A 130,313-nucleotide genomic window follows, 5' to 3' on the forward strand; every position below is an offset into this window, starting at 1 on the left:
ACACAGGCAAACAGATGTTCAAAACGGGTCCTATGACAACAGGTATAATGAGGTTTGCATTAAAGGGGGAACCGGCACTGTGTCTGCAACACAGTTGGAGGCACAGACAGATACTCCATATATGGGCATAAAATGGACGCAGATAGACAGATATCTCCATATATGGGCATAAAATGGACCCAGAACTATAACTGCAGTGATCTCCATATATGGACATAAAATGGACGCAGACAGACAGACAGATACAGATATCTCCATATATGGGCATAAATGGACACAGGCAGACAGATGGTCAAAACGGGTCCTATGAAAACAGGTATAATGGGATTTGCATTAAAGGGCGGGGCATTCATTCCCTATTTACATTGTTCCGAGTTGGCCAGGTCGCCGACTAGACGCTGGGCCGCCCGAAGGGCGGCCCAGCTTCTAGTATTATCAATTGGATAACATACTCTACCATACAGATTGGACAAAATTACATTAACTAATGATAGTCTGAGAGTCTGTTGAGCAGTCTGTTGAGGACGGGACTCCATTCTATGTGGCTTTTGATAGATGTGAAATGAAAGGATTCTCATTTTAGGTCACCCCACCCCCTCTCTTGCATACACAGAACAGAACTGACACTGACAGAAGCACTCAAGGCATCAAAAGGTCCTTTTCTACCATAAAATTATATCCCTCGGGACTTCTGAAAAGCATTGGACCGAACGAGAGTTCGGAAATTTGCACGTCGGAAAACACAACTCACCGAACATTTCGGTCGAAGTATGGAGAGGCCTTCACTCACAGACTATTTCCTACGTTTTTATCCTAATTAATTGTCTGTTGAAATGAAATAAAAAAAGTCAATTTGACATATTGATTTTCAGTGTCACTTTCTTCAGCAAAGAGTAGATTTTGACTGTAGATGGTAGAAGCAACATTGTCAAGTGGTGTAACTGGCTTGTGTCAATTGGAGTAACGAGTCTTTTTCATAAAAAATTGATAATATACAGGAAAACTGTGAAATAAAACACAATCCTGTATTTTTATCTCCGCCATGCAGGCTGAAGGCACTTTATAGACCCCGTTCACACAATCAGTAAACATTATCTCTGGTCTCATGTGACCAAGATTGTTCTGATCCCATTACAATTGGCTAGGAACATCTTTCAAAGTTTGCAGGCCCTGGGTATGTCTCCACCGGCCTGGTGGAGACCCATGCTCTGAGGAGCACACCTTTCTAGTTCCAATGCTAATAAATCTATTATAATAAAAATGAGTATCATGTCAGTAAAACACCAAGCTAAAGTAGACGATTCCATGACAGGTTGAAACAGAGCAACACGCTTTCTGATCATTGTGTCTGGTATGGTATTGCTCATTGTGTCAAAAAATAAATAAAAGATATGGGACACCGGTTGTCTGTGAAGTTGTGTTTGTGCAGTGGTCTATTGTGCACGCTCATAATTTGCATGTTTTGAGGCTACCATACAAAAACACTATGGGACTTGCATGTCGTGAAGGTCCTAGTGCAGTGGTCTAGTGCCCTGTTGCTGAACCCAGAAGTTCCTTGTTTGAGTCCCAGGCATTCTGTTGGTAAGTTGTGAGGCTATCGTACAAAAGACACTTCAAAAGCAGTACTACAAGACAACTTCTACTCATCAAAGATGGTATAGTGGACTAAACTCTCAGCAATGAGTTTCCACGTTCAAGTCCCAGACCTAGTTAAATGCAAGAGTGCTGTGGATTTGTCAACACGTATACTAAGATAACCCTTGTGAATGAATCTTGAGTAATGGTCTAGTGCTTTTGAGTTCCTTTTTAGCCTTCAATATGTCAAGAACTAGGAGGACTGGGATTTGAAAATGGGATCTCTGCGCTAAGAGTCTGGTCATTATCCCACTACACCATCTCTCAAGCCACTCAAATCAGATGTCTCTTAGATCTCTTGAAGTATTCTTTAGTATGTTAGTCTTCAGAATAGTAAAGTTCAAATACTCTAGCTTTTACTACATAAATCCTAAGACAAGACACACACACACAAAAGATACTGAAATGTAGCTGTGTGATTTTGTATCTTGTGAGCAGTTTCTTCCATCTTCCCTGTTTCTGAGCGAGCGACCTCAGGCAGGGTTGTTTCTCCATGCACTGTACTGTACATGAAATCTGGAGATTAACTGGAGAAATTACAAATCAGGCGCACAAGTGGGAGAAAGGGGTTAAAAAAGGGAGACCCTGCTAGAATTTGTGTGTGTTGGCAAGCTGGGGGCTGCAGATTAATGCGACGACTCAATATTCCGACGTCCCAATTGTCTGAAGAACTTTAGGTTAGTGTAAGGTTTGTGTATCGTGTTAGAATAAGACATGCGTGTGTTGTCGAAACTTACTTCAGAAAAATGGACAATCAGACTAATGGCATGGCATCTGCAGGCAACACCAGGCATCTGAACAAGATGAGAGAGCGTAGTGAATTGTCTTTTGCCACACCTGGCCTGATCTGGCATTTTTGTAGTTTATTGCCCACGGACCACGTTGACTAAATCACTAGGCTTAAGTGTTTTAAGTAACGGCTATATAACAATGTGTCCACATCTTGTTGAATAGTGCTTAACAGCTGCAGCACCTGAATCTCCGGTGTTGCTGTTGTACAGTGTTGGCCAATCAGCGTCCTTTGAATGCGATGAAAGAAGTAAACCGTGTGAGACAGTTAAAACAACAATAGTGGCAGAAGCATTGGTGGATAGAATTGATGCTATGAAGATGTTTTGAAAAAATAAATGGAAATTAAGGCCTAGGGACTATACAAAAAGCGTTACACCAAATTATGCGACTGGCTTGTGATTGGTTATGATGAGATTAACTAATCGCTGAGGTAAGGGCTGCCTTTTCAGCAACGCCCATCTCAGAAAAACGGCAGCGATGGGGGCACTTTCAGACTGAATAATGAAGTGAAACGAAATGGAAATGCAGGCTAGAATAGTGCATAAATGACACGGAACTTATTCAAAAAATGCAGCGCTGTAATTGAAATTTAATGTTCCCGGGGTAAATGGACTTTATCTTCAGAGTAAATTTAGCGTTTTGCCAAATGGATAGATATGGAACAAAAGGCCGTTGTACTGCTGCTGAGTAACAATGTTTACCAGCCTCTTCTCTGTGGAGTTCAGTTTCATATTGTGGTATAACGCCTACAATATCTAGTTGGTCTCAAAAAACATTGTGGAAAGGCAAGGTTATTTAATCAACGCTGACATGAAACAAATAACTTTGTACGCAGCAAAGACAAAGAAAGACGGATGCGTAGGCTACAGGTAGATATAGCCCAAGGATATGTTTTGGCAAGATTGAATAAAATGGCTTTCCTCAAGTAGGCAGAAAGGCTTAAAAAACTAAGTGTAACCTTTTCACCCCAGTTGTGTGAACCTCTGTGGGGGCAAAGCCAAAGAGTCGCCCTGTGTGGGCATCGATCGCCACAAACGCTGTTGTTAACATATCAATTAGTGTGTGTTTGAGTTCAAATAGCACATCAAGTCGTGTATAGTTTCTAACCTGCTGCAACCAAGCAACTTGGCTGTTATTATAATCAACCCACTTAATGTTCAGGAATCAGGCTGCTTCAGAACAAAGACGATGGAGTCTGGAACACTGTGCCCCTGCCTCATTAATCCTCAATCTACCTCTGGAGGAAATGCTCCGTCTTTGTATTAAAGCACCCGCTAATAACTGTAATTATCATAATCATCACCAACATAATCATCATAATACCCACTGCACAGGGGGTGTGTTGCCAGAGAAATTGGCTTGTTGCTTCTGAGCCATGAGACAATCTGTTGCTTGTTCTCCAAATAGCAGGAAAAAAAAGAGGGGTCGGGAGATGAGGGGGAGAGTCTTAAGCCTGTATAGCAGCTGATACTGCAGTGTTCACATTACTGGTTTCTGCATCTTTGGTTTGGTAAACACTCATCAAAACATTTTTCTTGTTGAAAAATTACCAGGGCTTAGAGCCAGTCAGACCTAAGTACATTCTAACCTTTCCCGAACGGGCACAAAACATTGACATCAGGCTGTTCTGGAGGAAATCGGCGCAAGCGCTGACTCATTGTGACATCACATCATAAAAGGTTCTGACATCACGTACACCACATGAGTCAACAAAAAATGCCATGGTTACGTATTGAATGTCATCAGTATGACATGTTTTGATGTTCCTATGGGCATAAATGGACACAGGCAAACATATGGTCAAAACGGGTCTTATGACAACAGGTATAATGGGGTTTGCATTAAAGGGTAGGGCATTCACAGAGATCTCCATATACTGTATGGGCATAAAATGGACGCCCGTATGTGGAGCTGATGTCTGACATCAGCTCCACATCTGAGTTTTCCGGAACCGGCACTGTGTCTGCAGAGATCTCCATATATGGGCATAAGTGGACACAGGCCAACAGACAGATAACTCCATATATGGGCATAAATGGACACAGGCAAACAGATGGTCAAAACGGGTCCTACAGAGATCTCCATATATGGGCATAAAATGGACATTGACAGATATCTCCAGGTATGGGCATAAATGGACACAGGCAAACGGATGGTCAAAAGTAACAGATCCTATGACAACAGGTATAATGGGGATTGCATTAAAGGGCGGGACATTCATTCCCTATTTACATCGTTCCCGAGTTGGCCAGGTCGCCGACTAGACGCTCGGCCGGCCGAGCTTCTAGTATTTATAATAATAAAGGTTTCATCACTTAAGCCCTATTTTCAGAAAGACCTCGCCCCCCCTCCCAATTTTAGCCCATCGACAAGCTTGTAGAACTGTTGTTTTCACAAGCATTTCACCTATAAATAATATGACCAAAATAGGGATGCCAGGTTAATAATCCTTGATTGCCTGTTGTCAATTCCTTGCAATGCTGCCATTGATGGGACATTACAATCAGGGGTGTCACAAGGGGTAGGAAAGTGGGACTACCAGGGCCCAAGGTGGAGGGGCCCTAGCAACTTTAGCTATTAGAAAAAATAGCAGATATACAAGCTCACAGAGCTTGTAGATCTGCTATTTTTTAAAAGTTGTGAAAATGTGTGCAAATCTTTGAATGTGTATTTTTTAAGCGAACATTTGTAACTCAAATTTTGCTTCCGGGGGGGAGGGTCCCTGGAACGAAATATTTTGAGATGGGGGTCCGTGGCCAAATACATACCATTTTGGGGGTCCTGCAAATGAAAAAGTTTGAGCACCACTGACATGGAAACATAGGTTTTGTAAGCGTCTCCGACGCGTGATTCTGGTCTTTTTGAATTTTTATAAGCCTTTTGTCATTTAGAATACTTACTTTGAAATTTCCTTCCTTTTATTTTGAAACTTCCTTTGTTGAGCCGCTACCGAACCCATATGGGCGTACGTGACGCTAGTGTCACTCACTCACTCATTGATCAGATGCGCTCCCTGTGAGCCACAGGAGAGTCGGCGTGCCACCTGCATTCGGCACTGCCTTTGTTTTCAGCAAACCAACACGGCAAGGTACGAAATGTTTAACGGCCTGTATGTCTTATGCAAACGCAATCTTAAGAATGTGGTAGCAGGCACTTTAAGTGAACTTCGTTAATATTGTTCACAGCGCCGTTGGGAACATTGGTGATTGGGACAGCAAGATCAGAGGGTGTTTAAGGTGGCCGTTTGTACAAGCTGACCTAGCTCCTCCCGGTAGCGGAACAAGGTATATTGTTTAGTTCTTTTGTTTGTTTTGGGTTTCAGTGTTTTCTTTGAGAGTTCTTTGTTTGGATTTGTTTTGTATTTCGTTTTGGGTTATTGTGCTTTTTGCTTTGTTTGTTTTGCGTTTGGGTATTGTTTGTTTGCAACTTAAATTGAATGATTTATTGTTAAGTGGCTACTTAAAGAAATGAATAGGCCCACTGAATGAAAATGAAATGATCTTATTATTGAATGGAAACATTGAAAGAAATGGGTTGTAATGCACTGTTTTATTGTTGGATGGGAAAACTATGAAAAGAGAAATGAATGTATTTGTAATGTTTTTGTATTCTTTCCTTTTATAGTTTTCACGGTGTTGATGGAATGCTTCACCTGTGTAAATGAAGCGAAAATAAAAGCACCAGTTGAGACCAATCCGACTATTCATTTCACAACCGGCGACGGCAGCTACAGTGAAAACTTCACCCAGAAGCAACTCAACATCGACACCAGTTTATCCACAGCCATCTTCTTCAAATCATCAGCCCATGCCCCAAGTTTGTTACACAACACCCACACCACACAGATCACGGTAACCTTTGCTTTGCAAGAACTAATGACAGGTATTCACCATTCTTCCATCGAACTGAGGGTTGTCTAAAGGACAATGACTTTTAAAAAATAAAATTTAACAAAAACAAAAGGACAAAAAACAAAAAAAAGGTGAAGGTGAAAGGGTGAAACTATTGTGTGTTCTAATGTGTGTGAAGGGACTCAAGGTTCTACTACAAAGGGTGTTTAAACTGCATTGAGTTGATACATGACAATTAAAGGGGTCATTGAGTCATAGTATTGGAATTTACTGCTTTGTTTGTTTGACATACTTTTCAAGGGTCAAAGTGGTTCCTGATTGCGAAGCTTTGCATGAATGGGTTAAATTGAATGTCAATATCCAAACAAAATGTCAAATCTTGATGAAACGGAAGTCAACATGCAGCAAGCAGCAGTTATTTCTGAAGAGAAAAATACACCTGATGTCACTGAAAACGAAGGAACCGTCAACGCACATGGCTCTACTGAAAAGGAAGAGACTCCGGCAAATGCCCATCCGATCAGATCAAGTACTCGTGAAAAAACTTTAACAGAGAAAGGACGTAAGATGCACGACGAAAACTTGAGAAAATATGAAAAGGGATTTGCCAAGGCTTACAACACCTGGATGAAAACAGCAAGAGGAATTCGAACAGCATTAAAATCATTCTGTTCAGCAGAGGATCTCCATGACATAAAAACTAATATTCAAACCAAACATGCCGCAATAAGTCAACTTTACGAGTCTATTCAACGCAATTCCACTCCAACCCCAGATATTGTGAAGAAAATGGACACCTGTATAACCATCACTACAGAGATTCTTGAAATAGTGGAAAAACACCTGGACACCTTGAACCAGCCTTTCAATGAGCAGCTCGCAAAAGCACGTGTCAGGATTGCCTTAAACAAGGAGGAGTTTGGATCCATTTTCGGACATACTAACACAGAAACAGTCATTTCCATACCACATGAAGCAGATAACGACGGTGACGACGTAAGATCTAACCATTCCAATTCCTCCAGCAAGAGAGCCGATGCAGAAGCGGATCTTGCTGCTAAACAAGAAAGGGCAAAGTGCCTGCAAGAAATCCACATGCATGAAGCAAAACTGCAAGAGGCAAAAAGTAAGCTAAAACAGCTGAAGGCACAAAAGGACGTCAGAGTAGCAGCAGCACGAGTTCAAGCATACAGCATGTTTGAAGGCGACACTGAACACAACGAACCTATTAACAAACCACTCTCTTTTCCTTCCATTATCAAACCAAGTGCTCAACCAAATCTAAACACACAAACATCTAGTAAAACTTTAGCGACTCTGGATACAGATGGACTCACCCAATCACTCATAAGCTCATTGAGTCTTAATCGCCTCCCTGCTCCTGAGCCGACAACGTTTTCTGGCGAGCCATTGGAGTTTGTAAACTGGAAAATGTCCTTCATGGCACTGATCGACAGACAGCCACTATCCGCTAGCGAAAAATTGTTCTATCTGAAACACTACCTAGCTGGAGAAGCCCTCAGGGCCGTGGAAGGGTTCTTCTACAGGAATTCAGACGATTCATATAAAGGGGCATGGAGAGTCCTACAAGAGAGGTATGGAAACTCCTTTACTGTCCAAAAGGCCTTCAGAGACAAGTTAATGAAATGGCCCACAGTCAGTTCAACTGACCCATTTGCCCTCCGAGATTTTGCGGATTTTCTACAAAGTTGTGTTGAAGCAATGCCCTACGTTAAAGGATTGGCTATACTGAACGACTGTGAGGAGAACCACAAAATCCTCCAGAAGTTACCAGACTGGATTGTTCGCGGATGGAGCAGAATTGTCGCAAGGGAACTGGATGAATCTGGGGATTACCCGAACTTTTCACATTTCACAAAGTACCTCCAAACAGAAGCAAGCATAGTTTGCAACCCTATTGCTTCTCCATTCCTCGTCAACCGTAAGCCCACTGCTGAGAGAACATCTAAAAGAACCCAGGCCTTTAACACCAGTGCCCAGAGTAACGACCCACAATCCACATCTTCATTCATCTGCCCCATCTGTGCCCAGGAAGCACATGGTGTTGCCACCTGTTCAACATTTGCAAATAAACCTTTGGAAGACAAGAAAAAGTACATTTTCGAAAATAACCTCTGCTTTGGATGCTTGAGAAGGGGACATGTGAGCAAAAACTGCAAAAGACGACATACCTGTAGTGTGTGTAATCGATCTCATCCGACCTGTCTCCATGACAACAGAGATAAGAGAACGGTGGGAGGAATAGTGAAGGAGTCTACTCCCACGGATGAATCTACAGGTCGGGAGACCCATACAGCCACTGCACATACAGTATTCCAACAAGCTTCTGCCACCTCAAGCATTGTTCCCGTACTCGTGTCATCTACAGAGGAGCCACTGAGGGAGATTCTAACTTATGCCCTACTCGATACACAGAGTACCTCCACATTTATTCTGGAAGATCTTCTCGAAGAACTGAAAGTAAACACCCAGCCTGTGCAGCTGAAACTAAGCACTATGACGGCCACTGATACAGTTACGGAGAGTATGACTGTTCGAGGACTGCAGGTCAGAGGTCTGCACTCTGAGAAGCAGCTCCGACTGAATCAGGCCTACACCCGCAATTTTATTCCTGTTGACAAGTCTTACATTCCCACCAAGAAGACTGCACTGCAATGGCCCCATCTTAAACATCTGGCAAACAAACTACCTCCACTGCAAGACTGCGAAGTGGGACTACTCATTGGAACGGACTGCCCAGCTGCACTGGCACCTCTTGAGGTAATTACTGGAGACGACCATGAACCCTTCGCTCAAAGAACTGTTTTGGGGTGGAGTGTAGTAGGCTCTTCGAATCCACATCTTGATCGGCAGGGGAACCAGTACGTGAATCGAATCACCGTCAGAGAAATGCCAACTCCATCATCCACTGATGTGCTGATAATCTTGGAATCAGACTTCAACGAAAGGAAGCTTGAAAACAAGGATAAATATGTATCCCAAGACGACGTTCACTTTCTGCAGCTTCTGAGCGACACCATCAGGCAGAAGAGAGATCTGCACTATGAGATGCCTCTTCCCTTCAAGACAAGCAGTCCGCCTACACTACCTAACAACAAGAAGTTAGCCATGATCCGTCTGCAGTATCTAAAGAAACGATTGAAGGCCAACAAAGACTATCGTGACCAGTATGTGGCTTTCATGGAAGATATGCTGACAAAGGGCAATGCAGAGCCAGCCCCCCAAATGCCAGAGGGACAGACCGTATGGTACATACCACACCATGGTGTGTACCACCAGAAGAAGCCAGGAAAACTAAGGGTTGTGTTCGACTGTTCAGCCAAGTACAGGGGCATCTCTTTAAATGATAAACTACTGACTGGTCCTGACCTGATTAACTCCTTGGTGGGAGTGTTCTGTCGCTTCAGAAAAGAGGCTGTGGCTGTGATCTGTGACATCGAAAAAATGTACCATCAATTCTCTGTTTGCCCTGAACTGCGGAACTACTTGCAGTTCCTCTGGTGGGAAGCAGGAGATCTGGAAACGGAACCAAAGGAGTATCGGATGGCTGTCCATCTTTTTGGCGCTGCTTCCTCTCCTGGGTGTGCCAACTTTGGCTTGAAATATCTAGCTCGGCAACATAGAGCAGACTATCCCGAAGCATCATCCTTTATCGAAAATAACTTTTATGTGGATGATGGCCTAACGAGCGTCCCTTCAGTCGAAGAAGCTAAGAAACTTGTTGCAGATGCACAAGAGCTGTGCAGAAGAGGAGGTTTGCATCTTCACAAGTTCAATTCGAATGAAAGAGAAGTCTTGAACTCTGTGGGAGAACCAGAAAGATCAAAAGTAATTGAACCCCTCAAGCTTGGTCTGAATGCAGCGCCAGCAGAGCGTGCACTTGGTATCCAATGGTCATTAGAACAAGACAGCCTTAGCTTCAATGTTGACTTACCAGACCGGCCCTCAACACGTCGTGGTGTCCTGTCAGTCATCGCCTCACTGTATGACCCTCTTGGGTTGGTTGCTCCATTCACGCTCAGCGGAAAATGTATTCTTCAGGAGCTGTGCCGTCGAAGCATCGGATGGGATGACCCGCTTCCTGAAGATTTAAGCCCACGGTGGGAGGAATGGAAGAATGGTCTGCATAAACTGAAAGAAGTCTCACAACCAAGATGCTACCGTCCCCAAGACTTTGGCAAACCTGTTACGGTAGAACTACACCACTTTTCAGATGCTAGCAATGTGGGATATGGAACTTGCTCCTATCTCAGATACACAAACGAAAAGAGCAATGTCCATTGCTGTCTTGTGATGGCCAAAGCCAGAGTTGCCCCGACCAAGCTCATGAGCATCCCAAGACTAGAACTTTCAGCAGCCGTGGTCTCCACAAAGCTAAGTGTCATGCTAAAGAATGAGCTTGAAATGCAGATCGATAACGAGTACTTCTGGACAGACTCGCAAGTCGTTTTGGCATATATTAATAACGAAGCGCCAACCGTGTGCAACTGATAAGAGAAAACACGGATCCCAGTCAGTGGTACTACGTGGATACAGCACAGAACCCAGCCGACCATGCCTCCAGAGGTCTTTCTGCCTCAGACATCTTCGCAACCAGCTGGTTAACTGGACCAAAGTTCCTGTGGGAGCCAGAAATCCATCCAAAGATCCATCCTTCAATGGAGTTGCTCGTTGGCGACCCTGAGGTCAAAAACATACAGGTGTTTGTAACCAAACACACAGTCTCTCAGCCGAGCATCCTCAGCCGCCTGAGTCGCTTCTCATCCTGGACCAGACTGGTAAAAGTTGTTGCGAGAATCAAGAGGTTGGGGTCTAAACAAGAACTGTCCAGCAAACTTCTGACTGTAGAAGAACGGGAGCGGGCTGCCAATACCATAATACTGCAAGTGCAGCAAGAGGCCTTCTCTCAAGAGATAAAGCTTCTCCACGGAGGAAACATTCTTCCAAGTTCAAGCCCTCTATTTTGTCTCAATCCGATCTTGAACAATGGCTTCCTCCGTGTTGGAGGAAGACTCAAGAATTCCTCTCTCAGTCTGGAGTTTAAACATCCGATCATCCTCCCTAAGGAAAGCCATGTCACCCAACTAATCCTTGGCCACTATCATGCCCAGATCCATCATCAGGGTCGGCATCAAACGCTAATGGAAATTAGAGCAAATGGCTTTTGGACCATCGGTGGGAGCAGATCAGTCGCCAAGTTGATTCACAACTGTGTGACCTGTAGAAAACTCAAGACGTCCCGTGGAAGAACAACGAATGGCCGAACTACCAAAGGAGCGTGTCGAAGTCTCTGCTCCTTTCATGTACTGCGGCATGGATTGCTTCGGACCATTTCTCACAAAAAATGCTCGCAAGGAACAAAAAAGGTACGGACTCATAATCACCTGCCTCTCCTCCCGAGCGATACATGTAGAAATGCTTGAGAATTTATCCACAGATGCGTTCATTAACGCTCTCAGATGCTTTATTAGCCTCCGTGGAGTTGTGCGCCTACTTCGTTGTGACCAGGGCACTAATTTCGTGGGAGCTAGGAACGAACTCAGAGAAGCACTGAAGCAGCTTGATGCTGAGAAACTAGAGACTTTCCTAGCAGAAAAGCAATGCGAGTTCGTCTTCAATGCACCCTCAGCGAGTCATGCTGGCGGCGTCTGGGAGCGCCAAATTCGCACTGTTCGAAATGTACTTGATGCTGTACTCTCTCCGTACCCTGGCCGACTCGATGACTCCTCCCTCAGAACTCTGTTCTATGAAGCTATGGCTATTGTGAACAGCCGCCCCTTAACTGTAGACGGAGCAAATGACCCCCTGTCATTAGAACCCTTAACACCAAACCATCTCATTCTGATGAAGTCCAAAGTTGCCCTCCCACCTCCCGGGGAGTTTGTGAAAGAGGACGTGTATGCAACAAAAAGATGGCGACGAGTCCAATACCTCGTTGAACAGTTCTGGAGCCGTTGGAGAAGGGAGTATCTCTCCAACATCTCCACAAGGCAAAAGTGGCACACTCCCAGGCGCAACCTTAAAGTGAACGACTTGGTCATCGTCAAAGAAGAAATACTTCATAGAAACCAGTGGCACATTGGACGAGTGGTTGATACCAAAATAGACGACGATGGTTTGGTACGTCGTGTCAAGGTCTTAATGGGAAAGCAAGACCTCTCCTCAAAATCTTCAGTCGTCGAAAGGCCGATTCAGAAATTGGTTCTCCTCTTAGAGAGTGAATGAATGCACTTTCTATCCTCTCTAAATCTCACTGAATTCACTGAGAAATATTGTAAATCATGTTATGATTGGTGGGAGTGTAAGCGTCTCCGACGCGTGATTCTGGTCTTTTTGAATTTTTATAAGCCTTTTGTCATTTAGAATACTTACTTTGAAATTTCCTTCCTTTTATTTTGAAACTTCCTTTGTTGAGCCGCTACCGAACCCATATGGGCGTACGTGACGCTAGTGTCACTCACTCACTCATTGATCAGATGCGCTCCCTGTGAGCCACAGGAGAGTCGGCGTGCCACCTGCATTCGGCACTGCCTTTGTTTTCAGCAAACCAACACGGCAAGGTACGAAATGTTTAACGGCCTGTATGTCTTATGCAAACGCAATCTTAAGAATGTGGTAGCAGGCACTTTAAGTGAACTTCGTTAATATTGTTCACAGCGCCGTTGGGAACATTGGTGATTGGGACAGCAAGATCAGAGGGTGTTTAAGGTGGCCGTTTGTACAAGCTGACCTAGCTCCTCCCGGTAGCGGAACAAGGTATATTGTTTAGTTCTTTTGTTTGTTTTGGGTTTCAGTGTTTTCTTTGAGAGTTCTTTGTTTGGATTTGTTTTGTATTTCGTTTTGGGTTATTGTGCTTTTTGCTTTGTTTGTTTTGCGTTTGGGTATTGTTTGTTTGCAACTTAAATTGAATGATTTATTGTTAAGTGGCTACTTAAAGAAATGAATAGGCCCACTGAATGAAAATGAAATGATCTTATTATTGAATGGAAACATTGAAAGAAATGGGTTGTAATGCACTGTTTTATTGTTGGATGGGAAAACTATGAAAAGAGAAATGAATGTATTTGTAATGTTTTTGTATTCTTTCCTTTTATAGTTTTCACGGTGTTGATGGAATGCTTCACCTGTGTAAATGAAGCGAAAATAAAAGCACCAGTTGAGACCAATCCGACTATTCATTTCACAACCGGCGACGGCAGCTACAGGTTTCTTGCACACATTTTCACAATTTTTCAAAAATAGCAGATCTACAAGCTCGCAGCGCGGCACTCGGTGCCGCGCTGTGAGTTTGTATATCTGCTATTTTTCAATAGTTAACATTCATGGGGGGCCCACAGTGAATCCTTGTACCCAGGGCCCAGAATTTGGTGTGACGCCCCTGATTACAATCACACTAATAATTGAATATAACAATTACACTCTGGATGGAATGATCAAAAACAGAAGTTGCATTTCAACTTCTCTGTTGAAAAATATCACTGGGAACAGTGTCTCATAATTCTGTTACGTAATGTTCCAACTCAAGCTGTGAGTTCAGAGAAATCCTTAAGCCGATAACATCCAGGAAAAGACAGGGTTATGTCACGATGAAACAATGTCTTCTCTATAAACAGAGATTTTGCCAATTTTAAATTCTTGTGTTTTGAAGAACAAACAGCTCCAGTCTATTGCAACATGGTCACGCATTATCCAGAGCACAAAAGCGTGCTCCAACTGGAGATGTTTTGTTTGCCATCTAGGCCTATTTCACGCTACAAATCCGACGCATTTAGAGAGCCAAATTGAGCTGGCTTGGTTCCATGTTCTCCACTATGCTGGAAAGTAGAATTAGAAAACAAATGTGTTTTTGGGCCAGAAAAGCACAATTCAAATCAGATCACTTCAGGCCTGTGTTATGAAATGAGCCATTAGGTCATGTAGGTGTGGTACCACTGTTGTTAAGCTGTGCGGTCATAGAACATTCTAGTGAATCATCCAGCGCTCCCCTGACAGCCGTGCTTGTGCCAAGACAAGTGTAACATGGAGCAGAGCTCTTTGGCTATACTTTCCTATCCATGCAAGTGATTCTAGTTATTCTTTCCGCTCCGTCCATGGAAAATGCATGAATATTAAAGAGCCCTTAGGACAACATGATCGCTGAACTAATTGACACTAGAAAACAAAAGCGTTTCCAATTCTCTCTACACCCGTGTCTGCTAGTCTTACGTTGCCTGTGAGAGGTGACTCGAGATCACAGGGGGGGAAAATAACCTCCACTTCAATGTAACAGCTAAATGCAAGTGGTGGAGGTTGATGGCGGTGCTAATGTGTGCAAAAGTAACCGGAGACGGTGAGAGAATTGGAGCGCAACGTTTGGTCTCGTCGTCATTAGCAGTCGCAGGCGACGTCTCAGAAGGGAACCGTGCCAGAGGCCTCTTCGTTGACATGGACTGCAACACACAACGCATGCATGGATTGAATACTGTGGCAGCAGACAGCCTGTTTATTGATATTGTCATATGACACCGGTATATGCCCAAGGCTATGTGTCAATCACATACTAGGGCTGCAGGCGGGGTGCTTGGACTGTACATGTACAGTACTGTACCGACTGTACTGTATATCGTTGCCGTCGGGCCGAAACCTCGTATCTCCATATTTTAACGTTTAGTTAAAACACACACACACTTGATCATACTACAGCGTCACACGAAAGTATCAAAAGTAGCAGATCTACAAGCTCAAAACGTTTCGAGCTTGAGGATCTGCTACTTTTGCCGTTTTTGGAATTTGAATCCTGAAAAGTAACAGTTTTGGACATTTGTTGTTTCCACCCGACAGACGATATGTATAGATATACAGTACTGTACTGTACATTAGTTGTACTATATAGTAGTTGTATTGTATTGTTCATCAGTTGCATGTTGCAGCAATATACATTTTGAGATGAATAGAAAGTCAATCTGCATAGAAATAACCATCTTAAATTATAAAACTTTTCAAATACTGCAATAAAAATCTGTAAAAACGAATCAAAAACCAAAAAGAGCATAGCAACCAGGCCGGCATACGTACAATCAGTCAATCGAAAAAATAAATAGCAGAAAAAGCAACTACAGCGTTAATTATAAACATCTGCAACGTGACGGCTGAGCCCTGATCCCTGGAGGATATTTGCCCATTGTGACAGGAGGAACGGATACAGCAAGAGTGGGTATCTCAATGTTAAATTAGCACATTTGTTATGCCTTTTTTTGTGAAAATGTAAAAAAGGAAAAAATAAATGGAAAGAAAAAAGGAAAATTAAGTGTACATGATTTGAACATGCACTCCCCGTACATCATTATCAGACCTAAATTTACCAGTTTGAACTTCTTGTCTTTGCACAAAAAGGTGGATATACTATACAGGATTTGTAGCATAAGTCTGAAATATTAGGCCTTAATTGTCAAATGTTCAAGCATGTTCTAATCATGTATACTTTACAAAAAAAAAAATGCATGGAAGTACAGTACCCACTTTTCCGGGTTACCAGAGGAGCACACAAAGTGAACTGCATAGTCTGAAGCCAAAAGGAACTCAACACCTGCTCTGATAACGTTAAAAACCTCCAACTTTAACCACATAAACCCATTACCGTCTCCCAAATTGCGAGGTGTTGCGAGCTTGTAGATCTGCTATTTTAGTTGAATGACATAACAGGGATGCTTAGGGTTCAGGATTTGTGTGGCTACAGCAAAGTTCATCATAATCACTGTACTGTACGTGACATAGTCCATGGTAGACTGGGCTCCACGAGTTGGAGAGAAGCTAAGTTCTACACAGACATGGACAGATGGGTATTGTGGGGTGCAGTGCTGAAAAAAGGGTAGTAGATTTGGTCGTCTTGACATATCCTTATCAGAATTCTGTTGCTGTCGGGTAGAAACCTTGCATCTCTATATTTAAACCTTTCGTGTTCTTTCGTAAATGCATGCCCCCGACTTGGTCATACAAGAGTGGCGCACAAAAGGAGTGAAAATCTACAAGCTTACAACGCCTCGCATCACGTTTATTTTCACTATTTTAAAATGTGTTTTGAAATAATACTAAAAAACGAATGGTTTCGGACATACACGGCTTCCACCCCGACCGCAACGACTAGCTGTCGACGTCGAGGCTTCGTTCCATAAGATGATGCAGTTTAATGCTGCACCTCCCAGAGTCAGGCGGGGAGGAGGGGAGGAGGGGTGGGGCATTCCAGGGTTTTTGTTGTCCATCCGTTTTGTGGGGCCGTCGTCAGACATTGTAGTCGGGGGCTTTGCCGAGGGGTTGTCTGAGTCGGATCTGCAGCGTCATGCAGGCGCCCACCGTCACGTGGAAGAGGATCTGCCACACGTTCCTCAGTTCATACAGGTACATGTTGGACAGACAGATGAGGGCCAGCGCCAGGAAGGACTTGCTGTTCCTCCAGACGGAGAAGTAGGTGAACAGGTAGCACTGGAGGGCCGGGAAACACAGGACACAGATAGCATCATTAGGTAGGATACATGGGGCCCTCAGTCACCATGACCACATTTTACTTGACGTGCAGATAATTGTGGTAAACGATTTGTGGTTTTGGCATTGGACATTGGAATGTAATGTAAACATAAAAAGGACATTTCTGTTCGGCTTTTTAGGCTTCGTAAACAAAAGTTGCACAAGGCACACGAGACGCCGTGTAAGACGCCGTAAGGGCGAGAAGCGACTGCCAGGTCGTGCTGAAACAACAGAGCTTCTAAACGGCATGTTATAGAACAGCGACAGCCGACGCGGCAGCGTTCGGTTAAACAACAATCTGAGCTGTCAGTGAAAGCCACAGCCAGTCAGCGACACGCCACAGATCCATGTGAGTGAGTGTTACACCAAATGTGTTACAACTTTTTGTGACCTGGCTTCATGGATGGAATGGGAGGGAGGAACTAGGGGAGAGAAGAACTGAAGTCAAAAGGTAACGAAATGTTGGACACGAGGTGGACGTTTTGATACTAAATGCTCCCTGACGGTTGCAATAACAAAGGCCTATAGGATGCCATGTTGTTCCGTCTGACAGTGATCAATGACGTGTGTATTCTTACCACGACCATTTTATTGTCCTTCACAGGACAGTAATGTCCGCTCAGCCGAAGCTCCGCGTGCAATAACTTTTTTAATTACACGACCAATTTGTGATCTTGAAACACCTGCGGGGCTCCCGCTCCAACGTACGAGGTGCAACAAAGAAGAGCTGATGAAAACGTTAGAGAAAAGCCAGCGAGGTGGAAAGTATTGAGCCTTGCTAACGTTAGTCTAGCACATGAAGACCTGGAAGGCATCTGTGTCACTTTACATCTTAACCACTTTAACCATTATGTTGTACTTGGCTATTAATTTTTTTATGTGCGCAAAAATCTTTGAATATATTGTTTTTTTTTTTAAGGTTTTCTAACTCAAATCTTGTTTCTGGGGGTTCCCTGGAACAACATATTTTGAGATGGGGGTCAGTGACCAAAAATATAATTCTGGGGCTCCTTGATTTAAAAAAAGATAGAAAACCACAACGACCACTGATATAGAAACATAGGTTTTTCAGAAAACTGACAGGATTTAGAAGACATTCATAGAACCGGGTCTTACGGTCTAAATGGGCTAGCTGACAGGCTGCTGAGCTGTAAAGTATGGGGCTGTTAGCCGCTCAGTCAGCCGTTGACGGCTTGCTCTCCTACCACAGACTATCACTTACCTGATACAGACAGGCGGCTGTGCCCAGGAAGAAGGCAATCACGTAATTAAAGTCTTCATCGTCATTCTGGAGACAGGGGGAGGAAGAGAGAGAGAGCGGGAGAATGAGGGGGGGGGGGGGGGGAATAATGCTTTTCAGCACTCACCAACTGAAGCATATCTTCACAAGGCTCGATCAAATCACTTTGACAAGAGCAACGCAATGGACTTGATTTGAACCTCCGTTGGATGTCGGTTTGACTGTTTTGACAACGTTGGTATCAGCAATTATGCAGCCGACGTGTCGTTTTCAAAAATAGCTGATCTACAAGCTCACAACATTTTTGAATAAAGGGTACTTACACACTGGGAGCGTTTATACCGTACAATTAATTCACATTGTCTAAAAAAAAATGTATGTACCTCTCGTGAAATTACAGCGTTCCAAGAAGCTTAAAGGGGATCAACGTTATTTACTGAGCACCAAATGGATTGCACCAGACCAGATCCAATCAAGCGCATTAGTGAAACCACGCTACAATCACTGGCAGAATAACAAAACAATAAAATAAAATAAAAGTTAGAAACGACTCCCATACCTGTAGGATGCTCTCTATGGCGTGGACCCCTCGCAGTAGGTTGAGGCCCCCACAAAGCACACTGAGCACACAGGACACGATGCCCGGCAGGGTCACAGACTCCAACATCTGCGTGGGTGCTGGGGAGGGAACGAGGGACAGGAATAGGGATGGGATGATATGAAAATGTCATATCACGATTTACGATATTATCGCGATAATCAAAATCCATTATCCTGGGGCGGAACATTTGCCAAAAAATAGCAGATCTACATGTAGAACGGCTATTTTTTGGCAAATACATTTGATATATATTTGATGATTTGAAAAAAGAAAACCTTTTTACCAATTCTGAGGGTTTAAGTGGTACCGGATATGCAGCTCGGCAAATAAAAGGTGAATTGATCCCAGTGCATGATGAAGGAAAATATCTCGATAAATTAAATCTCCACGATACGATTATCGTGTTTTTTTTCATCACGATAAACGATAATATCGCTTATCGTTCCATCCCTAGACAGGAATAGAGCGAGTTCAAATTTGAAGTAATGTACTCTGTGCTTTCTTTGACTCCACAAAGGCTGCAAACAGCATTACAAAGTAATTTACATGTAAATGAGAGAGAGAGAGAGAGAGTCGCTATGATGGAGTCAGCTAAATTCATCTCAGAATTTGAAAGGAAATGGCTTTTACAGAACACTTAATATAACACGTGGAAGTGTTCCATTTCTCAAACAAAGCAAAGTGCAATAGAATCATGTTGTACAGAGTGGGACTGAAGGAGCGGTGTGTGACGGGGCAGTAAACACAAGACGAACAAGCAGTGAACCCGTGTTAGAGCTTTGTTCGGACCCCCCAAAAAAACAAGCCCAATTCTGCCAAAATGAACAGATACTAGATGAAGAAGCGCTATGTGGGTCTGTGAGTAATATGGCAAACTGCAAACAGGTGCACTTTGGAGAGGGTATAGTTACTTAGAAGACAAAAAAACAAGTTCCATTCCGTTATAAAGGGTATAAAAAAGTGCGATGATGAGGTGGAGAACTTAGAAAGGATCCAAGGCAGCTCTGTTCAGTTCAAAGTAGAAAATAGTTTATTTCATAGCAAGGAAAATTAAAAAATAAATTAAAAATAAAATAGAATAAAATACGAAAAAAAAGAAGAAAAGACCAGTGTTTGACACTCTAATTGAGAGCGGTTTGAATGACAAAACTCTGTATTCAGTATTACTCTGGATTACATAATATCTTCTCATCAAGGACTCACAAAGCAAGTGTAGGATAGGCCGCAAAAACCTGACATATTTCGTAACCATTGATTGACTGATGAAAAATAAATAAACGAAACTGACACGAGGAATTAAGAATCAGACTTTGCGGATTACTGTTTAGACTTACGTGCAGGATCTTACTCAATAGACTCGCAATTTCCCAATTATAAAAAAAGGAGACGTTCTATCTGACCAGACTGGCCCGATTCGGGCACAAGGAAATGGAGGGCAATTCCATAAGTCTCCGGTCTCAGGTCTGGGCAGAGGATCAAACCTCTAACCTGTGTTTAGTGAGAAGAGCAGTGGAGGATACAAATAGCGACAGTGACCCAGATGGCTTCACTTATCTTGGGGTGGCTGAGATGTGACAATGCGTATAAGAGAAGTGGCCCACAGACAAGAGCAATGGACGGGTAGGACTGAAGTGAAGCCACACATACGATACATTCCAGTCTGATAACGGGTTGCGAGACATGTCCTCCAGGGAGACGGCTATCGGCAAAGAAGAGCCGACCTGCTTCCGAGTGATTAAGTCTGGACCACTTCCAGGATAAAGTATCTACAAACCAAGACTTCAATGGGGCTTGCCGTGCGAGTGCTAAAATGGGATAATGGACATATCCACAAGCTTGCTTTGGGGCTAAAATGTGCCAATGGAAACAAGCCTTTTGTCATTCTAAATGCTTTTTGCTGATGTAATTTAGGCCACTACATGTCTTAAATGTACCTTAAAATTAAATGGTTGCAAATTAAATGACACTGTCAAATTAAACGAGTAATTTATCTATGGTTTAAAGTTAAGGGAGCACTGGTTGTAAATTAGGTATTTTATGATTAGAAATGTGTACTGAAAAGGGAGAATATAGTAGTTCCATCACAGTAGCCTGCCTATCTCCTACTAGGGATGGGACGATAAGCGATATTATCGTTTATCGTAATAAAAAACACTCATGATAATCGTATCGTGGAGATTTAATTCATCGTGAAAACGTCCTCCGTCATGCACTGTGATCAATTCACCTTTTATTTGCAGAGCTGCATATCCGGTACCATTTAAACCCTCTATTGGTAAAACGTAGTCTACTTATAATATACGTACTTGATACAGTCTTTTCCTCCTGGTACTGAGCTCAGCAATATCTGCGTTGGCTTTTCAATAACAAATTATCATTACACCTGGGAAAAACAGATTTTTTTTTGGGTCTAGTACCGAACTAGGGAGGACTCCTGGATTTACACATAATTATTTACGATAACACCTTTTTTGGTTGTAATTTGGGATAGCAAACATTTCAGGTGAAAAAATGGCATCGACCTTTTTTTGTGAAAGTCAACTAAAGAACATGATTTTTGGACAGGATCTCCTCGTTTGTGAACAAGGGTGCACCAAGGACTCTAGCCGCAGTAGCCGAAGACCTCATCCATTGTCATTTTGACTATACCTGCACTCCATTGTTCACCAACACCCCCATGCCAATCTGCCCATATACCCGTCATATAACCACTTCTCTAGAGTGAGCGACACCCATGGGCATAACACCAGAGGGAGCTACTGTACACTGACTGTAAAGTAATGTATGTATTGTTGATGAATTGAGTACAATGGACCACAATAGCAACAAGCACCTGGGTCTTTTTGTGGTATCCTTAGCATAGCTTTCTTGACTGTACCACTGTACTGTTAACTAGGGATTTGACGATAAGCGATATTAACGTTTATCGTGATAAAAAACACTCACGATAATCGTATCGTGGAGATTTATCGTGAAATCGTCCTCCGTCATGCACTGGGATCAATTCACCATTTATTTGCCAAGCTGCATATCCGGTACCACTTAAACCCTCTATTGGTAAAACGTACTTATAATATACGTACTTGATACAGTCTTTTTTTCACTCTCTACCAAATGTCTTTGCCAAAAAATAGCCTATCTACAAGCGCACTAAGATACCCATGTACCTGTCAAAATACTTTATAAACGTTAAGGACGTCCACAATTACAACACCAGAGGCAGCGCCACAGATCACGTTCAACCCAGAGTCAACCCAAAGGGTCAAACTCGTTCTTCTGCTATACCACCAAAATGTGGAACGCCTTACCGAAGGCCTTAAATCAGTGTGGTTCCCTAGCATCCTTTAAAATCGCCCTGGAAAACCACTTGCAGGCGGCAGTAGTTCGCAACTGGCAATAACAAACCTAGCCCAGGCTTACCCTCCCCTGACCCTTCTTTGTATTTACCGGTACCTACTGTATATATTTTTTTTAGTCTGTTTATTTTTTTTATTTTCTCTTGACCATATCTACTGCATAGTACTGTGTTCTATCCATCTGTCATTCAATGTTATATGAGATACTTCAATGGTTTCCTGTGTAAATAAGCCAAGTGCTTTCCTAGGATCTCCTTTTAGTTGACCTTGTACCAGTGAACTGTACCGTCATGAAACTGTCTTTTTTCTATGCAAACTTCTAATAAAGTCTTCAATCAATCAAAATCAATCACAATGCGTCGCAACATGAGCTTGTAGATCTGCTATATTTTGGCAAATGTTCCGCCCCAGAATAATGGATGTTGGGGATATTGTGATTATCGCGTTAATATCGTAAATCACAATATCTTTGGTCACAATAATCGTGATATGAAATGTTCATATCGTCCCATCCCTAATCCTTTTAGCATAGCTGTCTTGACTGTACCACTGTACTGTTAACAATGTTAATAAAGTAATCAATCAAACCTATGCCTTTGTATTTGGAGGGGGTGTGCAGAGAGAAGCCATTGATGGAGCTCAGGTCCTCGGGAGAGAGCTGGTACGGCGGCCGCAGCTTGATCTCGGTCTGCATGTCAGCCAGGTTGATCTTTGTTGACAGGGAGCGGGGGCTGTTGTAGCGCTGCTTTGTTTTCTGGATGAAAGTGTCTGGAGGGAGATTATTAGCAGGGCAACAATTGGGTCAAAATTCAGTTAGGACCATATGCAGGCTAATTAAGCACCTGCACAACTCATCTGAGCATATACTGTAGCCACATGGGAAATTAGGCAAGCCTATCTGTTCACTTAAAAGTGCAAATCCTGCTCTGTAGAACTGTCTTTTCTTTTCTTTAGATCTTTTTTTTTATTCATTTTTACACATTGTATGCTTTATTTCTTAGATGAGAGAGTCTAGAGAGACAGGAAACCAAAGGTAATGAAAGAGGACAGACATGCAATTCCTTGCGGTTCTGGTTCACAAGGAACACAAGGATCTAATTGTTAATAATGTATCCGTTGTATCTGAAGATAATTGTTTTGTCAGGTCACACAGGCATGCGTGCAAGCCTGATAGTTCCTGATCAGGCAACTGGTGCAGGGTTCTCACCAAACTCGATGAAAGAGTACGGCCGAATGGCACTGTTGATGCGCTTGGTGTCGTAGGTGACGATGAACTCCCTCTGCAGCTCATCCAGGAAGCAGAAGGCCAGCACGTTGGGGTAGTTCTCTGTGCACACCATCAGGTAGCCTACGCCCAGAGAGCTGGTGAAACTGACACACAAAAAGGCACAGGGAACATGTACACAGACATGCACCCAGTCACTACAAAGTCATCTTCTCTCAAAAGATGTATATATTAAAAAATATATACATTCAAAAAAGACAAGAACAAAATAGAGTGCCTCGTGCCATGCCATGTATGATGGATTTGAAGCACACAGAAAACAGCATATCCGCCACCAACACCACTCTACTAACTTCTGCCAGGGAACATTCGCCTCCACTGAATCCAATTAATTACCCAATTTGGCTAATGAAACATAATTTCACACCCAGAGAACCACCAGACTCAAATGTACCAGATTCTCTCAGATTCAGAAGATACACCTCAGCGGCTGCTAGTCTTTCAGACCACCCAGCAGCGATTCTTTAATGGACTGTGGGAATACACAAATCTAAAGAAATCTAGAGGAGGAAGCTTATTATACAGTGTAAATGGGCCTCAGTCCAATAGTGATAAGAGTGCATTTTATTATCTAGTTTAACAGTCAATAATAACTTAAAAAGAGCATAATGAAATCTAGAGGAATAAATAACAATTTAGTAAAACAAGACAGACTAACAGTATAAAACAGAAGTGGAATATCAACTTAAAAACTAAACATTCAAAATAAACAAAAGTTGTTTCATGTAAATGATCCATCATCGGTCACATGATAAATTATGATATTGGATAGTTTCATGAATCGATACCAGCGTTATTAAGTGGTTACATAAAAAACACCAAATGCACTCTGTCGTAACAGAGACCTGAGAGAATTTTTTGTTATACTGATGCAAGTACATCTGTCAGTCTATGCAGCTTTGGTGTCTTACTGTCTAAAAAACAAACAACAAATGACTCCCACGCCTCACAGGCTAGAGGAATGAGAGTACACTATTAACCCTGTGAAGAACGCCTGATGATTGTGTCTTGTGTGCATGGAGCAGCCTGAATACTGAAATCACAGGCTACTCAAACCACAGCCAGTGTTGCTAAGACCACTTATTATATGCAACTTTGGGCTTATTTTCTGTAAAGTCACTTTGTAGTTGCGGGTCGTGGTTTTAACCAGTGATTCTCAAACATTTTCATGTCAAGGATCCCCAAACCAAACGTAATATTTATTTGGCCCCGGATCTCCACCTGAAAATAGTTCATGTCAGTGACCCCAATACAACATGTAGTTAAACTATTTCATAAATATTCCAAATACGTATAGTACGGTATATGAAAATAGCAGATCAACACTCTCACATAAGATTATGTCACGATGCAACGCGTTGTGCTTGTAGATACACAAAGAGTTGAAGTGGTTCAACTGATTTTGATACTATATTAACTCATTAGACCCGTCTGCTTGTTTCTCTCACAAAATGTGACAACAGTGGTACTGAAATCACAGTCCACACAGTGCCAGGCATCTCAAATATCACAGGTAGAGCACCGTCCTAACTGATGTGTTCCGCCTTCCATTAGATTACCCCATGACTTAACAGAGCTGTCTGGCATATTCTGCTGCCACTCCGTCAGAGGCAGATGGCTTGCCTTGATTTAAAGGAAGTCATATCAAAGGGTCTTTGGTTTGATATGAGTCCAGTTTGCTTGGTGCTGTTTTCTTACAAGTTTGTGTCTAAGGCTTAATGCAACCCATTACTCCATTATCAATGGTGGCGCGTTTAAGGAATTCAAAGCATTTCCTCAAGCATTAGTGGCCCTTAATTCAAAGAAATAACTTCCAGGCAGACATACAGTATGATGATAGAGAAGAGTTGATACATCAGTAACATGGTCAACTATCCTTTGGACTAGTAATCTGTGGTAAGATGTGGCTATGTTTTATCAAAAGGACAAGATTTACAACATCTGACTTTTATTGTCAAAATAAATTGTACAACTGCTCAGAAAAAGAGGTTGACAAATTATGTTTGAATAGTGGCATGCACTGAGACACAGGGAAGTTTCATTTTCGAAACATGCACATTCTTGCCACATCTACAGTACAGTTGTATTAGACTTTCAAATGTTTCTATGACCCTTCTGCACTCACACTTGATGCCCATTTTTGCTTGCCACATTTGGCTTACAAATTCATGCTACCTCCGCTCTCTCTCAAACTATTCTCATATCTTTATTCCTGCTAGGGTGAAATGGCAGGGGTGGAGGTTATGTTGTCCTCATACATTTACAGGCTTAGATGCTCAACGTAGGGTACTAGCTTAAAGGTGATACACCATGCATTTAAAAAGTATTTATGTCATATTGTTTATGTCCCAAAAACGTTTTTCAAAAGGTTTGAGGCTAAATTACCACTCCTGAATAGAGAGCCTCTCTCATTTTTGAATGGCTCTCAGAGCATTTCAGCTGCAGTACCACCTTTGGCCTGAACTGCGCCCCCCCCCCAAAATCCTTTTGAAAAAAAAATTCTTTTGAAAAAAGAATATGTTTTGATTATTTTTTTTATGATGACGTCACAATCGGCAGATGACATCACAATCGGCAGCAAATCTGGATAGCCTGTTTTGAGAACCCGTGGGATACTTTTAACCTTCACTTTCTCAAAACCAGAGAAAGACACAACGGTCAGAAATGGGACTTTGTGAGGATAGAAGGTGCTAGTGGGACCCCAACAAAAAGGTTTTAAAATAGGAAAAGTGAAATTTCATGGTGTATCACCTTTAAGCTTATATGCGCAATACTAACTTATATAATTAATGTACTGTAGGGTTACAGAAATACAGTTTGTTACAACCACTGTCAAGAGAAAATGTCTACATCCAAATAATAGAGGCTCTGTTGGTGATCTAAGAGTTATTGTAGGCATTGTAATATTGCCCTCACAATCATTCTGGAAAACATTCTCTGCTAAATATCACCATTGTGTGTTATATGTGGTGTTAGGCTAGTAGAGTAGAGTAGAGTTCATTAATAGGGTGCAAACTGCCCAATCAACTCCATAATATGCTGCTAGGACTGCTAGATAGCAATAAGTATATAAGATAGTGTTTATGTTTGCAAAACATATATCAGTAAGACTCCCTAATCGGGAGATAAGCGACCGTCAGGTCGCAGCGTGATTTTAGGGCAAAATGTGTAGGAGCAGTGTCCAAAAATGTGTTTGAAAAAATCGGCCTGATGGTGGCCCTATATGGGACAGATCCATGTTGATGACATGAGTGTACACATACGGTGTAGCGATTTGCGTGATTTTAGGGCAAAATCTGTAGGAGTAGTGTCCAAAAATGTGTTTTAAAAAATCGGCCTGAAGGTGGCGCTAAATGGGACAGATCCATGTTGATGACATGAGTGTAGACATACTGTGTACCGATGTGCGTGATTTTTGGCCAAAAATTGTAGGAGCTGTGTCCATAAATGTGTTTTGTAAGAACCGGCCTCATGGTGGAGCTAGAAGAGGGTCATGTGAGAATTGATGGTTGTGGTTTGGCAGGCAAGGAGTGTGTGTGCAAAATTTGGCATGGATCGGGGCAACGGTTGCGGAGATATGAGCAGGGGAAAAGTGTGACGTGTGACAGACAGACTGACTGACTGACTGACGGACAGCTGGTCGAGGTTTTGATAGTAAATGCGACCTGACGGTCGCAATTAACTGTAGTGAGCTGCATGAAATGTATTATACAGCATACTGTACAGTATACATTTTTTAAACTCTTCCAAGACTTTATACCAATTTCATATTTTGACTTCAATTGGATTATATCAATTTGCATAACAATAACATTGAATTTATTGCCCAGCCTTACATGCCACCCCAAACTCATGTGACCTACTTGACGTTGTATTGTCCAGTCTTCAGGGTGCAGCGGTCAGGGAACTGGCTGAGTTTCTTTGAGAGTCCTTTGAGATGCCTCTTGGTGTCCTGTAGACCTTTGTCCTGCTCGTAGTCTGTGGATGCAGAGAGGGGCAGGCCATCCCCCACCCTCACCACTGAGGCAAACAGCACCATTGACATCTCACAGCCTTGCCTGCCTACTCTCTTACTGCAGGCCTACACAGAAAGACAATTGATAGTACTCATTTTAAATGTCAGTCAAGACTGTTTAGTGGAGTATTAGCCTATAAAACAAGGATCGTGTTAAACCCATGTGTTGAATAGAAATACAGTTTTTGGGCTTTTGTAGCCCCATCTGTGACCTCTTTCTTCCATCACTGTCTGTAACCCGAGCTACAGTGATGGGGGAGGTCAGAGATGAGCCTAGGCTTTTTAGGTGAATCAGGAGAATGATTTTTTGTTTCTGACCGAGTTAGAACTGTAAAGTACTGGTCTACTACAGTATGTACGTAATGCATGGGCTTCAGTCAGCACCATGGATTGGACAGCACCATAAGTAACAAAAAATCGTTATCACGATTAACGATAACTGATCTGTACAACAAGCGCTCACACTAGCAGTCGTGGCAGCTCAGGAGAAGCACCAAAAGATGCAAACTGCAGTAAACCCTTAAGGAGAATAACGCTCACAGTATTAAAACCTTTCACGTGTACGTATGGGTAGGCTACCTGTCCTGTAACACATTCACAATTAACTATGTTATTGGGTTACGGTAGTGCAAGGTCCTGTTCTAATGTCCAGTGTGACAGTAACATTCGCAGTCAAAATCAAAGGTTTAACATTACTACAAATTTAGCATGCGAGTGGACATTATTCATCCTTTTACACTTTGTGTTTCTAATGTTAGGCATAGAACAGTGGTCCGGGGACCACCAGAGGTCCTTGAAGGGGTTTCAGGTGGTCTCCAGCTAAATGATGGAGTTATTGGTAACCAAATGGACCCTTATTTAACTCTTGAGAGTGTAAAATGAAATGTTACGCTGTCAAGAGTTAGATTACTGTTAAAAACCTGCATGAAGGAGTCTACACAATCAGAGAATGTAGAAGAATTGTTATTTTGACAACGTTTGCCTGTTATCTCTCCCATGGTACCAAGATCAAAACAGAATGGCATTGTGGACAAAACCCTATCCAACGACAACAAAACATACTAAGTACTGGGTCTGAGAGGCTGAATCTCATCAAATGCTGAATTATAATAATACACTGGGTTAGAAGAATGCTGCAATCAAATCACCTACAACACAGGGCCAGGTTACACTAGATTAGCCAATATTAGCGGCTAACGTACAGTAGCTAACACAGCAGCATGCCATATGGAGCCAAAGGAAAATGCATGAGCAAACCTGAGAGAGGGTTAATGTCAGACGAGACTGTTCAACGTCTGGTGACTGAGTGTAGCATCATGTGGTTCTGTATCACTCGGTAATGTAACTAAGCAGTAAGACTGTATGCAAGCAGAGAGCTAGCAGCACTGCAGGCACCATCAAAGATTAGGGTAGTTTACCACGTCCCATAGCCCGGAGGGACGGAAACGCTGCGATTGGCCTAGCTGGTTGTCAGGCAACGATGTTTTCCACAATACAGCAGTGTTTCTCAAACTTTCACATTTTCAAGGTCTCTCCTTAACTCTGAGTCTGACAGTGTACGAAATGGAACCAAATGGTTCATTTGGTTCCATTTGTACACTGTCAGAGAGAGTTATAGACTTGTATGGGTCAATTTAGACCCCCCCCCAAAAGGAACCCACAGAGTCCCTGGAAAAGAGAGTGAGTGTGACAGTGTTTGCGTGCTGACAGACATCAACTAGCCAATCAGAGCCCGACCGGGCGTCCCTCCAGGCCATGGGATCTAGACACAATAGCTGCGTTTACGTGGCTGTCTCGCTCTGCATTGTGGGTAGCCTGTGACTCTCATCAGCACCACAAATGAGTCTTCATTTCTTCATCTTCTGAAAAGTGGTTTATCATTTTAGGTAGTAGCCTATCAGTACTTTACTTGAATAAGAATTTATATATTTTTGGGAAAATATGACTTTCACTCCTCTGCTCAAAGACAAATATTGTACTTATGACTTATACGTTTCTAGGTGATGGGTAAAAGTACATTCTGAATGAACCAGTAAGACTCCTAAGTGCGAAAAAAGCGACCTCACCCAGGATGGAATTCACACAGGACGGAATTCATTTGCAAGTGTGATTCGAGTCGCGGTTGGTTGTTTAAGTTGGACAAAATGTGGACAAAATATTTTCCCAAATATGGATATGCCTATGACTGACATCTGGCATCATATGTCTTATAGACCACATGAGACTCACACAATATGTCCATAGATAGGCATCTGGCATCATATGTCTTATAGACCACATGAGACTCACACAATATGTCCATAGATGGGCATCCCAAGCTATGGGCTTAATATTGATGACATCAGGGATGTCCATACACGGGCATACAAGGGACAAGGACGGAATGTGATGTCACAATGTGATGTCACAACAATGTGATGTCACAGGTCAGCTATAGACATATGGAGATCAGGGATCTTCATATATGGGCATATAATCAATCAATCAATCAATCAATCAATCAATCAATCAATCAATCAATCACACTTTATTTATAAAGCACCACCTTAGCTGACCAAAGTGCTGTACATATAAACACAGTTTAAAAAAAACATAACAAGAATACAAATAGAAACATGACAAAGACTTCCAAAGAATCATCAAAAAGATAAAAAACAGATCTACAGTAGGCTATGGGTTCAAGGGTTATTAAAAGCTAAAGAAAAGAGGTATGTTTTAAGTAGGGACTTAAAAATGGTGATGGATTGAGCAGACCTGATATGAGTGGGGAGATTATTCCAGAGCTCTGGGGCCGCCACCACAAACGCACGGTCACCTCTGGTTACTCTAGTGAGGTCTGTTGGCGTAGTCAGCAATGACTGGCTGGTGGACCTCAGAGCTCTAGGTGGATTGTAGCGCTCTACAAGATCAGCCATATAATTGGGGGCCAGACCGTTAATAGATTTAAAAGCGACAATGGGCATACAAGGGACAAGGACGGAATGTGATGTCACAACGATGTGGTGTCACAACAGGTTAGCAGCTATAGACATTGAGGCGTCACGGACAAGATACAGACACAATGTGACGTTTTTTATAGTTAACTGCGACCACGGTCGCCTAACCAGTGACCATAATAGCCCCATTTCAAATATTGTGAAAATAGCAGATCTACAAGCTCACAATGCATGAGCTTGTAGATCTACTACTAGTTTCACTATCTTTCTTTTGGGGGGGAGTCAGAATTTCAACACAGCAATGCATTGATATAAAAAAATAAAATGTACTTTGTAATGTATCCTTTTGAATCATGTATGAAGCATGTAAAAGCATGAACTTTTGAATAGCCAACCTAAAAAGCAAGTACGATTTTGACTGAGAAACTTTGACTTTACCTTGACGATGATACACAAAAGAAGAAGACTCACATACTGGGGTTGAGTACTTTACTTTGTTCACAGCTGCTTACAGACAATCAAATTCTTGATATCTATTTTTTTAATGTACCGGGTGATGTTGTCTTCGGGGACAAATTCAGCTTTTACCTCTATGGAATTACCTAAAATATTTAGATTGAGGGTACACAACATGTATTAGGAACCAACACTGAGAACATAAAAGCATCAATACTGCAATGTATAAATACTCTGTTACAAGTAAAACATTTTACTTACAATAAAGTTTTCATAAAATGTCTAAAAATCCTTTGAAATTAGCAGATCTACAAGCTCACAATATGACGCATCGCTACACATTGTGAACTTTTAGATCGGCTATTTTCAAAAGGCCAAAATGTATATAGGGCTGAAGTGGTTAATGAATAATAGTATATAGTACATATAGTACAATAGTTGTCAAATAATTGTAGTGGAGTAAAAGTACAATATTTGGATCCGAGATGTAGTGGAGCAGAAGTAAAATTATTCAAAATTGGAAATACTCCTGTAAAGTACAAATGCCTCAAAATTGTACTTAAGTACAGTACTTAAGTACATGTACTTGTGTGATTTTAGGGCAAAATCTGTAGGAGCAGGAAGAACCATGAATTATTCAGGTATCAATTTTCTTTGCTCTTTGACCCATTCACTGATGTAAATAGGCCTACCATTAAAAAAAGAAACTCATGAAAAATGTATATCTAACCACAGCATAAGCAGCTTGGGTGTTCAATTTGAAATCAAAATAAGGTGTTCAACTAACATCAGCATTTTAAAGTGTATTTTTAAATAAGTCCCTATCGACATGGAGTGTAAAGTAATCATTGCTAAAAGAGGAGAGCGACAAATTCAATGCAGAGACACTTTCCTGCCTCATCTCTCTCTCTCTCTCTCTCTCTCTCTCTCTCTCTCTCTCTCTCTCTCGCACGCACGCACGCACGCACGCACGCACGCACGCACGCACACACACACACACACACACACACACACACACACACACACACACACACACACACACACACACTCACAGCCTCCTCAGAGCCCAGACAACATGTCAGCCTGAAGGGACCTCACTAGCAACCCAATTTAGAGGTCAGGTTTAGGGATTTGGGGTTAGCGTATGCTTGATTGATTCTTAGTTACGTAACAGTGTTGTGGACCAGATACAACAGATCTGCAAGTTCACAACACATCGCAGCTCTCAAGTTGCAGAGCTGCTATTTTAAACGTGGATGTCCTCACAAATATGTGTAATACAAACTTTGTGTGTGTGCGCGAGGGAGGGACTGGGAGGGAGGGAGAGGGAGCAGTGGATGATGGATGTCTGCTCGGGTTGACAATTTGATGAATTGCCATTATTCGAGGGGATTGTTTAGTGCTACGAATGCCAGGTGAGAACGAGACACGCAGTGTACAGGAGGAAATTATATCGGCATTTGCCACTTTTGTTGTTGTTGGACATAACCTAATCATAATAATAACAACACATTGTATGAATAATTCAGGGTTTCTTGAGAACTGGGGCAAATCTAAACAAGATTTCCTTTTTTAGCCCACTCTCTTGTTAATGCTTATTTTTTTGGAAGGGCCTTTTCATAATTTAGATGTTGAAATTGTCTTGTTTGATTCTCTTAATGTTTTTATTTCACTTTTTTTGCACACATCATCATCATGATTTGTATTCAGGTTCATGTAAAGAACCTTTGTTTTCATGTATTATTATTATTGTTACCCTTATTATAAATGTTTCTACATCAATCCCTTAGCAATACAATGTGCTGTGTGTGTGTGTGTGTGTGTGTGTGTGTGTGTGTGTGTGTGTGTGTGTGTGTGTGTGTGTGTGTGTGTGTGTGTGTGTGTGTGTGTGTGTGTGTGTGTGTGTGAATGACTGAAGAGTCTTGGGTGAGATAGAGTAGTTGCACCTCATGGGTATCTTTGTGCAATCAGCCATACTAGTAAGAGCGATCTGTAAATCAATATTGAACACAAACATTGACTGTTGGCTGCCAAATTACTCTATCTGGAAACCTTTTAGGCCAGATTGTACCGGAAATGTCGATTTAACTGCAAACACAGATGAACTTTTGATCAATGCTCCCTTACATATGGATTTCTGTGAAAACAAACAAGCTTGGACTAAACAACACTGTTTTCTTTTGCTGTGGCGGTGTAGCCGAACGATTAAGGCTGAGCATGAGCCTTTTTATGAAGAGACAATGACGATTCCCCAGCCTATAATTGACCAATTTGCACCAGTAATCATATAAAAGGATGCTTCTCTTCTGACTATTGACTGGCAGCTGCATTGAACCATGCAGACGTATGGAGCTACCAGAGCGCGTAAATAATTTTTGATTACCGCATCTTGAGAAGAAAAGCAGGAGAAACTATTTATCTCTCCCAAGCAGAGACTCAAAGGTGTATTTATTTATTTCACCTGACGTCTCTTATTTGGACCAATTTGTCCCAATGTGGTGGCAAACCACACCAACCCAGTGTGGTGAGGACTAATGGGTATGAAAACATATTGTATTATCAATGTCTACACAACCACTGAATGAGAAACAGAATGCTGCAATGTGGAAAAACTCTTATAAACAAGATTATCATGTCCTTGTATCGTGTCTCAATATATGTCAGCTCAGAGATGCATAACATTATTATAACGTGAGGCAGAAAGGGAACAGGGTTAGGTCAAGGAGATGAGAGCCCAACAAAAACAAAATTACTTTCACATGGGAAATGGCTTTTTGTTCTGGGGAACTTAAATCTTGGTTAGACCTTGACTTTGCGTAAACACCCGGTGCCCTCCATTTCTTATGCTCATTTTCAGCAGGTTGAAATACTTGTCCACAGAAAACCATAAGCAATGCAGCCAGGCATGGGAAAAAGTGTGCTGGCCCCCCACCCCCTAAAATCCTTTAAAGTGAAATTGGGATTGAGTGGGTATTTCTGTCTGTGCTCACATGCATTAATCAGACCCTATACGCTATGTGCACCCCAACAACAGCTGTTTATCTAAGCATACTGCTCAAAGAAATAAAGGGAAAAAAAATTTCCCTTAATTTATTTGAATTTATTTGATTATAGTATACTGTAGTACTGCTCAAAGAAAGCGCAAATAATTAAGGGAACATTTTGTTCCCTTCATTTCTTTGAGCAGTATGCTTGTATGACTCATATAAAGCGGGTAGGGTGAAAAGAGCAAACTTCAGACCCAAAGTTTGAGCAAGCTTTGCATTATGTTATCCAGTTAGCATTTCCATTTGACAGTCAGTTTAACCACATGAATCCGAGCATCCCTATTCTGGGAGGAAAGTTTGAAATAGCAGATCTACAAGCTTGCAACACGTCTCATTGCAACACGTTGTCGTTGCAAGCTTGTGGATCTGCTATTTTTGTCGAAGAGATTTGGTGGAAACGAGTGCACTCAGGTCCATTTCACTAAGGGTTTAAGTGGTAAAAGACTGCAAGAAGTTTCTAAACCCATATTTCAAACAGGATGAAATGTCATGTTTAGGATGCATGCTTTAATGTGTTTAATAATGCGTGTTACATTGACTCATTCACACACAAATACACTGACAGCAGAGACAACCATGCAAGCAGAGTCGGTGCTATAGCGGCCGGGCGGGTGAGGAAGGCTAAGTATTAATTAAAAAGTACCAGAAGGTTTTTCTTCTCCTGAGGGGACGAGATGCCTGCCTGCATGAAAGGCACCAACCTCATTGGGAGTGTCTTGCTCAAGGGAACTTTGTCACAAAGCCTGGAGGAGCAGGGGATCTATCCATGAACCTTTTGCAATAGCAGCCTCACCAACAGAGGGGTGACATTGGACTCCAATAAAAATGTCCCAGTCAGGGACGTGCTGGGCCCCTGATTCAGCCCGGGAAAAAGAGTTGGAGAGGCCCTCATTGCGCGCTATAGAGAGATCTCTCTCTATAGCGCTGCTGCAACGCAAAGATTTGGGACAAAGTGACAAGCCAGTGGGCCAATTACATGAGTTATATTTCGTCGTTGTCGGGTGGAAACCTTGTATGTCCAAAACCGTTTGTTTTGTATTTATCATTTTTAAAATGATTTAAACTAGTGAAAACAGCCGATCTACAAGCACACAACGCCTCGCACTTCACTGTTTTCTATTTTTACTTTTGTGCAAACAGTTTAATTTTTTCCTAATGGCCGGGCTGGACCGGACGGGAATGAACCGGCCGTTCGGGAGTTGTCCCGATTTTCCCAATGGCCAGCACGTCCCTGGTCCCAGTCATATCTCTATAGTAAAGCCTTGGTGAAAATGTGCCATACAACAGGTCGCTCAACAACAGTGATGTGTTTCATAGTGAAAACATCATCAGTGTCAGTTGTGTGGGAGTGCTGCTAGTGGTCCTATTGTTTTTCTTGTGTAGACGGATAGGCTGTGTGTCAAAACCCACACAGGCAAAATAAAGCACTTTCACCAAGGGCGTCCATCAGCGCTGACCCCACAAGGGCACATTCTATTTATTGCTGAGTCTTGCTGACGGCCTTGTATATTGTTGTTGGACATCAGGTATGTTTGCACAACATACAGGCAATTTGTCTTTGTGAGGTTGGGGCACTACACTGAATAACAACAGTATAAAGAAATATTTACAGAGGAAGTTCTCAAAAATTTAAAGATAAAGAGAAAATAGAAAGTATGCACTGTAAAATGTACAGCACTTTAGAAATATTCAGTATATTGACTTAATATAACTTAATTTCCTCTGTGGGATCAATACAGGTCTGCCTATCCATCTATCCATCCATCCATCCATCCATCCATCCATCCATCCAATATCAGCCTCTATAAAATACAGCTGCTAATTTTGTAATTTTTCATCTGGAGATAAATATGAATTATTGCAGATGCTGAACCAAGTGCACAGAGGGCAATAGCATATCTTTCTAATAGCACTTGTATATAAACAAATATGAATTATTGCACTGGTGATGAGTACACATTACACAACCATATACATGACATGTCTACTTCCATACGGAGATGCTCGTGGTCAATTTCTAAGATCTTAAATAAACAAGCGACGAGCATTTACCCTTAATGGTTTTGTTTGCTACAATACATTTGACATAGAATTGAGCAGAAATATTTACGGTATACTGTAGTGCATCACAATCAACATTTTTGTAAAGGTAGGACTTTATTGTTTTTTGTTTTATTTTGCAAGGTCCTTATTATAAGGGGCAACACTGTACATATGGCTGGGCACAGAAAAATCAACAAAGGCAACAATGACTTCTTGGCATAAGTGTGACAAATTCCCACGCAACACGAGGGAGGACCTTTGGGATAATAAGACAGACGTGGTCTCTAAGTTAAAGGCATAGTATGTACTGTAACTTTGCCCTGTGTTTAGCATAACAAAACTGTAAATATTTCCATCTAGACGAGCAGCTATCAGCCACTGGACTGGAGCAGTGTGGTGGTGGAGTTTACCTGCAGAAACACATTGCCCACTCGCTGTATTTTGGGGTTTTCACCGTTTGTTTTGGTAGACTCTGGTACTTGGCAGCCAAGACAAACAATGATAACACCAAAACACAGCAACAAGGCAATGTGTTTTTTGCTGGTAAATACGGCCACACTGCTGGTAACGGGTAAAATATGTACATATTGTTATGTAAACCCAGGGCAAAGTTAGACACCATGCCTTTAAGGTTTAAACATTTGATTGTGGAGGCCCCTTATGAAAAACACATGGATAGAGTAAACAAAGGTAACTAATCGTTTCCACCACAAATAAGAAACGGAACACCTAATTACAGCATTATTTCCATACCTAACTCTGTAAAGCATTCTTCCAATGGATGGTGCAGCATGTGCTGCTTATGCATACTATGACATGTAAAACTCACAATGAACACGGAGCACAAAAAAGAATGCTTAATGTCAGAGCATCAGCTGAGACGGGAATGAACCACAACATAGCTCAGTAACAACCACAATGTTTACGTTTATAATCGATTGTATATTAGCTTTCGTCAACCCAAAATGTCTTATTCAATGCTTCCTGCCATGATATGGCACAGAAACGGCTAACACGTTTCATTTCATTCATAAGTTTTGTTCTTGTTGTTGGGATACCTATACATAAATAAATGTAAACAATCCTTTAATTTGGCGGTCTACATTTAAGAGCTCAAAAACATCCCGCTGGAATGCAAATTACAAAAAGACTAGTTCCCTTTAATTGTTTCGCTATCCCTGAGAACCTTATTTATTCATAATGAAAGGAACCAACGTCTTGAATAATAAAAACACAAGTTCAGCAACAGACAAGCCTTTAAATATGTATAGCGGCTCAAGCCAGGGATTTAAAAAAAAAAAAAAAGGAAAAAAAGAAAAAAGAAAACATAGTGTTCAAGTCACCACACAGGTAATGATAACGGACGGGACCCCTGTATTGATGACTGCGCTAGGCTCACAGGGCCAGCAGGGGAGTGGGGATGTTGGCTCTGGGGACTTCAACGACTTTGTTGCGCCTTGGAGCTGATGTTCTCTCACTGGATGAGCTAGACGCATGGGAGAACTCCATCCAATGGAACCCACCCCAGACCAGCTCAGCAGAGAGCTTCTCTCCAAGCACTGTGCTTGGAGAAGGGAGGCAAATTATGCTCTTAGATCCTTGGTGTAATTTGGGCTGGGGTATAAATGCATGCACATAAAAAAGGGTGAGTTCAATAAAACCAATACCCTGAAGTCTCTCAAGTATAAACAAGAGTTCAGGATCATCCCAGCATGCCCCCAAACCTACAAGTACGTGGCCACCAGTTGAACACTAAGGGGCGTGTGGACAATTGTCCAAAATTCATCTTAACATAATTAGTAATTATCGTTTGGCTGCTGTATTATCAACATGCATTATTCGTCCCACTTACAGTATATCTCTTTCCTCATGCTTTTGTTTGGGCTCTGTCGAAAGACAAAGCCTAAAGTCGCTGAAAGATGGAATCCCATTCTAAGTGCAGGCCTATCGTACAGAGGCAACAAGCCTACCTAGAGGTGTGCATAGTTGAGCCACTTCAGCACCCTCTAGAGGACACAGATTGACATTACACAACAGTACATACATGTACACAGAAAGAAACAGACCACCTCATTACAAGAGTTCTGCATTGCTTGGCGCCTCAACTAAATCACAAAATAGCAGATCTACAAGCTCACAATACAGCATCATGACACTTTGTGAGCTTGTCGACCTGCCATTTATTTACTTATAAATTAAGCATAATATTAAGCGTCGCCTAATCACTGCAACCAGAACAGGAGGCATCTGACAATTAACGTTTGGAAATGCATAACGCGTGTAGTATTATCAAAGAGCAATTCACGTAAACTTTTTGGCATTTTGTGTCCCTACTTTTTTTCCCCCCATTTCGGTTGACTTTCTCTGGTCCGTGAATGAAGGGAGCTGGAAAGCACCAGGCTTCTGCTCCTAACAATTACATAACTACATTTTAGAGCCCGACATCACATCGCTGCATATTATCAATTACATAACTACATTTTAGAGCCCAAAATCACATTGCCGCATATTATTTCCGCAGTTCTGCTGAATCATTCTTTTCAATGCACATTATTAAGGCCACAGTTTTAAACAACAAAAGATCTTCATTTTAACCACATAAACCCAAGCATCCCTATGTTCTGGGGGTAAACATTCAGTGAAAATAGCAGATCTACAAGCTCACAACGGATCGCGAGCCGTTGTAGATCGGTTTATAAGGGATTTGTTGTAGAATAAAAGGAGTGGACCTACAATAGAGCCCTGGGGGACCCCGGGCAATGACGTATACAGGGTTTAAGTGGTTAAAAGCATGATTAATTACGAGAGCATGGAACCATACAAAATATTTGTTACTTTATTTCACCCCGATCACATGAGATTACTCGATGCTACTTTTGCTAGAACGTAGTCTACACAGTTGAAAACTGTGTGTGTGTGTGTGTGTGTGTGTGTGTGTGTGTGTGTGTGTGTGTGTGTGTGTGTGTGTGTGTGTGTGTGTGTGTGTGTGTGTGTGTGCGTGTGTGTTGAAATTTGTGAAACCTGACTTTGGCCTTTCTCTGGGAGTGTCGATTACACGTTTTATATTCCCATTAACCTGTAACAAAGCAAACATTTTTGAATGGCTCCAGTTTCTGGACCGGAAGGTTCTGTACAAAAATATCGGAACAAAAAGTTATACGTCTATAATGGGCATATTCCTCTCCTAGAGACAGAGCGTGGGGGGGTTGAAAGGGCTGTGATAAGGACCCCTGTGGTGTGACATACAGCGCTGTAGTTTGGATGCAGGTGGCCTCTTGTGGTCCTCAAAGTGGGGTCCAGGGATCCTCAGGCTTCCTTGAGGGGGTTCTAAATGGACACTAGATCCATACCAATCAATGGGTTCCATTGGTATACTCTCAGAGTTATGGGGTCCTTGAAATTAAAACTATTGTGAACCACTGCTCTAAGGCAGGGGTCTTTAACGTTTTCAGGCCAAGGACTCCTTAGTTGAGCGAGAGATGAAGCAGGGACCCCCAAACCTTTTCACGGATTCCATATAGTTTCATTGTTTGACAGCACAATCATCAGTGTATTTTGGATTCATGTCAATTTGTGTTTACAGATATTTAACCACTTTGAACTGTCAATACTTAATAAACTTGACCTTTCACTCTGTAATTAGTCGTCTCTTTTTCCCCTCTACGCCAAAGCTCTTTGCCAAATATAGCTGATCTACAAGCTAACGTCGTCTCGCAGCGCGAGGCGTGAGCTTGTAGATCTGCTATTTTTGGCTAAAGTTCTCAGAATAAGGACACTAGAGTTCAAGCGGTTAATATAAAAAATCGAACCTCTGTTCGAAGTGGAGCTGTGTGTGTGTGTGTGTGTGTGTGTGTGTGTGTGCAACAGCGCCCCTCCCTTAACATGTGTGGTCAGAAAAGGTTACTGCAGGGCAGGCTACAGACAGACAGACACGGAGACACGGAGACAGACCCACACACACGGCCACGTATAGGGAGCTTGTGTTCCACACAGCTCCAAAAAAGAAGAAAAAAGTTTCTACCACACAAAGATTTGGAGGACCCCCTATAGTAACTCTGAGGACCGATTTGGAGGACCCCCTATAGTAACTCTGAGGACCCCCTAGGAGTCGCGGACCCCCTGTTGAAGAGCCTTGCTCTAAGGAACAACTTCACCACAGGCCTCTTTTCAGTCACACAGACACCACCATACCAGGGCTGTGTGCAGTGGGGCCAGTATTGCATAGATACAGTATAAGATGTCGCTTTTTCACATAATGCTGTCACAGTATTTGGGTGACAAAAAACAGTGTTTTTTTTTTCTCTCCATCAAAATATCCATGGACAAAAAGCAGTCGTCTCAAGAGGGTGGGTCTGACTGTAGGTACTCCGTTGGGTATTACAAACAATGATCGCAACGGTATAAAAAAATAAGCCTTTCGCTGAGGTCATCAAGTCTCCCACGTCAGTGCTGATAGGGCCCCTGTCAAGGTCAAGGGTCACAGTGCAACGACAAGCTCCGCCCCCCACCCCAGCGCACCAGCCTTAGAGCTCCTCCTTCCTCTTGCCGACCTTCTCCTGGTCCCGCCCTCTCAGGCTGCGCATGAAACTTATAAACCCCGTCTCCTGCAGAAGGGCAAAAGGACAGAAGAAAGGGTCAGCCGGTGAGAAGTTGAACCACTCTCCATTGTAGTAATGTTTTACACTTTTTTCGAAATATGAGTCCACGACTTCTCTACAGTCAAACATTATGGTGTCACAATTTAGAGCCCGACTAATGGGCTTTGGGTCCGATACCGATTTTGGCGGGTCCTAGGCCAACAACTGCAGAAGTCTGGTTTTCTGATCGTTTGAATTTAAATTAAAGTTCCTATTTGAGAACGTACTTGTAAATAAACAAAAGGAAAACACAAAACAGTCCTAGTAGGAACACAGACAAGCTTGTTCTCTTTTCTCTGTTCTCTTTTAATAAAAAACTTTTCCAGATAAAAAATTACCTCAAACATAACTTTATTTGTAGTTAACCACGAAAGCTCCATTCAAACATTTTCAAAAATAACAGATCAACAAGCTCAATGCGTCGTAAGGCGGAATGTTGTGAGAGCTTGTAGTGCTGTGTTTTTTTTTATTGTCATTTTTTTGCCTAAAATGCTAAGATAGGGACACCAGTATGAAAGCTGTTAAAAATAAATCGGGACACATCAGCTGCATAATTGCCGATACCGATGTCAGCAAAAAAGGCGAATAATAGCTGATGCATCTGCATGGCTATAGTCAAGAGTAAGCTCTCAGTGCTCTGGATGATTGCAAACCACTGCTCTACTGTAGATAGATCTTAAATAAGAAATATTGCAATATTTCTGCTCATCACTCACTTGTTTGATTATATAGAGATTAAGTGGTGTCATAACAGTATTGATTTATTGTAACCGCAGTTCCCTCTTTTCAGTCTATTGACACTGAGGGGTTGATCCAAAAAAGCCTGGTTGAGGCGGATGAATTAATACCTGGCAGGGGATGTGTTAATAATTAAGAAGGAGCAACATATTTGTGTTGTGCAGTACATTCGGCTTAAGTTGTCAAGTTGCCCACAGCCACTACACTACAGAGATTTATCATCTATAGTATCATATATAGTAGTATTTACACCTCACATTAAAATGCGATCTACATCTTACCAGCAAACACAATGAATGATCTGATCTTGCCCTTGCATTTACATCTGGCTAACTTTTAATTAGATCAGACCGTGCTGCATAAGTTTACACCTTGTGTTTACATGCGTTTTTCCTTATCCAGATAATACAGACAGTTACAAATCACATTCTAATGCAAGGTGTAAACAGCGTCAATGAGATGAAATGTTGCTACTGTAAGTAACATGTCACTCTATTCAAAATAATGTTCTTAAATTACTCTAGGATTCATCTGGAGAGGTGCGCTAAGTGAGTTTTGCATACTTTATTATTCAAAAAGCATGTGGTACAGTCAGACATTACGGTTAAAAGGAAAACACAAAACAGTCCTAGTAGGAACACAGACATGCTTGTTCTCTTTTCCAAAGTCCCAGAACAGGTGAAACACAGTGTGACTTACCCCTCGATCTCCATTGTATTTTTCAGCAAACTTCCCATAGTTGTAGTAGCTGAAGGTCGGGTAGCCTTCCACCGCCTCCTGCTTACACAGCTCATGGTTCTGTCCTTTGGTGCAGTCCACAGCCGCATACGCAATCTGAAGTGGAAGAGAAGAACTATTAGCTTCAACTTGACTGCCATAGAAAGTGCACTGTGGCGTGGCTTTCAGCCTGATCAGAGCCCCATTGACATCCATTATAACAGGGGTCTTCAACAGGGGGTCCGGGGAGTTACAACAGGGGGGCCGCCAAATCCTTGTGTGATAGGATAATTATTTTGAATGAACACCTTGAACCCTTGCATACTCTTGAGGAGAACTTTAGCCAAAAATAGCAGATGCGCAAGGCGTTGAGAGCTTAGATCAGCTATTTTTGGCTAATATGTTTGGTGTAGAGGTAAAAAAGAGCAGACAAAGTACAGAGTGAAGGGTTAGTCAAGTTTACTAAGTATTTAAGATTTAAGATTGTAAGTGGTTAAGTGTCAAACAAGTCTATGAATCTTTCTATGAAATCGATGAGAATCTCCATCACACAATATACAATTTGTAGAGGGGGTCCCTGTGTCATCTCTCTCTCTCAACCAAGGGGTCCTTGGCCTGAAAACGTTGAAGACCCCTGCATTATAAAATTAAAGTTAGATGTTTATTATTTTATAATAATAAGTATAAAACACATGATTGTGGTACTTCTGTGGACTGCTGGCACTGGTTTTGCACTATGGCAAAATCACGTCCTAAACCACATTTTTCAGATTCAGATTTTAAGTTTTATTTCTTTTGAGTTATTTTGATTGTTGTTTTATTTGCAGGCTTATATTTTTTAATCGAGCTTTGGATTCATCCGACTATTTTTTTCCATTGTTTCTTTTTTGGTGTAATACACTACACATTTTGAAAATTGATGCATGGTTATAAAGTTTATCAGTATTACTATTGATCAGAAGTACATTAAGGACGCATGCAGCAAAACAAATTTCATGCTCAATAATCCTCAACAGAACTGGATGAGAACTGTAAAGTGAACATTTACCATAATGCCTACACGCACCAAGCAAGCAGCTTTTCATGCCAAACACATTCTGCCGTTTCCAACTTTTGCCATGAAGTTTCTTTCTCCGAGCTACCAAATAAAATAAAAAAGACATACTGTATGTGTACATTCCTCTCCTGTTAGAGCTAGATCATTTGGAGTGGGTGGTGGAAGTGTAAAAACTAAACAAAACAAAAACAATCACTCCTACGTAAAAACAACCGAGAAGATGTACAGTACAGTACATTGCAAGGCCGTTGCATCGATGAGTGACGAGTCGAGCAGCCCTAATGAGGCATACATGCCCTTTCACTTATACATAGTGTTCTTTTGGACGGTGCGAAGGTAACCACTCTCTCAGGCTCAAGTGCTCCACAATTAATTTACCATCTACAAGCTTACATTGTAAGACAGCAGTGCAAACCGATGAGCTTGTAGATCGGGTATTTTTGGAAAATATTTTTTAAGTATAAAGTAGGGCATGAGTGATTAATATTCAGCTTAGTTTGCAAGCATCCAGGGAAGCCACCAGGCCCCTGTGATGAAGTGAATAGAGAACAAAATAAGCTTAAAAAAGGATAGCCTTTTATGATGGTTAGCTTATCAGTTGTTTTAAAGCATGCCTCGGGGTGCTCTAATGCCCAAGTGATGTCAAAGCTGTCTGCTCAGCATGGCTTACACGTGTCAAATCTAACAATAAATAAATGTATAACGAGTACACATTATTGACATCAAGACAGATCAGTCCGATTTTTCATATTTCATCCTGATTGACTATTTCTACTACAGTACCTGGCCAGGCGGAGACCTGTGCTCAGATGAGCACATTTTACTAGTTTCCACTGAAAACATGATGTACATTATTAACTTAAGAGACCATTTTACAGAGGACTGATGGAGAGCTTCCTCAGATGGTGCAATGACAATTACCTAAAACTCAACATCAGCAAAAACCACAATGAGCTTGGGTGGTCTTGCAGAGAAGCAAGAGGTTCCCTGTCCCCTGGTCCATATCAAAATGGATTGGATTTGACTTGACTTTGTTAAGCTTTTTGTTGTTCTTACTCTGCTGTATGTCTATTAGTGTGCACACAGAGAGAGAGAGAGAGAGAGAGAGAGAGAGAGAGAGAGAGAGAGAGAGAGAAGAGAGAGAGCGAGAGAGAGAGAGAGAGAGAGAGAGAGAGCGAGTAAGAGACTGACATGAAATGTCATTTACACGCTACAAATATAAATAGAACAAGTGCATCTGTGATTCTGTGTCGGCCAGTGTCTGTGTCCTTTTTGTAACGAGAAAGTGACGACTAGTTGCAGCGTCTGTTTATTGACAGCTTTGGCAAGCTGTAAAAAAGAGTCCTTATACGTTTTCACATGCTTAGCCAATACATCCAGAGGCTGAGAGAACACAACGTTAAAGTCAAGACAGTAGACAGTGCTTCAAATATGGATGTTGTTGCAAAGAAGCGTTCACACTATCCTTAACCTGACAACGCAGAAGATCTATACCAGGGCTGTCATTTTAAGTGGTTCATGGACCTAATTAGGCAATTTGCAACTTCAAGTGGGCCTCCTGCTGTCAGTCTATGCTAGAACTACAAAGTGCTTCACTTCACAAATTTAATTTCTTATGAAGACTGAATGTCAAGCATTGCTTTTTTTACAGTTGAAAGCTGCAATAAAAGTAGTGATGAAAAAAAAAGAAAACGCTTTTTGGCTAAGATCGTTTTGGCAGCCCTGCTCTTTTTTATTAATAAGCCATTTGCATTCACACGTTAAGCAGACACAAAAATAGAACTAACAACAATTTGTAAACGTAGGCAACATAATTACACCTAATGTCAGGCCTGCTTCCAGCAATCAAACAAAGTTAAAGTTGTACCATGTAACTTTTTTTATAAAACAAATCTTAAAATTGTCCTAACTGTTAAATCGCTAAAGTTTTAGAACACCCACTCGTTATTTTCAGCTTCTGAAGCCTTCTCTTTATATGTTTTCTATGATCCTGGCCGTGGACCGGATTTCGCGCCAAAATGACGTAATCTGCATCATCTGTATACGTTGTGTATACGTTGCCCAATCACATCGCCGATCATGCACACATGGTACACTACCGGCCAATCACAGCTTATCTGCTCTGGTCTCCAGGAAGCGCCTCCGCTTGGCTACAGTGTTTACCATGGTGAAGGATTTTAACCTCTTAATCCACAAATCCTGGCCAGAAAATTACGTTCTACCATGCGTTCTACCCCTCCACGGATTACTATCAGTCGCGGTGGTTTGCGGCGCCGCTCCGGTGGTCCGCGGCGGTGGTCCGCGACGACTCCGGCCGAAAAACGGCCGAAAAAAGCAATACCGCTACTGACCACTAGTTGAACTTACACAGTATAGCTTTAACATAACTCCTTGAATCATCACATTTACAATATTGTTAAAACTCCCATGAATCACAAAATTGAAACTCAATATTTCCTCATGTACTTTTCTTACATGTCATATTGTCACTCATGTTATACTTCTCCTTCCAGACACATGACATCTCCTGGCTTTAACAACCTGTCAACATCAGGGACCAGTTTCTGAGCAGCTATTTTTATACCGTCATTTAGATGTCAGCTGCAAGCACAGTTTGAACCGGTTCATTATGGAGAGAACACCTGCTCAGAGACATGTTGTCCCTAACATGCAAAAGGTCTTTGAGACAAAGTCGGTCATCTTGGGGTTCATCGTCCCCAGGTATTGATGATAGAGCTGAGGGACACAGAACACCAATTAGTTCCCCTTGGAGCTCCTCCAGCGCATGTAATGCTGCGCTGATGACAAATGGCGTTGAATTAGAGAGAATTCCTGCTGAAGACGATTCTGAAACTCACTCTGCTGTTGTGAAATTCTGTTCTTGTACCGGTCCATGTTGTAATTATTCCCATGAGCGACGCACACATTGCAATGAGGCGGTGTGAGCTGGGCTGCTCTGGAATAGTTGCATATCCCAAAGGCCTAGTTTTAATTTGAAAGACACGCTCATAGTATTCCATTTAAAAGGTTGCTGCTGCCTTACATGTTAACATCAACATACTGATATAATGCCTCCGGTGACCGGTCGCAGTTGATGATGCATAAAACAGGACAGAAGTTTGAAATGCAGAGAGAGAACTTTTAACAGCGGAAGCCAGACATACACACTATATACAGTATAACCTCCTACTACACTCCGGTGCTCATCTCTGGGTATAATCAATCAGGTTTTCTCTGAATTGACAGCAGAAAATGAAGTCATGGAGGATTGTTTTTCAAAAGGTCCACAGCCAATTCCGCTATCGATCCCTCTTCAGCTGATTGAGAGCCCCACCGCATCTCATTGATCCCACAGTCAGTTTTGAGAGCAGCTGCACGTTGTCACTTGGCGCGAGCTCAGAGTCAGGCCTACGTTGTTTTTACCATTAAAGTGCAGCCCTGTGCTCGCGCTGGGATGGGAATACTGAGAGCTACAGCGTGTTCACATTGTCCTTCACTACAAAGTTCGGAGGCATTATATGATGAATTACAAGTATGACTAGCGCATACTTGCATCCAGGAATGCATTAAATTTGGGGTCAGCGTAGTGCGCTACAGTACATGACTTATGTAGATAGCCGCTTTAGTTTGACTACAGTACACGTGTACTGCAGAGAAGAAAAGCCTGGCCTCCTCCTGACTGCAGTTTGGCAAACTTTACCGGTCCGGGTAAAAGACAAGGTTACAGTAAAGTTATTATTACAATATCACCATAGATGTCTGTGAAAAACACTTCAACCGCACACTCTCACATTAATTTACTGGTAGTCACATCAATCAAGAGGAAAATAAAATAAACAGCCCCCGAACAAAGTGGGCCCACAGCCATCATGCTGCAATACAGTCACAATTTGTAGCTCTAACTGGAGCATCATCAAAGATAGCGTGAGGCTTGTTGTGTTTGTCTATCTGTGGTGAATGGAACGAGGGAGTTGGGCCATGCTTTATAAATAGTGAGGATGAAGGAGTGGTGCCCCGCTCTGTTCAAGCAGACTTACTGTAGTCACTGGACTACAAGGTAGAAGACTGGAATGAAAGGATGAATGGTGGTGATGGGGACATATAGAATCATAACGAGGAATCTGGACATTTAGCCTGCAATCCATCTTGTACTGGGACAAAATGATTATTTTTCTTACTGGCTTCTGAAGATTTCAATACAGAATTGGTGAACATTCAATCTTCATTACTCCCTCCCTTAGAATGAGTGCTTATCTGACTGCTTATGTGACTTAAGGTCGAAGTAGTGTTATGAGAACAGTACGTTCATTTGCTGATACTGAAAGTTCAGTATATTATTTGAGACTGAAAGGAATAGAACATAATGTAGGCATACCGCAGGCATACCGCAACTACCGGCAAGGTATCGGAGACTTTCTCTTCAGATTCACAGTATTTCGAGATGAGAACTAATCTCTCACTCCTTTTGTGTGAGGAAAGGGGTTGCCATCATTGAAAAAAGCTGACATGTACATACATCCCCCTGCAGCGAGAATCACCGTTTTGACACATCCTAAGCAAATCTCGACACAAACAACATCGCCTGCTTTCATGATGTTGTCAGGGGGAGTTGCTTGGGAATTATAAATAAAAAAAGCTTCTTGAGTTTTACAGTAACATCGACCTTTCACTCCATTTGAGATGGATTTGTGAAACACCAAGCTAGATGAGCACGCCACATTGCCTGAGAGAATGATTATCTGTGGTTGACATTAAACGTTTCGATGAGTCCTTGTAATCACAGCATGCTATACTGACATCTTTGTTTTTTCAACTAGTGTCACTTCGAGATGATATACGTTTACTAGACACGTGTCCTAATTGGTTCAGTATGTCTGGGTGTGTGTGAGTGAGTGAGACTGAGTCACAGGCTAAAGGGAGGGCTGATGCTTTCGGAAGGCAGAGTCCAAGAATCTGAGATTTATCCTTAGTTGCTCATTGGTGTTGCGCACTGAAAATAGACGATCTACAAGCTCAAAAGGCGTTGCACTGGCCACGCTGTGAGCTTGTTAGATTGGCTATTTCCGGTGTGCGACACCCGCACGTAAGTATAACTCAGGCTTAACAGAGAAAGAGTCTGAGGCGGAGGGAGGGTGTTGGGAGGTCACTCCTCAGGGGAAAAGAGTAGGAGTGAGTAGGACTGGCCGAGGATAAGTGAGAGTGTACCGTTATTAATCTCTAGTCTGTACATCAGATAACCCCTCAGATAAGCCCAGTACAGACTGAGGAGATTCTACTAGCTTAAAAGGAAAAGTGTCAGATTTTCTAAGAGACATGGAGCCACATAGCAGGAAAAAGGAACCTGAAATTGGGATCATACTGGGATCACATTTTAGCTGCATTGTGTCATGAGGCCTGCAAATAATGTGCACTGTCTGTCGGTTTCATTGAGACATAAGGCTACTGTACCGTCCAATATTATGTGCACACACCATGTTGTGTATTTTCCCCCCACCAGCATCATTTAAAAATCTGTCCCGACTCTTAAGGCCCTGACACACTGAAAGCACCAGTGACTAGCGCGTGTCAAGTTAGGCCACACTGAGATGGGAGAATTGATTGTCAAAGTGACTATTTAGCTGCATCGCAATTAATAATTTAATCACACAGACCTGTATGAAAGGAGGGACCCTTTTTTTATTATTATTATTTTAAAAACGATTTAAATTTGTGAAAATAGCCAATCTGCTATTTTTTATATATATTTTTGTCACACTTTGGTGTGACACTTTAGTATGATGAAGTAGGGCTTTAATTTACGAAAAAAAACATTTGAAACTTGAAACTTGGAGATACGTATGAGAAGGAGACGCTAACCTTGCGGTCCTCCTTGAAGAGGTCGGCGGCCGTGGTGAAGTGAGGAACAGCGTTCTTACAGTGCGGACACCCTGAAACAGAAGGAAAACAAGATACCGTTATTACAGTATTTTATTACACTTCACGCCTGGGACTATATCATACACAACGCAAGATACAATCGATACAAAGATACAATGTCACATACCCAAACCTAACATAATAAATTATACTAATAACACACACGTGCTCAAGCGTGCGCACACACACACCTACTGTAACATTCATAAACTACTTTTACTATCTTAAACACACACGAGCAGGGCAAATAAACAGCCCCCGTCATATAACATAATGGTACGTTACATAGAATTAGCACGCATTAGGGATGGCTCACTCGTATTTTATGAGGAGTAATAAATCTCATAGATATGACAACGCGTGCACTCTCCCCTCCAGATGCCATCCATACATGTCAACGGTTTACGTGGTGGTTGCCGGGACTGAAATACAGATCCAAAATAGACCCAATGGCTCAGACTGGCTTGTAATATGGTGAGGTTAACACTTCATTCCGAGTACCAGCTTGTTGTATAAACCGGCAACAGCAGCCCTCTCATTAGTCTATTGCTATTGACATTGACTGATGAACCAGGAAAAGACTATTGAGTGAAATGCTGTGAGCAGAGTTTAAAGTCAGTTAAGTTTAAGTGTCTTCTAAGTGTGTTTGGTTCTGATTTAGCTGCGATCAAGTACATGCACTGCAGCCTCAACTGTTGAGCCTTTTGGATGCGTTCTTTTTTAATGCTGTGAAACCTCATTGATAAACATGTGACACACTTATCTCGCCAACAACCAAGCTTGAGTTTTACAGGAGACTCATTCCACTTTAATAGGCCTTTGTAGTGATAATGTCAATTCAGGCCTTTCAGAGTACAGTACTGTACATCACATATATGGCAAAAATCAACAGGACTTACTTCCCAATTACTAGGCTAATCATGCTGTCTGTGAAATTCCAGGAATAAGGCAAGTAGAGATGTCACTTGGACCAATCGCTACACATTTGACTGACTTGCTACCATAACCACTTCAACCCTATACCACACACAGTACGTACTGTATGCCAGTTGACAGGGGTGCCTCAAGGGTACTATACTTGGTCTCCTCCTATTTTCACTCTACACCAAATCTCTTTGCCTACAAGCTCACAAAGTGTCAAAATCTACTATTTTCAGACTAGACAAGTCACCACAAGCTTAAAGGACTTTATGTTGCCCCATCTCCTGCTACTGCTGTACTGCACATTATTCAGCCCATTATACTTCAACGTTTCATCCGCTTCTTTAACATGTTATCTGTTAATATCCAGGCCAAATTCACACGCATAACAAACGCTGTTGCCACTAGGATAGGATAGCTGGTCTTCCCACCCACAGTCCACACCCAACCCAGAACTAAATAATAAAGCCACTGCACACACTGCAACCATGCAAGTCTGTCAAGAATGATACCGATATGGGAATACAGACTATGGCCCCTTATGTCAAGACTACATGACTTGTTCAAACCAGTTAATTTATAGATGATTATAACAGCTAAAAGGGTAAAGATTTGGGCCCCTTCTGATCCCACAGGTCATTAACAGCATTAGCACAGTGATCCCATTCTGCGTGTTGGGGCTTTATAGACTCCAATTACAGTGATCGATGAAGCCGGCAGCTAGGATGAAATCTTCATTGTAGCACAAGCAGTTGCATGTATGCCCACAAGGCACAGTTAGAACACACACACGAACACACCCACACACCCACACACACACACACACACACACACACACACACACACACACACACACACACACACACACACACACACACACACACACACACACAGGCAATGCAAGAACCCCCCCGTTCATGTGCATTCACCTGTCTGGTGTTTCCGACCAATACCTTTCAAATTAATGGCTTGTCTTCAAATTAAATCAATAGGTGTCCCCAAATTACCTTTGGTTGCTGTCAATGCTGTGGTTTAGGTTTGAGTGAGTTTTATGGAGAGGTAGTTTTTTCCCATACCAATTTTCTGTCTAAGAACTAGACATTTGAGTTGCTACATTGCTACAATTACATTTCCCCCCAGGCAGAGAACAAGAACTTTACTGTACAAATAAGACTTGGCATATACTGTAGTACAATATCCCAAATCACAGACGATAATTAGGCCTATCCCGTCTAATATATCATGATATGGATATAATATTGATGCCCATGCACCAAAAGGCCAAGTGATAACAAAAATAATATTATTTAAAAAAGAATTATAGGTCTACTACTGTAATCTATAACATTTTTAAACATTGCTGTTATAGTTACATTGAAATAGAGCATGCATGATTATAGCAAAACGTTTTTCAAACAAAATCTTATCTTAATATTTTATTTTGACTAAAAGCTAAAATAAATAAATAAGGTTTTCCCATTCAAACACATAGCACTACGTGCCTGTCTGCATTTCATTGTTTAAGGTAAGAAATGTAGGCTACCCTATGTCATTAGTCTGATGCCTTTCAAGTATATACAAGGCAAAACAATACCCCATGTCACTGCTTGATTCGTTTTAACCTCTCTACAGGGACTTACAATGATACACATCTCTCTGTTGATCAGTGCACTTTAAAACCTTTCGACGAGGCTTGCATAACGAGTAATAGACTACACCTGGAAATACAAAAAGAAAATTCTTAATCCAGCGTCGCGGGTGGATTAAACTACACATAATCACAAAGGCTTGTGTTTGGAAGCTGTTTTTACTACAACAAGGACTTATTTATTTGGGGACACAAGGATATCCTGCAGGTAAGAGGAAAGTGGACTGTTGTGCTGTTGTCTGTTTGGCGAAAAAAAGAACTTCTGGGAAGATTAGTTGCTTGCTGCTGTGCTGAGCGGGGGGCTCAGCACAGCAGCAAGCAACATTTATTCCATTGCATTGTTGTGACTCGACTCGAGTGGACTCGGTGGGGGGCGAGTCCAAGTCAAATTAGACCGAGACCGAGATGAGTCCAAGTCAAATTAAGGGCGAGACCGAGACGAGACCGAGTCAGTGAAAATTTGGACTCGAGTCCTGACTCGAGACGAGTCATTGACTCGAGTACTACAACACTAAGGATAGCTGGTCTTCCCACCCACAGTCCACACCCAACCCAGAACTAAATAATAAAGCCACTGCACACACTGCAACCATGCAAGTCTGTCAAGAATGATACCGATATGGGAATACAGACTATGGCCCCTTATGTCAAGACTACATGACTTGTTCAAACCAGTTAATTTATAGATGATTATAACAGCTAAAAGGGTAAAGATTTGGGCCCCTTCTGATCCCACAGGTCATTAACAGCATTAGCACAGTGATCCCATTCTGCGTGTTGGGGCTTTATAGACTCCAATTACAGTGATCGATGAAGCCGGCAGCTAGGATGAAATCTTCATTGTAGCACAAGCAGTTGCATGTATGCCCACAAGGCACAGTTAGAACACACACACGAACACACCCACACACCCACACACACACACACACACACACACACACACACACACACACACACACACACACACACACACACACCTCATTTACTGGGTGCAAAGGCGTTGATTTCTCCTCTTTTTTAGATTTGCTTCACTGACCTTGCTTTCACCGTGGCTTGCAAAGCTATTTCATGCTGAAGTATACTCTTGACATTACATGGCACCAAATGCTTACATCAACGTTCTAGTGTTTGGAATTCTGAGCAGTAAAAAAAAAAAAAAGAAATACATAGTAGGGGAGCCTCATGTTCCAAGGAGAGAACAAAGTGACCATGCAGATAGGTCATTTCTAACAGCCTATAGGGCTCATCCGAGTACACTCTGAGACATGCTGCTGCCACTTACTGGAGGAGGAGGAACACGGAGTGGATAAAAAGCACGAGGCATGTGATTGCGGGAGTTCACGAATATTTTCTTGACTTTTTCGAGTTCCATGTTCCCCCATGGCCTCGCCGCAGCTTGAAAGCCGCTAAAAGGCACGTCTGTTGTCAATAATGACACCTGCTGCTCTCATCTCCCTTCTCCTCCGGGGAGAAAGCCTGTCATTTTCACTTTCTCTTGACACATGTAATTACTGTCAGAGATAGAGAGCGAGTAGAGGAGCACATACGTCTCGTTGTGTTTTAGCTGTGGCAGCCTCAGCCACTCTCTCTCCTCATTGCCACAGAGCAGAAGAATGCAACTCTAAAAACCCATTTGTACGCCAACGGGTCACGTGCGAAGAAATTGCAGACCTACAAGCTTGTGATCTTGTAGATCAGCTATTTTTGCCAATGCAAGGCATCGTACGGTGGCGTATAAGTGAAACATAACGAGGGGACAGCGCTAATGTTGCTTTGAGCAATGACCGAGCTCGCTGGATCGTTGCAACGAAACATCACTTAACACAATTTATGCAGTTGATTGCAGATGGGCATTTAGTACATCAGAGCAGAGCAGAGCGTTAATTTAATAATGATGTAAACAAAGAGACGATTAACTCGGCGCCTCCAGAGGATATGAAGTGTGGGTGATGGAGGGAAGGGTAGGACTGGGCGACAGCTATCTCTAGTCGAGCACAAATGTATAGCCCCCCCCCCCCCCCCCTCTCCCAACCTACACACTCCCCCCTCTACCCGCTAAACCAGGGGTCTTCAACGTTTTCAGGCCAAGGACCCCTTAGTCGAGAGAGAGATGAAGCAGGGACCCCCACAACCCATAGATACATATAGTTTCATCGTTTGACGGCACAAACGTCAGTGTATTTTGGATTCATGTCAATTTATGTTTACAGATATTTAACCACTTGAACCGTCAATACCTTATAAACTTGACCTTTCACTCTGTACTTAGTCTGCTCTTTTTCGCCTCTACACCAAACCTCTTTGCCGAAAATAGCTGATGTACAAGCTCAGTGTAGATCTGCTATTCTTGTCTAAAGTTCTCAGAATAAGGACACTAGGTTCAAGTGGTTAATATAAAAAACGAAGAAACAAAAGATTCTATCACACAAATATTTGGAGGCCCCCCTGTAGTGACTCTGAGGACCCCCTAGGGGTCCCGGAACCCCTGTTGAATACCCTTGCGCTAAACCTTTGGGAAAGAAAAGACCATACATGGTTGTGTCTGAAGAAAGTCTATCCAGGCACCATGTATTAGCGAGCAGTTTCATCTCTGCAAATACACCAATAGAGCCCTCGCACAGAGATGGTGCAGATCAGACATCTTTAAACCGAGCAAGGGGGGTGTTGAGCAGTGGTGTAAAGTAACTAAGTACATTTACTTAAGTATTGTAAAATGTTGAGGTATTAGTACTTTATTGGGTATTTCTAATTTCCAATACTTTTAATCCTAGTTACTTTGAAGATATAAATTATAATTTTATAAAACATACATAACCCACTTTAGCCCTATTTTATACCCAAGTTATTTGAAAATAGACGATCTACAAGCTCACAACACATCGCATGGCGACGCGTTGTGAGCTTGTAGATCTGTTATTTTCAAACATTTTGTACTTTTACTTTTGTACATTTTATATTCCAGACTTTTACTTGTAAGGGTGCCCACACACCAAAATACCTAGAGTGGAATCCGCCAATGCATTTCAATGAGAATGGAGCGTTTTTTTGCCAGTAGAGGATTCCTGCAAAAAACGCTCCATTCTCATTGAAATGCATTGGCGGATTCCACTCTAGGTATTTCGGTGTGAGGGCACCCTAACAGAGTATGCATTGCAGTATTGCATTACTTACTTAAGTAAAACATGTGAGTAATTTTTCCACCACTGGTGTTGAGGGCGTGGGTGTAGTAGAGAGAGGAGGAGGTTGTTCACACGTGGCATAGCACTACTTCTGGAGCCACGCTTTGTTGCGCAGGGGAGGGGGTTACAAAAGGGGTCGTGTGGAGTCTGTGAAGGAAGGGAATGCTGCACTTCCACTATATGTGAAGCCATTATCAAGAAACAGAGAGCAGGGCGCTCTGTGCAAAGTCCCTTTGTGGCCGGGACAGAGGTGCATGTGTGTGATTGTGAGCGTGTATGTATTTGTATGAGGTATTTGAGCGGTTTTATCTCGACAAATCCCCTGACAGACTTAAGAGCCAACAGTGTATTATGTATATACTGTATCGTCGTCGTCGGGTGGAAACCTTGTATGTCCAAAACCGTTTGTTTTGTATTTATCATTTTAAAAATGATTTAAACTAGTGAAAACAGCCGATCTACAAGCACACACCGCCTCACACCGCAAGGCGTTGTGTGCTTGTAGATCTGCTGTTTTCACTACTTTTGTGCGACGGCCTTGTATGATGAAGCAGGGCTTTGCGAAAAAATGTACACAATTGAAACTTGGAGATACGAGGTTTCTGCCAGACAGTGAGGATATACTATATACAGACACTTCAGTCTTTGTGTATTTGTGCGAGACCCCCAGAGGGAGTGTTGAGTAATGGGAGGCAGAACTGTGTTGTCGGCTTTCAACTGGCATTCTATTCTCAGCAAAATGAGTCATTCTCTGCTCTCCCTATGGTTTAGGTGGAGTGTATATATTGCAATGACGTGCTTGGCACTTGGCAGTCATCACCAAGTTACGTACAATATATTGGTTGATCAAACCCGGGATATGAGGAAACTGTGTGCAACAACAATGACCTTTGACAGTTTTCACACGTCCTATAAGAGTTTGCTCGGATCAGCTAAGGTGATTAATTTTGAATGGATGTTAACAGTATCTTGGTGGCTGACTGTCTCAATGTGACAGCCAAGGAGAGCAGTTGTCTGAATTCACAGTTGATACACTGTCACTGCACTAGTGACAAGGACAATGTTAAACCACACGCGCACTGCACTGAACCGCTAAACGGTTTGACATCTCTGTGTATCGGAGGAAGCATTTGGTAGTCTATACAGTAGCCAGACCAACAATGGGATGGTTGGGCAGTGACAGTACACATGGGGAATTGACAAAAGACAAGTGGTGTGGCAGTGTTGTAGTTCTTACAGGGAGCGTAGAACATGACCAGAGCATGCTTCTTCTTCTTTAGTGCTTCTCGGAAATCCTCAAATCCAAGATGGCTGACGCTGGACGGCTTGTCCTCCCAGGACTGCTCTGGTGGAGGGGGAGCTTGTGGGCTATTCAGGCGAGAATGCGAAGAGAGCAATATGTTAGATATACTGCAAAGCTTTACATTAAAGAACAGGATCCGTAACTAATTAATCACTAGCCCCACCAACATAAGTCATGGAGACGTTATGCTAGAATTCTCAGTAAGACTGCATTTATAATGCATTATAAAGCACTTATAAGGCATTATAACACTAATTATAAATGTTCATAAATATGCATAACCACTTATAACAAGGTTTATGAAGTATGTACTAAAGTAAGTGTTGGTCACAAAACATAGGTTCAGCGGAACAGCACATTATAATTAACATTATTATATGACTTATAAAGAGTGTTATGAAGCCTTACAAGTGCATTATAAATGTGTCTATAATGCATGACCTTAATATTTACTGCATTCTCTAATGGATTGATTGAGATTTTGATAAAAATCTAACCATTTACACAATGTAATTTACAGTCAAAACAGATTCCAAATTGAAAATGGAAACCGTCTCTCTACATGTGCACCACAAGTACCACAACCACGAATCAGCAGCATACAGCGGACAAGAAAAAAGGCAAACTATAAAATGTTTAATATACTGAGACAGATTGCTGGTTTAATAACCGCTCCTCACTGACTTGAAGACGTCAGATATATGAAAACGGGCCTATGCTGACCTCTGCCCCCTGCTCTTGCCTTTTATGGAGGCTCTAATAGCCACAGCCGTACTGGTGCAATCACAGGTCTATTACACTTCCACAATGACCTCTCCGTGGGTCAAAATGCCTTATACTGGAAGGTCGTTAAGATCGCCATTGGTGCTGATTGATTCCGCACACCACAGAGTATGACACAAGAGTGGAATGGGAAGAGAGGAGGATATGGGGGTTGAGAAATACAAGTATGTCTTAGCCTCAGAACAAAGGAATTTGCCAGAGTTTATATCTGTGTGTTTGTAAGAAAAACACACTAATCCGGTCCGAGTTATGTTGGCAGGGGGTGAAGATGGGACCCAGGTGTGTGTAGGGATGCAACGATAAGTGATAGTATCGTTTATCATGATAATGGTACACTTTTATTTACCCTCTATAATTGGTAAAGGGTACTTATAATATACGTACTCAACGTTCTTTTTTTCACTCTCTATTAAATGTCTTTCTCCAAAAAATAGCCGATCTACAAGCTCACAACGTGTCGCGTTGCAACGTGCTGAGAGCTTGTAGATCTGCTATTATTCTTTGGCAAATGTTCCGCCCCAGGATAATGGACTTTGATTATCGTGAAAATATCGTAAATCGCCATTTCTTTTGTCACAATCATTGTGATATGAAATCTTCATATCGTCCCATCCCTAGAAGTGTGTACCAGAATACACTGCGACTCACTTGTGCAAATACTCGATGATCTTGTCCTTGTTGCGGAGCTGGGGCAGAGTGTACTTCTCCTCACCCTTCTGAAAATATTTGACAGTGGGGAAGCCGGAGATCTTGAAGCGATCACCTAGTGCCTTGTGTATGGTCGTGTCCACAGCTGCCAACGCACCTGGACTCTGTTGAGATATACACATCCAGTACAGTTGCTAAACTTATTAAACCATCATTAAATTCATTCATTGAGGGTGTGGGAAATAAAGAATCGCATGTATTTTTCCCATGACCTCCGCAAGACGTAGTGAACGAGACCCATTACACAAATTGGACCGCCAATGAAACTGCCGCAAAATTACCCTTTACATTATGCCAATTAACTTCCATTATTGCCTTATTAGTTGGATGCTTTTAAAACCACCAAGGACCGAGCACAAAGAGCCTTTCACTCATCTACCTGTTAGTCATATAAAATGGACTGTGTTACACCAGTATGCGCAGCAAGGAGGCGGGCTAAATAAACGACCTGACGGCTCAAGAGCCCCCGGTGCATCCGTATTAGATAATGGCCAGGCTCTTCCAGTTGACCTCCAACGCTGGGCAGGCAGCCACGGGGAGCAGGTCCAAACCTCAGGCCACGGGGGGACACTCGTGGGATGAGATAATTGCCACGATCACGAGGCCGAGTTTTATAGTGCTCTGGCTGGGGACCTGGCTGATGATGACCACACCCCCAATAATCAGAAACACACAGCGGAGGGGGCGGATGCAGCTAGCCAAGAGCCTTAAGGCTGAGTATTGGCTTTCTTACGGTGTGCATTGTTGAAACTTGCATACATCACTGCAGTTTATGCGAGGTGGTTCTACAACAATACAACAGTATTGAGCATGCATATGTACTGTATGCACATGTACATGCACAAAAACCCGACAGCATGCCATGTACAGGTTTGGCTCAAAAATGTTAAATATTGTGTAAAAAGAAAAAAAAAGAAAAAAGCATTGGAAGCAACAGATGCCAAATCATCACTGACTGTGGAGATTTCACACTGGACTCTGGTTGACATTTCTCTATTACAAATCCTTATTTTGAGTGATCTAATTGAAAAAATAAAAATAAAAATAAAGTTTTGAATATTTCATTGCATGCACAATGTATCTAGAATATGATTTTTTCTTTTTTTTTCTTTTACAGAATTATGGAAAATAATGAACTTTTCCACAATACTCAATTTTTCTGTAGATGGTGTACAGCAGTGGTTCTCAACCTTTTCAGCCTGTGACCCGCAAAATAATCATATTTTAACTGGGGACCCCCCACCCTGACAAGCACTAAGAGTTGAGACGTTGAGAGCATGTAGATCGGCTATTTTCACAATGTCTGCCTCTAATATGTGACAATTTGGCCAATGTTTAACTTGTAATTTTAGAGGTATTAAAACGTCCTTAAATTGTCACTTTGGAAATGTGTATATATACCCTCTATACACTTACATTTTGTGATAGTTTGTTTACTGTTGATTGAGAAAACAATGTTGCACATTAAGTTAATCATCTGGGGACCCCCCAAAGTAATTTGGGGACCCACAGGTTGAGAACCACTGGTGAACCACTGGTGTACAGTTATTATGCATTGCACACAGTTCTGGTAGGACTTACGTTTGGATCCTTGTTGAGGATCTCCGCAGCCTCGTCGTACTCTGGCTTCATCTTCTTACAGTGTCCACACCCTGCAGGATTAAATATGAAGTCAAATAAACATACCGTATGAGTCACTAATAACAAAATGACACAAACTAATGCACAGCTCAGGCTTTTCCGCTCATGTAAAACTGGATAAAGGAAATGACCTACACAAAACCAACACAGAGTGCCTTAATTGAACAATTTGATCCCTCTAGTCTACAACATTACGTATTCTCTAGCGCCGTCTCGACTAATCAGGGAGTCAAAATAAACTGCCGTAATTCACTAGTTTCCTTCCACCTGTTTTCATACCTCAACATTTCTTTTTTATTCATACTTTCTTTTACGACGACGACAGCCCATTGAGCTTTACACCAAGGGTCTTCAACAGGGGGTCAGGGACCACTAGGGGGTCCTCAGAGTTACTACAGGGGATCCTCCAAATATTTGTGTGGTAGAATTTTGTTTCTCCTTTTTTATATTAACCATTTGAACCCTAGCGTCCATATTCTGAGAACTTTAGCCAAAAATAGCAGTTCTACAAGCTCACAACGCCTCGCAGCGCGAGGCGTTGTGAGCTTGTAGATCAGCTATTTTCGGCAACAAGGTTTGGTGTAGAGGGGAAAAAGATGTTGACGGTCCAAGTGGTTAAATATCTGATTATACAAATTGACATGAATCCAAAATACAATGATGATGGTGCTATCAAACAATGAAACAATGGAATCTATGAAAAGTTTGTGGGGATCCCTGCTTCATCTCTCTCTCTCAACTAAGGGGTCCTCGGCCTGAAAACGTTGAAGGCCCCTGCTTTACACGTCAACCAGGCTCTGTGGTAGAATGTCAGGAAGAGATTAGAGGAGCTTAGGTTCTCACCCCCTAATGCCGTGGGGAGGTTTCACCATCATACGAAGCCCTGACATTGTAAATCAAAGGGGCGGAGGGAAATCTTGGTGCGTGTATAACACCAACCCAAGGGTTTTAGTCATGTCTGATCGCCCATTACACACTTCACTCATGGGCACTGGGCAGATGTTAAGAGTGTGTGTGTTTGTGTGTGTGTGTGTGTGTGTGTGTGTGTGTGTGTCAGACTGGGCGAGTGCGGGAGAGACGGAACAACTCGGTGAGAGATGGGATGGGACACAGTACAGGAGAGGGTTCCAAATGAGTGGGAGTGTGAAGGAAAAAGAGGAAGGAAGGGACGGACAGACGGACGGACGGAGGGAGGGAGGTAAAGGGAGAGGGGGGGAGCGAGAGAAAGAGGAGAAAAAACGAGGAATGGAGAATGAGAGTGAGACAGAGGTCCTCGCAGAGAGAGCTAAGCCCCGATGCTAATAGAAATTCAGGAGATGGAATTCAATTATAGAGGTAGCACTGCCAGGTCCCAGCATCCGCTATACACCTCTCTCTGTCCTTTAGAGGAGTAGGACAGGGTTATTAGCATTATAGATGTTTTGCATAGTTCTACTTTATCAGAGAGAACACAGACGGTGTATTGTGTGTGTGTGTGTGTGTGTGTGTGTGTGTGTGTGTGTGTGTGTGTGTGTGTGTGTGTGTGTGTACGACGGCTGTAACACAAGCTCCCGGCATCATAAATAAACACTGTGTTCGAACCATTTGATAAATATTGCATGAGGACGAGCAACGAGTGACTGCTAAACATCTATATTTTTAGATCCAAAGTGACTTTCTAGCGCTCAATACAGTATTTGCTGGTGGGCTGATTCGTCTTTGACATCGCCTATTGAATATGCTTTTACGGGCATTACGCAGTGTACATTAACACGCGCACACACACACACGTGCGTGCTCGCACAGGCTGCCGTTACACATTGTTGAATGAAACAGACATGAACACTGGCACGCTGCCACTGTCATAACAGTCCCAAGTTTCCTCTCACTTCAATAGGGCAGCATTGCAGCATTGGTGCAGGCTATAAATCAAATGTGATGTGCCTTGGAACGGAATGGCCTCCGTTTCAATTGAGTCACTATACTGTGCGTTCATGCTGATTGTACTGGGCCTTAACAGAGGGTAGACCTGTGTTTGACCCTTCAAAATTAAGTGTATGAGAAAACAGGGACAGACTCTGTACTGTATATGTGTGTGTATGTGTGTGTGTGTGTGTGTGTGCGTGCGTGCGTGCGTGCGTGCGTGTGTGTGTGCGTGTTTGTGGAGGGGGGTTCGGGAGCTGGTGGGGGGATATGAGAGGAGTTACGGTAACAGATGAATATTTCTGACTCAGAGTCAGGGGGTTGGTCACAGTCGGGTATTGGGGACACATTTGCACGCACCACCGCAGCTGTACGCAAAAGTGCTGAACAATGAGTCGAGCGAAAACAAGGAGAAACATTTGCTGCTCATTTTCTAAAGGGAAACAGAGAAGGCAGCAGTCATGACGTTAAGCTAGTGGAGGGTGGTCCTCTGGAGTCGGCGGTGCAGGGATTGCATGCATGCACGCATGGCTGTGTGGCTGAGTGGCCAGCAGGGAGGAAGGGCCGCTTCTTTACCATAGTCAGCAAAAGTCTCGACATAATTACCTCTTTATGCACTGGCTCACATACACACACACACACACACACACACACACCCTAAATGTGCTTTTGTTTCAAAGACAGTTAAGAGTACACTCATTCGGGGCCCCATCTGCTAGACCTGTTGCACACCACACACACAAGCACCCAGAGGCTAAGAAAAACATCTTAATATGGCAATTGTTGAAAGTAGCTTTTACTTTAGAGAAGTACATAATGGGCCCAGTTCTGGGAAGTGGAACGCTGAATTGGAGTGTGTGCCTACCATTAAGAGTTGCACACAAATAACCCCCCCCCCAGTGTACAGTTTGGTGGCGCTGAGAGGTGGACAGGTTTCCAAGCTGATGCTGGTGACGGTGAGACCATTAATCTCTCTCTTGACAGCAGGGCCATTAAGAAAACTGCACTGAGGCAATGTGAGAGCACTATACATGTGCACTTGTTTTTGTGTGTGTGTGTGTGTGTGTGTGTGTGTGTGTGTGTGTGTGTGTGTGTGTGTGTGTGTGTGTGTGTGTGTGTGTGTGTGTGCCTGTGTGCGTGTGTGTGTGTCTCATTAAGAGAGAGCAGTGCTAGAGGGAAAGAAAGTGAAAGATAACTGCAAGGTGCAGCCTTTTATACGACTGCGTGGGACCGTGACACACTGCACATGTCGTGACACTGCGTCTGCAATGTACAGTAGTGTACATGTGAGACCTGTGAACAATGAACATGCCTGTATCATGTTAGTGTCACTGCATACATGAACGCTATAACTGGAGAAAATGTGCAAATTAGTCTGCATACACTCTGTGTGCTTGTATCTGTGAGGTGTGTGTGTGTGTGTGTGTGTGTGTGTGTGTGTGTGTGTGTGTGTGTGTGTGTGTGTGTGTGTGTGTGTGTGTGTGTGTGTGCGCGCGTGTGCGTCTCACTGTGTGTGGTTACTTGTGACCTGAAAAAGCGTGCACCAGTCGACTGCCTTCAGCTGTGAGTGTATGGTTGACTGGCCAGCGCGGCTAGAGTTGTTAAGACCAGGGCACCATGCAGAGGCAAAGAGCAAAGGGACCAGTCTTGCTTGCTTCCCGTGCCTTCAAAAAGGCATGCAAAAATGAGTTTCTCTCCCCCCCCCCCTCCCTTCCACAAAAGGATATCTAAGAATAGAGAGGCACCTGGGTGAGAAAGATGTAAAGGAAAGCAAGAAAGGTGGTGGGAGGGAGAGAGAGAGAGAGAGAGTGAGAGCCAAGGCAGAGTGCACAGAGGGAGAGAAACAAGAGAGGAAGTCAGAAAAGCAGACAAGAAAGGAAAGGAGAAAAGTCGGGGTAGGGGCATTGGAAAGGAATTACAGAAGATGGGATGCCGACAGGGCTGGAAAAAAGCTTGGAAAGAAAAAGGATTCAGATTGCATTGTATGGCTGCTGCATTCAGCATGCCTTTCTAAATGGGAGGAACCTATTTGCATGGTGATGTAGCTATGGCCTGCATTCAGTATCATGAGCATATGCTCCAAGACAGCTCCCTAGCAACTACAAGGCCGGACTTGAGTTATTTTGGAATGTTTGCAAAGTTCTCTGGAACAATGGTATTGTGTTGCGTGAGCTCCAACAATGACGGGTAGGCTTATGTATGTTCTGTTATTGATGATGTGAGCTCTGGTGTGTGATAGAAACAAAGGGAATAAGGGGACGTTTCTGCAAAGAGCTTTTCTGAGGTCAGTTTATAGTTTGTTGTTGAGCTACATTCCTTATCTAGCTAGACTTTAATGCAAAGTAAACGAGCAAAATGTTTTAGGTTTCTCGTCCAGTATATCCAAACGTCACATCCACAGTGGGATCGCAAGAACATTTGCAATTCATAACAGGAAGGCACAGAAAATATCAGGAATGTGAACCTCAAGTTACAGGCCGCCGTACATAATTTTAGAGGTTACGGTAGTGACGTACTGTAGTATATACCAGAGGTACTAGGCAACCTCCTTTTTCCCTCTACATCAAATATCTTCGCCAAAAAAAATTGCCAATCTAAAAGCGATGCGTTGTGGGCTGGTACATCGTCCATTTCCTTTATATTTACAGCACTGCGTATTTCTCCATTAAATATTTTTGGCTACAATTTTTTTATTTTTATACATTTACTTAAAAATGTACTGATGTCATAAGGCTGACAACAAATAAATGTGCTAAAGTTAACCGTGTTAGACTACCTAACTCAAGCATGTTTCAAGTCCCTGTAAGTTGAAACTAATGGCTTACTCAAAGCTCAAAAGAACCACAGTATGCTTTGGAAATGTTTGCATAGCATGAGTTCTAGTACAATCGCTGGAAATGGCCCGTCTACTGTACAAGCGTTGTGAGCTTTTAGCAGAGATGGGAAGTAACGAAGTACAAATACTTCGTTACTGTAACGAAGTACATTTTTCAGTACTTTGTACTTTACTGAGTATTTATTTTTCTGGGTACTTTTTACTTTTATCCGTTACATTTTCACACAAGTATCTGTACTTTTACTCCGTTACATTTTCAAAACAGGCTCGCTACTTTGGTTTTAAATGAATGTTGTGCCGCTGCACGGCAGATGAAACGAAACAATAAAATACTCAAGTAGAAATACCAGTAGCATTGTCGTAAGCGGATCCATGCTGGAGTTCAGGGAACTCCAGCATGTTATGCTATGTTCAGTCGTAAGACGGTGGTGCGCATCGAAAATAGCAGATCTATAAGCTCACAGCGCTGCTAACCGCGACGCATTGTGAATTTGTAAGTCTGCTGCAGGTCTGCTGACACCATTTCCGCATACAACGTCTCACAGCCAATCAATGACTCCTATTTCACGCATCCCTCTCTGTGATTGGATGGGATACTGTCCGGCTGTTGTTGTTGTTATTCAACGTGAAGAAAGTTGGGTGAAAACAGTGGCTATTTATTACGTTTCTGTTGGGAAATAAAAGCCAATAATCTGATTTAGGAACGCTGTATCTGCCTTTGATTACAATGGCAGCACTGATAAGTTTAACACCAACAAATAGGTTCAGTGGCGATTATGGAATATTTACAACATCTGAAAGGAAAACTGCACACAACACAAGGCAGAAGGAGATATGCATGATGAAGGCTTACACACGCTATTTCTACAAAACGGTAAGCAAAAGGCAGTCCTTATAAAGTGGCTTGTTTAAGCCATTGGTTCTCAAAGTGGGGTCCGGGGACCTACAGGCGTCCTTGAGGGAGTTCCAACCCAGGGGGTCCCCAGCTAAATGATAGTTAAGAAACCAAATGGACCCTTATGGATCTGTAGAGTGTACACAATTGAAATGCACCCCCTTGCAGCTAAATGCTAGTTTGGAAACAAATGTACAATGGGTCTGTAACTCTCACAGTGTACACTCCCAGAGTTAAATTAACATTGATTTTACCCAATAAATGGGGGTCCGTAGCCTAATGCATGTCAAACTGGGGGTCCTTGGAATTAAAATGGTTGAGCAGTGATGCTTGGTGGTCCATGGGCTAAGTAATAAGTGTCATTTTGGGTGTCCTTGACATGAAAAAGGGGTGTAACTTGGTGGGCGCTGGTGCTTCTCACTTGTTTAGCCTCGGATCAAGACAGTCTTGTATCGAGGCTGGTTATGGATTGTTATGAGTAAAACGTGATTTTATTTATTTTTTGATGGGAGAACGGAAGCTGGTCGTTCTCAGCAATACATCTATTTCTTATATATGCCTACAGTACAGTATATGTACATTATACATTTGGCCATTGCTTAAAAAGTACCAGTCATTTGGATATAAAGCTATTAGTTTTTCTTTATTTTGTTAGTAGGAATACTTTTGCCTTCTGTGTACTGTGCCTGTCTATTAATAGGATGGGGAAGGTGTACGCTATACTGTATTTTAACATGGTGGTACTTGGAGAGACAAATATTTTCTGAGTGGTACTGGTAAAAAAAATAAGGTTGAGAAACTGATCTAACCTATTATATTTTCTGAACATGCAGTAGTTTGTGTGAATTACAGTATGTGTACAAGTGGACTATTGTGTTATACAGTATGTGATTCTTTAAAATTAGATATTTTATGATAAAACTGTTAACAGTCATCATAAATTGACTAACTGAAAGTAAATAGTAGTTACTTTTAAAATTGCAGTAATCGAATTGCGTTACTGACTACAATTTTTTGGGATCGTGGGATATGTATAGGCCTATATATTTTTTATATAAGTGGTACTCAGTCTAAAAAGGTAGAAAACCTTTGCTGTATTTAGATTTCACATCATAGTTTGGAAACCAATCCTGGGCCAGTTTTTGGTGGGGATCTTTTAAGTTTATTATCCTTCAAATTCTATTGGCTTTGCACAGAAACATACGGTAAAAAATACTTTTACTTTTACTTTAAAAGTACTTTTCAAAGCCTGTACTTTTTACTTTTTACTTGAGTAATTATCTGAATGGAGTACTTTTACTTTTACCAAAGTCGTTTTTTTCACAAGTACTTTTACTTCTACTTAAGTACGGAATGCGAGTACTTTTCCCATCTCTGGCTTTTAGATCGGCTATTTTCAACGAAGAGATCTGCTGTGGAGGGAATAAAAAGAGCACAACAAGTACAGCGCCAACTCTGGTCCATTTAACTTAGTATGGATTAAGAACAGCAGAAGTGACAGGATGACAAGTGACGCGGCTCGTTTTCTTTTCTCCATGCTTTGGACAAGAACCCTGTGGCCGGGAGCTGTCAGGTGGATCCCGTGGGCTCTTGTTAAACCACGCGGTCCATTGCCATGTTACTCACAGGGGGCGTAGAACATGATCAGCGCTGCAGGGTGCTCCTCCAGGAAGCTGTCAAAGGTGTCATCGGTCAAGTGGAAGACCGACGAGTCAGACTCCGACCACGGCACCTCTGGGATCTTTGGCTGGGGGGGCAGGGGACTGGGTAAGGAGAAACAGAAAGAGAGAGAGAGTTGAGTTGGGGGTATGTGTGAGAGAAGTAGGGGCCATTTAAAAGGCAGACATGTTTCAGCTGGTGCGTAATCCGTATGGACCAAAAATCAGATACAGATGTGGTCCACATACTCCACCCCACATCATACAACACACGCACGCACGCACACACACACACACACACACACACACACACATCTGGACTGGAGAGGCCACGCCTGTATGACAGAGTACCCTCCTGTACAGCCAAGAACAAGTCTATACGCTGGTAAACAAGAGTATACGCACGCACGCACACACACGCATGCAAATCTGTGGAAATGTCTGCAAACTGCACAAGCGCAGACCCAATGCAGGCATTTCCCGTCATCTCTCTCGCGCACACGCACACACACAAATCCACTTAAATCCCAAGAGGGTATATATCTTCATAAAATGTCAAGGACTGTACAACTGGGGTGGGCTAAGGACGGTGTGCTGCCTCTTTTTCTAGACAATCTGCCAACCCAGAATGCCATCTGTCCGCACTGTTCATCTATGTCCAACACATAAATGTCCAGTGGTATCACGGGACTTAAGACATATAAATGATCTCCTTTCTGAATGCAGACCTGTGTCTGTGTGATGTTTCTTGGCAAACATCAGGTGCAATTCCTTCCTTCCTTGACGAGCGGACAACTGGCCTGAACCCTTTTGCTCTTCCCCGTAATGACTTTACATTATGTGCGTAATGTTGCCGCAGAGACATCTCAAAACACATGCTGCGGTGGTTTATCTTCCCGTCTCTCAGCTCATCTCTGCATGCATACAGTACTGAGTACTTACTGCTATCTGAGGGGTTGTGCGCATCAAAGATTTACCCTCTTCTAGCCCATTGGTTCTCAATCTTTTCAGGCCACGACCCCCAAAATAATTATATTCTAACTGGGGACCCCCTCCCCACCCACCCACCCAGACGAGCACTAAGATTTGAGGCATTACATTGTTGTATAACACAGTTCTATTGTGAAAATAGCAGATCTAAGTGCTCACAACGACTTGCATTGCGAGGTGTTGTGAGGATGTACAGGGGTTGACACTAAGGTCTCAGAGGCACTTGCCTGTCGGGCAAGTACAGGTCATGATCTACTTGCCCTCAGGTCTTGGCCACAATTAATCTGGCCATGCTTTAACATAACTAGCCCTTACCCGTTCAAAGATATGAGCTCCAAAATGATGTGCAGTGTGTGGGTTATGGGATGTGCACTGTGCACACAGTATATGAGGGATGGAAAGTAACTTTAACTGGTGCTTGCATGATGTAGGAGCATCAATGTAAGAAACCTGTTTCGTTTAATGGCTACAGAGATACTGTACCCCCCCCCCCCCCAGCCCGCCCGCCCACCCGCCTGCACACACACCCGCATGCCTGCACACACACACACACACACACACACACACACACACACACACACACACACACACACACACACACACACACACACACACACACACACACACACACACACACACACACACACACACACACACACACACACACACACACACACACACAGAGCTGGTTAAACATTTTGCCTCAAGCTAGATGCAGAATAGATGTGCCTCATGCTAGATGCAGAATAGATAGTAGATACACCATAAAAATAATAAAAATACGATTTGTGAAAGTGACAAACGGGCTTCACAGTTATGTCAGGTGTGTTCATATGCTTATGGTGATGCGATTTCAGATCAATTGCTCCAGCCACTGAGGAGAAACGCTGTGACAGACACTCAGACACTCACTCAGACATTCGCAAAATTATAGTATAGATGTGAGTTTGTACGCCTTGTAGATTAGCTGTTTTCGACTGAGCTCACGTAGCCACGTTCGTTCAGTGTGTGTGTGTGTGTGTGTGTGTGTGTGTGTGTGTGTGTGTGTGTGTGTGTGGAGGGATGGACTTGGGAGGGAGGGAGGGAGGGTGAGTGAGATAGAGAGAGAGAGACGGAATACTAGCCCCGTTCAAGTAGGCACAGATCTAATTATTGTTACTCAAAATGCGCACTTGCCCGGTCGGGCAACCCAGTAGCAAACTTTACCTGCCCGACCTCTTTTTTTACTTGCCACAGCCAGTCGGGCAACCGTTAGTGTCAAGGCCTGCATGTAGATCGGCTATTTTCACAATTTCTGCCTCTAATATTTGACAATTTGGCCAATGTTTAATTTGTAATTTTAGAGGTATTAAAAAGTCCTTAAATTGTCACTTCAGAAATGTGCAGACACCCTCTATACAGTACGCGAGTTTAGAAACTCTAGGCTTGCTAAGGGAAGGAGCGCTCGTTTTCAGTTATTGTCCACGACATTGCAAGCGGCGCGAAGGCCAGCAGACCTTGGTCCTGCTCTTCGCGCCCGAGCGCCGCAGGCGCGAGTGCCCGCGAAGAGCGGGCCAGGGCCGCGCGGCCGGCGGAGCGCCGCGCGAGTTACGAAGCCGTGGTGAATGCAATCGTTCTATTTATGCCCAAGCCGTAAGCCCTGGGCAAGCGCACGATAAACGCAATGATAATTGGGTTTTGGTGCACCTCCCGCGGTCCAAGTGACTACAACGGAGCGCTCCCAACCTCCGGTTCAGCCAATCACAAGCTTCAAAAATGAGTGCGGGGCGTGGTTTCCCTTAGCAAGCCTAGAGTTTCTAAACTCGCATACAGTACACTTAAACATTAAGCTGGTTTGTTTACTGTTGAGTTAATTATCTGGGGACCCCCCAAAATCATTTGGAGACCTCGCTGAGCGCGGGACCATTTCAGAAGCTGATTACAGGGGAGGAGGTGGATGCTTGGGGCATCTGCAGCTGCTCCAGTGTGTCTGTAGGCGATCTCGGCCTATCGTGTGTATGGGGGGGGGGGGGGGGGGGGGGGCATTTCCTCAAACATCATCCCCACTTTGGCCTCGCCTGCTTGGTCGACTGCTTTCCCGCCTCTGCTCAGTGGAGCCCGTGCAGGTGTCTGTGACTGCCTGCCAGCCCGGATTGGGGTGGAGGGATGGGATTGGAAGGGGAGGGGAGGTGCCATGGTGGAGGCTGGGTGAGAGTGATGGATGGGTGAAGAACAGAGTGGTTGTAGATAGACGAGGCACACGCAGGACGAGAGAGGAGGGCAAAAGAAAGAGGAGGACTGAGAGAGGACAGATGACATGACATTATCTGGAGTGGATAGAAAGTACACAGTGGTACTGATGCTAGCCCCCCTCTTTGAAGCAGGTACCAAAGAAACAATACAGCTAGGGGTAAACTCTACTTTGGAACCTATTGCAATAGGTTGTGAGCAATCATGAGTGTGCAGGGCTGTCACAATTATTACATAATTATTTTTCATAATCGTTTCCATGTTGAAAGAGTGGAAATAGCAGATTTACAAGATCACAGCTTGAGCTTGTAGATCGGTTATTTCCACTATCAATGTTATTTTTTAAGTATAAAGTAAAGTTGTCTGTATATCAAGGGTTTGCCGGGAGGGACATTGTTTAGGGGAGGGTCCATTTAGTATAGAATCATTACGTATGCATTGCGATTTAAACGATCACTACTAATGTATATCTAAGAATTGAAGGGGTGTTGTCCGATTAGCTTAGCTCGACTGCCGTTTTCTTTTGTTTTTGTTTTTCTTATGTATATTTGTATTGGTATTTTATTTATACTTATATATATTTGTTGATGTTGATTACATACTGTTTAAAATAAAAATAAAAATATTTGAATGACAAAAAAAAAAATGTCATCATTTCTTTGTATATTTAGGTTATGTGTCATATCTACCACGTGCAACTTCAAAGCCTAAAAGCCAAACAGTAATGTAATTGTCAACAGGGAAAAACACAATTAAATCGTTAATCACAAGTATCTGAGTGACAGTTAATCGTCATGTAAAATGTCATAATCGTGACAGCCCGACAAGTGTGTATGTGCAATAACATGGCTCGTAATACTCACTTCCTCAACCAGTCGGCGATGTCCTTGGCTGTGCCCCCGTAGTTTTCATAGTGGTGAAGAAACTTCCCCTTTCTAAAAAAAGAAGAAGGGACAAAAGAGCACAAGAAAGGAATCTCAATAAAAGCTCATCTGGAACTGTGGAAGTCAGAGACAGTGAGGAAACCACACTAATGCAGGGGAGAAGAAACATGAACAGAGTTGAGTTACACTGCCCTGCTCTCTCATATCCTTTTCTAAATCCAGAGAATACTGTATGAATACTGTTAACGCCACAACCCCGAAAAAGCAGGGTCAAGCCTTTGGAACGTAACGAAACTGTCTCAAAACCGAAAGGAAAGGAAAACAAAAGACTCAGACTGAAAGTTCAACTATGACAGATTTCTTACCCAATTTTTTCATTTTATAGGAGATGTGTGCCAAAAAGCGCATACGATATGACAAGATATATTGCACTGGCGCCATGAATTAGAAATGAGTGGAAAAACAGCGCTTCGACTGTGTGCGAGTGTGAGGAGATTCAGATCGCCCGGGAGAAGCTGCAAGTGTGCAAGAGCCTGGCAGGAGATTTTCATCAAAAGGTAATAACTTCCATTATCTCTCCTCGGCTCTTTCTTGTGTGTGGAATGATACTGGATAGTAGGGCATTAGGGCATTAACAAAAAAGTCGACAAGTCGACTTAATTACACAAGTCGACTCCCACCAGAGAAAGTCGAAAGTCGAAGTTGAAATAAAAAAAATAAAAAATAAAATAAAACGTTCTATTGTGAAAATAGCAGATCTACATGCTCGCGATGCAAGGCGTTGTGAGCATGTAGATCGGTTATTTTCACAATTTTTGCCTGCAATGTTTAATTTGCAATTTTAGAGGTAATAAAATGTCCTTAAATTGGCACTTTAGAAATGTGAAGATACCCTCTATAAACTTAAAACGTTATGTTGGTTTGTTTACAGTTGAGTGAGAAAACAATGTTTCACATTAAGTTAATCATCTGGGGACCCCCCAAAATAATTGGGGGGTCGTATGTGATGTGATGACGTCATCAAACGATAAAGTCGACTTCAACTCAACATTTTACTGAGTCGAGTCGACTTGCAAAAATCACAAGTCGTTAATGCACTAGGACGGGAAATGCCCCATAGGTCGAACTCCCGTTGGGTCGAACTGCGTCGGCAGGTTAGATAATCACCCGCGAGCGTCGGCGGGTTAAATAATCACCCGCGTCACGGTTACTGAGGTTAGGTTTAGGGTTAGGGTTAGGCATAATTTTACTGAGGTTAGGATTAGGGTTTGGGTTAGAGTTTGGTGGTCGATGCCAAAGGGTGTTCGACCTAATGACATGTTACCCACTAGGACGTAGTGGCAAGAAAGAACGCCAGAGAATCACTGTCATTTTTAACTGTCACTGGACACTCACGGCAGTGACTCGTGTGAATGTCAAATAAATGTACCGCATTGTTTCAGCCTGCATTTGTGGTTAAAGGACAACGCAAGGACGTTGGGAAGTTGAATTACAGTTTGAATCTTGTGTCGCCGGCACGTGCACACAAGACCGACGGCGCTGTTGAACTGGGATTGCAACAAGCAGTCCGTCATCTGAAGACAAAGAGAAGGTAGAAAGTCCTTGAGCGCTGCCTCTCGGAGCAGGTGCAGAGGGCAGATAACTCCAGTGGTGTTGATGCCGCTCCGCCCTGCAGTGATTAGCCTGTGTTTATCAGTGAGGGGCTCATTACTGAAGCCAATGGGCCCGGATGGTCGTTAGCTTAGGCCGGCACTGACACTAATGTGCTCGCGGCTAACAGACTGGTGCTGGCTGACACACATGCTTGTACTTAATACACACACACACACACATACACACACCCACCCACACACACACACACACACACACACACCAACCACAGGGGCACTTAATCAGCCCCAGTCTAATTAAAAGGCCAGTCTGGAAGGGGAGAGCGTTTAATGTGGAGATGGGGAAGATAGAGACAGTCCAGGAAGCCTGAGTGGAATGAGCACTGGGGAAGACTACAATGCAGGTTTTCAAAGTGGGGGCCGCGGACCCCAGGCGGGCCTCCAGGGAGCGCTGGGGGGGGGGGGGGGGCAATTGGAAATGACAAAATGAATGTTTTTCCTGTGTAAATAAGCCAAGTGCTTTTCTAGGATCTCCTTTAAGTTGACCTTGTACCAGTGAACTGTACCGTCATGAAACGGTACCTTTTTCTATGCAAACTTCTAATAAAGTCTTCAATCAATCAATCAACGAAAAATATGAAATAATGTAATAATATATATATAAAATTAAAATTCAATTCAAAAGATTATTGTGCCAGTTTAATCAATGGTGTCCCCATTTTGTGCAATAATAATAATAGTAATATTTGAGTAGGAGAATCGAAAGTTACGTATGTAACTACGGTTCTATGAATCCCGAATGACCGCCAGAGGCGGTGCTTTAAGCACTGAATGATTCCCTTCGCGCATGCGCAGTCGAGCATTTATATCAACAACGTCACAACGTGACCCCGGGATGAACCGGAAGAAGTTATATCTTCCGTCGGTCACCGCGGGTTCAGTCCCTACAGAACTTTCTCGCGAGAACGCGAGGATTCCGAGTGACTGAGCGCTCTGGCGGTCATTCGGGATTCATAGAACCGTAGTTACATACGTAACTTTCGTTCTATTTCATCCCTCCTGACCGCCAGAGGCGGTGCTTTAAGCACTGAATGACTTGTACCAACAAAGTCACGAGGAATCCTGATTACAAACCTTAAACGGTCGAATCAGAGGTTTCCGGGAGGAGGACCACACCCAATGGGTGGGGAGTGGCAACATTCACTCTGTAGAACCTCGAGAAGGTGCCTGCTGAGGTCCAAGAGGCGGCGGCACATATCTCCTCGAGGGGCACACCCCTCAGGGCAGCCCAGGAGGTGGAGACACTCCTGGTCTCGTGACAGTGCACACCTGGTGGTCTGGGGCGATTGCTTATGTGATAGGCATGGGTGATGGTGTCGACTACCCAGTGCGACAGGCGCTGTTTGGAGAGGGCATGGCCCTTATTAGCGCCACCATGGCAGAGGAACAACTGCTCCGATTGCCGGATGCGTGTGGTAGCCCCTAAATAGGACCTCAGGGCCCGCACAGGACACAGCTTCAGCTGGTCCGTCTGCTCACCTGGAGGAGGGTTAAACTGGGCCAGCCTAATAGGCTGGTTGAGGTGGGCTGTTGCCAACACCTTGGGAAGGAAGGCTGTGTTGGGCCACAGGGTGACACCTGACCCGTCCGGATTCCACCTGAGACATGTGTCGCTGGTTGATAGTGCGTGCAGCTCGCTGACACGCTTGGCAGATGTAATAGCCAGCAGGAAGGCTGTCTTGTATGACAGCCACTTGAGCTCTGCTTGTGCCAAGGGCTCAAACGGAGGCCCGCAAAGGGCACTCAGCACTACATTAAGGTCCCATGACGGGGATCTAGGAGCTCTCTGAGGACGGTCCCTCTGAGCTCCCTTTAGGAACTGGGACACCAGGTAATGGCTCCCCACTGTGCTGTTGTCCACCCTGACGTGATGACAGGAAATAGCTGCCATGTATACCTTTAGGGTAGATGGGGTCAGGCCTTTGTCCAGGAGGTATTCGAGGAAGTCCAGGATTATGGGCACCGAACAGTGCACCGGATCCTCCCTCTTCCCCCTGCACCACCTGGAGAACAGTGTCCACCTGTTCTTGTACTGCAACCTGGTGGATGGTGCTCTTGCGTTCAAGATTGTGTTTTGAACCGCTTGTGAACAGCTGCTCAGCAGCGGGTCGGGCCCGCCAACGGCCAGACGCACAGTTGGAGGCGTTGCGGGTCGGGGTGCCAAATCCTGCCCCCTAACTGCGAGAGCAGGTCTTTCCTGCCGGGGAGGCGCCATGGCGACCCGTGGCAGAGCTGGTGAAGGAGAGGAAACCATACTCTCCCCGGCCAGAAGGGAGCCACCAGTAGAACTGTGTGACTCCCCTGAGCTACTCTGTGAAGGACTTGCTGAATCAGAGGTAGAGGAGGAAAAGCATACAGAAGGGCCCCCGGCCAGGGGTGGGCCAGTGCGTCCTGGCCTAGAGGACTGTCCTTCTCTGTCAAGGAGAACCAGAGGGGGCAGTGGGTTGACGCTCCTGAGGCGAACAGGTCCACCTCCGCCCTGCCGAAGCGCCCCCAGATGGCTTGCACCACGTCTGGGTGAAGGCGCCACTCTCCTGGTGGAGGACTCTGGCGGGAGAGGAAGTCCGCTACCTGGTTCCTCTCCCCCGGGATGAAGGTAGCCCGTATGCTGGCTAGAAGGGGGGCTGCCCACTGCAGGAGGTCCGTGGAGACCTGCAGCAATTGAGCGGACTTGGTCCCACCCTGGTGGTTCACGTGGTATACGGTCGATGTATTGTCCGACCGAATGAGGACGTGCTTGCCCCTGAGGTACGGCATAAAGTACCTCAGGGCAAGGTGCACCGCTTTCAACTCCAGCACGTTGATGTGCTTTGTGCAGTCGGCCTCGGACCATTGTCCACGAGCCGTCCTGCCCTGCCACACTGCGCCCCAGCCCAACAGGCAGGCGTCGGTGGTAACGATCTCCCTGCGAGACGGGATGGAACCCATAGGGACACCCCCTGAGATGTAGGCCCTGTCTCTCCATAAAGATAGGGCGAGGAGGCACTGTCTTGCCACCGTGATTTCTACACGTCGGTCTCGCACTGGGTCGAGACGGAAGCTGTTGAGCCACCTCTGCAGGGGCCGCAGGGAGAGCAGGCCTAGCGGCACAACAGCCGCAGCAGAAGTTAGCCTGCCCAAGAGGCGGAGATAAGCCAGAAACGGCAGTCGCCTGCCTCTTTTGAAGCGTGTAAGTGTCCTTATGATGTCGTTCACCCGACGGGGGGACACACAGGCCGTCATGCTCATTGTATCCAGGGACAGACCAATAAAAACTGTACGTTGGCATGGAGTAAGGCAACTTTTTTCTAAATTTACCTTCAGTCCTAGGCAGGCTGCGTGGGACAGGAGGCGTGCTGTATCCTCTGCCACTTGTGCCCGGGATGCCGCACAAATCAACCAGTCGTCCAGGTAGGGAAGAACTTTCATGCCTCGGGACTGCAGGGGCTGAAGAGCTGCTGCCACCACCCTGGTGAATACCCTCGGGGAGAGGGAGAGCCCGAAGGGGAGCACCCTGAACTGCCAGTGGCGACCTCTGTACGCGAAACGCAGGAACTGCCGATGTTGCCTGGCGATGGGGACATGAAAATACGCGTCTTTCAAGTCTACTGAAGTAAACCATTCGTCGCGTACGACGGTCCGCACTACGTCTGCCGCAGTCAACATGTGGAAAGGCAAGACCTTCAAGTACCTGTTCAGTCCCCTCAGGTCTAGGACGGGACGGAATCCGCCGGTCTTTTTCGTCACGAGAAAGTAGGTTGAGTAGAACCCGTTGGGGTCCTGCAGAGGGTCTACTTCCTCGATGGCGCCCTTGGCCAGGAGGGCGGATAGCTCCTGGTCGAGTGCGAGCGCCTTTGCCGGGTCGCCTATGATGGTCATTTTGACCCGGCTGGCTGTGGGGGGCCGGCGTCGGAACTGAAGCTTGTACCCGTGGGTTAAGGTGGCAATCACCCACGGGTCCGAAGCTTGAGCAGCCCATAGACTGAGCTGCTGATGGGAGAAGTATCCGACGGCCGGCCCCCCGGTCTCAGTGCTTGCCCCCCCGGCCCCCCCGGCCCCTAGGGGCCCTGGGAGGGGGTCTACCAGGGTCCGGGGCACGAAATTGCCTAGGGGGCAAGTAGCTGGTCTCCTGAGAGCCATGGTTCTGCCTGTGCTGAGGCCCCTGGTCCCTATAGTAGTTTGGTGGCAGGCGGGTTCCTGGAGAAGCCGAGGAGTTCCTGCCCCTACCGGATGAAGACCTGTTGGAAGGCCTATAGCTTTGCTGCAGACTCTGCAGCTGCTGTCTGGTCTGCCTGGATGGTCTGGTCTATCGCCTGTTGCGCACCCGGGCCGAAGATGGTTCCCGGTTCTACTGGGAGACCACGGAGAGTTCTTCTGGACCTCTCCCCCAGCCTAGCCTGGGAGAGCCAGACCTGGCGACGGGCTTGGACGATGGTGGACATCATCCTCCCAAGCTCCCGTGTTAGTAAACCAAAAGCCTCCAGGGACGCATCACAGAAAGTAATGGGGTCTGTGGTAGTGCCCGCGTCAGTGGCTGTGGCTGTGGCTGTATTGGCCTCCTGCAGCGAGGTAGAGAGGGCAATTAGTAGGTGCGACAGGGAGTTGCCGATCCTGGCGGCACGGGCTCCTGAATTGTAGCCCCTGATAAGCAAGTCATCCGTCTGTCTGCACTGTGGCCGGGGACATCTCATGTCCCTACGCACCACCTCGTCAGGGGGAATGACAAGGGCTGCAATATTTGGTTCGATCCCCGGCATGCGATCCAGGCCAAGACGCTCTGTGTCATGCATGGCTTCCAGAGCACGGCCGTCGGCAGAAAGGCGGGAGCAGGCCTTGGTGTCTCTCCAGCAGGCCTGCAGTTCCCTAATATAATCTCCTGCATGCGGCACAGCAAATGCTGTGGAGGTTGGCCTCCGTGGGAAAAACCGGCTTGCAGGGGCTGACTCCGCCTGCTGCGGTATGGCCAGGTTTTGACGCTCCAGAGCCAAGCGTAAAATGGCTCGCATGGAACTATCCTCTGTCTCCAACAGTGAAGACTGGGCAGAGGAGCGGGAGTCCAGATCCGAGGTCTGGGAGGCGCTGTCCCCGCCCTGATCATCATCGTACCCCCGAAAGTCATTGGCAGATGCAGCTATTGACAGCGTATCCTCCTCTGGGAGCAGGTGTGGCATCTGCTGCGCAGGCACCCGGGCCTGCTCTGAGGAGGACTCCGACTGGCGTGTGAGCATTTCTCTCATGCGCTCCAACTCAGAGGAGAGTTCATCGACCTTTGATGCCAGTCGGCGGTCTGATTTATTTTTCTTTTTTTTTTGTGGGAGGGCCAGCAGTGGCAGTAGCGGCTGCATTGGCCCGGCGCTTTGAGCGTTCAGCTCTAGAAGAGGCCCCTTGGCCCAAAGGGAGGGGATGTTCCACCTCTGCCAGCCTGGCCTCCCTGACTGACCTTGGCATGTAGCTGCAGTTCATGCAAGGGTTTCCCTCAAGTGCCTCCCTCAGGTGGTCGGGGCCGAGGCACGTTGGGCAAAGATCATGGCCATCCTCCGGGTGGAGGGAGGCCTGACACTCGGTACAGTTGTGGGAATTATGCATGCTGGAGGATGCTACCACACAAACTAGCAGTACAGCTCAGGGCGCGGACGCAGCTGGCTGATGAACGGGTGCCGTGGGCTGGGGGGAGGGGGCGCGAACGCCGCCTGTACCAGCAAACACAAGCACAAACACAAAGCCCCGCTAACAAACAAAAAAGTTCAGCAGTACAAAATAAACAGGCAGCGCTAACGCTTGCCGTCGCTATAAATCCAGCTATAAACACAAGCAGCGCTAACGCTTACCACCGTCAATAGTATAGCTTTAGCTACTTTAGCTTACCAAACAAACGTAAACGAAAAAACAGGCAGCAAAAACGCCTGCCGTTATTAGCACTATGGCTACTTAGCTTTACGAAGCTATTATAAACAAAAAACAGGCAGCGCTGACGCCTGCCGCTTCCAATTAATAGCGTTAGCTCACAAAAACAGTAAAGTAAACAAATCGCCAAATGAAAAAAACTCTAGCTTGTCGGAACGTCACGCCAGAGGCTACGTTCGCGGCATCAACATCAACCGTATGCCCGAGGGAAGCGGCGCGAACGCGGCTTTTGCAGACACAGGTTGTCACACTGGGGCTTACCTTGGCTTCGATAGAAGGAAAAACATAGCGTAACAAGTCGCAGCTCCTGGAGGGCGAATCCGCTGCTCCGACCTTAGCGGTCGCGGAACTACCGGCAACTTGTAGAAGAATAATAATATATGGCTCGTCGCAGATTCACAACCTGCGCGCGCGAGAAAGAAAAAGGGACTGAACCCGCGGTGACCGACGGAAGATATAACTTCTTCCGGTTCATCCCGGGGTCACGTTGTGACGTTGTTGATATAAATGCTCGACTGCGCATGCGCGAAGGGAATCATTCAGTGCTTAAAGCACCGCCTCTGGCGGTCAGGAGGGATGAAATAGAACTATCTATACTTTGACTAGGTTGAGGGCTTTGTCCAACACTGGTGGGACGTGATGTCTGCATTAATAAACATCCCGACCCGCATGAACATTTCTGTTTTCCTCCTGCTGTGCATGCAGTCAGATGAACCTGGTGTCTGAAGTGGCCACTGGTGCTACAACGTCAAGTGGCTGAGGGCTGAGTAGAACCGGAGACTTAACGTGAGAAGGATGAGAGCAGGCAACTCACTCGAAGTAGCAGAAGGTCGGGTAGCCCTTGACATCGTACTCCTGCTTGAGGCCATCAAATTCAGCTGGGTGCACGTTCATGCCCGCCAGCACCTAGCGGGTGTGGGAGTTTAAAGAAGATGGACAGAGAGGAGGGGGGAATAGGAGAGGGATGAGAGGATAGAGAGAGGAGAGAGGAAGGTCATCAGTACAACTTGCGTAATTAGAGATATAAGGATGGATTACTCTGAATAGGAGAACGGAAATGGATGCTGAGGTGAAGGCAGTAGTGAAACATCAATTACCACGTACTGTATGTATGCCATCAATAAGGAACCCCTCCATGAAATAACGATTTGTTTGGACTTTGTACCCATGTGCCCATATGTCCCACCGCCTGTTTTTGCAGTGTATCTTAGGCCTACTGTAGTATCAATCATAAATAACAAGAGATAAGAGCTAAAAACAGCAAAACGTTTGCCCAAGCGTGTTGGAAAGCGACACTTCTTTTTTCTACTTTTTGATCTCTTACCCCTTTTCACCCAATTCAGTCGTTGAGCCAATTCCGAATTTTCTCCACACTTGGGTGTCACTGCTAGGGGAACATCTACAGTCTAGACAACCACATCTCCGCAGATAAACATACAAGTCTCATCCTTTTCCCCCTGGGGAGTTGGGGATAATATTGTTTTGAGAAATACGATTCCAGGTCTATGAAAAGGATTGCTGCAAAGAGATAAATTCAGTAGAGGCCTAAATATTATTCTACATTCTATATTATTATCCTACAGTAATTATAAGCAGCTAAAGAAAATCCTATATCAAAGAAACAGTGCATTTCTTACCAAATTGAACTAATCCGTTTTATTCGAGCAAATTACATTAAGTCCGAAATATATGCAACAATGCATGCTCTTTTTCTCCTTTTCCACACAAAATCAAAAACACATTTTATACATAACTAATTCGTTTTTATGTTCAGAACAGATAGGGGATGCGATTTCTACAAGTACAACCAAGAAATGGTCAAAACCCCAGCACTTTGCTCACTCAGGCTCTAAATCTGATATGATGCACCAGACACTTCAGACATGGCCTTAATGCATTCCTCAAACTATGATGGTGGTATAAATGTATGGAACGACCTGGCTGTCGTTTGGTATCGCGATGCCCCAGTTGCTCCAAAACAGCTCCAAACAGCCCAGAACAAACTGATTAGGGTCGTGCTTGCTCTTCCTCCTCCTCAGGCCCACCTTACCGTTCATCACCACAAAAGCGTGGGGTGGCTCAAAGTAAATGACAGAGTACAGCAGCTTGCAATGGGCCTGGTATACAAGATAAACTGCACCAGTGCACCTCTAAGATACCCATGTACCTGGCAAACTACTTCCTAAAGGTCAAGGATGTCCATGATCACAACACCAGAGGCAGTTCCACTAATCATGTTCAACCAAGATTTAACACCATAAAAGGCTCAAATTAGTTCTCCAGCTATACCACCAACATGTGGAACGCCCTTCCGCAAGCCTTAAAGGAGTGCAAATCCCTAGCCTCCTTCAAAATTGGTCTGAAAAGTCACCTTCAGGCGGCTGCTACTCGAGACTTGTAAATAGACTATGCCCCCATGTTTCTACCCCCCCCCCTTTTTTTCCCTCCCCATTTTTCTGCTTTTGTAATTGATGTTATCTTATGCAAAGTAATCTGTTCTATCTGTCTGTCTGTCTGTCTGTCTGTCTGTCTGTCTGTCTGTCTGTCTGTCTGTCTGTCTGTCTGTCTGTCTGTCTGTCTGTCTGTCTGTCTGTCTGTCTGTCTGTCTGTCTGTCTGTCTGTCTGTCTGTCCTGTGTAAATAAGCTGTAAAGCTTACTAGATCTCCTTTTAGTTGACCTTGTACCAGTGATTTGTGCTGTAATGAAACTGTACTTTTTCCTATTGCAAACTTCTAATAAATTCTTCAATCAATCAATCAATCAATGAATCAATCAGTCTGCTGCTCATTGTTTCTCTTCTCATCACTGATATCTGGCTTTCACACCAGCATGCATGCACAAAGACACACACAAAGACAAACAAACTCACACTCTCATGAAGGGATGCAGAGGGTCTGTATATAGCGTATGCATGCGCGCATAGGTGCACACACTGTACTGTGCACCTCGGAGCTAATCTTCCCCATTATTAATCTCCAAAATGAGGGGCTTGAACATTGTCAGTCTGCTTGAAAAATAAAACTAAAACTAAAACACTAATTATCTTTCCATTCATTTCCTGCTCCGTGAGAGGCAAACAAGATGTGTCAATGCAATCTACTACATTGTCTCCTTATCCAGCAGCCTCTCTCTCTCTCTCTCACTCACTTTACACATGGGTTTGATTTGTAAAGATAAGGGGGCGAGGGGGGGCATTTTCTTAACCCAGCATAGCAGAGGGGCAGTCATTTCGGAAAGCACAGCTTTAGACCAGCCCTGAAATTATTATTATTTTTTTTTTTCTAAAATGTGATAAAGCCACAAAAGCATTTCATAAAGCTTTCAAATGAAATGAAAAAATGAAAATGAAAAAAATTTCAATGACTAGCCCTCAGCTGTGTTTGGTCACAAATAGTGAGATTAGCTAACAAGCAGCTTGTAGATTTGCTATTTTTGAATAAATTAATAAAAATAATTTTGAAAGGTGCTGATATAAATGTGCCCAGAAGCCAGAATGTTATTATATAATTGCCAGCTGGTTAACCTTTTAATTAAAGACGGGGTACGGTGATTCTAAAAACTATGGCACCACCTCTTTAAATTTTTGCGTGGTAAACATATCAGAGTCTACATTTCCTTTCCCAAAAGGAAATGCATGTACAGTGAAAGTCTGAACAGAAGCAGTGATAAATCCCATCCCTAACAGCAATAAATATTTATGACCAGAGGGGGATATCAAAGGCAAATCCAACCTCTGAGCTCATCAGCCAGGTGTTTATGGACACAAGCAGTGCTGTAAAGTAACATTTACTTAAAAAAACTTTTTGTCATTTTATCGTCTAATCAGGCTTTTGGGAACAGCCAGGACAGTTTTTGAATTTCTTCATTCAGAATTTAGATATTTGATAATCATTTCCCCCCATTGTCCCCGTTCCATGACCTTCCTATACAAACCCATTATAACTTCAAACTCCATTTAACTCATTTAGTGCCCCTGAAATTAACGGATTATAAAGTCCACGATGCCACCTTCAGGCTGGCATCACCGCCGTTATCTTATTTTGAAGGCCAGAAGTCCACCACGCAATCACTTCCGGTCTGACGTCATCAGATCGTGCGCCGGAACCGATCGTTCTCCACGTGGAGTTGTGTAATGGCCGACCGGAGCTTTTATCATTGTGTAACATAAGCGAGCATCTGCCTCCATCCTAGCTTCTAAAGTGTAGTTTTGAGATAATGGACATTAAAGATGAGATCCCCTGTCCACCTCAATGTTATGGATGGGACTATTTTGTGCTCGTGGAGCCGTGATGATGCGAAATCAGCGACGGATTTCGTCTCCGGACCCGCGGCCATTCTTCTCGGTAATGTACTCGCCGTTACAGTAATATATTACTTTTCCCGAGTATACTCGGGATTGGCACTGCATATACTCTATCAGCACTAAATGAGTTAACCATGATAGATTCAATGAAAACAACTGTCCTTTTTTCTGGTGACTTCTTCTATTCTATTTCTATTAATATTTTGGGGAAATTAAAATTATTAAACACAATAAAAGATAATAACAAATAAATGAAAAAAGTTATCGAAAAAACACGGCCTGCTCACATATTTTATTCAAGTACATTTTGAACTCCGGACTTATACTCCTGAGTATTTTTATGTTGCAGTACCGATACTTTTACTTAAGTAATAAATGTGAGTACTTTTCCCACCACTGAACACAGGGATTTTGTTTTCCAGGCAGTTCACACCGCGTGCCATCGATCTGACCCAGGCATCCTGCATCTCTCAAGTGCTGCTCAAAGATCATTTCATCGTCTAGCAAGCACACACACACACACCTAATCCTCCCGGTCCGCGTGGCAGAGTGCTCCGACGGCTTTGGTTTCAACCTAAAAGGTGTTTAGGTGACCGACGAGAACAGGGAGCAGAGGAAGCAGGGGAGGAACACGACTCCGCATAGACTCTGCGTGGTCTGAAGAGGCATTTAATCCATGAAGAGATTAGACTATAATTGTGGCTGCAGTTTTCAGTATTAAATAATCATGCCCGCTTGGCATCGGATAAGAAACCCATCTGATACCCCTGCCACACTGTAATAGACTTAACAGTTGTAAAAGAAAGAAGAAGAAAAAAAAAAGAGTTCTGGGAGAGCATGCTTTTGAATAAACTGATGCAATTGTGCCGGTGGGTTAATAAAAGCCAGAACACACATGAAGCACAATTTAATTCCAGCCGTGTGGAGAGGTGCTGTGTAATGCTTATAGATCATCCCGATGTTTAAACCAACAGAATGGGGTGAGCCCCCATTCTGTTGGTATTTTTTTTGTTACTTATATCTAAAACGTTCTCCCCCTATACCATAGCTCAGCAGAAGATTAGTATTGGAAATATGTGTGAAGGCCTTTCCAGTTCAAATCTGACCCTGAGCCAATCAAACAAAGCTATGGGAACAATAATTAGAACAGAAAATGGGTATGACAGCTTTTGAAAACCTGGGACAAGGCACAAAGCCGTTTTTGCCGACTTACGTATTTTCCTTTGGTCTCTGTGGCTGCTTGCTGAAAAATGGGCTGCATTCTCTTGCACACGCCACACCCTATCCCCAAAAAACACAAAGGAGGGATGTCAATGGACGCTTCATTCACAACACATCAATAGAAAAATTACAAGAGATTGTGGCCCATCTTTGTGTGGATGCTGTGTGGTAACTTTAGTGAGAGATGATGTATTGAAAACCAGTGACCATTAACTGAACAATCTAATACAAGAACATCCAGGCTTTCATTATTGTCAATTAGTCCCTTATTTACTAAGCCATTATTATGACACTCTTACCGAACATCACTGAAAATGTGAGAAAACATATAGTATAGACTAGCGAGAATGAGAGTGTTCACTTGCACACAAAGTTTACAGTTTACAGTTTAGGCATTTAGCAGACGCTTTTAATCCAAAGCGATTTACAATAAGCATATAAAACATCACAATAATAAACAAGATAATATGTCAATACATCAACAGCAATATAACAAATGCAAAGCTGTTTCACCCATCTATCTAATCCTATCTATTTGATCCATCTAGTAGAAAATAAATGATAATCTTTAAGTAAAGTATGCCATATTGACAATCCAATCTTAACATTAACTCTCCTCAAATTGTTTTTGGTTCTTGTGTCTGGAGTTCTTTTTGGACACACTTATACACGTATCTCCCGTGACGTCCTCTTCCATTCACAATGTGCCTCGGCAGCCAAGTTCCCAATAACAACCTGTGAACTATTGTCCAACAATGATAATGCAGGACTCACAGGGGGCATAGAACATCATGAGGACCGGCCTCTCCTCTCTCTTCAGCAGCTTTCTGAAGTCCTGAAAAAATAATGGACAGGAGAGAGAGAAGACAAACCGAGTGTGTGTGTGTGTGTGTGTGTGTGTGTGTGTGTGTGTGTGTGTGTGTGTGTGTGTGTGTGTGTGTGTGTGTGTGTGTGTGTGTGTGTGTGTGTGTGTGTGTGTGTGTGTGTGTGTGAGAGAGAGAGAGAGAGAGAGAGAGAGAGATAGAGAGAGTGAGCGAAAGAGACAGACAGACAGACAGACAAACTCCATCAATACGAGGACATCTTGAATGCAGCAGCCACAAAGCAAAAGTAAAAGAAAAAAAAACAATGTTCATTCCTTAGTGGAACGATGAATTTCTTTGGATTGAATACGATTGTGAAAATATCAACCGTGTCACCAGTTGGTTCCAGTACAGTATAACTGGGACGTCGCAGGCAAGTACATTCACTTTTGAAGGTATATGATTACATACAGAGACTGAGAGAGACTTAACTTGAGGTCAAAAGGGGTGTGTGTGTGTGTGTGTGTGTGTGTGTGTGTGTGTGTGTGCGTACGCATCATGAGTGATCTCACTGTATCTACAGTATCTCACTGAGACAAAGCCAATACATAATTAAGAAACCTAAATGGCAGTCAATCTTTAGTGTTCCCCCCTCCACTGCTGGTTTATTGATTTTTTTAAGAATTGCTGTTAATGAACCAATTCATATCTATAAAATGTTTATGTAATTTCTACTAGTCCATATATATATAAACCCTCATTTCCGTCCACCATCCATCCAGGCTAAGTGGCCACGACAACAGATCCCATAGCCTGAGGGAATAAATAGCCTGTGGCAAAAATGCCAATCAATAGCTTAAATTTGGGAAAAGTTAAGAATTGGCTTCCTCACTCCCTGCATATACCAATGGGTCAATACACATTTGAAATTTCAGATCGACTGGTCAACGCACTGAGGACAGAGACAGAATGTTTTCTTAATATAATATACATACACACATTATACATACATATACAGTATGTACACATATACATAATAGGCTTGATATACTGCATACACACACATGTCGGATGTGTGTGTGTGTGTGTGTGTGTGTATATATTTACACACACAAACGTATGTAGCTATATACAGCTATGTATATACTGTAGGTATGGCGTGGATGCCGTGGAAGCAACTGAGATTACCAATCGTACAGAACGACCTCAGAGATTTCTTCTGCAGAATTTGTTCAGTTCTGATTCTGATACTTTTTTTTTTTGCCCAGCAAAGCATGAAAATAAGCAAGCAGTCATAGGTACAATTTGCATTATTATCAGCAATAGCATAGTCTATATATACTGTGTAGTGTGTACTGTCACATCACCGGATCAGCAAATAAAAAAAAGACAATTCTGCTTTGGACAGCAGGGAGACGCACCCATCCTCCTCCTGGCAGAGGAGGAGGATGCACTCTTTCCTCCATTACTTGATACGTTTCTCCTCCTCATCATTAACCTGCATGAGCTCAACTGCTTGCTGAAAACTTACAGTCAGCACAATCTTCTGTCGACACCTTGAAAAACAGCCTCAAGGCACAAGCAGAAGAAGCAGGGAGAAACCCGCATTGTCGGTTAAAGTAGACAGCTTTTCCAAACATTGAGTCTCATTTCTGTGCGCGCACGAGTGCGCGCCTGTGTGTGCGTAGCTGGCGGGTGTTATTGATACAAATGCCACCTGACATGACCACTGGAGTGCTGTCTGAGTGTGGGGAAGCTTTGATGAAGACCTGAGGAGTGAGACGGCGACTGTCTATGCGTCAAACAATAAACAAAAGAAAAAAGAAAACCCTGCTCGGCGAGATAGGGAGAGGACAAGTGGACACTTCACTTACTTCACTGCCGTCTTATCAACTGCACACCATGCAAACACACTTAAATCCAAACGTGTCCTTCTTGAGAGGAACAGTCAAAAGGCCAGCGAAGACCTCTACTGAATTAGACATAGTGTGCGTTTCTGTGCACTACTGCAGTGCTTCTCAACATTGTCAGGCCGCGACCCCCAAAATAATCATATTTTAAATGGGGACCCCCACCCTGACGAGCACTGAGAGTTGAGGTATTACATTTTGTATAACATGGTTCTATTGTGAAAATAGCAGATCTACATGCTCAAAACGCCTCGCAAAATGCGAGGCGTTGTGAGCATGTATATCTGCCTCTAATATTTGACAATTTGGACAATGTTTAATATGTAATTTCAGAGGTATTAAAAGTCCTTAAATTGTCACTTTAGAAATGTGCAGATATTCCCTCTATACGCTTAAACTTTATGTTGGTTTGTTTACTGTTGAGTGAGAAAACAACGTTGCACATTAAGTTACAGTTGCACAGGTTGAGAACCACTGCACTACTGCACAGGGTGTTCCACTTACTTTCTCTGTCTCTATGTGGACGACGTCTTTTGCCTCCTGGTTCTCCTCCCACAGCGGTGGCCCGGAGGGGTCTTTTAGGAACGCCACCATGGACTGGAGAAAGATGGGTGGGATGAGAGAAACAGAGAGATGAAGGAGCAGGTGTGAGAGGGGGCAGGGGAAGGCGGTGGGGAGAAACAAAAAAATAAACCGTTCTAATCAGATCTTGTCGGAATGCACAAAAACCCAAAGACCATCGTCTTGTAAACAGCAGCATGTGTGAGGATGATTTACACAAGTTGCCTTGAAGGCTCTCCTGTAGTGAAGGTGCTTCTTCGGGCTGACAGATGGCAGCTTGTGTACACTAAAGTGTTCTCTCATCCACGAGGCATCAAAATCACTTCCAGCACCTAAAGTGTGTCTGATAACGGACTTGCCGACAAATATAATGAACCATATGTCTGAGACAACAGAGAGATATTGTTTAAGAGCGTTGTGAAGACACATTTCCTGAAATATATACAGTACCACCACGGTAAAGGTATTGCGACTATTCTGAACCTGTTTTGCTGTCAAATGATACTGTACAAGAGCAACGCGTTGTGAGCTTGTAGATCTGCTACTTAGCCATTTTCTAAAATGTAAATTCTTGATAATAATGACATGCCCCAAATAATTATTATGTTGTCTATCTATCAATCTAATTTTATTTTCGCTTTCCTCTCCTTTCCAAAAGATCAGCGGGCTAACTGAACTGATGTCATACAGTGCATGAGGATTAGTCATTAGTCAGAATTACTAAAGTGAGTAATGATGAGTAAAGATCATGACCAAATTAATGATTGTGAAGTGGTTTACATACGCTGACTAGAGGGAGAATGGCTAAATGGACAGACGGGTCAGGCACTCTTACCTTGAACGTAGCAGGCCTGTTGTATTCTGTGTGAAACGTCCCATCTCTGCAAGACAGAGAAGCAGGAGTAGGAAAAAAAGCGTCAACACGGTTGTAAGTGAACGCAGAGGGAATCGGCATGAAGGCTGTTAAAGGTAGGGAGGAGAAGAAGACAAGTTTGACAGGCAAGATGATTTTTCTGGTTACTCACTTGTAATGCAGGAGATCCGTCCCTCCACTTTTGGAGCCCGGGTCTGCCTTCACTTTCTTACAGAGTTTACGACCCTCCCCGTCTCTGACAGAACGAGAGAGAGAGATGGCAGAGGGTTGGCTGGGTTCTTATGACTGCATTACATTCCATCCATCATGTCTCGCTAATAAGATGTACATGTACATGATATAGGCTAGACGACCGTGATTAGTTGCTCATACAGTATTTTCACACGCACAGTTCTCACTCACTTCATCATGCTGACAGCAAACTATACAGTGGAGAATGTGACTGTGTACACAAATCCTCAGCTGCATTAACCACATGAACCCTAGTGTCCCTGTTCTGTGGACATTTGGTGAAGGTTTTGTGTCGCATCGCAACACGTTGTGAGTTTGTAGATCTGATATTATCTGCTTATATTTAGGGGTGAGGATGGGACCTTGTATAGACTATAAACGCCTGGTGGACTAAGTACTGTATATAAGGTTTAAGTGGCAAGACAAAGGCCTAATTCCATGCACTGAGACAGATATTGAACCACCCACACACATTCACACTTGCTCTGGTGAGGCACTATCAACGATTTTAACATCTTCTGTCTCTCTCTGTGCAATAATAATAATGCGCTAGGGGAACTATGCATTGCTTTAGGAAAAACAGACAAGACAGACAGCGTGAGAGATAAACAGAGAGCCAAGGAACAAAGAAAGAAAGACAAAGAGAGCCTTGCCTGAGAACTAAGCCCCTACTACGCTAATAGAAATTTAAATAGATGGAATTGAATTATAGTGAGAGAGCAGTGGCAGCCAAGCACACCCGCCTGCACTGCCCTTCAAGAAGGACAGGTTATTAGCGTCCTATATGTTCGACATTATCTAGAGAGTACAGTGAACGTGTGTCTCCATATAGGTAGTGACAGAGACAGACAGCGTTCCAGGTAGCCAATGCCTCCTTGTGCCCGGTCCCACATTGTGCTGACTCACGGAGGCAGATGGAACCGGTAGGGGTCCTCGGGGAGCAGATGTGACCCCGACTCTTCCTATCTGGGAGACGAGAGGCAAAAACCTGTTTGCTACCTCTGACACCTTGACACGTTGTCACGGGTGACAAAGGGGGCCTACGGTGTCTGTTCTGTTCTTTGGGATTACTCTCCTACACACATGCACAGGACGACTCACTGGGATGTAAACTAACTGTGACAGATGCTTGTTGAAGGTAATATATGAGATGTGAGACTTTACTTATATTCACTCACAATTATTGTGGAATAGACGGTACCTACTGTATACTGTAATCAAATTCATTCATTTTCACTGTTGACCATATATTAGGCTCTATTCAGATACCCACTGTTGAAGGGCGACTGACACTGTACATACTGTTTATCAGTCTCAAATTCTTTACATAAATTAAGGTCATTCCTATAGTCATTGGCAATATCATGCACATTCAATGGTGATGGATTGTACGCCTGCAGTTATTGATAGAGGATGGGTACCAACATCAACTCAGCCAGACCATATTGTGCAGATCTAAAGTCACACTCTAAAGGTGTGTTCACACAGACTAGAGGTAGATTATGACATGCAAAATTCACGCCACCCAGTGAAAATTTGCTTCTATTATCGACTCTGCATTGACTTTGTATGCAAAGGTGCCATGCGGGAAAAGAATCCATTTGCAGCTGGTATGAACTGTGGACACACTTTCATTTTATTTTTATAAAAAGTATAAAGGTTTGGACTTTTGAACAGACTATTACAGCATGCTCAAAATGTTCAATGACCTGAGCTTTAAAACACAATTTGGAAAAGTAGCAAAATCACACAAAATGAATGTACTGTAGATTATTTTTTGGTAGACATAAAATAAGAAAACTGCTTACTCCAAAGTGTTTTATCGGTGAACAGAGTTGTGCTGTGCTGTCCTCGTCTAGTCTCCCACCCTATACTCTGTTTAATGAAATGCATTAAAGCATTTTGAATGACTTTGGAATGTCAATTCACAAGCACATAATGTTGTGACAAATGTTTAAGGCAATTACTCTGACTTCGTAATTTGCAAGTGGCTCTGGATGAGAGCGCCTGCTAAATACCTAAATTGTAAGACAAGTTGTATGACTGGTACACATTAGTGAAGAGGGCCTGTGACTCATCAGTGTACATAGATGTTTGGTACAAAGGACTCAGGCCACAAGAAATGGAGCAAATTCAATTCAACCTAGTCACAGAGCGCCTGGTGGATCAGCCAGTTGGTGCAGCATTTATGAGCCTTGTGAGCGCAAGGACCTGGGTTCCAGTCCAGCCGCCGTTCTGTCTCATGTCTCTCCTCTTTCTCTGCCCTTGGTTTCCTCTGTCTCTCTCTACACTCTCCTGTCAGATATAAAGTAAAATACAAAAGAAAAGTGAACCAATTGAGTAACAGTCCTCTCTGAGTCGTCTCTGTGACACTCACACACACTCCAATTCAGTCTGAGTGTCCAGAAGCTGAGAAAATAGAAATGGAGATGCACGGCTAATCACAGGCCTGCCCACGGTGAGAACTGACGCTACTTCCCATCACAGTGGGTGTTAATGTATTCCAGTTAGCATGGGGAGGACGTCATAGGGTGAGTCACCAGGGGGTCTAAGCCTGCTGAGGGATGGAAGTGTTGCAGAGGGAACGACGGAAATCTAACAAAAAGGTGAGGAGAGTAACGGCCCGGGAATAAAAACAAAGGCTTGCTGGACTCCACAGCTTTCATCAGCTGACCCATCAGCAGCACGGGGCCAAAGAAAACTATTGTTCACCCAAGTGCTGATTGAAGACAGGCACAATGTTCTGGACAGGCGGAGGACAGATGGAATTTGACAGAAAGCAGCCCCTCGCTCAGTGAGCCAAAAACAAGCCAATGATGTCACATTGAGAGAAAAGGTTGTTGCCAACAATTTTGTATAAAGATTCAATTGAGTGGCTTTTCTCAGGGATTAGTAGCGGATTTATAGCGCAGTAAGGGATAGAGTCACCTCACCATGCTGCTGGATGAGTGCTTTAGTCCAGAGTTCTGTAAAAATAAAGTGCCTACAACCTTGGTGCGGTCTATTGAACAACACAGGGTCTCACACGTTACTATGCCTGTTCAAAAGGCTGCAACTCTTCCTTACCAAGCTCTTGACATTGTTAAGTGCTGTGCTGCGCCATAAACATGTTTCCAGGGGAATGAGTGTAGCCTGCTTGGCCAGTATCATGTCTGTTGTCTCTCTTCCTGTATGACCTCACCCATTCCCCCGGTGGTTCCCAGTTGGCCAAAGCTCAGGTCCCTGTCATCTGCTCAAAGCGTGCCATCCTGGCCCCAGCTGGCCCCTTTCCCTGGCAGGAATGGCCATTCTCACGCTGTGATCCATGCTCTCCTCCTCTCTCTCTCCGTCCACCGCAAGCTCTCAGCCGGGGCTTCTGCTTTGGAGCCCGTCCATGTGAGAAGGTGGCAAAGGAGCACGCCAGAAACCACAGCACTTCGCCACGGAGGGCTGGCACGGGACCACCGCGTCCTGCCGTGGTGAACCTGGCTCACTCTTGCACCCCTGCGAGGATGCTGGCGAGGAGCACCGTTCATAGCCTCGGATGACTCTCCACACCAGCACTAACACCAACACTTAATAGGTAGGGATGGATGCGGGGGGTGAGGCAGTGTAGTGGTAAGACATTTGCCCGTCCAAAACAGAAACCAGATGAAAGACAGGCAAAATAAAAGGGGGAAAGCTGCGAAAAAAGTACACTTGTCTTTGACAAAACAAACATGACAATGTGTTCAGTCGTTCACTTCCCCCTTACATTAATATTCCCTCCTCTTGTCCATTAGGCCTTCCATCATTGAGCAGCTTGAGAGGTTTACAGTGTGAGGTGTCAAGAGGGGAGATAGAAATATATTTCTTCTTCTTTTACAGCTTCCTGCAAGGCTTTTCTTTCTTCTCTGGTGAGGGAGATGGTTCAAAGTGGCTGATGGGCTGACAGGTATGAAAGGAAATACATTTAAAACACCCTGGGATACCTGAACACTAGGAAAGGGCGAAATACAACAACAAACACAGAAAGTCGGATCACCAGGGAGCAAAATAGATAGTTGGGTTTAGGGAAAACAATTCCTCTGGGACGAGAGTAACTCCATGCACAATGTAAACACTCAAATCTGACAGCTCCATTGTACTGGCTTCTAAGAGACAGATTTGTAAGACTGGAGACACAGGGTTTTTCCAATGCAGCTCACTGATGCTTTACGACACAGTGTCTGTCATAAAACACAAATACACCCACCCAAACAACACACAGGCATAGAGACAGACAAAACAAGGTATAGTCCACCTACCACCCCCCCTCCCCCCACCCCATGCCACACCTCAGCCAATACTGCCAAAGCCAATCAGATGATAGAGAGACTCAACACAACATTTAATGAGAATCTTCATTGTGACATGAGGATACTGCCCTGACACTGATTGAAAGCGCAGCGAACGGGAACGCTACGAGTGATTGGTGAGATACGACACAACAGAGGCAGGATTTCAATAGCTCCCATAAATGAGTGGGTGCCTGTCAAACGCGCTCGTACAAAAGCAGTGGCGGAACGAGGCCGTTTAAATGCCTTATAAATTGCATTGGCAGAAGAATTCTTGGGGGGAGAATTACTCCGATATTATAACCCTCGACACAAAACTCATGGCACAGTGGAGAGTTGATGCTTCGAAGACAGCAACTCTGTGGGCACGATGGAAGGGAAGAAGTTTTCGTTACAGCAGGGGTCGTTTTCAGGCCAAGGACCCCTTAGTTGAGACTTGAGAGTGAGATGAAGCAGGGACCCCCACAACCTTTTCATAGATTCCATACAGTATAGTTTCATTGTTTGACAGCACGGTCATCAGTGTATTTTGGATTCATGTAAATTTGTGTTTTCAGATATTTAACCAATTGAACTGTCAATACTTAATAAAATTTACCTTTCGCTCTGTACTTGGTCTGGTCTTTTTCCCCTCTACACCAAACCTCATTGCCGAAAATATCAGCTAAATTATCGTTCTAAATCGTTAATACAAAGGAGAAAAAGGTTTCTATCATACAAAGATTTGGAGAACCCCCTGTTGAAGACCCTTGCGTAACTTTTTACCCTTTGATTTAAGCATTCTGCCTGGTACTTACCCACAGTTCACCCACGCGATGGTCCCTTGTCCCTTTACTGTCTGAGCCACATCTGACAGCAGCTTTAGCTGGGAGTCCCCGGACGAAGCTAACAGACAGGAAGAGAGCATGCTGTCATCAGTCTCCATACCAAACCATTCAGTAGCCCATCCCAGACACACACAGAGAGCACTGTCACATCAAACACACAGGTTGAGAGAAAGGGACGAGGAATTAGGTTACAATGGCGTTCAAAAGCTTGGTAGAAGAACCTGGTGACAGAGAAGGACATCATTGGGTTAGAGGGGGCGGATGGTGGTACCTCCTCTTCTAATTCCCGTTACTGGATGAGTTCATGGGGGGGGGGGGGGGGGGGGGGGCTAGGGTTACATCTGCTTTCAACGTCTCACACAATACGGTGGGGAGGGGAGGGGTGGGGGTTCGTGGTGATACAAAGATTAAATGATTGCAGAGTCTGGCTAACTTTTGTACAACTTGTGTACAGCGACGCACAATAAGCACTTTGATCCAACACGGTCGGCACATTAGTTTAGTAGTTGAGTTTTATTTATTCATTTTTTATATCTGCAACACTTTATTTCTCCCGAAACACTCTGGTTCAGAGAGAAATTATAACCCGGTTGCACAATCACCTTCTCTGCCGTGGGAGCCGTGCACATGAGTAAGATCCGCTCCTCAATAAACTGTACCAGCTAGAACAATACAGGGCAATATTACTGAAAGTGTTGAGAAATTGCAAACAAAGTGGATTCCTGCGAGGCAGACAATATGGTGGAACACTAGTAATATTCTAGTCCTTGAACAATGCAATGCATCACTTTTATATGCCCCCCCCCCCCCCTTAAACCCCCAATCAAATTCATTTTAGGCAATTCATAGAGAGCAATGATTGCTCCTCCTGATATTGTGTGCCCCAAAGGTTAGGGCTATATTTAGATTTGGGGCATTGTGATGCCTCTTGGGTCCCTGCCTCACACCAGGTAATAACAACATCTGGCACTGGAATCAGAGAGCCACATGTATTTCAGGATGCTCTGGGGCTCCGGAGGACATTTTCTGAAGGGTTGATTGGGGGCATTTGAGGGACAATAACCCGAGCCAAATCCAACAGGTAAATAACTGACTGACTGACAGACAGGTCAGACCCTGGAGATGGGGACAGAAATGAAAGGTGGAGTAGAACTGATTAGACGCTTTACAGTCGGACGAAAAGGGAACCGACTTGAGAGACGATCGGGGGTGGGGTCATATGGAAGGTCGGACAGCAGGAAATTAAAGCGTGCAGGGGAAACGTACATGAGTGAAGGAGGGAGGGGAGACCTCTGGCCTCTTTGGAGGACTGAACGCTACATAACGCTGCAGCCGAGCAGACAATCAATCACAGATTGCGCTCGATACGTGGAAGCCTTATCCAATGACCTAACACTGGCTGAAATGGGCCATGAATTATGAAACAAATAAATCTGATGCTGTGGGCCCTTTCCAGCTTATTGAGGGGCAGTGGGGTTTGTTTATTGATGGAAGGAAGGGGAAAGTAAGCTACACCATGCCTCCCAGTCCTCCTACGGGCCTGCTGAGAACAGTTGTCTCCTCCTCCTCCTCTCACGAGCATGAAATATGCAAATGAAAATGGAATTAAATTCAAGGAGGGTGATTTCACTAATGGCCATGAGGGAACGCTGGTTTACGACTCGATTTGACTGTGTTGAGCCTCGTGGGCCTGATTCTCCTTAATTTTACAACGAGTAGACTAGTAGAGTTAGAGTACATGCAAATTTGGTAAAGAAAGAAGTGGACACAGTGGATTCGAGACGTGACACAGGGCTAGTAGCTAGTTTATTTCTTTTCCAGGAGCTATGTGATCATGGTTCGGGATAATACATACAGCGCAGTAAAACTGAAGCAAAAACAGTTATTGTGGTTCAAAACCAGCCGGTATCCACGCACAGTTAAGCCATAATCTTTCGGGCTACCGAGCCGATATGAAGGAATATTATGTTTAGTTGCATGGTAGAATCTAATTTAGAAGCAAAGTCATATAAACAGTGAAAAACTAAAATAGAGCTCATGGTCGAGAAACAATTATAATAATTCCTACTGGTGAGAGGAAAAGCCCGAGACGGCTTAAAAAAAAAACATCCTCACTCAAGAAAGAAGGGGAAAGTAAAAAGAGAAAGGAAAGCATAACAAGTGAGGGCAAGACATGAACGGAGTATATGGGTGGGAAAAAGCTGGAGAAGCAGCTTGTCGCCTTTTCCTAAATGTCCTCACCTGTCTTGGTGTAAAGCACCAGAACGTTGGTCCTGGTCCTGAGGAGCTTCTTGAAGTCTTTGTGGTCGCTAACCTTCTCTATGAGAGGAGACACTTTGACCGCCCCCAGTGCCGACGACAGCCACATCTGTTCAAAAACACAGAGAGAAACAATAGTTCAGTGGTTCACTGGTTCTCAACCGTTTTCATTTCAAGGACCCCCAATTTAATATGCATTAGGCCAGTGTTTCTCAATCTTTCAAAATTCAAGGTCTCCCCTTAACTCTGGCAGTGTACAAATGGAACCAAATGAACCTGTCAGGGTTCATTTGGTTCCATTTGTACACTGTCAGAGTTACAGAGAGTACAGACTTGTATGGGTCAATTTGGACCTCCCCAAAGGAACCCATAGTCCCTGGAATCTACTTTGAGAACCACTGCATTAGGCCACAGACGCAGACGCCCATTTGATTTTTATCTCCGGTACCCCAATTCATACTGTAATTAAATGTCAGTGTAAATGAATGAGTCAAGTTTTAGAGAATGCACTCTTTGAGTTACAGACCAGTAAGGGTCCACTTGGTGGTCTCCAGACCCAACGTTGAGAACCAGTGCAATACCTAATGGCCAAAATGTAGAGCAGGTTTCCACTGACTGCCTCCATGGTTGTGGGTGCTCAACTACAGTCTATAATCAGAAAAGTGGAAATAATGGCAGAAATCGGTCTGCAACCAGCTCCACCACCCACAAACAGCCTGGTGTGTGTATTTACCGCCCTGTATGAATCCACTGTTTGTCTATTATCACATTGGTTGTTGTTAATTAAAACACCATATCGGGGAAACGTCGAGACACCTAAAGCAGAAGCTGGGGCCTTCCAAGATAAGCAGATTGAAAGTTTATGACCAAAAGAAGGCCATTCAAAGTATTCCTTTCCTTGCCTTCCGAACTCATTAAAAAGTCCCTCCTTCAAGCCTCGTCCCCCTACAGAGAACCAAATTAGACGCCGACGTCGTGTGCTCACTCAGCGGAACCTGGATGATGAGTGATATCACCTGGCATGAAAACAAGCACCTGTCAGCCTAATTTTCTACTTTCCAATTCCCCGCTGGAAGCTCCCCTGATGCGAACATGACACGAATCTTAAGACCCCCCTCAACAACACACCATAAATGTCTAAATTAACATTGGAGAACACAGATGGACCAATGCGAACTAAAAAGGACATCTCATTGAGCTGTGACTGTGATGTGCTTGTGATAAAAGCCACCGTGTAAAGGCGTTAAAGGACCACTTCACCCATTTTCAGCCTCATCTTCATAGAATAATTGGTCCTCACTAACGCTCATTATAAGATGGCACCATTAGCGCCCAATCACTCTCTGCATGTAATCATCTGGGCAACATGCCTACCATTATCAACATTATTAATGGGGAATTCCAAGCTAACAGAAACTACTGCCTTTCTAAAGAAGGTTTAAAATCTTGTTTGAAAATACCAAACGTGCCTACTGATTATGTCACCGGTAGCCAGGTTTCTGAAGAACTGCACACAACCCTCCTCTGAGACAGAGTGAGTAGACAGAAATGGTGCCGGCAGTGCCATCTTATGATGTGCATTGGTGATTACCAAGAATATGACGAATAGGTTGAAAACGGGTAAAGTGGTCCTTTATAGAGAGCAAATATCTGGGGTGAGGAAATGGCGTTCAGAGTCCGACCAGCAACTGGATGGCTGGGAGTAGCGTGTGTGTGTGCGCGTGTGTGTGCGTGTGTGCGTGCGTGCGTGTGTGTGTGTGTACGACACGTGGCTGACTGGGTGTCCTATACGTGTGTGGGGTCCAATTCTTCGGACTGTCTGTAGATGAGGCTGAAGTGATGACGAGATAACCGATGAGATGACTCAAGATGCCTGAGTCAGTATGTGATCCAGGGCCCATGCAGCGATGACATTGTGTGTGTGGACTGTGGAGGAGGCTAATTAAAAAAGGACCACATCTAGGTCGACGGGGTGACACTTCTCTGCTTACGCAGGCCACGACGGGCCCGGGAGCGAAGAGGAGGGGGGGGGGGGGGGGGCGGGAAAGATGAGGAGGCGAGAAGAGGACACAGGGGCAGACAGACAGCTTTATTTATTCAAGTGAGACAGGAAATCCAAACGCTGTGGCCCCCTTAGGAATGATTAAAATGACACCATCTGAACAGGATTCCAAGCAAATCTCCCGCTCTCTCAAGCAAAGACAGATATTTATTGCGCCGGTAACCCTTGAACAAATATAGAGGAAAAACAGCCGAAGTAGTGGTAACTACCCATCTCTAAATGGCGGCAAATGGTGCTTCCTTCCAAAGAGGTATGCAGAAATGCAGCTGCATGTGTTCACATTAAGCACTGATAAATGATTGCAGGGGGAAAGGGGCCTTTTTTATTAGTATATACATACTATGGCATGAATAGTACTCCCAATAACTGTACAGGCAGGCAACTGGGAGGGAAATCCATTGATTGCCAGGCAGCATCAAGCTGACATGGCTGCCAGCTATGATTTGATGTAATACTTCATAGCTGAATCACATGTGAGCCTTCAGTGACAGACATTGAAAAATAGAAAGTCAGAGAGAAAAGATTGTACTGAATGTAGTCCTCAAACTGTCACAAATGACAAGCCCCATTCAGAGGCAAAATCCACAACATTGTTGACGCTGTAAACAGAAGGCTGCCTTCAACAAAGCCTACTGTAACTGTAAGTACGAGCTACTCACATTAAGCCTGTATGCAATAGTGTGGAATTATACAACCACAGCATTCAGATGACAGGATGAAGGATATGAGTCATGACTGTGCAATGGAATAAGATGGAACTAGCTTTAGCTTATAACTTATTCTAAAAAGGTTATGCTTATGGAATGGTTCAGCTTTGCCATGAGCACAGACCACGTACACACACGTTGATATTACAATATTAATATCACACACACACACACACACACACACACACACACACACACACACACACACACACACACACACACACACACACACACACACACACACACACACACACACACACACACACACACACACACACACACACACACACACACAGCTGTGCTTAACAGTTACAGTACCTGCAATAATAGCCTGCTGTCCAAACCACACTTTAACACTCGGCCATAAAACCTCAGAGTAATATCACATCATAATTTTTAGAACTCCGGCTGGGCAAAACGGCAATTAAGTCACACTGTCACGTCCTGAATGTTGGGATCATCACACAGTCGGTGTACTTCATATTGCTTAACATTCTGGGGGCGGGGCACAGAAGTGCCCTAAATGCTGAAGGTCAAACATTGGAAAAAGGCTCGTCAATGGTGAAAGATATACAATGACAGATATGACCTTAACACAACTCATTCTCAGAATTGTAATCTAGACTAGTACTCCAAATTCTTTCATCATCTACCATACTAGTCGGGACCATATACAATACATGGATATTGAATACACCATAATTTCATTGAGGGGCCATTTTCCAATTACTTTATGCAGTTCAGGAAGGTCAATAATACACCAAGGAAATCCATTAAGAGTTCCATGCACGTAGAGTCCTTATTCCCTGAAAGGTGGGTGCTGTCACATTCCTGTAAAAAGAAAAGAAAAAAACTGCAGCGGGTGGCCGGCTCCTGCCCACTAGCCCTCACCCTCCATCTGCTGTGACAAATCTGCTTAATAAATGCCATCCTAGCCTCGCGTAGCCAGGCTTACTCATCTGCGAAGAGAAAAGCCTGGTGACAATAGAAGGCAGAAGACGTTCTGGGAGGGGGGGCTGAATTTTCCCGGAAGCTGTATTTTTTCACAGTGCGGTGTTCCTGCAAACGTATTCCCTGCACGAAAAAATCTGGTCTACATCTCCTGCTACGTCGGTTACGCTCGCAATAAACAATATACAAACAAAAACATTGATTCAAGCAATGTTACACCTATTAAGAGTGAGTTAAGAGCTACAATCTATTTTAGTTTTTTCGCTGGGGAATGTAAACAGACCCGCATCGCATGACGTAACGTCCGTTAAACGCAGCACTTCCGCTAGGAATTGTGGAACACACCGGAAGCCCTATTGTCTACAGGGTGATGCCATCCAGGTTTACAGTTTGAGGGGGCCCAAAATGAATCAGCATCATCCACTCCAGTGATTCTCAAGCCCAGTCACCTTGATTTCCCTTGGTTTAATGCATCGCACAAGTAGGGGAGATCTATACGTGTGCTTAGATTAGTCAATCGGTTGGCCTCTGAACGTAACCTAATGTGCGTGTGTTTGGTGATGATTAAGGGAGTCATGTGGCTTCCAATAACACACAGGCAGCACATACTTGATATTTGAGTTCTACATTGCAGTTTCCCCGCTATCACCACCGATGGATCTGATATGAGTGGGTCAGCCCACCACAGGCATGTCTGTCGATCTGCAGGACCTCCTCACTCACTCCGCTGAACCACTGAGAAGGACTACTATCGGCATGCTGAAAGAAAGCCTTTTTGTTGCCACTGCACTCTGACTTGTCTGGTGCGATGTCCTTTTAGATCATCAACACTGAATAGGCAATGGGTCGCACACAGTGGCAAGAGTTGATTTTCTTTTACTTTATTGCATCTTCACAATGAGAAACAAACGTTTTGGCTATCCAGCCTTCTTCAGTGTCATGCTGAAAGAAAAGCCCACTAACAGAAGAAGAGTAGAGCAGAGGTGAAGGAGGCAAACGGACAGGTGCATATACTCATACTCATGGAACGTTGCTGTGTGCGTGCATGCCGTGCATGCATACTGATCTGTGTGTATAATAGTGGAACAGCGTCCTCAATCCTAATTAGGGCAAGAGTTGAGAAATTGCTCTGACAGGCAGGCAGGCCAGCCAGGGGCACAGCCTCTCTTCTAGAACAGGGTGCCATGCTCTATCACTCTGTCCCTGATGGAAGCACCTCCATACCCCACAGTGCTGCCGGTCCACCAGCTCTGACAGCTCTCCAGTCCTCACACACGACAAATATGCACGGTCTCAAAGTACACAGCCACCTGACCGACAAAAACCAACATGACATGTACTCACCAACCAGTACTGGGAATCACAGTGTGCACACGTGCAAACACAACCAATACCCAACCTTTGTTTACAAAAGCAGGCAGTGACACACAACAGGATATGGAGCAGGATAAGGTAAGGTGCCCTAGATGTGACTTGAGGAAAGGAATCAGGCTTACTGGAAAGTAATGTCCCTGAGGCTATGCAAGAGACTATTGTTTTTCATTCAGTGCACAAAGCAAAACCACACAGTGCATAATCTTCATGTGTGACTGTCATATGATATAACAACCTATAGTGAGCACAAAATTCCAAAGGGCACTTGTATCATGAAGCTCCAAATTGAGTTAATGCAATTTGACATGGAAGTAGCAGTAGCCTAGCCTATTCATAACAGGTGGATAACACATGAACGGGACCACAAGGCTAGGGAACGTATATAAACAAAATACACAGATATTAAATCGATCCAATGCTTGCTCCACGGGCCAAAGTGTGAGGACTCGTCCCCCTGTGTTCATTGGAAGAGCTGCGTTACCTACACACAGTATACCTCAGAGACATTCGGGAGGAACCCCATAATGCCCATTTCTCTCTCTCTCTCTCTTATGCACTGCACACAGGCAACCATTACTGTAGCAGACTATCGCCAAGTAGGTGCTATTAAACCAACTTCGACCTCGAATAAAAGCAACACAAGCACACGGGGGGCTGTCTCGTGACCGCAGACCACTTGTTTTGAGGCTAAATTTGAGCACGAAGTTCAGCCTTGTCAATGGAACAGCCGAGATAGGCTGTCAACTTTGCCTCCTCTTGCATGAATTCAAGACGCGAATGAACAGCGACGGGAGATTTTGAGGTGTTTCCTGAACGCGACCAGCACCGCTCCAAATAACCGCGTTATCACGTACACCACATGAATAACTGATTAGCTGTACTTACCAACAACACCACCAGCATATACATTTTTGCCTCTCTCATCCGTCTCCCGTAGCGGTTCCAAGAGGCCATGATGCCGTTGCCACGTCTGGATACGCAGGCGCAAATCGGTTTTCCATGGATCCTTGGGCACGACGCAAGGCTTCTTAGGAAATGTAGTTTTTTATGTTGGAACGAGTTCACCCGGGCTCAGCCGGTGTCGCCACAGGTCAGTGTAAATCAGTGCAGAATACCAAATTAATACGCATTATACATTACTCATTGTCTACATAATGCAGTAATATTATAGCCAAGGTGACTATTATTTAGTAAAAGTCAACGAATTAGCCTTTCCCCATATGTGGGTCCAAAATTACATTCAATTCCAGGCTACTCTCCAGTCTCCATACAGACTTTGTAGGTTTAAGCTACAGGCTTGAAATGTGCCTTATTTCTTTTATTGATTAAACATAGACTAAACTGTAGGTTTTCTCAGTCAATTCAATTCAATTCAAATGAGCTTAATTTGGCACGAGAAAACAATATAGTTATAGCCAAAAGCAAGTGTCAAAAGTATAATAAAACAATTTAAGAAAATAAAATGGGGAAAGTATGTAGCCTACAGTTGTAGGGAGTACAGCATCGTGTAAACAAAGCTATGCCAATTGGAAAAACTTGGGAAAACTGACACAATAAACTGACCAATGTGAGTGACCATGGTATCTTTTTTAAAGATATGGAATAGAAGTCTGTACAACTTCTTGATCAATATAAAAATCAGTATTATAATGATACAGACAGTCTAGGTCAGGTGGGCACTAGGGACATCTGGGCACCTCGATGTAAAATTGGCTATTTTGTCCAAACTGTGGAAAAAACGGTCTTAAAGATGGGGTGCCATGATTGAGGTTTTTCAAAAGAAAGAGTTAAAATTAGGTTTTTATGTGCCACACCCACCAGTTCATTAAGTATGCCTGGCTGTCATGGTGGGTGGTAACCCAGCTGAAGTTAGCCACACCCACAGTGTTGGGTGAATGTTAAAAGGGGAGGGGATGATTATATGATGTCACTCTATCTGTGTTTTTGGATCGGCACTTTTGACCCACAAGGTGGCAGCCTCGAGGAAGAAACCCAAAATACAAAGGGAATACATAATTCATAACAACCACACCAGGGGGTCTAATGAAATACTGTCAACTAGGGGTGTAACGATACATTTTAACAGCGATACGCATCACGATACGTGGTTAACGATATGCGATACATGGACGATATTGGTTCATTCATGGCGATACAATACGATTCGATGATTTAAAATCGATATAGTAACTATTTAGCAAAGAAATTAAGTCTGTGTAAAACGTGTAAAAAAATCTATTATTATGGAAGTAAACGTGTGATTATATAGCAAATACATGGACATTATATTTCAACACATATGGACAAACCCACCTTGACATGAACACAGCGATTACACACATTTATTGATAGACCAAGAGTGGTAATTAGACCCCTCTTTTGAATTTAAAAAAATACTTTACAAATACGTTTCCATACAATCAATTATATGCATTGCAAAACGATTCGATACCGATTACCGCATTTTAAAACAATACGATACGATACCAAGCCAAAACGGTATGATATTTTGCTTTTGCGAACGATATAGTAGTCTAGATCATTGCAAATTAACTATATCGTTACACCCCTACTGTCAACCTCCTAGACACATGAAAACCAGAAAAAGTACAAAACTATGGCACCACCTCTTTAAGTAATGTAAAGTAAGCTATACATGATGTGAACATACATGGTACATTGGGGGATTTCACTTAAAAAAAATAACTTTTGGTCATTTTATCTTCTAATCAAGCTTTTGGGAACACCCACCCAGGACAGTTTAAGTTGCTATTCAGTATTTAGATGAATTCATCATTTTATCAGACACACCCCCTTCCTATACAAACCCATTGTAACATCCAACATTTTAACCAAGAGAGATTCACCTTTTTGAGTGGTCACCAGTGTTGCCGTAGTCTTGGGTCGACGACCCTGACCATATCTTTTCTGAGCCGGGGTCTCGCACCCACCCAAGTTCACACCTCGACAACTGTTTTAACAAAGAAACAAGCCTATATGCATATCAATAGACCTGTATAGTAGGTGTTGAGCGACGTTCGCGACCCCCCAAACATTGAATCACCATTGCACCACTGGTGGTCACACCGTCTCCTTAAGCCCCTGCAGTTTTAGCACCACACCACACACACCACACTACACCACACCACACTGCACCACATAAAAATATCTACATTTTCCATTACAAAAAAGTATCCCTATCGGTAAGAAACAAATTGACCCTTTTGACTGTGATTATAATACAATATTAATTTGTATTACAACTATCCTAATTATAATGTACTGTAATAGATTATAACTGTGATTATAATACATTATCGTATTAATGTATTACTATGATAATTAAAATACACTATAAAAGATTATAATAGTGGTTATAACACAATAGAATCTATTATCATGTATTACAACTATATCCTGGTGGTCTAAATGAAAAGTCAGTGAGTGATCAGTCATTATGAAGTGTTTGGCCCTGTTTGGCCTAGCTCAGACCTACTCTAGAGTGGATACTTTTTAGTACCCTGTTTAGTACCACTTTCACACCACTCTACCCTGGTCCTTGTAGTGGAAAACCTTGCACAAGTTGGCGGTGTGGTGGAGTGGTGTGGAGTTGGGCCAGTGGAAATTTGGGCTTTAGAGTGACTGTCCGTGTATCTGTTACTTTGTAGCCTGAGCTGCCTGCAATACCACTGGTGACCAAGTGGCGGAGTCACACACACACACACACGCGCGACCCTGAAATGAACTGCTACACACACACGGCCACGCACACACACGCACCACCGCTCACTTCAAACTTGGTTTGATTTTTTTCATTTATTTTTAACAATTCTTTTGGAAAATCTTCCAAGCACATGCAGCATGCAGGTCTCCGCCAGGTCAGGTATGTTATTGTGGCCTCCTGGTGGCGCTAGTAGTCCAATGAAAAGGGTGCCATGTCTTCTTAACTGTCTTTGCACGCTAATCTGACACTGCATTCATGATTTGAAGCGCATGGCGCTATAACATGCCAATGTGAAAAGGATGGCATTTGTTCCTCGACCTATTTTTGCGTGCAAATTTCACAGAAATTGCACCCTGCGTTCATGATTAAAATTTCACAGAAATAAAAACAGAGCACTCCTGCAAACTTTGGAATCTGGATCTTAGGCAATCAGGAATATGACAAATCTGAAAGACTCGTTTTGTTTAATGACTAGATACTGTGTACCGATTTGTGTGATTTTTGGACAAAATCTTAGGAGTACTGATGTCCAAAAATGTGTTTTGCACAAACCCACCTCCTGGTGGCGCTATAACAGGCCCATGTGAAAAATTGGGGGCAGAGGTTCTGCTCTGGCACCCAGGGAGTGTGGGTGTACGGTTTCACTGCCATCGTGCCGGAGATTAGCTGTCCACAAACCGAAGGACACGCGGACACGCAAGCGGACGGACATAGTCTCGGCCATTCCTTTCGGCCTAGCGGAGACAATGAAAAAAGGGAATTGAAAAAACATGGCCAGCTCACATAGGAGGGCAGTATGAATCACCAGAACCATGAGGATGGGTGTTTTTGATGAATCATGGTTGAAATGGAGTTTGAAGTTACAATGGGTTTGTATAGGAAGGGGGCGTGTCTGATAAAATTAATCTCATTCTCAAATATCTAAAAGCAACTTAAAAAAACTGTCCCTGGTGTTCCCAAAAGCCTGATTAGATGATAAATTACCAAAAGTTTTTTTCTTCTTTTTTTTTAAGTGAAATATCCCTTTAATTGTAGCTTTAACTTCTGGTTTAGGCAAAAGGAATCGGGTTTTGTAGCAATTTGTAGCAATTGTAGAAACATTAGACCTTAATTGTCAAATAAGCATGTATGGGCTAATGATCATATAGGCTACTTTCTTTTCGTTCTATTTAGAACTTCTAATAGGCCTAGAGTTCAGAGTCAGACCCGACTCAGACCACCAGACAGAGAATCTCAGCGTGAGTTTATAATTGGAAACGCAAAGTCCCAGTGGACTAATTGCCATGGTACCCCACATCAGCATGGCGGCGCCTCAGACTCAACGAGAGATATAGGGGTGTCATTACTGTGCACACTGCACAGACACAGGCTGCACAGCACACATATACCGTCTTCGGCAGGCATACAGTGTGACTTATTGACAAGGCAAGTTTTTTTGTGTGCTCTCGTTGCAGCCAGGACTTCTTTCGACAGCCCTTCGAGCTCTCTCGGGTGCCCATACGCACTTCCTTTTCATTGAACGCACACTCTCCCCCTGCGCACCCCTATCCCAGAGCGTTGAAGCCGTCCGTGCACACAGTACCGTCCACCTCGCACACAGAGCGCAGTTTGTTGGCTGCCTGCAGGTCGCTGTGAGCGAGACGTCGGCTGAGGATACAACACTAGTTGAAGTGGCTCATCTCTACCAAGAAAGAGACCGCGTGTTTCTACATTTTTTTTTCACCTCCTCATCAACTTGCGGAATAGAAACATCTTCCAAGGTAAAGGAAAATAGCTTATACTTTTCTCTAACAATGGAGTGATCAATAACAGCCACACTTTTGTGATGTGATGTGTTGCGCGGCGCACCAGGTTATGTTTTCCATACTTGAAAATTACCTCTTTGTGGGAAATGCATGGTTGAAGTCTTCCACGGGTAGACTGATGGCCAGTGGTGGTCAAATTGGAATAGGACCTAAAATAATAGCCTACTATTAGCCTACTTATTAAAATTTGGAATTGATTAGTAAAATGTTGATCTGCAAAAAAAAAAAAGACAAAAAAAGGGGGGGAAGGGGGTTAGTTATATGTCCATTTTGCCATTTTTCCAACGGGGACTGAACAATATAATGTGACGTTTTTCATTCTGAAATGTCAATGCGCCATCAATGCCCCTTTGTCTGCTTTAATTACGGGTGGCGTGCGTAGGCCTATATAGGCTATTGGCCCATTAATGTTATTGTATTTTTGTTCAGTCCAGTTTGCTGTTCCTTTATGACGCCCCATAGCTTTACTTTCTACTCACGTTCCATCCCGGGATCAGAGGCATTTGTGGGCTGCGGTAGCTGCCAGACAGTGCCTTCCTTCCACACCACCACCGCAAACTTACTTTCCTGAGTGCGTGATTACATTGTAGCCTATGTGAACTTAAAGCAAAAATAATAACACTAAGCTATGGAGTATATCTATACAGTAGTGCCAGGTGTTGTTTCGTTCTTAGGTGTCCTCTTGAGTCCTGGTAGAGAAGACTGGATGTTGATGAAAATTATGTGCACAATAAGTCGAGATCGAGACGTTGCCATGCTGGTGTTCATAGCCTAGAATCTGAATTGAATAACTATTGTGAAGGAGCCTCAGTTTGCAAGCTATTCATTTATTGTAGTCTGATAGAAAAAGACAGGTTTTGTCCGAGCAAACTAATAATGATGGCTATTCGTAATGACCAGATTGCAATAGTTAAAAAAGCCCATCTCCCTTGTACATAACACAGGCAGACATTGCGCACAGAAATTAGATTCCTTCCTTCATTATTTTCTGCTTAAGGTTTGCTGAATTAATTGAAATACTGAAAGACATGCTTTATAGCCTAAGCTTGCCTGTTGGATAAATAATCCCCCCCCCCCCATACTTTTATAAAGAATAAAGGCCATATATAGAATATAGTTTAATATAAAATAACTTTGTATTATATGAATGTGAATAATGACAGACATTCATGTTAACATTCCCACATGTTGGAGAGATATGCTTTATTGTCAGAGAACGACAGAGGGCAGTGTTGAGCAGCATTGGACAGCTGTGATAACACCTTGACAGGTGAGGGGGTGAGCATCATATGACAAGATGCTCACTTTCAGCTATACACTTTGTTAATGAATACTAGTAGACCTAGTTAATTATTTATTGACACAACACTTAGTTACTTAGCAATGTTTGTTTCCCATTAGATTCATAAAGAAACAAACATAGGATTAATTAATGCCTGCTTTCTCTTGCTTGTTTTACTATATTATATGCCGTTTCAAGCACTGTTTAGAAGTGTGTGTGTGTGTGTGTGTGTGTGTGTGTGTGTGTATGTGTGTGTGTGTGTGTGTGTGTGTGTGTGTGTGTGTGTGTGTGTTTGTGTGTGTGTGTGTGTGTGTGTGTGTGTGTGTGTGTGTGTGTGTGTGTGTGTGTGTGTGTGTGTGTGTGTGTGTGTGTGTGTGTGTGTGTGCGCGTGCTGGTGGTAACAGGACATTGTCGATTGAACTTCACTAGTGTGTTCCTATACCTAAATTATAATTGATTAGCCAATAAGAATGCTTTGTTTATATGGGGAAATGTTGACTTGTTTTGTTTTTGATTTTCATTTGTAAAATTGTTCACTTATTATAAGTCTTATAATTGTCAAAGTTCATGAAATAACTTAAATGAACTTAAATTGAAAGCAAATTATGTGCCGGCCTGCAGTATTACTCATTTTGGCCTTGCTTTTTCATCTGCACGCCATTTCATTGAAATCTTATGACCCACTGTGCTCTACAGTACTGTACTTCAATGGAAGACAAATTAAAATGTGTGAACTCTCAATAACTCTTAAATCAAATACAACCATAGAAGATTATTCACATATTCAGTGCAAGTGTGAAATTACGGAATACTTTTCTGTTTTTAAACATCACAAGGAAAACATAAATTAAGTCGAAAGTAATAGCTTTAAACTGTAACTGAATTGGGATTAGAGCCGTAAAACAGCCGTTTAACAATTGTTTTCATAGTCGTTTTTTGCTTATCCTCTTAATTCAAGTTTAATAATTAAACATGACAGTTGTCTTCAAACCTTATCAAATCAAATCCACTTTCATATCCAGCCCAATCCATTCAGTCTAGGGTGACACACATCAGAAAGGAAAGTTGCCATGCATAACTTATGACGTTTATGATGCAACCGGTTGTTTATATGTCCGTGGGCATGTTCAGTCGATTCTATAACCCTCCCATCCTTTTGATATTCACATATCCATAAAGGTTGTGTAGCCTCTGCAAGCTTGTCTTACGCATGATTAACGCTTTTGTTAATTCAAGAGCGTTTCTCTCCGTCTATTCAAATGGAAAACAGGTTTTCACCTTCGACGAACTTATGAGGGCCCTTGACAGGTCCTGGTGGGGAAGCACACCCAACCGAGCAAAACAGTTCAGAGACAAAAACACGAGCCAGACCCTCCTCATCCTCCCCTCTGCACCTACCCACCAACATCACCAACAACAACACCACATCTCTCTCTCCTCTCCACCTCTCTCTCTCTCTGATGTCCCATAGCAGCAGGGCCCAGGACATCTTTTTGTCTCTCTCTGTGCATGGGGGCCCGTGTCAAAACGGCATCTATCTGACATCAGCGTGAATTATATCTCATCATTAACAAGTGTGATATGTGTTGAATAATGAGACGACAGTTCCCTTCATAACATTTTTAATGATGCATATTTAGGCGGTGCCATATGAATTATTTCTGCTGTCGGGGGCATCAATTGAGAGGGGACAACGGATATGAAAGATTAATGTCTGGCCGGGGAACTAGATCTGACTGCACCGCTACGCAGCCACTGTCCTTCAGATATTATCTTCCAGGGGGGAAAAAAGGAAACCATGTATCTCTGACCTTCACTAGCGCACTGTACGTGTGTGTCTGCAGGCATAATGTACGGTGTATGTGTGTACATTGATGTAGCATGAATGAATGTATGTACTGTAGGATAACAGAAACATGCGCATAGTAGAGATGGCCTTAGAACCAGTGAGTGGTTCAATATTCTTTGTGATGTTGTTCACACTTTTAGAGAGACCTGCAGCCAACACACAGCAACACAGAGAGTGTTAGTTGAACCCTGAGAATGTACTTCATCGTAATCCATCAACCGCAGTTGAGATTAAAAAAATATAAAGAAAACAGGCATGCCCATTGCTTAATAGCATCTATTGTAGATACACAAATGTTCTTCCACTAGTTGTACATGGAACTCAGAAGAGCATGTCAGAGATGATCTGGTGGTCATCTCTAGTAATGTCCGGCAAAAACAGCACATCTTTGGGTGACCGTAGTGGAACTTGGTGGTATATCTCAATTTTAATTGGATGGTCTTTCGAGGAAGTTTTATGCCCTCGCATAAATAGCAGCCTTGTCTAGGTGTCATCCAGACGCTTCTCACTCAAGTTCCCTTTTGTATAGGATACCTTCAATACAGGCTCTAAAAAGTTGAAGCCTCTAACTGGTACATTTGATGTAGCTTGGTGCAGCCTGTCCAGATGATGATGGATCCTCTTTGAGAGTGTGCAAATGGAACAAATGGACCTGTAAGGATGAAATTAACACTGATGCTGCGGTCACACTAGTGGCAAAGACATTACCAGCTATTGCCACAGAATCGTGGAATAGCTCAGTGTTGCTCAAACCACATAACATACTGTAAATGAAAGGTAGGTTTAAATAGCACAGGGAAATGGCAATAATTAGTTTTTTCTTTCATTTACATTTCAACTTAGATTTGTAGTGACTCATGCTACAAAGTGTCGGCGTCAATTCATAGCTTCCAGCTTCTATTGAAAATGACTTGCAGCCTGTCGCTTTGTTGCCGCTAGCGTGAATGCAGCATCACTGCCAAAGTCAAGTCCAGGCAAACTAATCACAATTAAGGGCAACTGAGGTTTGTTTTGTTCTCTATCCAAATATAACGTATCTCACTAACCCAAATAATTAGTCGGTCCTTATCAGAAACTTCAGAAAAAAAAGAAAGAATGAATATGGTGTTATTTCCTGCACTCTTCTGGAGCTTATTCCCTGCCATACTTAATGAATGAATCTGCATTCCGACGAGTTTGGCCACTTTATAAAGTGGTGCGGGGCAGGATTCACATGGTAATTAGTCCCAGCACAACACAGATAAACAAAACTATCCACATGCATTTTTAAGAGAAAATGTACCGTGTGTGTGTGTGTGTGTGTGTGTGTGTGTGTGTGTGTGTGTGTGTGTGTGTGTGTGTGTGTGTGTGTGTGTGTGTGTGTGTGTGTGTGTGTGTGTGTGTGTGTGTGTTCGTGCGTGCATGTTGTGGGAGGGAATGAGATGAAATGAATGAGAGGAAAGTTTCTCCTTTAAACTGGTGCTTGATATTCAGAACACAACAACGGGCACAGTGGAGTTTATCTATTGCTGCCAGTTGTGTAAATACCATTGCCATTTTTAAAATACTAGCTGGAGGCACAGTGACTTGTGGTGGAGCACATGCCTCCCTAAACTCACCATGGTGTCTGTATCCAGTAGAACAGAGCCCTTTTTCTCCCAGAGTCACCTGAATTTGATTATACTGTCGTCCGAGCACTGACATAAATGGTGGTATTTTCAACTCTCTGAAGTCCTACTACAGTAAGCCCTTTTTCTGAAAAGTGAATACAGCATGTGCCCTTTGTTTCACATACACTATTGGCCTGCTTTTTGGACGTTGTTGTAGAAAAATGCTTCTTGCTGGGAAAAAAACAATATTTTAGTTGAAAATCTGTTTTGCATACAACAAATGTATAAACCAGGGTTTATACTGACCATGTCCCATTTTATAGGAAGATTTTCAGGGACTTCACTAATTGCATCTTTCTAGTTACTATTGTGGCCATCAGTCTGATGTAGTAGTGTAGTTTGACTATACCATGCTTTGCCATGGTATAGTCACACTGCGAGTGATCGGGCTACCTTTCACTGCATTTAACACTTTGTTAAAAGGGAATTAGAAGGGAGTGGGCTTGATTGATGGGCTGATGCGTCATTGTATAAGCAGACAGTCTCTAGGCTGTCAGTGAGTGACAGAAGAGAGCCTCACTCTAGGTGGCTGGCTGGCTGGCTTCGGTCGAGGCAGCCATGTGGAGATGCTGGCTATGAATTATTCCATCATGTTCTGTCTGGGCCCATTCAGTCTCGTTGGACCTTTGGAAGCTCCGGGTTGGTTTTGAATGCCGACGGGGTGCACTTGGCATGGCCTTCAGTGTGTCTGCCTGTCTGTCTGTAACCTGGTCCGTGTATGCATCGCCGCCTGTGAAATCTTATACATCTGCAGTCGCCGTCTGTATGCTGTCTGAACCCCCCCCCCCTCCCCAATTAATGCTTCATGCGACTCAAGAGGCTCAATTTGTCTGGAAACCTTATCGCCATGTTCCTTGTTTGTTTTCTCTCCTCCTTCCTGTACTGTTATCAAACATATAATTTTCCAAATGTCTGTCTGTCTGAGTGTCTGTCTGTCTGAGTGAGTGTCTGTCACAGCGTTTCTCCTCAGTGGCTGGAGCAATTGATCTGAAATCGCATCACCATTAGCATATGAACACACCTAACATAACTGTGAAGCCCGTTTGTCACTTTCACAAATCATATGCTGTATATTAGCATTTGTATGGTGTATCTATATCTATTCTGCATCTAGCATGAGGCAACATGTTTAACCAGCTCTGTGTGTGTGTGTGTGTGTGTGTGTGTGTGTGTGTGTGTGTGTGTGTGTGTGTGTGTGTGTGTGTGTGTGTGTGTGTGTGTGTGTGTGTGTGTGTGTGTGTGTGCAGGCGGGTGGGCGGGTGGGCGGGCGGGCGGGGGGGGGGGGGTCTGTTGTCAGGCCCTGTTACAGATGTTGTCCAAAAATCATGCAGATCGGTACACACTACACAGTAAACGAAACGGGTATTTCTTACATTGATGCTCCTACATATTATCATGCAAGCACCAGTTAAAGTTACTTTCCATCCCTCATATACTGTGTGCAGTGCACATCCCATAACCCACACACTGCACATCATTTCAGAGCTTTGAACGGGTAAGGGCTAGTGTACTATTATGTATGGAATGAATTGAGATAAAAAGAGCCATTTGCCATCCAGCAAAGAAATCTGTCAAGTAGAAAAATAAGTTTGGGAAAAACAGTGGCCCACTAAAGGGTTTTTCGTCTATGGTCACTGGGTGGGAGTCAAGTCTTTCCGTGACTGTAAAATAATACTGCCTATATTGGAATGGAATACACATATCGATGGCTATATTACTCTACTGTGTTGGTACTTTTGAAGACCAATATTTAATCAGCGTTTATTTATTTTATTAGTCATATTATTCTTTTGCATTCTGATCGTTGTTCCTCTTGGTGTTAATAGAGGTATGTGTGTACTGGTAGTGTGTGTGTGTGTGTGTGTGTGTCCGCTCACGCACATGCTCGCGCACACGCTTGCGCACACACACAGAATTATATTTGTAATCCTACTCTGACTCTCACATGTCCGCGCGCTCATACACATGCACGCATGTCTGAGCAATTTTGATTTCCCTTTGTGTGCGTGTGAAGCGGACGTGAAGGCATGTGCCTTTTCTCTCCCGTCGCTCGCTGTTCAGCCACTAGCAAGGTCTGAGTGGGAGGAGAAGAAAAGAGGGCGAGAGGAGGAGAAAGTGCTCCCACAGTTGATTTGCCCCTCGCAGGGGGGAGGAACACTATTCCCATTGATGCTGGGATGCATGCATGGATAAAACCCCCAGAAGCTTTAGGGAAGGAGGGCTTTTATTCAGGGATTCAGGCGACCTGTGGAGGACTGTGCTCGGAGATGGGTGTTACAGCCATTGTTGGCGATGGTGGGAACATTGTCCCCCTGTACCAAACCTTAATACCCCTCCATCTACCACCATATCTACGGGTTGGATTCCCTGCTACAGCCGTACGAGCTGCTACTGAGGGGTTCCTAAAAAGGGTCTCTCGTGCACTTTAAGGGCCCTCAAATAGGCCTGAGAACATTTTGGCTGAGTGCCACGATATTGAAAATAGACAATCAATTGGCATTTTTCAGATTCCGCTTTTGCACAAAAATGATCTGAGATTGGGAGAGATTATAGTGGATGGGGAGACTTGTGAATGCACAACGCAGCATCTCAATGTATTGACTGCTGTTTTGTTCCATACGTTAGAAACATTTTGCTATAGCATTCCAAAAATGAGAGCAACAAAATGCAAGATTTATTTAGTAAAATCTAAATAGGGAAAGGGAAAGCATTTTTAAAGCATTTTGAAAACAATAACCCTTTAGCCGTTTCCCACTGCTGTTTCAGAAACATTGAATGACGAAATCAGAAAATAACATTTCCCCACAAAGTGAGGAGCAAATTTCGTACTTTAGTCTATGCAATAGTTAGGAAATAGGTGAAACTAGTGACTTCGGACTTAATGAAACCTTTTCCCTGATTTTGCCTGGGGCTCCCTGGAACCAGCAGATGATCCCTGTGGCCTTTCACATCCATCCTTCTGGAATGTATTTTATTTCTTTAACACTCGCATGCACACCGGAAAGCAGCATTTTAACAGCACTTTCAAACGGAGCCACAGTTTGAGAGGGTTAACGCAGTTCCCCCCATGGGTGTTTTTAGTGATGAAATATCCAATCACTGCTAGGCCTCATAGGCTGCCAAAGAAGACCTGGATTAGGATCCAAAGGCAGCACCCGGGGGTGTTGTTGTGTTTTCAGTTGCCAGCAGCAAAGGGGTTGATTATGTAGTATTGCTGTTGTGCTAGCTGGTTACCATGAGAGGATGTGATTATTCAGTTTGCCAGCCTACATTTACCACCCCGTGAAGAGCCTGAACCAAACCACCACACCCCGGACAGTTTGCCTAAGGGTTTATTGTATTAGTGGGGGCTCTCTAATACGATCTGATTTGCTGCCCTCAGTAACATAATGTAACAGGTGTCGGGTTAATTGATGAGTACAGCACAAGGCCCTCTCTGATACTGTGTGTGTGTGTGTGTGTGTGTGTGTGTGTGTGTGTGTGTGTGTGTGTGTGTGTGTGTGCGTGTGCGTGCCTGCGCGTGAGTTCACCCCTATGAATGAGCAGTATGTTATGTGTTTCTATTATCGTTCAGGAAATCAGCAATTAGCGGTTACTAGGCAGCCTGTCTCCACTGTCTTCCACTTCCCCTGATACACAGCTATAGCTATAACCCTATCTCATCAGCGCACATAATTACGCAGGCATAACTCAGTCTGTGAATCACGATATGATTTGATGAGGGCTAGCGATCACAGGTGTTGATTGGAAAGGTGTTTGCAAAGTGTAGAAAAAAAATGCATTCATCTTAGAGCAGAGGGTGAATAATCACTGATATGCTGACAAGCCCAGGGACTACTGATGGAAATAAGCTTGTATCTGGTGCATTACATGTCCCTGTCAGATAAACAAATTCAATATAAGACATTGCCATTTATAGTCAAGTTTGATGATGCCTGTATAGCGCTTTATACATAATACTTTTCCTATAATGTGTTTGATGGGGAAACCTACTTTAAGGTTCTCTTCCATGTGCAGACTTTAATTCTTTCTGCGGCCTACTTTATTGAAAAGTGTTCTACCGTCTACACGGGAATGCAGTGCTTTCAAATGTTTTATGATGGATGTGATGAGGGCCCTGTGGCCCTCAGGGAGAATCTCATATATGATAAGCTCACCTCACTGCTGCTGCAAAATTGAATTATGAAATTTAGCATTTCATCACCTTCAATATGGTCTCTATACATCACAGGGGCCACGCACTATCACGTAGAAATAGAAGAGTTTTGATAGCAATAACGGGCCACAATAGCCTAGAGACCGCATACTGGTTTGTTTAGTGTATGTGGATTGTGGAGTATATTATATATGGGACTATTTCACATCTCTGAGTGCAAACTGTCTGGAATTTTTCACATCAAAATATTCAAGGCTATTATTCCTTGTCTGCATTTGATAGGGTCTCATATTGGATCAGGTTAGCAATGAGCACCTAGCCTAATGCAACTTTAGCTCAGCGGGCCACAGGTTGGGTCATCATCCATCCATCCATCTTTCCCCCTGTTTTTTTGCCGTGCTACTCCTCCCACAGTTTTGGTTGCACGCACTTTGGCCGTATGTCAAATCGACCGGCTTCATCAGGAATCGATTCCTTGCATTTTGCTAGGAGATACGTTACATGTAGTAGTTTAATAATTTCTTTATTTGTGAATACATTTTCTCTATTGACTTTAACTAGTATGAATGAATGAATGAATGAATACCTTCTCATCCCGCGAGGGAAATTCAGATATCGCAGCCAGCTGCTTTTTTTCTCCAGCTTAACCCAGCTGAACCCGGTGCTGCTCACAAGGAGCGCGGGGGAGAGGGGAGCAGTGATAGCTGGAGCGGGGGATCGTACCTGCGACCTCTGGGGCCTCCGGAGTCCTAGGTGTGGACGCTAACCACTCAGCTATCACTGCTCAAGTGATAGCTGAGTGTAGTAAGACGCCTCAGGGCGACATGCGAGGTCGCGCCAATTCTTGCCCATCTGGCCAGTGTATCTCGGACCAGTTACCCATATATGGAGACCCCTGCACGATAGTCAACAATGTTATGTCAAAACATGACCATATATGGGCATTACCAAATATGGGCATTCCCAGATATGTCCTTAATATTGATGACATTGGGACAGGGATCTCCATATATGGGCATAAGACGTATGTTAATTAGTAAAGGAGTTAGTGCCTGGGTTTGATGGAGTGCCTCGAGTTTTGATGGATGTCCATATATGGACATAGTGGGGTACCCTAACAGGGCATCCTCTGGGATTGCCCATACTGTATATGGACATTTTATTTATTTTATCCTTTATTAATATATATCCATATACATATATGGATTTAATATTAAAGGCCCACTTCACCTCTGGGACAACCAGATCTTATTTTATTGTTGTTTGGGACACGATCAACACAATCCTGAGTTATTTTTTGTGTTCAATCTGTGTTTTGAGATATTTTAGTATTTCAGCATGACTAGTGATGCATTCCGCATCATATGATGCAGCATGATGCATCATATGATGCGAGAGGGGCCTCAATCAAGACCTTGTTGTTTTTTTTATCTCCTGCTGCACATGGAGGACATTCTGTCTCTTTAACGCATGGGCAAATATTTGGAATAAGGGTTCTTCAGGCTGCACCGTGTGTCCTCCGCATCATCGACTTCATCCCGTCTGTGACGTCTGTCACACAAAGGCTTCCGTGTTCCTGTCCACACACTTCAGAGATGATAGACACGGGGGGGGGGGGGGGGACCCTGTCAGAGTCTGCTCTCGAGGAGAACAACAGGAGAACAAAAAGCAAAACGCATCCCAATACCCCCCGCAGGCGCAGCCCTCCTCGAGTTTGAGCCTTTCAATTACAGCCTCTCTACCTCTTCAGCCGGCTGGTGGACCTCGCAGTTGGCAGCGGTTACTATGACGATGGAAACAGCTCTCGCGGGGGCAGTGAGGGACCCTCTCTGCCACAGGCAGACAGACCAAGAGAGGGGTGTGTGACAATGATTAATGTCCTGGTAGAAACAGGCACAGTCAACTCTTAGGGCCCCCTTGTCACTAGTAGGCACTAGGCATACCGTATACACCAAGGCACTGTGAAGGATGCAGAGGGCCCTAACCACCCAACTCCCAATCACACGAGAGCAGACGCTTAATCATAATCTCGTGAATAATTTATTAGAAAAAGAAAATCTATTACTTACTTTGACTTGGTGGATGAAAGCCAGAGTAAATTGAAACATTGGATTAAGAAGACTGAGAAGGAAATGAGTTTCACCTATGTGTCTCCTGAAAAAGAAAAAAAGATCGATTCTAGGCTTCTTGGTGGCTGATTGATGGAGAAACATTTTGTTCACAGTGTTCGCTCTCCCTCCCTTCACCTTCCCACTGAAACATCAAAGAAGAGATGACAGTAGTGCAGGAGTCGTCAACGCTTTCAGGCCAAGGACCCCTTAGTTGAGAAAGAGATGAAGCAAGGACCCCCACAACCTTTTCAGAGATTCCATAGTTTCATTGTTTGACAGCACAGTCATCATTGTATTTTGGATTCATTTAACCACTTGAACAGTCAATACTTAATAAACTTGACCTTTCACTCTGTACTTACTCTGCTCTTTTTCCCCTCTACACCAAACCTCTTAGCTCACAAGGATCTGCTATTTTTATATCAGAATATGGACGCTAGGGTTCAAATGCTTAAAATAAAAATGTAGAAAAAAAAGTTTCTATCTCACAAACATTTGGAAGATCCCCTTTAGTAACTCTGAGGACCCCCTGTTGAAGACCCTTGCAGTAGTGGTCAGTCCAGGTGGCCGTTTTATGGTTGAGAGTCACGTGGTCATAGCGGGCTGCTTAGCCGCGCTGCCTAGCTAACGATGCAGCGGACCGATGGATGGCCCACTGGCCAAATGTCTGCATGATGGAGATAAGCAGGGCTGACCCTGCTTCCTCATTACGCTTGTTATCCAGACCAAAACGTTCACCCCAGAGACACTGTTATATCCCAGTATTTGGCCTGCAGGGTTTGGATAGTGGAATAATGAGGGGGAGTTGGGGGAGGGGGGAGGGGGGGGGGGGGCTGAGTAGCATGCACCTGCATCAGGTGATGAGAGCAATTATTGTATTTTTCTTGCTTTGTTGCTTACAGTCACACATTCAGGCTTGTGCATTTGCTTGTGCACGTGCGCATGCGTGCAGAGGTTATTCTCTCTAAGTCAGAGGTCTTCAACAGGGGGTCCGGGACCCCAAGATGGTCCACAGAGTTACTAAAGGGGTCCTCCAAATCTTTGTGTGATAGAAAGTTTTTTCTAGCGTTCATATTCTGAGAACTTAGCCAAAAATAGCAGATCTACAAGCTCACAACACCTCCCGCTGCGAGGCATTGTGAGCTTGTAGATCTATTTTCACCAAAAAGCTTTGGTGTAGAGGAGAAAAAGAGCAGACTAAGTTGAGAGTAACAGGTCAAGTTTATTAAGTATTGATGGTTCAAGTGGTTAAATATCTGAGAACACAAGTTGACATGAATCCAAAACACACTGATGATTGTGCTGTCAAACCATGAAACTATATGGAATCTATGAAAAGGTTGTGGGGGTCTCTGCTTCATCTCTCTCTCAACTAAGGGGTTCTTGGCCTGAAAAGACCCCTGCTCTAAGTTCAGTAGACGTAACTTTGGACACAGTTAAAGTGGGAATAGAGTCCCGTTCTTAAAAGCTATGCAGCGCGCCTCTTTCATGTTGCCCACCTGGTATCTCAAGGTCCATTAGAACTCCTTTGAGGCACTGTGTTCGCTTTGGTTTTCCCACTTTTCCTCTCTGCTCCTCCCCTGCGCCTCTTTCCCCCATTCACTGTGGTTGAAAAGACTCTCTGTTGGGCTGCCCTTGTGCCTTCGTGTGTGTGTTTGTGTGTGTGTGTGTGTGTGTGTGTGTGTGTGTGTGTGTGTGTGTGTGTGTGTGTGTGTGTGTGTGTGTGTGTGTGTGTGTGTGTGTGTGTGTGTGTGTGTGTGTGTGTGTGTGTGTGTGTGTGTGTGCGTGCGCGTATGCGCATGTCTATGCGCGTGTCTGTGTTCGAGGGTGCGTGCACGCAGGCATTATGTACGTGCTACATAGTTTAGCTCCATGAGAGAAAGGGCTTCTTCTTTGGCAACCTCTACACCTGCACCCCACCCCTCCCCTATCCAACACCCAACACCCACAATTTGCTCTCTTCAACTTGCCCTTATGCCCCGTGGGTCTATATAGTAGCACGAGGGTGCTCAAAACACACAGACCAGAACATGCCTAGTATTGCCTACTGGTTTTACGCCCGAAAAGACTTGAAACGGATATGATGCCAGGGCTTCAGAATCACACGCATGCAAAGACTCCTTTGTGTATTCACGCACACACACACACACACACACACACACACACACACACACACACACACACACACACACACACTCATGTACGAACAAACATTGCACACAGACATACATACATAAACACACACATTCACACGTACACATATTTCAACAGGCAGGTAACATTAGGTTGTCATTTTTCCATGTCCGCCATGATCCCTGGGGAATATAGCACTTAAACACTGTGAATGAGGGCCCTGTGTGCGTGAATGCGTTCAGAAGTGACCATAGTCAACCATAAAGGAAACAGGACACTCTTGCTTTTAATGCACTACAAAATCACATGAGGTTCATTTAACTCTGAGAATGGTTATTGCTGTAAGTGGAGTTAACTCAGCCACATGAACCCTAGTATCCATATTCTGAGCTCAGCATGTCCTAATAGGCGAACACTCTACAAAAATCACACCTAGTGTGAAGTGAGCGGTGCTCCTGGAAGGAAGGTGAAAGTTCACAATGTGTTGCAACATGACGCTTTGTGATCTTGTAGATCAACTATTCTCAGCAAAGAGATTTGGTGTAGTGGACAAAAGGAGGGGGCCAAGTACAGTCCCCTTGGAAGACCCCGGTCAACAAAGTAGACTATTTATCTGTTTTTTATTGTCTTTTGTGGTCTTTAATCTGTGGTTTACAGTATGGAGCCTATTTATTTAGTCCTATTGTCTTGTCTGAACTGAAAAAAGAAGAAGATATTCCCTTGTGTGTGTCCCACGAGGGAAAATGTTTTCCCCTTGTGGATAATAAAGACTTTTACTGTTTGTGAAAAAGACATTTGATGGGAGAGTAAACAAGGTGTCAGCTTTACAGCAGACTCTAGGTCTATTGCTTTGGAGTGGATAACTATGGACTCATTCAGCCCTAAAACCAGAACAACAGGCCGTAGTCAGACTGTTTGTTCAGTTTTGGCTTTGGGCCTAAAATGTGTCACAGGGCAAGTAGTTGTGCACACATGTAATCTTATGATTGATGAAGTTTTGAAGAACCGGCTGCCTTTCCATGCTCACTTTCCATAAGAAGCCCATTCATATGCCTCATGAGACTATAACACCCACAATCACTTGTAGGTTAAATTTGCTTGCAGGTCTTAGGTGAATTCAGGTTTGCATGGACATACATACACACGTTAAATAAAAGTGAAATAACGTTTCTCCAACAAACTCAGTTGCGGATGTGTTCAGGGACACGTTGAAGAGAGTGTCTACAAATGACATGACCATGCTCCCTCTATCGTTTTCTTAAGTGTAAGTGGTATGATGAGATCTGTTCAATAAGGTATACACTTATTGAACAAACACACAAAAACACGACTTGAATCAGTTTCATAGCGTAGGCGTCCTGTATTTAACCTTGTGTCTTCACGCCAGCAGAGTTACATCAAACTGACACGGCCTTACTTAAAGGAGCTATAGTCAACTTTTTCTTGAAAAACGGATGCTAAAATAAAAATAATGTTTCGAAAATATTTTATAAAAAAATAAGCTTCATATATGTGTTTCAATTAAAAAATGACCACAAAAAGCGGAAAAATAATGATAAAATAATCATTTTGGTCCTTTGTTTACATTTACAGGGCCCGTAAATGTAAACAAAGGACCAAAATGATTATTTTATCATTATTCTTCCGCTTTTTGTGGTCATTTTTTAATTGAAACACATATATGAAGCTTATTTTTTTTATAAAATATTTTCGAAACATTATTTTTATTTTAGCATCCGTTTTTCAAGAAAAAGTTGACTATAGCTCCTTTAACCTTGCTCAGTCCTCATTACTGCAGATGTGCAGAAGCAGTAAGTTACAGCATCAACAGTTAGCGTAGCACTGAGGGCTGTACAACAGATAAATAGACATTCAGTCACTTCAAAACACTGTGACAACACTAGCAATTATTATGAGACAGACAGACAAGACAGACAGACAATAACACTGGTTATTCCGAGTTACTCTTCTCTCTCATTGTGCGCAAAAGATGTTTGAACTCGCTGAGTTATGACGCCCTTGGGGGGGAGTGTTGAGGAACACAATCCGCCGCTCTCCCGAATGGTGTTCTACACCTCGCACAACACGCATGTGAGGTTCTTTCGACCGTCAAAGGCATTTTAAATGTAGTGCTGAAGGGTCCAGGGCAGCAGCCTGGCAAAAAGCTGTTATTACATGCAGAATGCAGATGTCGGTGCTCAGCTCTGCTCTGCTCTGCTCTGCTCTGCCTTGCTCGCGGGAAAGGAGCCCCTGTGAATTGTGCTATTGGAAGACATCCACTGCCCTGCAGGCTGGGGATGATAAATGCATTTAGCTCCTAATGTTGCCTCAATAATAATTCTGGGCTGGATACACGTGATATGCTGTAGCTCCATGCATGTAAATGTACTAGTGTCAGAGAGCCCTCCCGACCGGACCAGCTCTCCATGCCTACTGGTAGTAGGCATGCTCTGGAGCTCATACTCGTATCCCGTCCAGCACCTCCCCAAGTCCTATCTCCCCTCTGCTCACCACCTCGATAGCCCCCCTGCCGTTCCAGTATAGCAGGGTGCCCGTTGGCACGACGCCCAGGTGCCCATGGCCATTTACAAATCATGGGTTGATGGTGGCTGCGTGCCCTGCCCACACGTCTTTGACTTTGCTGAAGACGTGCTCCTATTCATTAAAGGCGGCATGGAATGACAGAGGGCCGCTTGTGTTCTTCTGCCGAGCAGAGCAATAAACAAGACATAAAACAGGGGGGCCGTTAGCCGCAGACAGCCAATTTGCCGTGGTTATGCCGTGTTTAACTTAAAACACGCTCTCCCTCTCTGCCGCTCTCGCCTTCTTTAAGCCTGATTTACACTTAGTTGCGTGCTGGTGTCGAGCACGAGCGCTGTGAGTTTGTAGATCGACTACTGTGCCACCAAGTATAACTCTCAGGCTTTCCAAGTCCCCGGATGGTTGTGTTTACTGTATATCAAATAATGTAGGTAAAATACCGACAGGCAATCTAAAATGAGTGTTTTCCAATAGCCCCTAGATTTGCGGTAGTGGAGAAGGTAGTAGAGTTATTGGGGTGTGTGTGTGTGTGTGTGTGTGTGTGTGTGTGTGTGTGTGTGTGTGTGTGTGTGTGTGTGTGTGTGTGTGTGTGTGTGTGTGTGTGTGTGTGTGTGTGTGTGTGTGTGTGTGTGTGTGTGTGTGTGTGTGTGTGTGTGTGTGTGTGTGTGTGTGTGTGTGTGTGCCTGCCTGCGTGCGTGCGTGCGTGTGTGTTTTACTGTAGCTACTTTGGCTCACTCATCATTAGCCCATTATTTTCTCACAATACATGATGTTTGCTGAGGATTCATTGAACAATGAACATTAAAGGAGTAGTTCACCCCCAAAATGACTTTTTTTCTATTGATTACTCACGCCATGGAGACTAGAGTAAAATATTATTGAACTCAAGTCTCCATGCCGTGAGTAATCAATTGAAAAAAAAAAAACATTTTGGGGGTGAACTACTCCTTTAAAGCTTGCTACATTTGAAATTCCCTGCACAGTCAGATGCAAGAACAATAAAACTTCAACCACCCACATTTTGTGTGCTTGTGCGTGTGCATGTGCATGTGCATGTACTGTAGGCCAGTGGGCGATATGACTTGAAATCAATTTCACAATATTTATTATTTATTTTTTTAAGGGGGGAAAGTACCGGTAGCAGATCTACAGGCTTGTAAGCTTGTAGATCGGCTATTTAAAAGATATATACAGTATGTAAAGAAATCTTCTATTATTCGATTAAACCAAGATTAAGTTGGTTATTGTTTTTTTATGTCTTTTCACTGCCCAGCTCTATAGCGTGTTATGTGTCTGCGTGTGACAGTTCTACTTTGTACCCCTGTCCTGATGAGAGTGTGATAGCTGACGCAGGGAGATCAGTTTGACCGTCTGGCTGTCTGAGGACCTAAACGGCCATTTGATCTTGTCCTTATCCCCTGCTTGGTTCCATTACCGTCATCTATCTGAAACACTGCCTGGTTACACATCACTTTAGCAGCTATTACAGTACCTCGTAGAAGCAGTCACAAGTTCAGACATCCATCAATGTCATCCGCTCATTTGGTGGTAATGTTTCCAGTGGTGGAAAACGTACCCACATATTTTACTCAAGTAAAAGTATCAATACTGCAGTATAGAAATTCTTCGTTACAAGTAAAAGTTCGGAATTACAAATGTACTAAAAGTATGAAAGTGTTGGCACCAAAATGTACAAAGTACCAAAAGTAAAAGTACCAAATGTTTGAAAATAGCAGATCTACAAGATCACAACGCGTCGCCTTGCGACGCGTTGTGAGCTTGTAGATTGGCTATTCTCAAACAGCCTAGGTATAAAATAGGGCTCAAGTCGTTAATGTATGTTTTGTGATATTATAATTTATATCTGCAAAGTAACTAGAGTAACTAAAGTGTTCAAATAAACGCAGTGGAGTAAAAGTACAATATTTGGATCCCAGATGTAGTGGAGTAGAAGTGAAAGTATTGGAAATTGGAAATACTCGAATACAAAGTACAAATACCTCAAAATTGTACTTAAGTACACTACTACTTAAGTAAATCTACTTAATTACTTTACACCACTGAATGTTTTTTTTAACCACATAAACCCCAGCGTCCCAATTCTGGGGACTTTGTAATAGGCAAACATTCTGTGAAAACAGGTGAAAATAGTCGCACATTCGGCGAAGATATCAGACCTGAAGCTCACAACGCATCGCAAACCCGATGCATTGTGAGCCGAAGAGATTATGGTGGAGAGAAAAAAAGAGGGATTATTGTATCTATTATGTCAGATATCCCAGACATGGCGCGACCTCGCCTGTCGCCCTGAGGCGTCTTACTAGTTAGACTAAGTATAGAAGACGAAGTTGGGACTTCAAGGTTACATTTACACCTGGTCTTATCAGCATTATTCATCGGTTTATGGTTGGGAGCACTGTCCGATATAATGCAAGTCGTGCAGCTGCAGCAGCCCAGCAACTGAGCGAGCAAGCAAATGCGGATTCCCAGTGTAAAAGGCTAATTAATAAGCTTAATAGTGTCTAACAAATCAGAATAACAGCAGGCTTGTAAGACTGGAGACTCTGGAGGTCTGCGATAAGAAGAGACAGCTTGGTATGACCTTGCTGCGGTGAAACATAGTAGTGTGGAATGAGATGACCTGGCCAGGATCCAACATATTGGAACTGTCTTTGCTGACAACAGCCGTTTGATACTGAGAACGGAGGAGGCGGCAGGGCTCCTGTACCACTACGTATGTTTGCGTGCGTGTGTGCGTGTGTGTGCGTGTGTGCGTGTGTGTGTGTGCGCGCGCGCGTGTGCGTGCGTGCGTGCGTGCGTGCGTGCGTGCGTGCGTGCGTGCGTGCGTGCGTGCGTGTGTGTGTGTGTGTGTGTGTGATCTAGTGCAGCCGTGTGAGCCTCCAGGGACGCCCAGACAGCTGGTTGGCAGGAGGCTGTGATGCAGCCGAGTAAAGAGACCTCACCGGTCCAGAGTCATCCTCTTCTTCCTCAAATACCACGTTTTTTTTTCTCCCCCTCCCCGCTCTCTCTCGCTTTCTTTTCGTGCCAAAAGCTGACTCACCACAGGCAGACACTTTCAAAGCCTACTGTAAACCCGAGGCTATGCCATCAAAATGGAGACATGTGACATTGACGAGTGAAGAAGAGTGGTCTTTTTTTGGGGGGAGTGATGCACGCAAGAAAAGTGGCAGGCGTATTCAATGGTTTGATGAAAAAGTGAGACACTTTCAAACCCATTCATTGTGATGTTTTCATCATGAAATCACTGGGGGCTTCAGGGTACAATTTATTTTGGCTTGGCCTTCTTCAACAACTTTCAGTGTAATTTGCTTCCGTTGTTTCGCTGTTGAGTGTGTACCGTCTGAAGCTGGATTTCTAGTTATTTTCCTTTCTGCCAATAATTACTTCAAACAGGACATTAATGGCTGTCGGGTCTTGTGGGAAGGTGAACACGTCCCTTCACCGTCACCCTACCTCCTCTCGTGTTTGTGCGGCTTTAATTACTTATTGGATTGGCACTTTATTCAATGACTTGCGTTTAATTGAATCATTCAGTGTGTTGTGGCGAGGTGGCCTGGTGCCCTGGCGTCAGTGTGGCAGAGTGGAGTTGGCTCCCTGTCTCCATGACGTTGCAGTAACGTGAACGGTGGAGCACAGGTTAAACCACCCATCTAGAATGTACAGTAAGTGTACTGCAGGCTACTGTATATGAGGCAGATTGTAGAGAGATTGTTTTTTTTATAGAGCCCAGACCGATATATCTATTTGGCCGATATATCGGTCATTATTGGACTTTTAGATGACATTGATATCAGCAGTCGTTGTGTGTCCCCAGTTTTAACCACTTTTCAACCGGGTGTCCTTAAAGGAGTAGTTCACCCCCAAAATGACTTATTTTCCATTGATTACTCACGTCACGGAGACGTTCAATAATATATATTTAGTTTTTTGTCGCAAGACAATAATTTGATTACAATAAATGTACCCACAATGATTCCGGATCTGGAATTAATGGAGGTAAATTTACTATAATCAAATTTGTCTTAGGAATGCTAAATATGAAAAAATATTATTGAACTAAAGTCTCCATGGCGTGAGTAATCAATAGGAAAAAAGTAGAAAAAAAGTTCAAAAATTGCACATTTACAAGCTCACGATGTGTCTTACTCTCAGCTTGTCGTGTTTTGAGCTTGTATAGTCTTTTTTCAGAATGTTTGTAATAAGGCCGGTCGTTAAATGAAATAAAGTTCAGTTAATTGTACATGTTTTATAATGTTATTTGTATGTATTAGTTTGATTAAAAGTTAACTGTTCTCATACAGAAACTTTAATAAAATCTAAGATTGATTAGATTAGCATTTTTGGGGGACAAAATATCAGTCAAAACATCAGTAGTCTGTGGTCTAGGACCTGGCATCGGTCTGGCTCTACCTCGAACCTTCACGCACTTTGATCTGAGCAGAGGGATTCATTGCATATCACCTGCCGTGTGATGACTGCTGAGAGCACCTTTAGGTTGTCCCCTGAAGTGGTATTACGTTACTTCTGAGTTTGCCACCTTGTTTGAACTTTTAAATTGCAACTTGAGCAACCTTAAAACTGACACACACACATACACACACACACACACACACACACACACACACACACACACACACACACACACACACACACACACACACACACACACACACACACGCACACACGCACACACACACACACCGTTACACATACTGTACAATGTACACAGATCAAATCTAGCGGCATTTGCCGCTATTTCTCCCTTAAGCTACTGTACGCTCTCTTTGAACCCAAATGAATGACCTCCGTTAGTGTGTCACGTATAATTTGAACCCGCTGTTCCAACTCTCGCAATTCAATCGTAATTGCCAAGCACTTCAATTTCAAGAGTTGTTAAGCAAACGGCAGGTATGAAAGATGAGCAGTAAACACCAAATGACTCAATCGGGGCCCTCGTTTGTACTGCCTTCCAAAAATATCTTCTCTGTCTTTCCAGTCAGTCAGCTGAAGGAGCCAGGTAGAGTGGCACGGTTAGTTGCCCCTTTGTTCCTTGTACTCATATTCCCTCCAAAGTCATTCCTCACAGCCCCAGTGATGAATGGGCTCCAATTCCAGTGCTTGGAACAATGAATCAAGGCTTCTCTCTCCCCTGCAGTCCCCACTCACCCTTCATGTTCTTCATATACTCTGAAAATGTGCTGTTTGCTCCCCCCGGTTCCCCCCACCTTCACAACATTTGTCTTTTTTACTTTCATCCTCGGCCTTATTTTTACGGCGTCTATCGGGGTGACAAGTAACTAAGTGGGTTGAGAGGCCGCCTGGGAATCTGAAGGTCACTGGTTCACCCCCTGGTATGTCCAAGTGTCCCTGAGCAAGACATTAAAAAGACCCCCTCCCCCCCCCGGATTAAACACTAGTAAGACGCCTCAGGGAGACAAGCGACCTCGAGGTCGCGCCACAGTGATGTGGACATTAGGGATGTGGACATCAGGGATGTGGACATCAGGGATCTCCATTTATAGGCATAAAAGGTATTGTTCCCCTGGCATCACAGGGATCTCCATAGTTCCATTTATGGGCATCAAAGGGATTTGTTCCCCCTGGCATCACAGGGATCTCTCTAACAGGGCATCATTAATATTGATGACATCAGGGAACTCCATATATGGGCATAAAAGGGATTCTGTTGGTGTGACATCACAGTGAAGCCAGAGCGTGATGTCAGAGCGGCAAACCCATTCTGTTAGAGTGGATCCCCTGACATCACAGTGACATCAGAGCATGATGTCAGAGCGGCAAACCCATAGACCGTAAAAATGTGTACACGTCTACACGTCTAGAGAGACGGACACGGGCAAGCTGTGACGTTTCTCATAGTAAACTACCATCTGAGCAGTCATCAGCTGGGTAAAGGTGAGATTGAACTTTCCCTGTGCAATCAATAAATATCTACCTTTTTTATTGACATTCCTGTCCTATGATCTTGTGTGTGCGACTGTGCGTGTGTGAGACGGTCCCACCATGTGCTAAACATGACCATCTGAGCAGCCAGCCGTTCAGTCCGTGCCCTGTCAGTCACTCTGGAAGCTTGTCTCTTTTTCTTACAGATCTTCCTTGCCTTTTCGTTTTATTTTTTCATCACTTTCATCCGTTTGGTTTTATTTCATCAGGCGAAATTCTTCTCTTTTTTCCCTTCTTTTCCCAGAGTGTTTTGTTTTGATTAAAAACCGTATGGCTGTGTCCATCCAAACAGCACGTGCTCAGAGGGAAGATTAATCACTATCACTCTACTCAACCAAACCGCCTCCATCCCTCACTCTCCTCCAGGCTGTCTGCTCCCAAATGAAACCAGCTCCAATTTACTAAGGCAGCGGTTCTCCAACTGTGGGACGGGACCCCCAGGGGGGTTCCCCAAATTATTTTGGAGGGTCCCCAGATGTTTAGCTAAATGTTAACATTGTTTTCTCACAGCAAACAGACCAATAAGTGTATACAGTACAGGTTATCTGCACATTTGTAAAGTGACAATTTAAGGACTTTAAAGACCTTTTTAGTACCTCTGATCAAACATTAGTCACATTGGGTTCACATTGAACCTATATTAGAGGCAGAAATTCTGAAAATAGCTGATCTACATGCTCACAACGCCTCGCAACGATCGAGTCAAACTAAATATAATGCCAACTCCTACAATTCCAAGTGCTTGTGCAGGGTGGGGGGTCCCCAGTTCAAATATGATTATTTTGGGGGTTGCGACCTGAAAAGGTCGAGAACCACTGTACTAAGGTGTTTGTGTGTGTTTGTGGAGGTTGGTTGTTGGGTGGCCAGAGAGAGATGTCATGGGAGAGACGAGTTAACCGTTATAGCCCTTCAGGCGCCTCGCCTTGGGGGTCAGAGTGCGGCTTGTGTTTAGCTCCCGACGCAACAAGGGTTAGAGGTCAACCCACCTTGTGTTTCGCTAATCCCAGACTGGATGAAGTCTGGCTGTGTGGCCGTGTGTCCAAACGTCAACGACATGAAAACATTTTCAAATCCCTCCGGGCCTGTGTGTGTGTGTGTGTGTGTGTGTGTGTGTGTGTGTGTGTGTGTGTGTGTGTGTGTGTGTGTGTGTGTGTGTGTGTGTGTGTGTGTGTGCGTGCGTGTGTGTGTGTGTGTGTGTGTCTCAGTGTAGTCTCTAATAGGTAGAGGTTCTATTGTGCAAGGCTTCTGCTGTAAGCCTGTCACTTTAGATTTGAACCACTATATACATTATTTTATGCTTTAACAATTCAAAAATAGCAGATATAGAAAGCTCACAGCGCGGCACTCTTGTAGATCTGATATTTTTGTAAAAATCTTGCAATTGTGCAAGTCTTCTTTCATGTCAGTGGACCCCCAAAATTACATGTATTTGTCCGCGGACCCCCATCTCAAAATATGTTGTGCCAGGGACCGCCCAGGAGCAAATATTTGAGTTACAAATGTTTGCTTTTAAAAATATATATTCAAAGACTTGCAAAAGAAAATCATGATTTTTCAAAAATAGCAAATCTGCAAGCTCGCAGTGGTTGTGAGTTTATATCTGCTATTTTTCAATAGTTAAAGCAATAAACAATTCTACACCTAAATGGGAGAGAGAGCTTCCTCTTTTTGTTTTGTGCGCCGGCCAGCAGTTACCATGTGCTGCAGTATGTGCTGCTCTTCCTTTCTCATCCTCTCTATCTCCCTCCTCCTCCTCCTCCTCCTCCTCTTCTTCTGCACATCGCCCACTCTCTCTCTCTCTCTCTCTCTCTCTCTCTCTCTCTCTCTCTCTCTCTCTCTCTCTCTCTCTCTCTTCCTCTGTCTCCCAGGCACAGGATTCTAATTTCTGTCCTGGTCGGGGTTCGTAATTACTGCTTCTCCACTCGGCTCAGCTTCTCTCTCCTTATCCCACGATGAAACCAGACCAACAGGGGGGAGAAGATAGAGATGAATTGAGAGTGCTCTCTTTTTTCATCTGTCTCTCTCTCTCCTTCCTGGAAAGTGATCTCCTTGGGCACTTTAATGCTTCCTCCCTCCCCCTTGCATTCAGGACCCAACACCTCAGATCTCCCAGTCTGTTAGAATAGTCAAGTGACTCAAGTCAATAGATAAGTAGTACTCTTTGTCTGTCTGTCTGTCTGTCTGTCTGTCTGTCTGTCTGTCTGTCTGTCTGTCTGTCTGTCTGTCTGTCTGTCTGTCTGTCTGTCTGTCTGTCTGTTTGTCTGTCTGTTTGTGTATCACTCTCTCTATCTCTTCCTCTCTCCCTCTCTGTCTCCCCACTCCATAGTTGCATAAAGATACAGATGCCCGTTTCAAGATTCAAGAAACAGTAGCTGAGGTATATTTCGCAGCGCGGCTGCCCTCTCCACCCACAAAGCTGGGAGATTCTTTTTTGAATTCTACTCGCAGTGTTATTTTAATGATGCAGCTCCACTGTTCAGACTTTTCGTGGCTAAGATGTGAGGTGAAAGGGCAAATGAGAGGGGAAAGGAAGATCAAGTGCTTTCGGATAATGAGGGAGTGAAGGTTTAAACTCGAGCTCTCTGTGAAAGATTCAAGTTTCAATGTTAGTGGCGAGGCAAGGGCACGCGTGAGCCACATTCAGTGACTCTGAGACCTGTGTGTGTGTGTGTGTGTGTGTGTGTGTGTGTGTGTGTGTGTGTGTGTGTGTGTGTGTGTGTGTGTGTGTGT

General features: G+C 43.6%; 2 protein-coding genes across 2 annotated transcripts; both read right to left on the reverse strand.

Annotated features, from left to right (window-relative positions):
* Positions 1 to 14,714: 14,714 nt before the first annotated feature.
* Positions 14,715 to 28,693, reverse strand: sec22a (SEC22 homolog A, vesicle trafficking protein). Its single transcript, XM_080753125.1, has 7 exons — positions 28,554 to 28,693; positions 27,145 to 27,362; positions 23,204 to 23,367; positions 22,585 to 22,764; positions 18,599 to 18,717; positions 18,022 to 18,087; positions 14,715 to 16,757 (listed from the first exon to the last, which is right to left on the reverse strand). Exons 2-7 carry the CDS (start codon positions 27,324 to 27,326, stop codon positions 16,557 to 16,559), a joined length of 912 nt encoding a protein of 303 aa, XP_080609251.1. The 5' UTR covers positions 27,327 to 27,362; positions 28,554 to 28,693; the 3' UTR covers positions 14,715 to 16,556.
* A 7,200-nt stretch (positions 28,694 to 35,893) lies between these two features.
* On the reverse strand, positions 35,894 to 101,332 carry pdia5 (protein disulfide isomerase family A, member 5). Its single transcript, XM_080752969.1, has 17 exons — positions 101,237 to 101,332; positions 95,240 to 95,366; positions 92,969 to 93,056; positions 87,797 to 87,880; positions 87,607 to 87,652; positions 86,715 to 86,807; positions 84,272 to 84,332; positions 83,490 to 83,557; positions 78,788 to 78,879; positions 70,400 to 70,471; positions 66,286 to 66,422; positions 58,967 to 59,037; positions 57,326 to 57,489; positions 55,829 to 55,959; positions 48,784 to 48,854; positions 41,853 to 41,987; positions 35,894 to 40,382 (listed from the first exon to the last, which is right to left on the reverse strand). Exons 1-17 carry the CDS (start codon positions 101,303 to 101,305, stop codon positions 40,302 to 40,304), a joined length of 1,590 nt encoding a protein of 529 aa, XP_080609095.1. The 5' UTR covers positions 101,306 to 101,332; the 3' UTR covers positions 35,894 to 40,301.
* Between the last annotated feature and the right edge of the window lie 28,981 nt (positions 101,333 to 130,313).

This window comes from Nannobrachium achirus (assembly GCF_963921795.1).
Source record: "Nannobrachium achirus genome assembly, chromosome: 22".
In the NCBI taxonomy this organism is placed as follows: Eukaryota; Metazoa; Chordata; class Actinopteri; order Myctophiformes; family Myctophidae; genus Nannobrachium; species Nannobrachium achirus.

What these genes read in the sequence shown, in the direction of transcription:
- sec22a (XM_080753125.1), bottom strand. Translation starts at nt 27,326, where the DNA reads ATGTCAATGGTGCTGTTTGCCTCAGTGGTGAGGGTGGGGGATGGCCTG. An exon ending in CCATAGAGAGCATCCTACAG is followed by an intron (nt 18,088 to 18,598) that starts GTATGGGAGTCG and finishes CCCTGTCTCCAG; the next exon opens with AATGACGATGAAGACTTTAA. An exon ending in CAGCCGCCTGTCTGTATCAG is followed by an intron (nt 16,758 to 18,021) that starts GTAAGTGATAGT and finishes CCGGCCCTCCAG; the next exon opens with TGCTACCTGTTCACCTACTT.
- pdia5 (XM_080752969.1), bottom strand. Translation starts at nt 101,305, where the DNA reads ATGGCCTCTTGGAACCGCTACGGGAGACGGATGAGAGAGGCAAAAATG. An exon ending in GGTCATGTTCTACGCTCCCT is followed by an intron (nt 48,855 to 55,828) that starts GTAAGAACTACA and finishes CTTCTGTTTCAG; the next exon opens with GGTGTCCGCACTGTAAGAAC. An exon ending in TCTTCAAGGAGGACCGCAAG is followed by an intron (nt 41,988 to 48,783) that starts GTTAGCGTCTCC and finishes CTTCCACTTCAG; the next exon opens with ATTGCGTATGCGGCTGTGGA.